Source organism: Anser cygnoides, chromosome 1 (genome assembly GCF_040182565.1).
Source record: "Anser cygnoides isolate HZ-2024a breed goose chromosome 1, Taihu_goose_T2T_genome, whole genome shotgun sequence".
Taxonomy (NCBI): domain Eukaryota; kingdom Metazoa; phylum Chordata; class Aves; order Anseriformes; family Anatidae; genus Anser; species Anser cygnoides.
The window spans coordinates 89,706,584-89,850,762 of NC_089873.1; the positions used below are offsets into that span (position 1 = coordinate 89,706,584).

General features: G+C 38.8%; 2 long non-coding RNA genes across 2 annotated transcripts; one reads left to right on the forward strand and one right to left on the reverse strand.

Moving 5' to 3' along the window:
• Positions 1-7,060: 7,060 nt before the first annotated feature.
• Positions 7,061-103,556, reverse strand: LOC106039530 (uncharacterized). The gene is made up of 12 exons (XR_010833432.1): positions 103,518-103,556; positions 102,647-102,832; positions 38,758-38,829; positions 32,922-35,826; positions 28,003-31,021; positions 26,795-26,904; positions 21,636-21,762; positions 17,488-21,422; positions 17,197-17,378; positions 13,134-13,455; positions 10,730-10,940; positions 7,061-9,351 (listed from the first exon to the last, which is right to left on the reverse strand). It is a non-coding gene; the product is annotated as an uncharacterized lncRNA (long non-coding RNA).
• Positions 103,557-116,223: 12,667 nt separating this feature from the next.
• On the forward strand, positions 116,224-119,226 carry LOC136789743 (uncharacterized). The gene is made up of 3 exons (XR_010828669.1): positions 116,224-116,373; positions 118,292-118,418; positions 119,007-119,226. It is a non-coding gene; the product is annotated as an uncharacterized lncRNA (long non-coding RNA).
• The last annotated feature ends 24,953 nt before the right edge of the window (positions 119,227-144,179 follow it).

Genomic DNA, 144,179 nt, shown 5'->3' on the forward strand with positions numbered 1-144,179 from the left:
AAAGTGTTAAGGAATGTTTTGAAAGCTGCAGGGTTTCTGATTGAAAGTTTATACCAATAAAGAGGGTTCCTGATGAACTTTTAAAAAGTTAAAGTGCAAAGCTAAAGTTCTGGTTATACCATTGGAAAAAGTGGCTTGAGGTAAACAGCAAAGCACTTTCAGACTCCTCTCAATCCAAAGAGAAATGCCAGTGTTTGGTGCTTCCTCTTGCACTTCTGCAAAATCAGACCATTCTGTTTGTTTTTGAATACATAGCAGGTGCTACTGAAACGGAGGCAAAAAAGCGTTCTCCATAATCATAGGTGACAGAATAAAATTAAATGGCAGCAAGGGAGATTCAGAAGAAGGAAGAAAAATGTTTTCCAGTAGTAAAAATAAGGAAAAGCAGATTAAATTGTCCAGGGAGCTTGTAGAGTCTCTATCCATAGAGGTATTTAAGAGCAAAACAGCATCAGGTCTGTCAAGAATTATGTTTTGTCATTTTGTTTTGTTTTGTTTTGTTCTTTTTTTTTTTTTTTTCATAGGTTGGATAGTAGGAGAAATGGCTTCCCTAAAAGGGTTGTGCAGCATTGGAACAGGCTGCCTAGAGAACTGGTTGAGTCACTATCCCTGGAGGCTTTTAAGAAATGTGTAGATTTGAAATTTAGTAGCATGGTTTAGTGGTGGACTTTAGTGCTAGGTTATAGGTTGGACTAGATGATCTTAGAGGTCGTTTCCAACCTGAATGATTCTGTGATTCTATATGATTTGTTGCTCTTGCCATGTGGAAGGGAAGATCATGGGGAGATCTCTACAACCCCCTGGGACATTGTGAGTCTGACTTAGGTGCTAAAGGTGCTCTGTGGTTATCTAAATTAGAACAAATATAAGCTAAAAACTTTTACACAAATCACTAAATTTTGTGCATTTACTACAGTGTTGGTCAGCAACTCTTTAGACTATTATGTTTGTAGTACAGGTAAGGTGGCATTTTTCTTCACAAACTATGGTTGGTTGGTTGGGTAAGGAGAACAAGCTGCTTTACACCTAATCAAAGGTGGACAAGTATAATGCTATTTTCTATTTATGTATAATGCATCTTCAAGTATGAGTCCTGGGTCCTGCAATGAAAAAATTCAGATATAATGAATGCCATAAAGCTCTCAATTTAAAAGTGATAATTCATTGCACCATTTGATTGTTTTGGATAAATGCAAATAATTATGAAATCCTGTAATGAAGGGATTATTTTTTTCCCCCAACATGCTAAATGGTAAATTCCTGTGTCAAATGACTGCCAATTTAAAAGGAGAATTAAACCAGTGGCCTGATAGCTCTGTAAATTATTTGTGATTCAGCAAAGCATGAAATTTGGTCATGCACCATGCTTGGTCACCAACATATTGCTGTGCTGACATTTGAACATAACTGAACTTCTTTTCTTTCTCCATTGCATATTAGAAGTTTGGAAATAAAAATACAGAATTACTCTGAGGCAGGTCTGGTAACAGAGCAGTGTCACCACTCCTACTGATGCTGCCTCGCTGCACTAGCCTTTTACAGTGCCTCGGGACCAAAACCCTGTCCTTCCAAACTACCCACGCTTTGGCAAACCTTTGGGCTGCCCAAAAGGTGCCCCAGTTGTTATGGTAGGATAGAGACTTCGGAACCACCTCCGGGGTGTTCTTCAGACTATTAATCTCCAGAAATCATGTGGAAGATGAGCGCTACAGATTGTTCACCAAGGATTTTAATTCACATCACTTAGTCATGGAAACGATACATGGTCTGGGTGAATGCCAATGGGGCTTTGTCAGGAGGTGTTGCCAAGCCTCATGAGATAAGGTACTCAAACTGCATGCAATCTGGCATTTTTGACATCCCAGGACCTGCAACAAGGATGCACCCTAGTATGTCCTACTGGGATGGCTTTCAGGAGCAACAAAAAAAGAGTGGCAATAGTGTGACAACTGAAAACCTCTTTTTCAGCCTACAGGCTCTCTTTATCCCCCCAAACAAGAACAAATACTTTTGATTGTATATATATAACATCAAACCAGTTTTGTTGTTACTATATACATGTACTCTGCTTTAAGCACTTTCCTCAGAGCCCCATTCGATGTCTGTGTAGCATGCGATTCCATCAGTATAAATACAGTTTTCAGCAACATAGAAGCTGAATAACAGTGACAGCTGTGTTGGCCTCCCATCGTGGAGCACAGTCACACCCTGATGGGGACTGTGGGAGTGCACGGTACGACCACATCACCTGATGGAAGACAATGTGGTAAACATCCAAAATCCCTTCACCCTGTTCTGATAAATTTACTGGTTCTTCTACAGCTTCATCTCTTAAGTTTTACAGCACTCCTCATCCATTGTTGTGAACAGTATAATCCCTGTAATGACTTTTGAATTTTCACTGCTTGCTTAAATTTTTGATAACAAAACCAAGGGGTGAGGCATGCCTATAGCATACAAATACAGCAGAAATATTCATAGAAGCAGTAAACCTTGTACACGGGAAATGAATGTAGGGCCAAGATTGTTCTTTTGTATAGATATTTAGGTGCTCAGTTCACATGACTGTTTTTCTCTTTTAGAAATCAACTTTATTTAAGGACAAGAGTGCATGGTGGTGGCAGCAGGAGCCACGTCTTCCAGAGAAGCACCTCCACAGAGCGCCTTGGGAGAGGGGCGTGATGTCTCTTAAACATGGCATGGCCAGTGCCAGTGGTCCTGGCCCATTCATTCACTGTCCTTTCTCGTTCCTGTTTCTTCTTGTGTCTAATGAGTGAGGTCATTACGCAGTAAGCATTCTGATAGCAGTCCTTTTCCTATTAAATTGGGGAGAAAAAAAAAAAAAAAGCAACCCTGAAAGGTTAGATGTTTTAATTGAATATGTAAACTTTGATCATTTAAAAGGAAAAAAAAAACCACGGACTATTTCTGGCATATCAAAATTAGCATTCCAGAATACCAACAAGTAGATGTAAAATAGCATACAAAAAGATTAACGTGTTATAATTATGCATTTGAAAGATACTTAAAATGTAAACTGATTTTAATTCCTGAAAGGCTATTAGAAAGATTTATTTTATATATAATTGCAAAAGTTATAGGCAGAAAAAATTTCTGTTATAAAGCTGTCTCTTCTTTGAGCCTGTTTTCATCTTCGATATACCAGGAAATAAGTGAACCTCTTTATTAAAAAATCCCAAACCAATACAAAAAAATAAAATACCTTCTCCCATCTCTCTTTCTTCCCATATCAACTTTTCATGGCTCACAGGATACAATGATCTTGTTTGAGATGGATTTTGGAGAACTTAGAGATAGAGCTATTATTGGCAATACAAAAAAAAAAAAAAAAAGAAGGCTGAATTATTTGCTAGAGTAGGTGGAAATCATCAGTTTTAAAAACTGATCACAGAATTACATGCATCCTTGGGGAACATCCTGAAGTGTCACATTTTGAATTGTAGAAATAAAATTTTAATGCATCAAGTTCCTAATGCATGAACATTCTTTTTGCAGGATTTGTTCAGGTATTTTCATGTGTCTTGCTAAGCATTCACCACTTAATTTCTCTTGAGTTACACTCATTGTCAATTTATTTATTTTTTTAAAGTCTGATTTGGTTTTCACACTAAACAGAATGCTTTTACAGGTAAGTAGTCTAATGTATTCTATAAAATGTTTCTTTTAAGAGACTTTTTGTTGCAAATAAAATATTCTCCAGCATGATTTGAAAGGTGACTTAAAAACAGATGGCATTAGGTGCTGCAGTCAATTCAAAACTTCATCACAGGCTTCAGCAATGAAGTGGTTACAGGATCATATTTGGGAGCAGCATAAAAGAAAATTTACATTCCTTGCAACTCAAGCATCACTTTGTGTTTGTTTTTGTGGGATTGGTTACAATGACCGTGTCTTCTACACTACAAGAGATCTTCAGCAGGGCTGAAAGTGGTATTTCATACATTTGATGTCCACCCTTCTGACGGATACAAGTAACACCCCAAAAAACAGCAATTCAAATCACAGCTCAAATGTTTAAAACCTGCCACAGCTTGCCTGTAATCATGCAGTGCAAAGCCTGCTAATATTAGAAATGCACATGCTTAAGGTGGTCTTCTGGTTTACGAGTGAGATATTACAGATATGGCCATTGGAAAAGAACAGAACAGTGCCATATGTCATTATCAAGGTTTGAATAGGAAAATAAAGTTTTTCAAACTTTGAAAACTCCAGGTAGCCAGAGGTCTATTACAACTCCAGCAAAACCACCAGGAAATAAAAATCCCTCAAAGGATACCATCAGCTGTAATAAAAACTAGCTACAATAACTTCAGCAACCTGGCTTGACAAATAACTGTGAAGATCTATGTGAGTTTGTACTTGGCAGCTACTCAGATGTTCTGCATTTTTGTCCTGTTTGCTAACGATGTAGTGCACCCTCTAGGAGACTGCATTTGAAAGACATTTCAGCAATGACTAAGGTGGATGTCTTATGACAGTTTCCACCAAAGCCGGAATAATTTAACTTTTATGCATACGCCAAACCAGTGCTGTTACTTTTAGTGCTTAATGTGGAAATGAGTCATTTCATATTCTTGGGTAACATAGAAAAGAAATCTTGAAATGAGAAAGCAGAGACAGCATCCTCCAGCCCCGAAGTATCAAAATAATATGAACAAAGTTAAATAAAATTACCTAAATTAAATTATTGTCAGGTATTCTGAGTACACATATCTTTGCTGGCACTAATAATTAACTCTGTGGCTCAATAGCATCCACAAAGACAGAAATTCAAAGACATGATGGCTGCAAAGTCCTTTTCCTGTGTCAATAATCTGATTTAAAAAAACAAAAACAAAAACAAAAACAAAAACAAAAACAGCTTTTTCTACTAGCACTATTTCTCTTTTATCTCTCCAGCTGTCATGGCTCCCAAAACTCTGGTATTATTTTTTAAAGATTTGGTCCCACAAGTTTCGTTGGCATAAAAATTGTGGAAGAAATAAAATTTGGCCCAAGTCAGCCCCCTACAGGTGAGGAACATGCAGGTCTTATATATGTTAGTTATTGAAGACTTTGTAGTGTTATATAAGACTTCATCAGTGTTATATTAAATGAAAATTATGAGAGAATTTTCTGGCCCAAGAAAAATCAAGAATAATGCTGAAAGTCTATATATTTTTTCCATGTGATTCGTACATTAATGACATTCATAAGTATTTACATTTGTTTACATGTATATGCATACATAACATTTACATATACCTTGCATATGCTTTCAGTGCTACTCCTGCAAATATTTTATGCATATACTTACATAAGCATATAAGCAAATACTGAGATCATGCACACATCATTAAGCACATCTAAGAGCCTACCATTATCAAACAGCCTTTTTGGGTTAAAATACTTACAACGAAAAAAATGGTACAATGGTATTGGAGGCTGTGATTACATAAGTATTAATGGAATTGAGCAAGGACCCTGGAAAGGGAACCCGACAAATTGGATGCTGCCCATGTCATCATCCTTGCAACCTTGCCCACAATTTGCTACCCGTGAGAAAAACAACAAGGTTCAGAATCTCATTCATTACCAAGGTACCAAAGTGGCTTTAATACGAATGAGAGCTATATCTCTGAAGCATCATTAGGACGCTTTCTGAAAAGGAGAAAACAGTAAGCGTTAGAAGAGCTCCCTAGTCAAATCCCAAATATAAGCAAGAAAAACAACAACAAAAAGCCACCCTTCAGTCTAGAGGAAGCACTGTACAGTACTAATTGCACTCTTTGGGGGGATTTCCCAAACAAAATACAATAGTTACAGGAAAACAGTAATGTTCAGTCAACCTTACACTGCCAGATCTAATTCCCTATTCACTTCCCCTAATAAAGAAAAACAGAAACAAGACCAATGAGCTAAAAATAACTCCTTGCCACTCTATTTTCAGTGCTTCAGCTATTGATTCTTACATGCTCTAGCATCTCCCTTTTGCCCTTGTGGATCCTATGCTTATTACGTGCAAATCTACCAGAAATCAGTGAGGCAGAGCAATTCTTTGTATTCCTTGGCCATGAAAGGCCCCCGCATACTGTCCCATGAGCTCCCTATACCTTTTGTGTAGTCTGTTACATACGGCCCACAAAGGAAAACTAGAGCCCCTTCTGTGGCTTCATTTTGCACCAGCAATGCAAAATAAAGGGGCACAGAAGAGGAGCCAATGGTGCTCCAAGCCAGTGAGAAGCTTGTGTTCACAGTAGTCCAAATTGTCAGTTGGCTGAAATATCTTAGTGCCAATTAGGCGATCTCTTTGTAGTAAAGCTTTAAAAAGAAAGAACGTGAAAGACTCCAAGTGACAGCAGGAGGAAGGCATGGAAAATGCTTATGCAACAAGTCACAAAACAAAAATTGGCATATTCACCGTGTACAGTGCAATGGAAAATAAGACTCAGTAGCATCTCCAGCTTGGCTTTTATGTTATATGGGAGAGAAGAAGCATGAAGCTTTTTTGACCGAGGCTCACAGAGAGAAATGGTTTAGCACACTTGAAACCCAAGGGAGTTTTCCAATTAAGAATGACAAACACGGTCAGTGAGCTGAGCCGCAGATCCTGCTGCCAGCCACACAACTTAGTTGTTATGCAGGCCAAAAGGTTTTTAACACCTTCCTAGCAATCTCCAGGAGCAGTAACATTTCCACCCTCTTGAAGATGATGCAGGCCTTGCTCTAGCAAGCTGATACAGCTTTGCCTGTTCTCAAAGCCACCATGTAGGTCTGCAGTCCAATTCCGCACCTGGCAAAGCTCCATCCAGCTAAGTCCAGCTCTTTTACCCTGCTCTGCTTTCGTCCTATGTTTGGGCTGTTGTTTTTCAATTTATGACTGTATTTTTTCGTTTGGCTGTTTTCTCCCCAGCGTGGTCTCTGCTGACCATGACTGCTGGCTTCTGCAACACTGGAGTGCAGCTGAGAGGAGGGCCGGTCATGTACTTCCACGTTCTTTTTAGTCTTTCCCATACTAAAACATCTCAGCTCAAACAGGAAAGAAACTGGAAACCTCAATGCCACTTTGAATTTCAGATTGCTATCTATGCAGTGTGAAAATCCTGTTTCTGCGTAGGGTCACAATCAGAAAGGAGCTAATGATCATATATTATTAATCTGACCACAACTTTAAGTTCTATTTTTAGTGTAGGAGGCCATATTAATAGGTGTGATTTTCACATTAACAGTGTGAAAAGCACAGTTTCTTAGAAATATAAACAAATCAGAAAATGCACATCTTTCATAATTGCAAACTTTAATGGTAGTCAACTGGTATACAACGAGTCTTTAGATGTATATTCAATAGCATCAATAAGGTGAAAGTAAAGCTTATTGTACACGAGATGCATCTGTGAGTGCAGTTGGCCTAGGCTAGACTCCTACTCACATTGCTTTGAAAATAACATTCTGGAATACAAGCTCTTTAAAACAACAACGGCCAGCCACCTTAAAATGCATGTTTTCGTTCTGGTCTAAAAGATTTAGGGAGTTGCTTCTGATGGTGAAAAATAGCCTACAGAGAAAACAAAATGCCTTAATTCTTCAATTTAGACACTCACCAAGGTTTAGGCATGAGAGTAAGTTTTATTATTTTGATCTTCACTTCAATTAGGGCAGAAATATCCTTCAGTTTGCATCTGAATTGCTCAATTTTGGTTTGATTTACCAGTCATCCCTAAATGCAGTCCAAATTGCCCTCTGGATTTTATAACTCTCACTGGACAAATAATTTAGAAGGCTACCACTGATGGACTTCTAACACTTTCATATTCAAAGCACGTGACTTGAATGTGTCCCAGGACAGAAATGGCATAGGACCTGACCTAGAGAAGCTTCAAAGGCATTTGTTTCTTTTTCAGGAATACAAGGTTATTGCGTCCAGCATTTCAGAGGTTGCACTCAGAGGCAATCTGTGTTTAGATTCCAGATCTAAAACCAAAATACATAAAAACGTGCAGTCCTGCTGTATCAAAAGCTCATATAACTCAAACTACTATAAATTCATTACCTGTTACATATTTTACATATAATAGGCAGCATGTATTCCTTATGTCACCAACTTTTCTATAAGCAAAAAATTTTCTTACTTTCAAAGGTTTTGTTTTCAAAGGGGTTAATTGCCTTGCTGATGTTTTAAACTTTCTGTAAATGAGGCATTTGATAAAGTAACATTTGTACGGTTTGTTTCTACACTTGTTGGCAGACCTACTCATCTCACAATCTTTGCAAGACACCTGCCTCCAGCATCAGATATGAACTGATTTCTGAAGGCTTTAGTATTTCACCAGGGCAGAAATTGCTTGGAATTGACCTTCTGTTCCTATTATAATTGTTATCACAAAAGCTTTTCTTGTTCTGCATTTGATTTATTATTTCTGAGTGCCTTTGTTTGTGATACATAAACAAACACAGTATTTAAATGATTTATAGCCAACAAACTGTCTTTATTATTGTGATTCCAGTTGCACAAAGTTTTTATGCGAAATTATACCTGTTCTCTGGTTTACTTGTCTGAGAACGTTTAAAATGTAGGTAAAATATTTCCAAAAAACATAGCAGATCTGTATTTTATTGTCATAGCATGTATAGTTTGAGTGTGAGTACGTGAATTGTGTGATTAGCTGAGCAGGAAAAAAACACATTCCCACATGACTGAAAAGAGCTGAAACAAAGTGGGATACATTAAAAACCATCGCACAAAACTATTTGTATGCACAACATGTGTTGGAGTGTACATATGCCCATGTGTATATGGCTCTATAAATTCCTTTGTTTTCACTCATACTGTTCCTTGGGCTAATTATAATTTTCATTCTGAAACATGACTGCAGTAGTATCTCAGCGTTAATGAACGCTGTCAAAAGTCACCTAGAAGCAAGAAACGAAGTCACTCTCTTGATCCCTTATAACATCAATTAGTACAATCTCTACAGTAATATCTTATTAGGTGGCAGCATTTCCTACCGCCGGAGATACTAAGTGCGTCACATCCTTTATTACACCTTAATTAAAAAGCACATTCTGCTTGCCTAATGCCTTCACATAGTTGCCTCCTTCCGTCTACTTTTCTTTCCACCTGCTGTCCAGTCCTCCGCTGTCTTGAAGGCTGCTGCCTCCTGCCTTCCTCCAGCGATGGTGGCGGCAGTGACACACAGCGTGCTGCACGCAGGGCTTGTCGGTTCCTCCGCGGGTTTGGTTAGCTTGCACGCTGCACACACGTAGCCCAGGCAGCCCTGGGGCTGAGCACATCTGAACGACAGATTTCATTACACATTCCTTTCCTTCCATCCCATCCGTTTAGCACTTTATCTGGTTTTTGAAGAACATAACAATTTTTAGAAAGAATTTAATGATAGGATGAACTGTGTCAGACAGATGACTTCAAATTATAGTTATTAGAATTCCAGCCTAACAATCTGCACTTTAATAATTTATCACTGAAGAGCTCTTATTTTAAGCTCCTCTTAGAAATGCCTTTTCTCTGCTGTGTGTGTAACTGGGGAGACGACTGACAAGTTCAATGATTTTTTAGCCAATGTTTTCCCCTCTTACCAAGGCATAGGAATATTTTTCTCTTTCTATCCAATGTCTTGCAGCTGCAGAAATCTTCTTTATACTGCAGAATAAAGATGCCTGAAATAGCTGAATTACTCTAATTCAGATCGTTCCATAAGAACTGCAGATATTGCCCACTATACATACATTTTCTACAAGATATTATATAAAACTACTTAATTTGTATAGCAAAGAAGCAAAAGTTTTTGTCCTCAGGGGTTGAAAATTCACTGTGATGGTGTAAAGTCAATAGCTGTAACATACACCCGCCAAGGACCTGACTTCATATTGGGCATCTTCTTGGCTGAGCAGAAAAACTGCATGTTTTCTAGTAAGACTCACGCCAGTGGAAACACTCGAGCAATGGAAAGCTGCCAGAGATCACGGACAGCCAGCCTGTGTCTGTCCTCAGCAAGGGCCTGGGATTTCGCCCTGCGGATGCTGCTGTGGGACTGCTGCAACAGCAACTGCTGCTCTCTCGCAGCTTCAAGGCTAGGCATTTCTTTTGCCATCTGATGGTGGTCCTCTTAGTTTTCTAGCTGTTTACGTGCTTATATGCCCACACTAATATATAATAAGCACATACATAAACTAATTTATACATATACACACATATATGGATATATCATTCAGAAATAACTGTAGGGTCTCTCTATTTTTAAATTTTTATTTTTTAATGTGCACATTTTGCATTCTGATCTTGATTTAAATTATTTGGTATCCACTCTGAAAGATGACTTGAAAAAATCCCACATGGTTTCACTAGCAGTTTCATGTGATAACCTTACACTTCTCCTTTGCCCCTCCCCACCTCCACCTACTTGAAAGAGCAATTTCCATGGGCACTTTCCCTTAGGCACGTTTAGCTACTTGTCTTCCAGCCTGGCCTCTAAGTGGGCAGAAGCAGTGGAAATGAATGGAGAGTAGGTAAGTTAACACCGAGTCCTCAATAATTACATAGACTTCAGAGACTGCTTGAAGATGAACCCTGGTTCATGAATATCACTTCTTAAATTCTTTTTTAGCCATTTGTCTTTCTCTTTCTTACTAAATCTGTGTTCTTCCCCAGATGTTTTTTCCCCTACACATTCTCAAAAAGTACTTCTGTTTTTAAAAATAACTGATACAATACCTCTTGGGAAAATGATCAAGAGACCAAGAAAGCTGAAAATTGCTGGAGGTGCCTGGAGTGTGCTTGGCTGCAGCTTCTCTGCAGTTCTCGGTACCTGGACGCTGAAATAATAGCACAGGAACTCTCTTCTGACTACAGGAAGCTGACTGGAGGTGTCTTTTCCTGTGCCTTGAACATGAGGTACCCGAGGGAAGGCCATGTAGCCCAGAAACTAATGGAATGGAAGGCAGAAACACAAAATGGTTTGGTCAGCCTTTATTTTTCATAGTTTTTACAAATCTGAAAAACAGACACTAGTGTTTTTAAGTATGCACTTTCCATCATGATCTCTTTGCTCTTTTAAGATGTTTTCTTTTAAGATGCATTCTCCTAGTTTCCCAAAATGCATAATTAGTTTCTAAAAAAGGAAACAGAACCCCATTTGTTTATCAAAGGGGCTAGAACAAGCTCCCAAAGAGCCATTCTTGAATAAATAAATACAGATGCTAAGTGCAATTAAGAAAGGAAAAAGATTGAATATTTATCTTCTTACCCAAGAGACTGATCATTCTCTAACCCTTTATGCTTTCTTGCACAGCTCTGCAGACGCACTTTTGTACAGAAGAACAATAGTATAGCTCCCTCACAGACACTTTAATCTGCAGTACCAGTAATATATGTCACGATGTTTCCATGCCTTGGAAGGCCTACAAGCAGGGTAAATTTAACTGTAAGACTCTGCCATTTCCTTTCTCTTGAATTAGCAAAATGTACTCACATCTGATGAATGAGGTCAGTGACACAGAAGGTGAAAGTGAGCAGGAGATCTCAAGGAATTGGTGAGACACATGTTCCCAGCATCCCCAATATCTACATGTTTTAGTCCTCTCCAGTAGTACCAGAGGTGTATTCTCTTTCTCCTTGGAATGCTTTATGTACGAGGCAAACACTTGCTTATAAATTCAATGCCATTTACAGTTTTCTTTTTTACTGGGATTCACCTAACCAAATGTGTCAGGACATCTGTCCATAAAGCAGACAACAACTTGTGAACTCTTTATGCTACTCTCCATTTGCAAAGAAATAGTTAGTGGCGGGGAGACGGTCATCTGATCCATCTCAAGATGAGAGGAATCATACTCCACAAATCCTGTATTTCCTTCTACCAACTTTAAAAATCAAGAAAGCTGACTTAAGATATTCAAACTGGAGGTATTTTTACATCTAGAGTTGTAACACACACATCAGTGTCATCAAAGTAAATTTAGCACGTTTGCATTTGGTCAGATGAATTTGATCCTTCAAGCCCCCTGGTGTCCTGTGGAACCAGGATGCAAAAAGTGGCAGGCAGCAGCATGTAGAGGACCTCACGTCTCTGCGACCTTGTTTGTCTCCACCTTACTTCTTGTCAGTTTAATGAAGGTCTGAATAAGAGAAAGGCACATATGACCACAGGTTAAGGTTTGATGTACTTTGTACTATACCAGAGCACAGCAAATTTTGCCTAATCCAATCCATGGTGTGCTCGTGTGGTGTAGTGCCCAAGAAATTCCCATCTGGGTACTGACTACATTATAGGAGAAACCTATAGTTTCATTAAATAGCAAATATTTTGTCTGGCGATGTGATGCAGGAATGTCTGCTTCATTGTGTGCAAGAGAAAGCAGTCTGTTTCTTGTGGATCACCAAGGGGCTTACAGGCCATGTAATGGGAAGAGGCATGTCAGATTTATTCTGGGGGATTAATTTAGGTCTGTGGGCTGTGGGTTCTCCATCCCTTTGACAGAAATCACCTTCAGAGAATCTCTGAAAAAAAAAGATGTCCTAATCTGGAATCATGCTTCTTCAGTTTCTCCAAATTTACCAAAAAAAAAAAAAAAAGGAAAGGAAAGGAGGAAAGGAAAGAAAAAAGCAATTGCTAATTATTGTTTCAGTTTAAAAAAAAAAAATCCTGTAATTAGCAAAATATATATATATTCAAAAAAACACCACAAACTGTTGACTTCTTCTTTCCTTTTTCCTTTTTCTTTCTTTTGTGTTTTGTCCTTGTTGATGTTAAAAGGTAGGTAGAAAAGGGGAAACAAAAATAAAATCTTTTTAACTATCCTTAAGAAATTTACCTGCTACCATTCTTTTTTTAAGGCTTCTAAATAGCCATTTACTTTTAAAATTATCATTATTATTTTAATATATTTCACAGTATCACAGAATTAGAGAAGAGCTGAGGTAGGAAGAGACCTCTGGAGATCATCTAAGTCTACCTCCCTGGCTCAAGCAGGGTCACTCAGAGCAGATTGCCCAGGACAATGTCCAGTAACATTTTGACAATTTCCAAGGCTGAAAACTCTGCAAACCATCTGGACAACATGTTCTTCTGCTTGATCACTCTCACTCTAAAAAATAAAAATTAATTTAAAAAACTTACATTTAAATGAAATTTATTGTATTTCAGCTTGTACCCATTGCCTCTTGTACGTTCACTGTGTGCCGTTGACAAGAGAAGAGCCTGGCTCCATCTTCTTTACTGCCCCATCAGGTGCTTACACCCACAGGTATGATCCCCCCCCCCCAAGCCTTCTCTCCTGCAGGCTGCACAGTTGTGGCTCTCACAGGTTCTCCTCGTGCTGGTGGGAGGGGAATGACCAGCTTTGTCCATCAGCAGCTCTCACCACACACCTGGACTTCTGTCAGCATTGGAAACGTGGTGCCAGGCAGATTTGTGCACATCAGCACCCCTTCGGAGTTACCTAGAGAACAGCCAACACCATAACGGCTGACTTGAGAGTCATGCACATATTCGCTGATTTCAGAAAAAGGTTACTTGCATAATAACACCTTTAAATGAAGTGACACGCTTTAAAGCTGCCACTTTAGTCACTTTCCTTTGTCTCAGAAGCTGCTGTGAAGCTGAAAGGAGGGCAAGTACACCTCCATTATATGCCACTTTTCCTTCTTGATTTGAAGCTCTAAGGCACCATGATAACTAAACATCCTTTTTTCCTCACAAACTAGAGCTAGTCTCTGCACTGGTTCACAGTAGTCTACCTCAGAGTAGGAGATAAAAGTAGCTAAGCAGGAGTTCACTGTGATTCCCTTATTTAATACAAACCCAAGCTTCCCCATAAATTGCAGTGTCCGAAGGTGACCGAGCTTCTCCTCCACAGAGCATCTCCCCTGGGGCTGGTCTCAGGGCTGAGTCCTTTGTTCAGGTTAGTGTGCTGAGCAAAGAAACCACAACCCAACCCAACTAGTGCATTGGCTAGCTAAAGAGCTAGGGCCACAATCTCAGCAGCCCACACAGCTGCCTGTGCTGGCAGGATTTCAGCGTGAGCCTCTGTGATCCGATTGTGCCCATAAAGCTAAGACTGCAGCAGAACCTGGTTCTCTGTCAGTTTACAAAACGGTTCCTAATCTCAGTTGTATAGATTACAGTTAATGTGGCATTGTGGTGAAAATATCGTAACTGGCAAAATTAATTATTGCAAACCAAGTGATTTTTCCTAAAGTAGTAGCACCAAAGTCAAGAAGTAGCAACTGTTTGCAATGCCAAACATGCAACTTGTTGGAAAAGAGCAATGCAGTTGCTCTTTCTAGTGCAGTGGTTTCAACTGGCTTTCCTTTTCCCTGAATTCCAGCCTGCAGTTCTCCAAAAGCCTAACTTGAAATGCTTTCTAACCCGACATTGATTTATTCAAGGAATTGACTACATGCGCAATCAAGTAACCCTGAAGTGATTAATTGGAATGTGTTTAGTTCATTGATCTGTTATTATATGATATGCTAACTTCTGAAGCTAATGAAGGAGAGTGGCACGTTAACTCTTTTCATCTGGAAAAAAAAAAAAAGAATGGATACTCTGGCTTCAGAATATTTATTTTCTAACAAATCTGTGTGGAAGTCCATTTGTTTTTTTCCTAGTATTGCCAAACCTAAGTGTTTACGCATCAAGTTCTTAGTCTTGAAAATTCTTGACATTTTAAAATAGTAAGTATATTGGGTTATTTTTTAATATCTAAGCCTTTAGCCTATCTTTGGACTTCAGTTTGAATTTTGACAATGCAGATTAAAAGAAAACTCATGTCTCAAGTAAATCTGAGACTGCCATATTAACATGTTGTTCTGGATATTGGGAAGATTCCAACATGACTGAGGAAGATGTCTTCCCTTGGGAAGAGGACGGGTTTCTGGAGAGCCTATGTCCGTTTGATGTTATAATTTGACAAAAAGACTCGAAGGTATAATTCAGCTAGCATGAAAGGACACTGTGACACAGATGACTGAATATCAGACAAGATCAGCTACTGCAAAAAGTCAAGTCTTTGCCCAGAGAGAAGTGCCAGAGAGGTAACACAAATGTGTAATACTGCAGGGAAAGGAAAGCTGCTGAAACAAAGCCTGGTATCTCTTGAAGAGACAGTAGTGCCTATATCCTGCATTTCATTCAACCTGCAATCGGCGTAACATTGTGCCTGAGAGAGAGGAGAGAAAAACAAACAAAACAAAACAAAGAAAAAAGCAACAATTTCCTTCTGTGCTTTAGACTATAAATCGATTAAATTTACTTTCAACACAGAATAAGCATCATTCCACAGCAACGTAATCTGAAAAATAAATGTCCATCACTGCTACTGAACTGAGCTCCTGTGGTATGAAAAAGCAGAATAGGAATGGGCAAAAAGATCCCATGGTTAATGGTACAGAGATTGGATTGGATTGGAAGAAACTCCCTGGGCAGAACCGCAGCTCCCATGGTGTAGGCTGACACCCAGTCAGCCTGCTGCAGGTACACTTGCTCAAACAAACCACACAATGGAAATGGAGTTCAGAGGACTTTCTCTCACACATCAGTCCCCCTAGATCAGCCAGCAGCATCAGACATGCCAGAGGAAGGCACAAACTTACGACAAAATAAGAGAAGTTGCTTAAAATGCACCCACTAATTCATATATTCTATTATTCACCTTCAAGTGCAAACATGAAAGAGGAAGCCTTTCCATACTCAGCCAATATCATCATCCTACAACTTTTTTTAGCCTACAACTGCAGATGATTGCCTGCCCATGAACGTGTTCACCTTTCTAGTTCTATCAGTGGATTTAAGTGGAGATATTATCACTCCTTCAAACAGCAACTTTTAGATGTGAACTTATAGGTAAAGTCAGGCCGCATCTTGAAGTGCGTGACATCTGTCCAACAGAAATCCTCAGTATGACGGCCGTGTGTTTACGCAATGAACTAAAGACAGTTTAGACAACATATCACTGAAGTGATTAGTGATCCTTGAATATTTTCAGCAATCTTTTCAGGCCTTACAGAGATTAATATTTTGCTTGCTTTTCTTATCATTGTGCATGTCAGCAGATGTTTTCATTGTGCTGTCCACAGTGACAGAGAGGGCTTTTTCCAGAGTGGCAGCAGCAGGAACACAGAAGAATAGGGGGAAGACAGTATAAACTAACACTGGAAGATGATAACATCAACAGAAGGGAATGAATGGTTTGAGTTTTATTCAACTCAAAATCAGTTTCCACATTAAAAATGCAGCAAATTTGTACAACATCTCAAAGGACGTAATATAACATGAGAAGAATAATTTTAATTTGTAGGTACTGTTAATTCTTACTATCTCATTAATAACAATCGGAACTTTTTTTTTTTAGAGAATTAGAAATCAATTTGAAAAGTAATTACTTCATTAAATTTGGTGATTGTGTGCTATAGCCATCTCAATCTTCATTAAAATGAATGACAAGCAACTTTTCTCATTCTTTATGCTATGTGAATTTAAAAAGTGCAACTTTCCTATTTAATCTTAAAACAAGGTTGAAGACTTATGGTACACATTCCTGAAGCAAATGGGTAGAGGATTTTGGAAATTAGAAAGGTATGCCTGTACTGTAGCCACAGAAACGAACACTAAGTTATATATCTGCTGACTTTAATGAAACACGGGAAGGAGATCCTTTACCCTAACAATATCCTCCCATACAGAGACATAGCTCTTTTCTAGGGCTTCCACACCACTTTCCACCTGAACATGGGGGGGGGGGGGGGGGGGGGAAGGGGGAGGAGAAACATGATGACAAAAACCAACCAAACAAAAAAAAATCCTTACAAATAATCTCTTTTAAATTTTGAGGAGGTAAAAGTTTTAAATTTTGTGTCTGGCTAATTAAACTGCAAAGGTGATAGACTTGTTCAGGATAAATGAGCATGGTAAGGAAAAAGCTATCTGCTGAAACCCACTTCAAAACTTTAGCCAGCTTTTGTTTGTGCAAATATAAATTTATTTGCAGATAACTGCACAGGCTTTGTAGTGTTGTTTTTATTAGGATTCACATATGCAGTCCCACATGATGACCAGAATTCTTAACAGACTTCTTCTATGATCCCCATAATCATCCTCACTGGTTGCATGACAAAGTGTACATCTGCCATCAGATGAAATGATTTGGAGGCTTCAGCTGAGAAGGCTTGGAGAGACTTACCTGGGCATGATAACCTTTCTGTCACTTCTGGTCCCACACAGTACCAGCCGAGGCATTGTAGGTCAGGCCAAATCCCGTAGCAACAGCAGAATTTTCTGAGCTGTTGATGTCTGTGTCATGGTAGTAATGGGAAGACACCACAGGTCCAATGACACCATGAGACCAGGAGGAGGTTCTGGGTCCTGTGCTCAAGAAGGGACAGGGAAGGGTGGGACAGATTGTGTCATATTTAGGAGTGGAGACGATATAGGAAGGCAGATTCCGCATCACTCAGACTGGTAGAAAACTCACAGGGTAGGGTCTGAAAGGTCTCCAACATTACGCTCAAGGAGGGATGGTCTAACAGCACTTTCCTTAGGATATAGAAACAACAACAACAAAAACACTATGCAATTATACACTCAGAACATCAGACTTACTTAAAATAGGCTTTAAAAATATGCAGATGTTTTCACAAAATAAGGTTAGCTAGCTACAGGCCTCACTAAATGTCCCCCTTTCAGTTACCCAGCCACAGTCCTCTAATAAATCCTCCTATTCAATTTGAGGAGCTTCAGGCTGTTTTCACTCTGGCTTGCATACAAGCAGCATGGAGTCAAACATGCTTATTTGTGTATTTTTCCTACTCTCTCTTTTTGCATTTCTGTGGGCTCCTAATGCATGCTGACTTATTTTTTTTTCCCCACACTTGTCTTACCTGTCTTACATCTTGAGTGATGAAAGGGTGAGAGAGAAAGGAAAGTTGTCAGAAATCAGTAAATTGGGATCTATAAAAGTGAGGTGGTTAAATATTCAACATAAGAAGTTGCTGCAGCACCTGAAAAGACTGAGAAACTGCAGCAAAATCTGTTTCATAATTCCTTGAGCTTGCTAACAGAAGTGTGCAAAATAGCAGAAAAATGATTTAGTCTGAATGCAAGTCATTTCTGATGTCCCACTAGTAGGTTGGGCCATACATCCTCCAGTTGCCCCAGCATGGTGAAGCCATGACTGAGGTCTTGGCAGAGTCCCAAACACATTTACTGCTTCTATTCATGCCCCAAACTTTTGCCTTTTGCTGCAGCAGAAGGGGACAGAGATGTGGCTCAGCAACATGGAGCACAGAGGCAGAAATGGGACTTGGTGTGGTAAGAGAACAGGGTAAGGGACGTATAATGCAATCTCTACAATGATTTGCCATATACCTGAGGAAAATTAATGTCTTTTTTTCTCCTGTTTCACTTTGCCTGTCCTTTTGTCCTTCAATCTGTATTTAGCTTTCACTTAGTCCTTCTGTATAGCTCTTGGTTTTAAAGACTTTAATCATTCTCACTCATCTGTAGACTTTCTACAATTAGTCCACACCTTTCTTGAAGTGTAATATCAAAAACAACAACAACAACAACAACAAAAAAAACTAGATATAGTCTTCCAGTTGGTATTTTGCCAGTAAACAGCACAGGAGTTATTTTTACATGTTTTATTTTTATTTCAACCAAGTATCACTAGCTGAAATAATTTCATCTAACTTCATGTTGTAGCTATCTAGCTATCTACATCTGACCTGTGTGTCCTTAACTTCCTGTGGAGTAAATGTCCTGATTTCAGGGTGTGACTCATACAAGTACCTTACCTATATATCATCCTTTAGGTGAGTTGAGCAGTACCTCAGAATTGCCTGTTTATATTAGTTCATCACATAGAGATCACGGGCTGATCAGCTAAAATGTAGGCACTCGCCTACAGTGTGCATGACTGCTTTCAGCCAGATAGATGCCATCCTTCATCTACCGTCTATTTTGTACTTTTGGATGCTAGAGAACACCGGATTGGAAACAATTACTTGGATCATTGAGTCCTGTCCCCTGAAGACATGGACAACTGGGCTATATATATATAATTCAGAAGCAACTTCACAGACTAATGTACATTGCAAGTCACAGAACACTTCCAAATACTCGTTCAACCAATAGTGAAAGACCCAAATCTCAACTGTAATGTGACTCAGGAAAAGAGGAAGGATGAGGAATCCTATATTCCTGGGAAAGCACGTTAATAAAACTACCCTGAATGTCTGTAAGAAGCTGACCAGACAATCCACTACACAGGAGAGCCAACGTTTGCTAATAGACTGATAGAGAATTGAAATTCCCTGCCAAGCCCAAATCTGTTATATATTTTAATCTTGCTTGAACACAGCACACTAATCAGATACTTGAGGTAAGTTCATGGCCCACGTGGCACCCTCTGCCATTAGTACAGCTGATGTGCCAGGGTCTGGTAAGCCTTGCATCCTGAGACTACAAACTGTATGTCACTGGGTTAAATAAATAAATAAATAAATAAATATTCCTAGTCTATCACTACATTTGACCTCTCCTGAAACAGTGCACCACATGGGCATATGCACAATTGTAGCGAGTGCAGCACTACTGTGTGGTTGTACTTGCTGTCTTCTGTCACTGTAACAAGGAATCAAGTGTAGTGCTTGAACACTGCAGATCATTTGGATTGGCTAAGTTAATAAGGAAGTTCAGTCCTGTGCTTATTCAGATATAGACACAACCCTTGGCTTTCTAGGCACGTTAGAGTGCAGTATACTTTTTTTTTTTTGCCTGCAATAAGTTGCAGGTTAATATTAAATACAAAATGCTAACAGAGAAGCAATGTATTAGCATTTTTTGGATGAAAAGATGACATTTTATATACCCTTAAGGAAAAATATTGTTTGCTCCCTGGAGCTACCCTGACCAATTTAATTTCCCACATCAGTACACATCATGAAGTCAAACGTTCTCACTTCATCTTTCAATCTACGGTTAACACTCAGAGTATTGGATTTATTTTTCTTCTTGTATGTGTTTTCAGTATGTTGGTTGCTTTAGACCTTCTCTTTCATGGATATTCATGCAGTTGCCATTACTGGCTTAATTTAATTTTGTTTCTGCATTTCATCAAAACAGAACCACACACACAGATCTGCAGTGGCAAGAGAAAGCCAAAGTGGTAGACATTGCATGGTAGTGGTACGGAGTTGTAACATTTCGGTAAATCAACACATACAGAAAAAAAAGAAAAAAAAAAAAAAGTGAATGTATTCTCATTCTCTAGAATTCTTCATGAACTTTCAGGATGAGTTAAAAGTTACAATTTTCAAACCATCACTACTACAAGCATATCCATCCATACTGCTTGAAATCAAAGAAAGATTCAAATTTAGAGATGTGAAAACTAAACACTGGCTGCAAAAATGTAGCCTTCCCACCTCTAAGTGAAAATCAAATCACTTTGACAGGTCTCAAAGTTTGAAACTTTGTGCATGTAATCCTTAGGAATGATGAAAGGCTCAGATGAACCTGCCTTATAGATCCAGGGATGTCAGAAAGCTTAGCCTGAGCCTGTTTCAACACTGTTTTTAAAACAGTACAGAGTGTAGTTTTTGTGAACGTTCATGAACTCACAGATAGCATCTCTCTTTCTGCTAACATGTCCATAATTGTGATAGCCAAAAAGTATGAATTTACATCAGATTTAACGTTTCTCTCTGTTGAGATCAATTATTAGAAAATGGAAATTGTAAAATAGCAAAAATATCTTATAAGAAGTTAGAAATGATGAAAGGATCATCATCATAAAGCATTTCCAAAATTGTGTACAATTGAAGTTACTTTCACATTGTTGCTACAATGAATACCTTAGGAAAGCTGGAAATGATGTGCTTTGAGTCTTTATATCATGTGCCAGGCTTCCAACCTAATTTGGCCCAAGCACATTTTTCACTAATACTTACATGTTTGCTCCTTTGAAAGGAAAATCTGGCTTGGCTTTCTATATTAGCACATTCTTTTATTCCTAAGCCATGCCTTACTACGTAATTTCTGTCATTAAAAGGCATTAAAATCTCCATTCTAGAAAATATATAGGAGACATTTTAAACAGTAGCATTTTTCCACTTACTTCAAATATAGAAGGAAAAGCGGGAAAAAAAAGCAGTATGTGGTACTGGGGGAGAGCATGAGAGCAAAAACCTGAGAGATGAGGCATATGAAACTGGCTAGCTACCTAGCTTCCTGATGTTCTTTGTTAGGTGCTTGCTGAGACTTACTTGAATTTCAAATTGTTTTCTAAGCTGGTGAATGGCAGGTGCTTCCTAACCAGATCATAATGAGTACAGAGGCTCAGTTCCATGGAGTCATTTCTCCCTGCTTTTGGCTGTCTTTTGAACTTGTGGAGACAAAGCAGTGGATCTGGAAATTGGAAATTTTATTTGAAAACCCACATACACAACGCAATTTTGTAACTCTCCGTACATAGAGGGCTAACAAAAGAAAGCAGGATGTTATTAATTTCACATGCTGTGGGACATATTGCGATGTATTTTGGGATATGTATATTAGATCTGATACCAGACTATGTGTCAAAAATATCAAAACCAAACCTTCACTGCTATTTTTACTTACCTATAGAGGTTCTTGTTACATGTACTTCATTAGCACAGTAGATGGAAATGCTAAATACAGAATGCCAAGTGACAACACTCTAGACTCTTTCTTCCAACTTCTTCCAATGTTCATCTTCTTTCTGAGGCTCAATCACAGAACATGAGAAATTAAAAGGTCATCACTCAAAGATACCTTTTTCCTTGTCCTTCTCAAGCCATATCTTACTGTCACGGTTTTAGCATTTGTTTAAGGACTTCATGAAATTAAGTCTTTGCCTGGACTTACCGCTCTGAAAGGTGAGCAGTGAATCAGCCTGTGCCAGAAAAATGTACAGTCTACTGAAAAATCGCCATTTGCTATCCAAAGAGAGAATGTTAACATTGCAACAAAGTGAAGTGAGATTGAATACGGTAGCTGGCAGTAGGGGAAAAAGATGAGATAGAACATAAAGACCATGCTTAAACTGTACAACCTGCAAGGAGTCTCAGCTCCAGAACTAAAATCACTGTTCTCACTCAGCAGAAGACCTGCCTCTTCCACTCCACCACAGTTGACTGTGAACCACAGTTGACTAGGTCCCCAGTCAGGGAGATCAGAGGACTACCAGAGGTTAAAAAGAATACCTCTTTACCTTAGTAGAGTCAGTATTTTAAATCTTCTCTTACCCATTCCTACCCAAATATGAGAGGGGAACTGAGTAACACAAACCACATAAGTAAAACCTTTGCACTTTTATCTCCTGAAAATAGAAAGAAGTAATATTTTGCCATTTAAAATATTTTATACAAGTAAAATTTTGTTGAATAAAGAAAGAAAATTATTTAAATAAACTTACAATAGATGTAACTACAACAACAAAACTCAAAAGGAACCCCTATTTACAAAAAGCATCAGACTAACTCCCATCTTGTGCATTTCAGAGTTATTTCATTGATTTCAGGGAATGTTGATTTACTGCAGTTGAGGATCTCATCCAATATTAACAAATTCCACTTTAAATGAATTGTCATAGAGACTGCAGTATTTTAAACGTTGGTGTTTTTTTTGGGGTGGTAGTGGTGAACTGACTGCATAGCCTATTGAGTGGGGGATTTATGTATTCTCATTACTGAGGAGTTATCTGGAAAACTTTATTGACGTATTTGTGTTAGATGATGCATAATTATCAGTGGCTAAAAATGACTGAAAAACTACCATGAAAAAGTCAATGAAAATTGTGATGGAAAAGTGTTTCTGTATTTTGCCCAACTCTAAATGTGATATAAAAGCCATTCCCTTAGGGCAGGCGGAGAGATTAGCTATTTTGATAGCTTTTATCACAATTTTAAAGCCACAGAAAAAAAATATATATATATATATATTGTATTGGAGGCACCAAGAGGACAGAGTTAGGAAAGGTCTTTATTTGTTCTGCCAGATACAGCAATGTCATTGTCACAAGAAGGACATAGGTTATGTGATAAAATTTATTTTGTTACTCGTGGATGAGCTTTCATTTGGAAATCCTGGCTTTGTGTACCCTGTCTGTGCTCCCATTTCAAAAGAGAGCGGTGATATGTGTGCATCCCCCTGATTGGGGAAAAGGCTGGCTAAGATACGTTTTGACAGTGATTTTCAGTCTTTAAGTCTAGTTTGTCTTCTGTCACCTTCTTTGGAGAGAGAAGTCAGATATCTCCCTGAACCTCAAAAAGTTTGTTCACCATCACACAGCAAGATCTATTTCCTTGGGCTGTTGAGCAAAGAGTCCGTGATGAATGTAGTGGAAAAGCATGGTTTTCTTTTGCTTTACTTTGTTATATATCTGGCAGTACCTCAAAGAATAGGTGTATTTTGTTGTTCAGACTAGCAGAGATTGAAATAAAACTATGTTTGGAAGGGGAGTGAACAAGGGAAGAGTGACCTCGTGAATGGTTTCTAGAAGATTGTTTCCTGTTTACAGGCCACTGGGAAAAAATATGACTAGTGTCTGTCATCCAGACACTGATCATTTCTTAAGCTTCCGGATACATCAGTTTTATAGGTATGTCAGCTGCCTGTATCACCTAGCTGTCCATCACCTTCTGCTATCTTTTCTCCTTCTCGTTTCATAATCCTTTAAAACACTCTTCATTAGTCAGCCGTTCTTTCATATTAAAATTCTGTAGCAGAAACATTGCTTACATTTCCCTGTTAAAACACAAATAATTTAAACTATTTCCTGCAGGGGAAGTGACTGAGAAGATGCGTTTTGCATCATGGTGGTTTTTGTTGTTGTTTTTTCCTCTGGGCACGAGACAATGCAGATTCAGTAAACATATCAAACCATGTGCAATGAGAATGATTCCAGTGCTTTCGGTTCATTAGTCTCACAGTGTGAACCTTAATAAAAATGAATTTGACTAGATAAGATGCAATTAGAGCAATTGGAGTTACAGATCGTGTACACATACATGTTTATAAAAAGGGAGACTATTTTAAAAATGTGTTTGGAGAAATGACAGAAAATAATGCATGGCCAGAGTACATGTCGATGACTGCAGTTCTTAGTTTACAGAAAATGAACTTTTAATCACTAGGCCCAGTGCCCACTTCTCTAATTATAATAAATTTTTGATAATCCACCTTTAAGAACCATGATCCAAGCAAGGTTTATCCTCCATGTGTAGGCACAGAAGTAGCACATTCATCTCAGAGGGAGCATTCAACCACGTTAAATGTATGCACACAGTATATAAGCTGATGAAATGGTGTCAAAAGCCTTGTTTAATTGTGTAAACCTGGCTTCTTTACACATTATGGATAACAATTATGTAATGGTCTCAATGGCACTTGGCACTGTGGCTTGGGTCATACAGCTGTGCCATGCTGCATATATATATATATATAATTGAGAGGTAAAAAGGATCCAAACATCAGACCACATGAAAACAGATGAAATTACCCTGTCAGATATGCATAACAGAGATCCCACCCTTGACCAAGATACCACTTTCACCTCTCCCCCAGTCACCCCACCTGACATCTGCACTGTAATGGAAGGAATGGATCAGCCTTTCAACATCCTGCAGAGCCAGGTACACAAGTCCCACATACTTTGTTAGATTTTATTTGTACTCAACTGCAACACTGTGTAGTGCCTGAAACACACCACATGTGACATCGTGGGATCCAATCTATTATGAATCCTTATTACCAATAAAACACCACAGACCTACTGGCTAATGTTGCTTAGGGAACTTGTCTAAATCACCATGCAGTCTGTTCTCAGCTTCATTGCCATCTTGTTTTCTCTATTCTACCTTCTCACATTTAGTTAAGTTAGTCTGAAACTATAAAAGGCCTCACTGTTAAGCTAAGATTAAAGATACTGTGCTTCAAAAATTATACACTTTCGGTTATCTACTTCTGTATCTCTATCTAGTCATTGATGTTGCAAGTACAATAGAAAACCTTCACACTACTGTGCAGCCACATTTCCCATATTCACTACATGTGGAGTTTATTTTGCATGGCAAAACGTCCTTTCAGTGTTTTGCAATTTCTTTGTCTCTGCCTGTCTCTTCTGCTTTAAGCCACTATCTTAAAAAGATATTAAACTGCTGCTAGCAACTAATTTCAATACAGAAGAAATGCCTGATTGGTGCCTTCTGTGAGAACTTGATAGTGCTGTTGATTAGAAACTGACTGTGAGTAAAAGTAAAACAGTTCTCTTTTGATTGTTCCTAAAAGGAAGGGAAAAGAAAACACCAACCATAAATACTGGAAAGTGAACTCAGAGAAACTGATCACTTCAAACATAAAATATCTGAGACAGCTTTCAAGTGGAAAAAGTGTAGTTTCTTCTACTTCAAAATAGCATTAAAATTAGTTGACTGAGTAACCTTCACTAGAACAGGAAGGTATGTGGGGTACCATATCTCTACCAACCAGAAGACTTACGCATATTTGATAAAATCACTGCACAGAGAAAAGCTGTTCGCAGTTCACACTTAACTCGCTGAAGGTCCTATCTCAGGAATTGAAATTTTGAGAATGATAGAGAACAGGTTAGAAATAGCATCTAATTACAAACACACACGCCATCATAGCATTTCAGTTTGAAGACAGTAAGAATGTCTGAGAACCAAAGCATTGTTTTGCTGTTTAAGAAGCTCCCTTCCCATGGTAAAGTCTATTCTTTCACTAGGCAGAATACCCAGCTTAACCCAGCAAAATTAAAGTAATACACGCTTTAAGTTGTACAACATGTTTCAGACACAGAAGACAAAGCAGTATTAGATTTAGACTTTGTGAATGACCTGGAATGTAAGTTAAAAGTAATTTAGATGATAAATGCTACAGTTGCTCAACACTCAGTATTACCAGTAATCACTTTAAAAATCACTCTGCTTTCTCTGAACAGTTTTCCAAGTAGTGGTATTTACTTCTTCCCATAATTCAACATCCTCTGGGAGATGGTGTCTTTACAGAAAGGAGTGATTAGCAGCAATACTGCTAAAACAGGCTCGAAGTTCTGGAGGAGGGAGTAGCTAAGAAAACTGAGCTTGTGTGAAATGAGGATCATACACACAGTAAAACAGAGGCTAAAGCAAGTATCTGTTAAATGTGGACTAACGTACAAAATGTGTTTTTGTTGTTTTGTTTTGATTTTTTTGTATTCTGAGGCTTGTCAACAAGTAAGCTAAAAAGACAGGACAATAAACATGTAAACATCTGTCACTCTTTGCAGAAAATATTTAGCATCCTCTGAATTTCAAAAGGTTAGCCTCTGAATTTCAAAAGGTTAGCCTCTTAACCCTCTGTTTATAGAGAGAGATGGGTGAACGTTCTCACTCACTGAAATGTGACTATTTCAAAGACAATGACATTTTCCCCAATTCATGTTTGACGTCTCTAGACTGCAGCTAAATTGCAAGTATTTGCTTGAACTTGCTGTTCCACAGTGGGTCTCTCAGCTGTGGCAGATCATATACCCTGGTGTTGCCTTGCAACTGGTGCAGGCTGCCCAGTCCTGCTATCATGCAGATACACCTGTCAGCTGGAAGCTCCCAGTTAGCAGTTTTGGGAGCCTTGTATTTAGCTTGTGTTCCTCTCTGTTTACAGAAACTCATTTTGGAGCCTTCAGCCAGCAAAGGAGTGAGGCCAGTGCCTTACACACAGCTTAGGAGAGAAGAGGGAGGAGCAGAATTGACCCTTACCTCAGGATTACAGCTGCCCAGGTTTCTGCTCTTCTTTAGTAGACCAGCTCTCTGTTCTTTTCCCTCTCTTCTCTCAAAACTTTGATTTCCATTAGCTCCCAAAAAGCTGCCTGGAAGCCAACAAGCAGAGAAGGCCCAGGTGGACATAAGTGGGAGGCCAAAGAGCTCGCCCAGCTGTAAGCAGGGCAGGCAGCTTGTACAGCTGCCCATAAAGGGCTAAAAATAGCAAAGATACAGGATGTTTGAGTGTTACTGCACATTGTGCCCAAAAGTCTTCCAAATTCTGTCAGTGGTCTGTTCATCAGGTGAAGGAAAAACACTTCTAGAAGCTTTGTTGCTTCACATTTGTGCAAAGCTTTACTGTGGGGCTGTAATCTGTATTTAGATATAGGTGATGGAGACCTGAACTGCCAACAGGGAATTGGGATGTGTTTGGCTTGGTATACAAAAGCATGCACATAAATGTAAAGCATTTAAATGTAAAGCTGAGCATGTAAACTGAGCAACACCACACCCATACGACAATCTAGAGACTTTGGTTCCTAATAACAGTCTGGAACTGTACATTTTATTTCTTTTTCTTAACTTACAAGTCACTCATCTCAGGCAGCTTAGCATTTTTTTATTTTATTTTATTTTATTTGGTTTTGCTTTCTGCTTTACCCCTTATTCAGCTTCTGACTGTTTCGCTAGGTCAGTGATTTCACAATTTATTTTCTAGTGAGAAAGCATAGATTCACAAGTATGGGCCAGAAATGAATGAGACAGAAATAATATGACAGCTATTGATATGCTTTTCACTGAGAGAAACCTTTAAGAGGAGACATACAGACAGGAAGACAATAAGCACAAGGCCCCCATACTTCTTGGAAGGGCATGCAGGAAAATGTTCTTACATAATAAGCTAGTGAGACTCTCCAGCAAAACTAAAAGAGAAAAACACTCCCAGTCAAACACGAACAAAGCAATAACTTCCCAGTGTCATCTGGCAACAACAAGCCTATTCAGAGATCATTTTAAAACGGTATTACCTGTTCAGTACACAGAAAATGATGATGGTAATATTCTCTGTTGTGCTCACTGATGGTTACTGTGATGAGGATTCAACTGTGAGGTAGCTTTTAAAAAGCTTACCAAGCTAACCATATCCTTTCCCCTCAGTTTGCTCACCTTTAGGAAATTCTTTTTTCCCCAAAATCTTTGCTCACCTTAATTCAATCTTTCTTGCATCAGACACTGAACAGGGTGGAGCTCTTCTATCCAGCTGATGTGAAGACAATCAGATCTGAAGACATCTCAGCTGGATTTGGGTCAGGCCACTGGCACCTGGGGAACTGTTACCCTTTTTCTGTCTTGAGAGAACAGTTAAAATATGCTCAAATTTTATTTTGATGTGGCATTATTTAATAGCAGATGGTCTTTACTCAGTAGCCCATGTTTGAGGAAGAAATGGGTACTCTGCATGTGTACCCATGCAACACAACACGGTACTAATTTGTCGTGGGCTGAAACACATAGAGACGAATTCTGAGATCTGTTGGATTTGCTGGAGCAACAATTCGTGGAGTATCTTGGCCTTGTTCCTCCTTTGCACCTACTGCATTGAAGGAGACACAGTAAAATCCCTGTCCCTACTATAGTCAATGCATAACGAACAGAAGGAAAACAAAAGTGACTTCATGTTTGCTTTTGGTAAAATCATTTTTGCTGTCAGTCCTCTGGGGCAAAGACAGTTCCTCTTCTATTTAGTCATGTAATTTAGTCTGTTCTAACTTTTACCATCTACACATGATTTCTCAGAGAAATCAGTATGACTTCACTATGGGACCCTAACATTTTTTTATTATTATTTTTTTTTAAAGGTATGATGTCACATTAATCCAAAGTGTGTCTTCAATAATTGGTGGCCTTGCACTAAGGATGAATTTGGCCAACAGCATTTTTGGAAAGCTGCAAGTGCTGATTGTACTGCATACAGATGGCCCATCTCTGCACAGAAAGAAGAAAAACAATAGAAAGCTATGGATTTTCTATCCTTTTTCAGACTTAAGTGGCACAACACAGTGCAATTTCCCACATTTATTTTGTTAGGATGTCTTGTCTGGTTTCTCCTAGGGACTGAACGAAGACTGAATGTAGATCTTTTATTTTGAATGACTGACAGAATGTAAGGTTAGACAAGTCTATTTAGAGACAGTCATAACCCCAGCATAAGGGATCTCAGAAAATACACAGACTTTGTAGTGGTGCATACCTCTGTTTCCCTTGAGTACCATCCTATTCCAGTCACTGCTGACAGAATAAAGAACTATCAAAATAACAAGGTTCAAAATAAACCTCTGGAAATTCTTACAAAGCATGAAAGTACCATGCTTCAAAATCTTAGATTGAGGTAAGTACAATATGTGCACAGTGAAATGTTTGTAGAAAAAATATAAAAGAAAGCAAACCCCAGCATTAAAAAGAAGAAAGCTGTAAGGAACACTTTGAATGAACATACAGGGAAATGTGACACTGAGGTAGGACAAATACCCTGAGGTTTTTGCCTCAGATAATTATTTCCTTAACTCAGGAAATGGCCCCAAAACTTTATAATTAGGTTTTTCAGGTCACGTACAAGCTTCCAAAATACTTATGCAATGGATTCCCAGTCCTGACTGGAACCTCTTTGCATAATTCAGAGGAAAAAAAAAAAAAAAGTGACAGATACCATTGCCTAGTACAGAGATATTGAACTATTTTGAATCTTTAAAATGTTTTTACTATGCATTAACAAAGTAACTATAATCTAATAACTACAGTGAGCTTCACCTCGTTTACAGTGGCATATATAAAACCGATGTTCCCCAGGAAAGATGGGACAGAAACGAAATAGCTGTGCCTGAGTACAACTACAAATGACAACAACACTTTCAGGAATGAAGGTGGCAGACAGGGAACAGTCAAAATCTCATAGGAGCAAGAACAGTGAGGCATGCTTAACATTTGCTACCCAAGTCTCTCTTCCAGGACAGGTTTTGGCAGTCTCAGAGATTAAAAGGTGGTGGGAAAGAAAGTGGTGGGTAGAAGGGTCTTACCCAAGTAGATATATTTATTCCAAGCCAACCTTTTGCTTGGAGGTAAGGCGAAGAAGAAAAACAGTTAGAATTGATCCAGCTCAGTCAGAGGCACGTAAAAGGTAATGCAACTTTTCCAGAATTAATATTTAATTAGTTTTAAGGGAACATGAATCTTGTGCTTAAAAATTTCATATGCACCTGCTAAAAATAGAAAAAAAGATCTCAGTATGGAAGTTCTTCCTCATCGATTTCACTCTGAACCAAAAACATTTTGTGCTGATGACTCTAAGTTTATCCAGATCGCTGAGCCACCATTTCAGACAATTTCTAGTATGTCAGTTGAACTTAGCTGATATCCAAGACCTTTAGTTTTGCTCCCAAAATTTCTTGTCAGCCTTTAGGCCAATATAGATCAATATACCACGTCTACAGTTTACGTATGCAGTAATATATACACCCAGGAACTTCAAATACTTTTTCTTTTGCTCGGTCCTTTAACACTGTGTTGATCTAATGTTATTTTAACTGGAAAATTATAATTCCCCTTTTTCCTCAAAGACTATTCCATTACTGAAGAGACGTGTATAATATATATCCTTACATTACCTAATACATATTGAACAAAAATTATGTTTTCTTAAATATTGAATCTTAAGTGATATCCACAGAAACATACACAGCTTTTTCTTTTTTGGAGTAATTGATTTAACTGGAGTAGAAAAGCAGAATATACACGATAGTTCTAAGCACACAGTAATAGTAGATGAAACACTAGTAAATACTTACAATATTTGACACTTAGAAGTGGGAATTACATATGTTCTGAATTCTTTTATTTATGCATCAGAAGAAAATGAAGGAAAAACAGTAGATGAAGGAATTAGTTTTACCCAATGCCCTACTAATATGGAAAATGTGTAATAAAATAAAATAAAATCTGGAAAATATCTCCCTTTTACTACATTATAAAGGGAAATTTTAAAACCAAATTTAAGAAAGGGAAATTAAAATGAGCAATGTCTGTTACAAGAGTTCATTTAGCTTCATATCCTAGATTTACCCAGTACTTCATCAGTATTCGCTCTTCCATATAGGTTCTTCAGTGAACTCATCACTGCAGTGGATGTCTGATAGCGAACTGTCAGTCTTTGAATCAAATCTGCACAGTCTGTTTCAGACAGAAAGGCAAAAATCATGTTATCACTGGATTAAAAACCCTAGCTGGCAGACATTTGACTCATTACCTGCAGGGAATTTTTAATGAATATTGAGAATTAATGTTCTTAGGGCTGGGCTTAAATTGTAGTGCAGCCTTTCCAGTGGATAAATACAAGTAAACCTCCCTGCCCAACTTGCCTTTGCCCAGAAAGTTGGAGAAATGTTTTAGAAAAGGATAAACAAAACCTCTGAAATATATTGAAAAGAATTTGAGATCCTCAAAAAATCATAGGGTTTAAATACATGGAGGAACAAGAACACAGAGAGGTACTTATTATTAATTCATGTCATCACTTCTATAAAAACAAAGAAGATGCATTGCTATATAGAAGCTAATTCATATTATCATATAATCATAGTATCATAGTATCATTTAGGTTGGAAAAGACCTCTAATACCATCAAGTCCAACCATTAACCTAGTACTGCCAAGTCTACCACTAAACCATGTCCCTAAGCACCACATCAGGTAGATACTTAAAAATTGGAAGGACTGATCATTTCCAAACTCTGTTTTTGTACTAGGATCATTAATGAATATTCCCCCCCCCCCCCCCCCCCCCCCCCAGTGTATCATGCTTTTCAAGGAGTTTTAAAGATTTAATGTTTTTGACCTATCCTGGGTTCTGTCAAAAAATAATAAGATGAGGTAATTCATATAATTCAAGTAGTAAAAAGCGCATATAACCAATTAGCAGTACAAGATTATATTTCTGAACTTCAGAAAACTGTTGTTAAAGTAAAGACAGGAGCATGGTGTTGTGGGCTTGTACAAAGATGTCTTTTGAAATAAGATTTGATGTTGTTAAGCTTCAGGCAGTGCTTGTTTTCTATATAAATCAGATTATTTTAGCAATCGGCACCTACAACCACTGAGACTGCTCAAAATAGAGATTATGTTCGTTTGAATAAAAGCACTAAGAATCAAATTAAGCTCTTCTACTTCATGCATTCACTATGGAAGTCATTTGATCTGAATATCTGGAATACTCCATTGTCTGGCCTCTTGTGAAGTCATTTATGACTTTTTAAATTGGGAACTAAGACTTAAGCATTGAGTTCTGTTTTGGTAGCATCTCATTTTACACAGGTCCTCACACTTTCACAAAAAGAATACTGAAAGATTTAGTCCACAGGTTATCAGTCTGTGCACTTATTAAACAGAATGCACTTGACAGCAAGTAAGTAGGTATCAGCAAAGAATTTTCTGTCTCCATTGTCAACTGTGCTATCAAGACATATCCTACTGTATTAATCCTGCATGAAAATCTAAACTCAGTTACATCTCTGCAGTGCAGCTTTAACACATCCAAAATGTGGCTCTCCTATATCCTGTCTTAGAATATCATACATAATCTTGTGCTGCACAATGAGTCTGTCCACTGACATAGGTTAGCTTTTCTGAATGGTAAGCAGCAGGACTGTTTGTGGTGCTGGGAATCTAGGCAAATGTTAGTTACACAGAATTGTGTTAATAATGAAAATCACTGAGCATAATCTATATTTTCATGTAGGCTTTTATGCAATCATTATCTTAATTGTATCAAAATAGCAAGTGTTTTTTCCATACTTGTGAGAGGGGAGGAGATCTCATTTAGCAACCAGGACTTGTCACATCATTCAAGACAATAGAATCCTAAATGAGATATATTTTAAAACATTCTCATGGATCAATTTATAAATTAATTTAATTCAGCAGTTGTCTTTCCTAAAACACTGTCAAAAGACTTCATTGTTTACGTAACTACTGACTCAGTAACTAGTGCCTCACCAAATAGCACATGCAAGTCCATCCACTTCAGTGACATGCATGAACTAGGCTCCACAGAATTGTGATACGGAATGGCTTACCATGGATTCTCTCATTGCACTGTCTTAAAAGGTTTCCATAAAAACAGATTGTTTGACTCCTTTTTGGAAATCTGACATCTAGAGTATGAGGTGAACAAGCTGTAAATAGAATGTGAATTGGTCTTATTTCCATATCGTAATGTTTATTAGAATAGACTCATTATTAGGCAGGGATGCTAATGCATAAGTTCCACTTGTCCAACAGTCTGTGTCTGTCAACGTGGACATGACATTGGTTTGGGGGTGGTACTCTTCAAAGACTTAGTAACATTCAGAGCAGTTGGCGTGTTAATAAATTACCTTACTGTTACATGATTATTAAAAACATTGAAAACAATCCAAACCAAACCCAAACAAGCTACATTAGAAGAGTACACAATGAAAAGACCAATTGTAGGCACTTTGACTCTAAAACACTTTGGTCTTACTCATGCTTTTTATTCCTGTAGGTAACTTGTATTACAATATGGGCTGCTTGACGGGCTATTAATATGCGTGTGTTTATAGAACTCCAGTGAGTATCAGTCATTATTGACACCATCTGTTTACTTCAAGGCTAACATTTTCAATCTGTTCTGGTTAAAAGTAAATGCAGAAGAGGCATTCAAGCAGCTCTGGTGGATACAAGAAATTTTACCTGCATATGAAAATTTTTCTTTTTGCACCTTTTCTTATACATTGTACAAACATCCAAGGTTCCCATGCACTAAAAGGTAAAATAGCTTCTCAAAGAAGAAATGAAACAGAAGGGTCTATTAATTTTTGGCACAGAGAGAGCATGTTTGACTTCCTATAATCAAAGGTGTCACGCTTGCTAGAATAAAAATATATATTGTGATGTCCCACTAAGCAGACAGTTGTGTTTTCTTCATAAGAAATAAGAAATTAGATTTCATGGAAAATGAAACTTTAATACAAAATGTGATCTATATTTCCATAGCATGTTAATTATTAGCTGATAGATTTTATGAGGAAGTACACGTGTGAGTAGCTTATTTAAAGAAGGAAAGGAAAGAGTACAAGGAATTAGCCAATTATGATATATGATTATACTCAGCTTAATGTTGCATGCTACTGACCGTTCTATGATACGCGAGCAATAATTACCTGAACTGCTTTGAATCATTTACCGTCTATAATTTATAGCTTGAGCTTTATGAAACTTACAAAGTTAGAAAAAAATAGACTGTAATTGGAAGCACAGAAGAGTTTTCAGTGGTTCCTTTGTTAGAATCACTGAATATCCTGGTCAGGAAGGGATCACAAGGATCATCGAGTCCAACTCCTGGCTTCACACAGGACCACCCCAAAATCAAACCCTGTATCTGAGCACATTGTTCAAACGCTTCCTGAACTCCATGAGGCTCGGTGAAATAATCACTGCCCTGGGGAGCCTGTCCCAGTGCCCGACCACCCTCTGGGTGCAGAACCTTTCCCTAACCCCCAGCCTGACCCTCCCCTGTCCCAGCTCCATGCCGTTCCCTCAGGTCCTGTCGCTGTCCCCAGAGAGCAGAGCTCAGCGCCTGCCCCTCCGCTCCCCTCGTGAGGGAGCTGCAGGCCGCCATGAGGCCTCCCCTCAGCCGCCTCTTCTCCGGGCTGAACAAACCAAGGGACTTCAGCTGCTCCTCATACATCTTGCCCTCTATGCACTTTGCCATCCTTGTAGCCCTCCTTTAGACACTCTCTAATAGTTTTATATCTTTCTTATATTGTAGCTCCCAAAACTGCACACAGCATTCGAGGTGAGGCCTCACCAGTGCAGAGCAGAGTGGGACAGTCTCTTCCCTCACCAGCTAGCAGTGCTGTGCCTGATGCACCCCAGTGTAGGGCTGGCCCTTCTGGCTGCCAAGGCACACTGCTGGCTCATATTCGACTTGCTGCCAAACAGAACCCCCAGATTCCTTTTTGTGGGGCTGCTCTCCAGCCTCTGGTCCCCCAGTCTGTACATATAGCCAGGGTTGCCCCACCCCAGGTGCAGGACCCAGCACTTGTTCTTGTTAAACTTCATACAGTTGGTGATTGCCCAGCCCTCTCATCTGTCAACAAGGCCTCTCCTCCCTCAAGAGTCGATGGCTCCTCCCAAGTTAGTGTCAACTGCAAACATAGTATACCTTCAAGTCCTACATCCAAGTCATTTATGAAAACATTAAAAAGAACTAGCCTTAAAATGGAGCCCTGGGGAACCGCACTGACTGGCCACCAGCCTGATGTAATCCCATTTACTATAAACCTTGACTCATCAGCCAATTGTTCACCCATCACATTATACATTTATCTAGCTATATGATGGACATTTTGTCCAGAAGGATACTTTGAGAAACAGTATAGAAAGCTTTGCTGAAAAACAAAAATATTACATCTACTGGCTTGCATTGGTCAACTACGTGGGTAACCTTGTCATAAAAGGAAATTAATGTTGTTAAAAAGGATTTCCCCTTGTGAACCCATGTTGGCTGTGACCAATGACTGCATTGTATTTCAGGTGTTTTTCAATAACTCACAGAATAATCTTCTCCATAATTTTACCACGCACTGAAGTGAGACTGACGGGCCTGTAATTGCCAGGTTCTTCTTTCCTGCCCTTCTTCAAAACTGGGACATTTGCCAGCTTCTAGTTGACTGAGACCTCTCCAGATTCCCAAGACCATTGAAAAATAATTGAGAGAGATCTTGCGACAACATCAGCCAGCTCTTTGAGTACCCTGGGATGAATCTGATCAGGCCCCATAGACTTACATGCATCCAGCTGGAGCAGAAAATCCTGGACAAATTCTGGGTTCTCTGGCTGTTCATCATTACCTCAGTCACAGTCCTCCAACTCAGGGCTCTGAGGTCCCAGGGCCCATCATTGGCGTTGAAGGTAGAGGCGAAGAAGGCATTAAATGTCACTGCTTTGTCTACATCCCTGTTACATTATGTAAAGAAGAATAAATGAACGGGAGCATGTGTTTGCCAAAATGAGATTGAGTTCTTCATTTCCTCTGCATTCCTGAATTTTATTTTGTTTTTCACATAATTCCAAATGGCAGAAATTCCATTTGTAAGCTGACAAATAGTTAATGAATGCACATGCTTTATTTCCTGTTTTCTTTATAATGGTGTCACTGAAATGTCTCAGAAAAAGGACTGTAAGTTGCAGAGTGCTGGATGATAAACATACCCTGTTCAGATGGGTCAGGAGGATGATCTGTCTTTTAAATTGCAGTGTAGAATAAAGACATGCAGGATTGAATAAGCATTGAAAGCATTTTGGACACAGTAGCACACAGCTTTATACAAGATAATTTTCTTGATAACAAAGTACATATGATTTTGGACACCAGAGTTCAGCTCCCAGCTTGATCAATCACTTAATCAATCTGCTGTGCACACCAAAGTGACTTGATGACACTCTGACCAGCAGGTTTCAGAGAGCTGCTAAGTATTCAGTGTTCACTAAGCACTCTAGAAAACAGTTTTCAAAGGAGAATTATTTGTTGAGCAAGCTTATCATTAACATTTATCTCTTTTTTTTTTTTTTTTTAATCTTCCTTAGGTCACATTATTTTTGCTTATATTTTCCTAACTGGCTATGCTATTAATTAGATCCTTCAGCAGACAGCCATCCATTTTCGCCCTTTTTTTTCCACTCCTTTCTTATTTAGCAGATATTTCTTAAAATGTATATTGTACTCTACAGTACTGCAGATGTCACTTTGTTAATGTTATATGTTTGGTATTCCTAAGTGGATTTATCTGTTCTTTTGGATGTTTGACCAGACAAAAGCCATTTACAATAAAAAGAGGTAACCTTTTTACTGCTACTTCCTGTATAATTAGCATGCTACGCTATTGTTTTTCACATAACCTTAGATGATAGTTCTAAATTTTACTTCCATACACTTTCACTCGTTTTTATTAACATTATTTGCTATGCTGTATCTATTTTCTGGCTTTGTACCCCTCTTGCTGCAAACAAAGCTCCCACTCTGCCTAGTCAAAGCCAAAAGGCAGAGCTTCTGTTTTTCAGCACAGATAATAGCCGAACGTACAGCAAAATTAATGTTTTAATTTATTTTTTTAACTGCTGAAGAATACCTGAAGAATTATTTAGGAGAATTGGATTGAAATGCCTTCATTTAACACTCTGTTTAGAACATTCTGAAGGCACCAAAACCCAAGTAGCTCTGCAAATATAATCTGTGAAGTGTCAAGACAATAGTGTTTGTAAAGGCAATACCATTATTCTCATTCTGTTTCTCATGTGTAAGATTATTTAATGGCATGCTATTGTTCACAATAGTGTTCTGAAACAAAATGAATTAACCTATTTAGCATGGATCAGAAAAGAGTCTCAAAAAATGTAGACACCAAAACTGGAGTCCATTTTGCCTTGGTTTCTGTTTGCTTTCTCAAAAGCTATAAGGATAAATAGAAAAAGCACTATTTGGAAAATGTTGCATGTCATCAAAACCAGTATCAATTTAATATTATTAAATATTAAAAAACATACTACTCACTGAAAGAACAACAGAAATGAAGTATCTATAGTACTTTAAAATATTTCCTTACACTTTCGAAAACAGAGTAATTTTAAGAACTATCAGAGCCAAAAGTTGTAATGTTAGCTCAAAAGAAAAATAAATGGTTTTCCAGATTCATTTAATATATTGTACTGGTGTTGGGCAATTATGGTAAATATGGTCAGAAGTATATGAAACAGAAAGTAATATAAATGGAAAAAAGCTGGAAATATTGCAAGTGGAGGTAAGCCATTTTTTTCAGCTACAAGAATAAAATAAAGTTACTTATCTTCCTTTCTACAAAGCGTTTGGAAGAAATCATAATTTACAGAAGCCTAAGGAAATTTGTAGTCACCAAAAATAATGTTATGAACAAAGAGGTGAAATGCTTACTGTCCTACTACAAATTCCATCCCTCACACAGGATATACTTTTTGTTAAGTCATTTATGTTTCCTTGGGCTAGTCAATTGTTCTATTTGGTGCAAATGGAAGTTACATTTGTTTACATTGCAGAAGTAATATCTATCTTTATCTGTACCTTTTATGCCACTTTGGTTATTTCACCTCTTTTATCTTTATTTCCTTCTACCATTTGGCTCTAGAACTGTTTTTTGCCATCCTCAAAAGTTTTGCAGCCGTTGTGAATAGAACCGGTAGAGAAGGGAGCAGCGCAGGAAAAACAAGTGATGACTGCTGTGTGCAGGGAATACTTCAATCTTGTCACGTAGAATACCTGAGATTATTGCCATTTACAGTCTCTAGGAGTGCCCCTTGCTGGAGCTCAATTCGGCTTACTGTGGATGTACAATACTGAAAAAAGTGGGGAATTTCCCTTCTCCCTCTCTTCCCTTTCCCTTCCAAGCAGACATGAAAATTTGCTGATATCAGCAAAACTTTCTTATTTGACCATTTAAAGTAATGCAGCTCATCTTCAATTAAGGGAAGTAGAGAGTGCTCCCAGGACCTGTTATACCTGCTGTAATGTCAACCAGATGCAGGGAAATGCTGCTAGGCTGAAAGAAAGCTTATGGTGCCTTGTCAGCAAACACATCTGTGGCTGGGGGAGGATGTGTGTCCATGACCTCAGCTAAATAGAATTGGGCAAGAAGCCTGCACTGATTCTTAAAACCATTCAGCAGCTCAATCTAGGGCTCCTCCATTTTTGCAGGATAGCCTGTTAGAAGCAGATGTAAGAGTCTAAAGCTTTGATTCACTTTATATCTCTCTACTGTCTCCTATTAAAGGTGTCTGGCCTCTGCTTGACATACTGACACAAATCAAATATGTGAACTAGATACGAATAACCTATCTAGAACAGGATATGCTACTTACCTAATTAAAGTTAGGAACAGGTTGCCTTAAAAAGAGCATCTTCCAGAGGCTAAGAGTTGTCAATCAAAGCACCTGCAGTAAATGGAAAGAGATGTCATTTTTTTCTGTTGATAGAGGTCTCAGTTTATCTCTTCTTCTTACAGTTTTATTACAGTTCTTTCTTTGTGCTAAGGCATTTTATGTCACCAAGACAAAATTTGGCATCTTTCTCCAAACAACTGCTCAAATTGGATGGCATTCTAACCTTCCAAACATTGTAAAAGATATTAGATGGTTTGTAATATCCAGATCCCTTTGGCATGAAGCCCAAAGATATGTAAGCAGGTTATCTCTTTACATACCAATCCATCTTGGAAAGCTGTTTAAGTTATTTGTGGAATAGCATATTTTTGTAGAATAGATACACACCTTATTTAATTGAGCAGGGCAGTAAGTGCATTCAGACAGACTGGTTTCCCTGCAGATGCCTGTACTGTGTACAATATCGTACTCTGTGGATATGTAAATTTTTTTTTCACAGCTGCTCAAACATTGCCTTGAAGAATCAAAATGATCTGGGCAATTAAGTTATAAGGAAAAATAACTTACATTCATGAAAGATCTGTATCCTCTGATATACTGAATTCTCATGGCATGTTAAATGTGATGAGAATGCAAGGCTGAAAATCCAAATTTTTAAATGAAAACTTTTTAAATATTGAAAGTTTTTTACAATGATTATCCTGACTCACAAATGGGTAAATGAAATAAATCTTTTCTGAGAGCAAGAACAGCAAAACTGGTGACCTTAAGAAAGCTCAGTTTCTGCATTATTTGTCTAAGCCACTTTTTAAAACAAAATCATCAATAAACTAATTCTATAGGACAGTAAGAATCTATGACCTGTAATTCAGACAAGCTACATTTGTACAACGGTGTAAGGTCTAAGTGATGTGACTAAACCCGATAGAGAACTTTATAATACAATACTGTTTCTTACTTGCAAGTACTCTAGGTGTTTTTCAAGTAATGAGTCTCAGAAACACAGAGCCCTGCAGTAGCCATTAAACATACCTTATTAGAAGACCTAACACAGGCTGACCATGGGTTCCATAAAAAATGTGCACCAAACAAGACAAGAAGCCAACTCTCAACCCAAATTTGAGACGGATACTCTCTGCTTTCTCTATCTTTTCCTTTCCATGAAAGTAGAATAATTTAGTTGTTCTGTCAGTACTTGTAAAGAACAGAACTATTCAATGAAGTAGGTAGTCTAGAATATTAAAGAAATCTCCAAATATATAGAAGTAAATCCAATTATCAGTTTGCGGACGTGTTCACATCATCAAAACCATCCTTGTACTTGTTATCCCAACTGAGAAGCCAGCTACCAAAAAGACTTGGGGACTGTTACCACCAGTTACCATCTTCTCCTGATGCAAAGCCCTGTTGATTGAGGAGCCTCAGAATCAAAAAGGTGTGTTGAGGTCATTTTGTTCTTTACACACAGTGAGAAACAAGAAGAAAAAAGAAAAGAAAAAAAAAAAAAAAGAAAAAAAAAAGAAAGGTGAGGGGGGAAGAGATAAAGAGTTTCTACTGATGGTGGTCTTCCTGTTGTAATCTGAAACAGAGCTTGTGCCTGCCTTCGTTGTCCAGGTAGTAAGCAGTAGAGTCCTCACTGGCCTGAGCTGAAGCTCAATGAAATGGAGAGCTGGCACTGAGCAGAAACTCAGTATTTCATAAAGATCTCACTACAGTGACATATGGTCGTTAAGTTCCCCTTAAGTTTTCCACTGGAAATTAAAACAGGGGCTAAAGACAGCTCTTGCACATTAGATTACTGAACTACAATTGCCATACTAATAAACTTGCTCAGCCACTATACTTTAATTTGTATATATTACAAACACTATATAGTAGTTAAGTCTGTGTTAAAATCACAGTTTTTTATACACTCGCCGCGTTTTCCTCCCTGGAAACTGGTGGTCAGCAATTGGCATCCTATTTACGATATCCACTGTGCTAACTGTAATTTCTCTCCAAGGAGTGATACGAGAACCCAGTGATACTGGCTAGCATAACTGCAAGGTTTTATGTTCTCCAGTATAAACTTGCTGCATACAAGATAGTTTACCACTTTTTAAATTTTAGCACTTTTCCTTTTGTTCTTAAATTTCAAAGGTGAAAATTTTACACAGGCAGTTAATTCCTCCTCTGTCTCATACTCCATGCAATGTAGACTACAGTGTGGTACAGACACGTGTCTATTGATTTAACTTTGCACAATAACTATCACATCATAACAGTTCAGCTGAAACTAATGGAACTAATTAAGCAACAGGGACCTCCAAGACAGAGAATCAGAGATTTGCAGTTGTAAAGGATCTATCGGTCCATCTGTTTTATCTTCCTGTCAAAGCAAGACTTTTCCATGCAATACATCTTCTTTTGTTCAGTGTGCTTCAAATTGCACTAAAAGATCGGGGCTTTCACATCTTCCCCCAGGAGACTGCCGCACAGCATAATAAATCTCATTGTCACGGATCTTTTCCTGCATTCAGCAATATTATACTTCTTTAAAAGTGTGCCATTTTTCTATTTACAGCTTCTTGTTCAGTCTGGAGGAAGCCCTCCTCTTCACCTCCGAGGTTTAAATTTTAGTAGACAGCCTTGCCTTGTCACACTTCTCCCATGCAGTCAAGCAGCAATTTTTTTCTTAGGCCTCTACAAAATGCTCTTTGTCTGAAATTAGACAGATTTGTATATAAGAGGTAATTAGCCCAGCTACCACAGACATGCTTTAAGGGATGTTAAACAGACCCCTGCAGAGCTTCCATCGGGAGGCCGCATGGCTGCCTCTCCGCCTCTTCCCACCAGTCTCCACCAAGCACCGTGTCCAGTGCTTCTCCTCACATACCAACCAGAATCCCACCACTACAAAAATCTAAAAATTCAAGAACTGCCACCCTATGCCTTTCCTAACAGAAGAGGTGGGAAGAGTGATGAATTTGTGGGAAGCAGACACGAGTTGCTAGGAACGCAGAAGCCCCTGGAAGGAGGCAGGGACAGCTTGCTGCTTCCAACGAGACCAGCAGCAAGGAAGGAGCAGGAGGCTTCAAGCCACAAAATTTCTGCCTGGCAGCTTGTGAATTTGCTTCAGTTTTGAACTTGCAACAGAACCTGGACAGAGATGATTGGCACTGACTTCCAGCTTAGGCAAAGAAGTTGCGTGTATTTCTGATTATTGTACTCCAGAGTGAGTGCAGCTGTGATGAGCAGTATGAAATAAGGCAAGTGACAACATCTAGCTAGAAAAGAAGTTATTGTCTTTTGGGATTTAGTAATAGCAAAAGAAAGGACATTGCAGAATTAAGTCAGTCCTTAACCATAATTTATTACCTTTATAAACTGCAGTATTTTTCTGAGAAAGAAAGACTGATTTTTGAAGAAAAATGGTATGAGAAACATTTACATTATCCCTGTTTCTATGGCTTATTTTTGATCTCAGGATTTTTATAATATGGTAACCCAGACATTAACTTCTGACAAGGACATCTTGAATGATTGTGTTAGAAAACACTGACTGCTTCTCTGCAAGATATGACCAAAATGTTTTATAGAGTTTCCACCACTCATTTATGAAAATGGAATCACTCTGGTTATCAGGGTTGAAAGAGGCCATTCTCTGAGGGGGATTTTATTATGTTGTTGGTGCTTTCTATTATAACTCATAACTTCAGCACCAACAAACTTGAAGTATCTGTCCTGATGATTGATAGGAGACCCCAAACTACATCTTTTGACTCTCAATAATATATTATTTTCCTCTGTGTTTTGCTATATTTACTATGCACTACCTCTACAAAACAACATGAGTTCTGCTAAAGTACACTGCCCAGACTGCTTTACCTTTGAAAATGAATTGTTCCATTTGGATTGCTTTAAATCAAGATTTGGGTGTTTTTAAAATTCAACATTAAAAAAAAGGGGGGGGGGGGGGGGGAGGGAGGGTCCTCTTTTGATATACTTGGAATCAGTACTAACAAAGTAATTAGGGATAGCCTGATAAAAATGTATGCAATATTTGCTACAGGAGAAGTACCACCATTTTTGGTAGATAATGAGATTATTTTCCCTGGTTCATCCTAAATATTTCTGCTGCTTTTGTTTTTGCTACTGCAGCTAGAGAAACCTAACAGATGCAGGAGAAGCAGGAATTTGTGCTTAACACATTTATTACCGCTACTTAACCTTGTTATAAATCCTTTAATAACCACCAACTGCTCTGTTGTTATCGTGCCCTTCTGAGCTTAGCTGGCTAAACCAACCTTCTGCATTAAAACTTCCTGGTAAAAGAAACATCTTCCTTGTGAAGTCCTTCCTAAAGCTCAACAGCAGCTAGCCCAGGGACTGTGCCTGGACACCCTGCTATCTCAAATCATGGCTGCTCCTGCTTTGATTTCACCTCACAAACACACACATCCACCATAACTGGGAAAAGGCAAACAATTCAGTGTAAGAATAAACAGATCTGGTGTTTAAGACTTAAAGTGAAAAATAAAAGCAAGGCAAATCCTTTACCGCTTCAAGACGTTGTAGGAAATACAAAGGAGTCATTCCATGAGTGATGTGGCAGTCTCACAGGTAGATTATTCTACGTCTCCTGAAAGTTGTTTCTCACATGCTTGTGAGGGTCTCTGCTGACATTATTTAATTAAAAAAAAAGTGTTTCCAGATCAATGAACTGAAAACATTTTGGAACTAAATTGCTGTGAAAGCAAATACAGGAATCCACACATTTAGCTGGGAAAAAAAAACAGAACACCACTACATAAAAAATAATAATAAGTTGCAGTATGCAGAGAATAGAGGGGGAGGGAGAATCAGTCATGATCTTTGAAGTGTTAAGCTTGAGGATACTGAATTATTCCATTTATTTTGAGCCTACTCCTGGTCCTGTGTCCTGCAGGTCTCAGAGATGATGAGGCTAAAATGCTGAAAGGAGTTTCACTAGACAAAATTTGTTGAATTCATGCAAGTGAATTTTCTTAGCACATGACCTCTTTTTACTTCACCTTAGTTGCAAAAGTAGCTGCAACATCAAGCCTGCAGGAGAGCTCAGAAAGGCCCAGCACTGTTGTTCAGAATGGCATGAATTGTGTGGTCAGTGGTGGCAAAGAAAGCTATTTTTTTGCTTCATTTTTTTGTTTGTTTTTGTTTTTCCTAAACTTTACTTCTCCAACTGTCATTTTCACTTTAAATATTTTTCTCCTTCAGGGAGGTCTTCCAGGATTTTTTCTTCTTTCCTATCTCTTGCCAGTGACTCAAAGAGAAAAAGAATGTAGCCTGCAATTTAGCTAGCATGTTTTTATCAAGAAGCTTTTCTATACAGAAAAGAAGATACAAAGTGAAATTGCTTAGTTTAGTATAGATTAGGGCCTTCTGGTACTTCACGTGTATATAGATGAATTATGAACCTTGGGGAAGAGGTAGCAGCGTGCTCACACTAAGTACTTTTCAGAGTGTCTGAGTTTTTTCCTAGTGCACATTGCCCACTGGGGAGCCATTACAATAATAATAATGAAGAGCTCACTAATTCCTATGACTTCTTGCTTTACTGTCATAACCTCTCCAACATACATACAGTGCATACCATCCTCAGTAACCGTAGCGATCGTTCACTATAGAGGCTATGACTCTGCTGCACTGCAAAATGCTACTACTTCGTTATGCAATGTTAATCCCTTAACGTTATTGCTGTGCTAATGTTCATCTAAATTTAAAATAAAAGCTTCAGCACCTTTCAGGTAGTGTTTGTGTACTTTAATCTTCATGTAAGATGAATTTAAACAGAACAGTAGGTTTCTGGTTTGTTTGTTTTGTTTTTTATATATATGTATATATATATATATATATATAAACCAATTTCTTTGTGTGAAGAAGATGGTTTTCCAAGTTCTTCAAAAGTGGATGCCTCTGGGCTGAAAATAATGATGTTTTTGGGTGACGGTGTAAAAGTATAACATGGATATGCCATTGCAATATGGGACCTATTTCTGAAGAAAGGTTTGTTAAAGAAACATTTAGTTTTAATACAAAAAAATATTTATAATTTAAACTGCTTTGTTTAAAAACAAGTGATTTCATTTGACATACATTTATCAGGCTAATTTCAAAAATTATAAAACCTTTGTAACCTCTATTACCTTATCTGTTACTAATTCTATTCTCTAAAATTTAAATAATTCAGCACCTGTTGACCTTTAAAGAATTTTGAACCTGTAAAGTCTTAGAGACAATGTTTTCTAATACAAGTAGGCAGCTTAAACAGTTAGAACTGAACCAACTTTTTACAGCCACAGCCTCTTTGCAGAAATACTTGCTTTACAGGTAGATTTTTTATGTGTCAGTTCATTCAAGTATTTCAGTTCAGAGAGTAAGTTAAAGTTGAGAAATGTCTGAGGAGTTGAGAAAGTGGGAAAACTCTTTTGCTATTACATGGCATGGCTGTCAATGGGGAGTGGGAGGTAGTAGTCCCATAATCCAGGATAAAGATAGCTCAACTCACTAACTGAAAATAACACTTGCCTTTTTTAAAATAAGCATTGAGCTTTTTTCTTTACCCAGAAACATGATGCCTACAAAAAGGTTAGACTCTTGTTAAATTGTAAGCTTGAATTACAAATTTAAATTCTATTTTAGCCTTTCCTGTTTAAACTCAAAGTTTTGGATAAAGCTTTATATAATTCACAAGTAGAAAGGAATCAAAAGCTAAATAAAGTTAGCATTTGATAATATATATATAAATACATACATTCATAACTTTGCTGCACAGGACAGTCACTTTTTTAGCTTATTTTATTTTATTTTATTTTATTTTTTATTTGCTGTTCCTGTTCTGTACTCTTTCATTTTGTTTCAACGTGGTTTACGGTTAAGATTTGCATCCAAAGTATTTCCCTTTCTGACAGCAAGGTAAGTGAAACCAAATTGTGGCTTGCTAGTCATTCAGAGAAAAATACATAGACATATATAATAGGCTTATGTACAACAAGTCAGTATTTTCAAGGAAGAAAAATGAAGGTAGCACAGATCCTCCAAGGTGACTCTACCTCTGAATAGGTGGCAAGCTGTTATTTCCTCCATGTCAGGGCTGGAGTGCCTGCTGCGAGGAGGCACGCCTTGTGCTGAAGGGGGGCTTCCTGACAAGGGATTGATGACCATTCAATTGAGAAAGGTGCTGGGAAAGAGGTTATCAAAGCATACCGTGCTTATGAAGTGTAGCATTTTAAGCATAGCTCCGATGCCCCATCCACCATGTCCCTTTAAGGGGAAAATGCATCTCAAGGGAAAAAGAGGGAATGTCACAGTATCTTGCCTGGCAGGTAACGGTATACAGATGAAGACGCTTTCATAAGGTGTATTCAGGAGAATAAAGAAAGAGATTTTACTGGAGTCTAAACACAGAGCTGTCAACTCCTCCATTAGCCAGAATATCAGGATGTGTTTATACCTACACGAGGGAAAGCTTCAGCCAGTGATTGAATCTAAAATTTTTCAACGATTTAAGCTACTGAGTGTGGCTTGGTTATATCCAGCCTTCACCCATGTGCTCCCTAAGCACTGAAAGCTGTCTGTGTGCAGACGGCCATCCCCTCACGGACATGTCACATACCTCAGCAGCACTGGATCGTTTACAAGGGTCTCCTTCCACCCTGGCCCATGACAAATGCTCAGTTCATGCCATGCGGAGCACACAGCCTCCCTCATTCCACAACAGGAGCCTTACCTGCCCCTCCAGCTAGGAAGGGTCAGCGAGTGCCTGGTTTTGAAACAGAGCCGGCCTACCATGATTTACAGAGAACCAAACATAGCAGTAAATTAGGAAGGAAAAAAGTCCCACTCAGTGGGTTTCCTTTAAAAGACTGAGAGAAAATTGCATTTTTTCCCTTTGCTCTGCTGGCATTGTGTCCAAAATAAGCTTTCATTACAGCTTACTCTGCCTGAAGTCCAGCTGCAGTGGCTTATAAAAGTGCCTCAAGAACAGTGCAGCAACACTGTGCAAGGAAGTGGTATCACATCACAGTGGTAGAATAAAACTAAATTTAAAACGGTTTAGCCCTTCCAAAGCCCTCAGGTTATCAACTATAAAAAAAAACTCTGGTGCTGGATGCAATACTGACATTTTTCAGTCAAAACCAGGGTACTTGACATTAACGTGATCCAACACCTGGCATTGCAGTGCATCTGCACTGCAGTTTAAGTGCCTTGTGTGCGAGCTCTCCCCAAGGAGCTGGGGTCTCCAGCCAGACTTCATCTCCCATGAACTACCAGAGTGTGTCGGGGCACTGTGCCAGTTCGGGCAGATTCATGAGGACACAATTCACTACCCAGCGTGAACAAGATTTGGGGAAATAACAATTCATTCCTCAAAACTCCATTCGGGGCTAGAACCATTTTTTTTTTCCTTTCTGCAAAAATCATAATTTAAAAATCCTGCCCCACACTAAAGAAAGTGCTGTTAATCATTTAAAATAAATTTACGCTGAAAGTTCCACTCTAACATAAAAAAAATACTTAAATAGTAAGAAAATTTAGAGCAGAATCCCTACGCAGCAGTAGGGAACTCAATTAATTCACCCTTGCAAGTTTTAACCTGACTTGCAGAAGTTTCTTCCATGCTGCTATATGCGAAAGACACGCTCTGTAGAATAACAAAGTGATCTGTGGCTTTCCCCTGCCAGAGCGGCTGAAAGCAAAGGAGCCCCCAAACCTTCAGAAACACTAGAGAAGAATTCATGCCTTAGTCACTGTAGTTCTGGGCCATGGAAAGCTTTACTCTTTCCAGTCTTCCTTTGCTCCCACTTTGAATCCTAATTTTAATCCCCGAAAGCTTGGGACACCATTTAAAAGAGCAGTGTTTAATGAGTACAATCCATCATCTGCATGTCAACCACAACTGTAATGCTACTGAGATCTACCTAGTAATAATGGATTTTTGAGACGATCGATAGCTTGTATACATACATTTCAGGTTGCAAGAGGAGGGTATCTGAGAAAAGATAGCTGAAAAAAATGGCCTGCTGCATGCGTCAACTGACAAGAGGGAGAATTTAAAAATGTTATGAGCTAATAATCCAATTACAGCACACACATTTAACAGCACACAGGTTAGCATTTCTCAAACTGAAGTAAATATCCCTCAGAAATTCTTGGTGTAAAATAAACTATCTTCTATTTTTAAAAGATTACAGGACAGATATTGCAGCATGCAATTGCAGCTCCATACTGCATCCTGGAGAATAAAGGCTTCAATTTACAAAAGAAATATGCTGCTTCTCCAAACTGGAACTGTTTTAACAGCCTGCAAAGTGCACCGGTCTTCAGATGCTTTCTGCCAGGTTTCTAGAGATGCACTAGAGACAACTCCCATCGTGTGGACAAGATGGCACCAGGGTTAGCTCTCTTTACCACAGAATCACAGAATTGTCTAGGTTGGAAGAGACCTCCAAGATCACCCAGTCCAACCTCTGACCTAACACTAACAAGTCCTACACTAAACCATATCACTAAGCTCAACATCTAAACGTCTCTTAAAGACCTCCAGGGATGGTGACTCAACCACCTCCCTGGGCAGCCCACTCCAATGCCTAACAACCCTTTCAGTAAAGACATTCTTCCTAATATCAAACCTAAACCTCCCCTGGCACAACTTTAGCCCATTCCCCCTCGTCCTGTCACCAGGCACGTGGGAGAATAGACCAACCCCCACCTCACTACAGCCTCCTTTAAGGTACCTATAGAGAGCGATGAGGTCGCCCCTGAGCCTCCTCTTCTCCAGGCTGAACAAGCCCAGCTCCCTCAGCCGCTCCTCGTAAGACTTGCTCTCCAGACCCCTCACCAGCTTCGTCGCCCTTCTCTGGACTTTCTCGAGCACCTCCATGTCCTTCTTGTAGCGAGGGGCCCAAAACTGAACACAGTACTCGAGGTGCAGCCTCACCAGAGCCGAGTACAGGGGGACAATCACCTCCTTGGACCTGCTGGCCACACTGCTTCTTATACAAGCCAGGATGCTGTTGGCCTTCTTGGCCACCTGAGCACACTGCTGGCTCATATTCAGCTGCCTATCAACCAGTACTCCCAGGTCCTTCCCAGTCCCAGTACTCCACACACCACTCTTCAACAGTATCCCAACATATTTTGTACCCCCAAATCTTCAACTAGTGGTTCAGGGTCTGTGATTCAACACCCGCCTTCATGCAAGGCAGCTGCATGATCTTAGTTCTCTTTTACTGAGAAAAATATATAAAGGTGTGAAAAAGTACATAAGGTAAGGCTGCACGAGATAAAAACAAAGCCACAAAGAGACTGCCTAATCTTTCAGATAGGAGCCGTGAGCAGCTCAAGAATACAAGAGGAAAAATACATATACAAAAATGTATAGAGCTATAAGGAAAAAAAAACAAAAACAAAAACGTAGAGCCTCAGAAGATATAAATTCAGCAACACCAGAGGATCAGCTCATTCTAAGAAGCAAAGGAGACTGACCTGTCACCACCTGACTGACAACCGCCTGGCTGGTAAGGCCCCATCAGGCATTTCATCAGGCGATGATGAGCATATTAATGCTTAGCCTAGTAGCTCATTAGTCATACTTAGCGACTGTGTGCATTCATAAATACAAAAATAGCTTTGTATTCAGCTCCTCACAGAATCTGCTTTATGCTAAAAGTTGCCCAAACTGTTGTTGCCCAGAGACAGAAGTTAGTTGCCTAAACACACATCTATGCACAGATATAGTGTCTCAGTTTCACGCCATGAAAACATCACTTTGGACTGAAAAGAAATGATCACACACACGTATATACAAATACTGTATCAGGGACATAATGCACTACTTGGGCTAGAGAACCTGCAGTTATTTTGACATTATTGATCCATCCACAAGAAAACAGTCCTTGGACCCATTTTATTTAGCAGTAGAGTGCAGTTATACTGACTCTCTACTGCTTACCTGGAAGTATATATGAAACTAGCTAATAATTTCACTTCCATTCTTAAAGTAAGGTTGAATGAGCACCAAGAATGGATTTTCTCAGGTCTACTGAAGGTTCAGTTTGGTTGAATTAGTGACCTCAGGAAAGGGTAACAGCAAATCTGCTTCTGTGTAGGTAGCATATTTTCAAATATATAATTTAATGTTTCATAAATAAGGAGACCTTACAGGATGGTTTTTGGGGTATACAACTTTATGGGCAACAAAAGAGAAGATTAACTTCAAACCCCTCTAAAATTCTTCTCTAAGCCATTATACATCTGCCTTCACCCCATGGAGCAACACTCCATTTTTACCTTCGTTACTTAAGGATGCATGCTATGTAAGGACATTTTTTTCCAAGTGCCATTACCTCAGAAAACATATGAAATAAGTTGCAAATTTACAGTAAATTGCCATACTGATTGCTTGCACATCAAAACCCTTATACATTCCAGTAAATACAAAATGAAAAAGGAGCTCTCTAAATCAGCTAAATTTCTGTCCCAAATTAATATAACTCTATAATCCCCTCCAAAAACTTACATATTTCTGTGCTTCTCTTTGTTGTGTGTGTATGCATGCACAAATATGTGTATGCAAGGAACTTCAGAGACTCTGAGTCTCACCACAAAATAGCACAAAGAACTTCTACATATGAGATTAATGTCAAACAATTCTTGACTAGAAGTATGTGCTGGTAACATATATTATGATAGTACTTGAAGACCTGTGGCTATGATTACATTTGTGGTAGAGGTTTAGGAATAAGATCATATAAACAAGAGAGTAATTCTCATAAGTGCAACTAATTAATATTTGATTAATAATAATGTGTGCATACTGCTGTAATATTGAACACTAGCTTGATAGTATGCTATCAGCAAAGGCTTGTCTTCTGAAAGTCTGGCTGTGAGTATGATTAAATAGCCACACTGGTTAAGAGCCACTGCGCAACGAGCCAAAAGGAGAAAGTAGAGCTTATTGCACAGAGCACTAAAAGGAATATAAAGAGTTCGATATCAACCACTCAAAAGTTTGGCATGCCAAAATGAAGTTTTGAAAGAAATTCAGTGGCAAGGTTACCTGATACTGTAACGAGCTTCTTATATGACCTTTCATACTGTCATTACAATCTGAATTTCAAAGGCTGAGTAGTTGCAAACTGCTAATCTCAGGCCAGAATGTAGACCAAGACTCACTACATTCCAGCTATTTCGAAAAACTCAGGCTCAGCCCCCTTGTTTTGCAAATATTTATTTAAATGAATAGCAACAAATGTGTTTTTTCAAGTAGATTGCAATTTGCTGCAAACAGGAAAAAAAAAATTTACCTCTTTGTAAACAGAGGTAGAAACCAAACAACTTCTGGCTTGTGTTTTTTAATCCTGGAAAGATGTTTGTATTAAAAAAAAGGTATTTCCAAAACAGAAGTTCAAGTGCCATCATATAACTGAATACGCTTCTGGTTTCTATGCATCATTTTTACTTTACTATTTTTTTAAAGGCTCCTTAAAAAAAGTAAAAAATTAACCAACCAACATGCAAAATATACAAAGCCAGACAGCACAGAAGGAAAAGTGCAGCATTCTAAATCTGCATGTGGATTAGCGGGTAGAAAAGGAAGTTAATGCATTTTTCACAGAGAACCTGTAAACCTGACAGTATAGGAATAACTAACTAATTTTTGTCATCCCTGCTTAACTGATAACTTTATGACAAACAGGTTAGTCAAGCAGCAGGTGACAGAGAATGCCAAATCAAGAGCAAAGAATACACCAACTTCTGAAAAGACAATTCAGACGTGGAGGGTAGTACATACTCACACTGTGGACCTGATGCTACTTTCACCTCTTTGCAATTCCTCTGAAGTTAGACCCGTTCCATTTATAGACAAGAACAAAACAGAAATTGTTTCACTTTTTTGATAAGTAGGTATTCTTTTCACAAAAATACCAAGACGATATCTCTCCTTCTGACAAAGAAAACATATACTTCTACCTTTATATGGTTTAAGAAAGCAGCATCAAATACAAACAAACAAAGCCATAAACCAAACAAATATCTCAAATTATTATGGACTGTCTCCTTAGTAAATCAAGGTGATTCCACTTGTATTTTTCTTCAGCTTTATCTTACAATTCAAAATGGAGACAGACCTAAGTTAAAAATTCAGAGCAATGGAGTTGGAGGGAAACAAAAGTGGTACCAGCTAATTCCAGATCAGCTCTTTGAAAAAACAATTGAGGAGCTTATGATTTAACACTATGCTTATGACTTCAAATACATAGAAATATTTTTTATATTCTTGCTTTTGAAAGAAACTATGCTTCTTTTCTGTTCTGTCTTGGTGAGATCAAGAGCATCATTTTCAACCCTGTGAACGTGAGAGGAGCATCTGGTATCCACTACTAGCTGAAGCATTGCATTTCTGGTTTCACAGTGATGTGAATTTGTAAAGTTAGAGAAAAAAAAAGCTATAGTCATGTTTAAATGAGCCCTTACTTAACTGACTGTGCTCCTGCAGTTGTCTCATTCTCCCAGAAAATTCATCAACTCTGGACAGTATTATCATTTAACATCTCTTCTGGAACATGCACACATCCCAAAATAACAGTTTTGCCACACACTTTCATTATATGCCCACTGACTGACAATTTGCTTACAATCTGCTCTTCCCATCTGAATCTTGTTAAGTTCGAACTTTTTTGGGACAGTGAAAGATGGTTTTACTTTCCCGAGTCCAATACAGAATGAATAATTTATCAAAGGGCTATTCTTAAAACCCACGAGAGTCACTATGAAGGTTAGACAGAACATTTCACATACGTACAGTGGGTGGCTTTTTTTGTTCTGACACTTTCAGTTCCCTAAATATAACACAAGCTAGATCAAATACCTCATTTCAGTTAATGTGCTCCACTTCACATTAGATGCTATTCTCTCAAACCAAAATTGGCGTTGTCGATTTTTCTGTTTCATTAAACACATCCTAACATAAAGTCTCTGCCTCCTAGGTTCTGTATCTCACATGTGTAGACTGCAGACCACACCACTGTGTGAAGCCTTGTCAAGAGCCTGACAGGTGAATCAGGTATCAAAGAGTAAAACAAAGACTGTCTACTTTTCAGCTGAGAATCTCAGAGCAGACGTGGTGGGCTTTATTCTCCACATTTACAAAAACTGATTCTGACAGTTACTAATCTTTCCTACAGTTCAAAGAAGGGAGTTCTACATTTCTCACCCAGAGTGAGCAATAACATGTGCAAAGGAACAGTTTTGCACCCCATAGTATTTTATTGTATAACCATTACAAAAGCCACCCATGCTGTGGGTAAAGGTCTTGCTGTTCCTCCTAAAGAACTCTTATCAGACACATGCTGGACATGAAGATTGATGAAGCAAGTATCTTAATACACTTCAAGTCAGTCTCCGTAATGACTCCATTTCCTCCAAGTTTTTAGAAAAGTTGAATGGAAAAAAAAATAATTCAGTAACAACTTTCTCATGAATTAGATCTCTTGAGTTGAGCTGGGGTTAAATGGCAAACTGATTTTCAGCTAACTGCTTCTCCTGTAATTCTCTCTTCTGAGTGCGTGGCTGCAAATCTGCTTGCTCATACTGCTGTTTCCTAGACTGGAGTAACTATTAAATTTTGTAATTAGTGGAATGTAATTATTTCCTGTAATGGGCTGTAAATTCACATTATGCCATAAATCATTCTTATGTACACTTAAGGATTCATTACTCTTCTTAGCAACTGACTAGCATATTTACTAAGCACAGAAATGTTCAGCTGGAGTACTCAGTAGGTAACTGGGAGAGCATTAGCTGCTCCCAAATGAAATCTCTTTGGTGTAGGGAAGTGGTTAGCGGCAGGAAAAGTGTGTTTCTACCGCAGTGGTTAGAAATGAGACTTGAGAACATGATTCAGCAAGGTACTAAAAAAAAGATTTGCATATCAGTTCCATTGGGATCATTTATTGTCTTCATTAAAACTCTCAAATGCTTTCTTAACTCATCTTCTAAAATAAGAGTCAAGGAGGGAGAACTGCTGTTATGACTACGGAAAATACGCCAGTGAGGATAGCAGTTTTCTCCACACTGACAGAAAACCAAAATCCACAAATCTGCTAGAACCACAGCAGAACTTGTAAGCCCAGTCAGACCTTTCCAGACCACAGTATTGGGTTTACGTGGCAAGGTTTTGGTAGCGGCAGGCTGCGGGGGTGACTTCTATGAGAAGAATCCAGAAGCTGCTCCATGTTAGATAAGGGGCAGCCCATGGGTCCCACACGGAGCAGATCTCCACGCTGCAGCCCGTGGAGGAGCCCCCGGTGGAGCAGGTGGATGTGGCCCGGAGGAGGCTGCGGCCCATGGAGAGCCCCCGCAGGAGCAGGCCCCGGGCCGGAGCTGCAGCCCGTGGAGAGGAGCCCACGCAGGAGCAGGGGTCTGGGGGGAGCTGCCGCCCGTGGGGGCCCCGTGCTGGAGCAGTTTGCTCCTGGGGGATGGACCCCGTGGTACGGAGCCATGAGGGAGCAGTTCCTGGAGAGCTGCTGCCTGTGGACGGCCCCCACAGAATCAGTTAGGGAAGGACGGCATCCCGTGGGAGGGACCCCATGTGGAGCAGGGGCAGAAGAGAGTGGCCACAAAGGAGCAGCAGAGACAAAGCGTCTGGGACTGACCGCAGCCTCAATTCCCCGTTCCCCTGCGCTGCTTGGGGAAAGGAGGTAGAAGATGGTAGATCAGGGGGGAAGGTGTTTTTAGTTTGCTTTAAGTTTCTCACTGCTCTAGGTTGATAGTAATAGGTAATAAATTTCATTAATCTCCCTAGGCTGCGTCTGTTTTGCCTGTGACGATAGCTGTTGAGTGATCTTCCTGTTCTTATCTCAGCCCTTGAGCCCTTTTCATCATATTTTCTCCCCCTTTCCCTTTGAGGAAGGGAAGTGAGAGCACGGTTGTGGTGGAGCTCAGCTGCCCAGCTGGGTAAAACCACTACAACCATGCACATTAGACACAAGCTTGCCTGGCAGCCATACGGAACAGCAGAGATGCCCAGGTTTGTTTACAGGCTAACCTCATTATGGCTCCTGTGCTATACCTGTAGCTCACCTCCTGGAAGCTCAGGAGACAAACCTTGCATGTGCCTTCCATCCTACAATTTTACACTTTGGGAGGCAAATATACTGAACAGGCTGGTGGTTGTCTGGGAGGAGACACATTGCTATTATCAGGTTCCCAAAGAAGCCCATGGCAGTGGGACCTCATGCCAGTAAGTGGTTACTGTTCAGGACTACAGTCACAATGAAAGGCAGCAGTGATAAGAAGTAAATTTTATTATACTATTACGCTGAGCTGAAGACTCTACATTAATGTGGTCTTTAAGTGTGGTCTTGCTTGGTAATATCCTATTTGTCACCTCCTGGCACATTAATTGAAGCAGAAACTCGACGTATCTTACACTGCCATCAAGAAAGGAGAGTGCAGGAAAAGGGAATTTGTCCAACAACAACAAAAAATAATAGTAAGGATCCAGCACAAAATTTACATTATAGGCATTTCAGACTCTTTCTTATACTGTTGTATTGTTCTTATGGCATGTGCATACACAGGCCTGTGCCATCCTATAATATGTTCATGAAGGGTAAATCAGACCTGAGATACTTGACTCCATAGAAAAATAGATTTAAGTATTATAGCGAGAGACTAAGCAGGCCTCCACAAGGTGGAAGATTTCAGTAAAATGTTGTCTATTATTTTTCCTGTGCTGCCGTGATGCCAGCTTTTGTTGCAGCCTTCTCCCTTTCCCAAATTACACCTTATCCTACCTCTCTCCTCTTTTTACTCATCATCAATGATGAAAGTGAAAACTTGGGCAATGGTAAAACAGGATCGGCTCCTGACATCTTTTCTCTGAAAACTCTGCAACCTGCTCTGGACAGACTGGCTGCGGGACCCATGCCAACACTCAAAGAAAGATCAGGACTTATTTGTGGTGTTGCTCATTAGCATGTTAGATGCTCCTCTTCTTTTCTGTGGTACTGATCCAGCACTACTGACAGAGACAGAAAGCCTCTCTGTAATACTTACAAGATGTGTAAGATACCTGACCCTAATTAAAAAAAAAAAAGGAGGATAAAGTTAAATCAGGAAAAAGAAATCTCCATCTGCACCCAGACCATTTGTGGTTAATATTGTCCTGAAATGTGCAGGATGCAAACATATCCTAATGCCCTTCAAACCCAACACAGAGTGTTAATGATTGCATTAATTGGGAAAAAAATAACAGATAATCCAACAGATAGTAGCAATGAACTAAATGCCAATAAAGGGAATCTGAGAATAAGCTTAACAGATTTGCTGGAGAAGCAACTACAGCACAGACCTTGAAGGCATTAGTTTGTGGCCAGCAAAGATCAGTTATCTGCTTGTCTGACTCTGATCCTTTGCATGTGATTAACAAAAGCGAAGGGAAGCATCTCTGGGGACCTGTCGCACTGAAAGACAGATAGGTGCTTTAAGACACAGTCTTTGTTTATTCTGTGACTAAGCCTCAAATTCTACTTCTGTCCATGAGTTTATCCTGTCCCCACTGGGCACTGTCAGATCCGATCAGCCTTGTTCCCTTACCTTGCAGAAAATCCTGTCCAAACATGCACAAGCCTCTTTGCTCCCCCGAGGCTTCACTGATGCAACTGAAAAACCTAGCATGGCTGTTTCAGCTAAACACATGGTGAACATGTCTATGTTAGACCTAGGCAAAACCTAACCCAATTAAACCATCCCTGATTGTAATGCTTTTCTAATGTGTGATGCCTGGGAACAGAAATGCATTTTGTGCTTTAGAGAAGGTCATCATGACGTGCTGAACTCTTTTGCAGAAACCAGTCACTGAAAGGCTGTTTTTCTGGGTCTTGTTTCTTTTCTTAGCATTTGATTTTCAACAGTAGTTTGATAATGGTGCGTGGCTGTTGAGTACAGAGCTAGAGAGCTTCATGCTCGTCAAGTACAGACTTTTGCATTAGTGTGTAACAAGGGGTGCACGTTAAAAGGCACAGCAACTTTCTGGCAAGACTCTTCAAGAATGGCCTCAATCTGATTTTAAAGACACCATGTAGAGTTTTCCACTCTCTGGTTTTTGCTCTCTAGTGCCTCTTCCAGTTACTGCTGTCACTGGGTTAAGAGCTTTCCCTTCAGCCCCTTTTTAAAGCACAAGAAGGATTCAGCAAGGACCCTATGACCTTCACAATCTGTTTTTTTGACAAGTAGCAGGGAAGTCTGCTCACTGTCTGCATGCAGTGAAGAGGGAATCTGGAACAGAGCTGGAAAGCTGCAAATACCTTCCCATTTCTTAACATTTGCTGGTGTTCAACAATGGGCAAAGACCTTAAATACAACATAAATGAAAAGGGCTTTTCAGAAACTGAATGGGTAGTATTTCCAACTAAAAATGAAAAGCAGATTTTATGTACCACTTCCTCTGCCCACTTTATAACTCTGTAAAACACCATTAAATATACAGTATTTCTGAGACTTGTATGTTCAATAAAAGGGTCAATAATGAGCTGTTACTGTAACAAACTGTTTCCCTTAATTGCATACCTGCTTACCAAGCAAAGCTTTCTCAAGGATTTCTATTTCTATAAAATGTTTTATAACAGAGTTTAAAGTTATAAAATATTGATAATTATTTCTGGTTTTGAGATGAATGGACCAATGCTTCTGTTCTTCATTTTGTTTGTTCTGCCTTGCTTTTCCTGACTATTGCCTAACTTTGAAAAACTTTTAGTCAATTCCAACAATTCTTTATGCCATGTTAAAGCTCTTGAAACACTGAAAGCAGCGGCAGGAAAGGAGCAGTAACAAACAACTCTTTGCCTGACCCTGTTGTGGTCCGATCCTTGCTATTGAAGAGGATTTTTGCCCAGAGCAGAACTGTGGCAAGGTGTTCAGAGTCCTTCTGAAAGCACTGGTCTCCAGGGTTATGGAATTGCTCATGAACATCCTAATACCAAAGCCACTTCAATTTCAGTAGCTTTCAGTTACATCAACTTTTTTTTTTCCTAGCACAAAATCTTTAAAAGGTAGAAGAACTAATTTCTTTTCTTTTAATCTTTTTCCTACTGCCTTCTGTCCTGGAAAGTTTCTTGCTTTCCACTTTCCTTCATATTCTTCTCTCACAGTTTTTTACTTTTCATTGCTTATCTGCTTGTAGGCAATCCTATACCACCTCCACTCCCCAACATGTATCTGATGATTACTCAAGTCCACAATCCAAACCGGAATACACCTCCTTACGTAAACACCTGAGCAAAGACCTTCCCTGGGACAAGGTAAGGGCATCTCAATACTTTTTATTAAAAAAAAAAAAAAAAGTGCTAAAACTTCTGTTGCTATTAAACTTTACTGATTTAAATAAATTGAAGCTAATATGATCCTAGGTAGCTCTAGGCTAGTATTCCTTACACTCAATCTCTCATGCAAGTCTATGACTAAATTTACTATCTTATTATCTAAGTAACAAGGCTGATAGTAAAACCTATCCAAATAAGTAATCAGAAAATAAACCATGGAATTAATTTTCTTGGGATTGATAAAGACAGAAGTTAACACGAACACACTTCTGAAAGAACGAATTTAGAAAGGTAATGCTGCCTCTACAGCTGATGATAAGGATATAAACAGTGTTTTAAATCACAGCTTAGAGGTTTGGGTTTCTTTTTAATGCAACTACTGCCTAACTCCTTTTGACTGCATTTACATTCAGATAATAAGTAGAACTGTACAAAACAGGATATTTTTGTATTAATTATTTTTTAGCAACTGAGCTTAATTATGTAGGAAAAGGTTTTAGGGTGACCAAATTTTTAACTCTTTTCAAAGAGTCTGAATACAGTTTTACATCAAACATATTAAAAGAAAAAAAAACATGTAATGGAATTTAGGGTGAATTTGTTCTCTTGATGCTGGGTATTTTTCCAGCCAGGCAAAACTGGAAAATGATGCTCTCAGCAAGCACATGGCTTATTAAGTGCCTTTATATTTCCTCTCATTTAGGAATTCCCTCAAAGTTTAAATTCAGTATGGCCATTATGATGAAGACTTTTATTTGCACACACAAACATCAGATTTATTCATTAGCTTCATTAACTGTCATTAGTTGGCACAGTGGACAGTCTGTAGGCTATGCATTTCACAACAAATGAAAGGGAAGTGTGGAGGAGAAGGCTTTATGTAGCAAAAGATGACAAATTAGTACAGCTCTATCTCAAATTCACAGTTAGTACAAGATAAAATGAATAGATTCAACAGCAAGTCATAAATCAAACTTACAAAGTGAAAGAATTCATACACAAATGGAATCGCTGGCAGTGAAGCCAGTGTTATCGCTTTACAACGATAAAATAAGAATAGATCAGAAACAAATTACTGATAGGAGTAAGTACCAAAGAAAGGAGTGTGTGGGAACAGTCTCTAACTTAATACCAAAGCAACCTTGTCTGCGCCGAATACAGGGAAAATACTTAGCAAAAGCATGACTTAACACAGTAGAATATCTTCAAAAATCTCACAAACTCCTAATGAAGGCAAAATTTACTAGGTGTAAATATTTATATTTGGCTACATTGTGACTGAAGTGGGGGTATCCTTGATTAGTCAAGTACAGATGAAGGTAGTAATTCCTCTCTATAGCAGACCTTTAATGTGCTTTAAAACATATTTATGAAAACAGGTCAGGATAAATGAAACGTACTCCTGACTTGCTCCTGCAACACAGACAGAAATCAGTTTTTAATGTTGAGTGTAGTACTGCTTTAAGCCATTAGAAGCTCACATAATTTTGTGAAAGTGTATGCTATATTTCACCTCATTTACAAGCATAATAAATCACACAGTGCTCCAGCCAGCCACCATCCGGCTTTTGAATGGAGCAAAGAGTTGGGGAGATGCCTGACAATGCCCTCAGTGGGGCATTGTACAAGCCCATCTTGACAACAGACATGTGCCCTGGTGATTTAGTCCCAGTAAGTCTATGGACAGACTTCCACTAATTCCATTGACATAACAGGGTAGCCCACACTTTAAAATAAAACAAAAGGAAGATCACATATCTAAGCTACATTTTAATTTTTTAGCTTCTCATTGGATACTTAAAAGAAAAGTTCCCTGATTTTTAGAGAGAAAGTTTGCAAAAGGCTGTATTAATTATGTGTAAATATCTACTGTGAAAAATTTTCGTTGTCATTAGAATAGATACATTTTTTTTCTATTACAACTTGAATTAAATGTTTCCAATTCCAATAAACTTAAAGATGCTCCCCCCAAAAAGGGAAATATAAGCAGAATGGACGACTTACAGGAAGGACTTGCACATCGAATGCTGCTTACTTCAGCTGAGGGCTCTGACCCCTAAGATTCTTAGCAGCACATTAATATTCATTTTTTGGAGGCGTAACCATTAGCAGCATTTAATTATTCTAGACTACCGTAAAATTAGAGGTTTCCTCCTTAGTCGTGTTTCCTTTAGGGTCCTAGGAGAACCTTTTGTCTGCTTTGAAAAGGTAACAGGAAGGAGCTAGTGACACGAAGATTGCTTGGGGGAAACACAAATAACTCAGAGAAAACAGCACCTGACAAGATCCAGGTTAATCCTAGAATGGCTTGGGTAGGAAGGGACCTTAAAAGATCACCTAATTCCAAGCTACCTGCCATGGGCAGGGACGCCTTCCACCAGACCAGGTTGCCCAAAGCCTCATCCAGCCTGGCCTTGAACACTTCCAGGGATGGAGCATCCACAGCTTCTCTGGGCAACCTGTGCCAGTGCCTCACCATCCTCACAGTAAAGAATTTCTTCCTCATGTCTAATCTAAACCTACTCTCTTTTTAAGTTTAAAACCATTCCCCCTTATCCTATCATTATCTGCCCAAGCAAAAAGTTGCTTTCCATCTTTTTTATAAGCCTCCTTTAAGTACTGAAAAGCTGCAATAATGTTAACCCAGAGACTTCTCTTCTTCAGGCTGAACCAAATAATAACTAAACGAATAACCAAAACTTCTCAAAAAAAAATGTGGACAGACTGATCTATCAGTAGAGAAGCTGAGAGACCTTTATTTAGATTTACATGGAATGACTTCATTTTAAAATAATTATTTTACCTGTGGGAAGTTCTGGATGAGATGAGAGAAAAAATGACTAACCAAATAAACAAATCCTACAAACAGGCAGATGTCCTAGAGAAAAGGAATACTATTGTTGGTAATGTGGATGCATCTTGACAGAAGACTATGATCTCTAGAATTACAAATCTGGCACTACAATTTGTTTACTGAGTAAATAAAAAACAATACAATATTAATGAATGTTCAAATGACTTTCAGTATTAGTTTATCATTGCTCTGTAAATAAATTACACACAAAGCATTTCTGAGGGGACATTTCATATTTGCATATCCTTAATCTTCAATATAAATTGAAGTCAGTAAGAGCAGAAAGAGAAGTGTAAACACTATGTGCCATTTTCTAATAAGCAAACCCATTTTAATAATTATTGAGCCTATGTCTGGACATCAATTTGATCTAGACAGAATTCGATGGGTGTTGGGGTATGCTTCATTTGTTTCACTTTATGAAGTGCAGGCATCCTGAGAGAAAAATCTGGATGAAATTTATAACTCAAGTAATGTAAAATGCCTTTTTGATATGTTATACCCTGGAAGTTTCTCAAGAATTGAAGAAAAAATAATAATAACAGTAAAAAATAAAATAAAAAATAGAAGAAAAAAGACATGAATGTTAAGAGATTAAGAATGAGCATTCTCAAGCAATCATGAACTTTCAGATCCAGTTCATTATCATATCTTGATATTCCCACCTCTGCCTGTTAGCTTGGGTATAGGTCCTTTGTGGTTTTATTCATTGCTTCCCCCCACACTCTTTGATTTTTATTCTACTGTGTGATATATGCTCCAGTTAAAAAAGGCCTCCATATAAAACATGTCCTAAGACTGGAACACATTTATAGATGGATGTGAAGGATCACTTTAAGAAGAGAGATTTTTTTCTGGTATGGCTTTTCCAAAGAAAAGAGGAAAAATGCTTAAGTAATAAAAACAGATAAATTATATAGCCTTTCTGAAATGATTTTGAACAAGAAGAAATCAAACCTTCTGTCTGAGATGGAGAAAAAGTAATGCATCAACAGAGAGCCACTGGTGACAAACCATTGATTTCAACAGTATAATGATGATCAATGGAGAATGTGCCTGAAACTCTCTTGAAGTTTTGAAAATGAACAAAGTGAACCTTGCCAGAACTGTCCATCCTAGTTAACACATGGATGCTTTATTATCAGACTCAGCAAGATGCATTCATTCCCATGTCATTGGTCCCTTCATAAGCAAGAGCAAGCATAGCACTTCACAAACATGGCTGTTTCTGTTAAAGTTGTTCTTTGTATTGTGGAAGAGCCACATTTCTTCCAGACATGTCTATTTAATATTTTTTTAGTGTCTTCAAAGTTCTTCTGGAGTTAGCCAGCATTAAATTTATCTGCTTGTATTGATCAGTGTGTTGCTTAAGAGGAGATAATTGTTCAGATATATCTCCAACAATCAATAGCAATCAATCAAATGAGATTTTATTTAGTACTTCTGTCCTTCGTGCATTTAGTGCTTTTCTCAAGCTATGCAGACTTAGATGTATCAGTACAATTAAGTTTTCTGATAGGCTCAGCATCCCCGGGGAGGGAAAGATTTTTGGAAGAGTGCCATTACCATTCAGACTATAAAATAAGTGACTTAACATTCAAATTGAGCTCAGACTTGTATTAAAAGATTTGAAAATCTAACATTTGTGGACAATATACATTTGAATTCGTAGCTACAGGAGCATATTTTTTGGTTTCGTAGCATGTGGGAATAGGAGTCTGTTTATTTAACTCTATTTGGTCCAAATGAAGACATCTGCATTTGAACAGACCATCCTTATTTTTGTTTGTATAGAGAATATATATATATATATATATATATAACTTCAGGGGGGTGAAATTAGCGTTTAAAATGCATGATTCAACTCACCTAGAAGTAGAAGATAGACCTACAGATGAGAGGCAGTCAAAAAACACTAAATCTGATTTGACTGAAAACCTATCCAGTAGGGTCACAAGTTTGAGGGGCTAGTACTGGACTCACAGCCCATTACTGCTTGGCGATAGTTGGTGCCTTTTTAATGCCTGAGATCTATAAAAAAGCCCTTTGGGTAGAGGGATGTTTACGTAGGAGTTATATTGATATGTTTTGCTCAATTTTTGTCCGCCAGTTGCTGGAAGACTATTTGCTCAAACTGTAAACTACTACATCATTAGACACAGTTCACGCACTTAGAGGTGGTATGTGGTACAACAAAATGCTGCTGAGGCAAAATGGTGCTTTTTGGAAGGGTCCATGCTGGCATTCCCCTTAAATGCACCTTCCCCTGTGTTTTGTTCGCTGTTTGCTCTTTGTGTACTCTTGAGAACAAACCAAATGCCATAAGGTTCCTTAGGCAGGTAAGTGATTGTCAGCTCTTCCAAGATCTGATTCGTAAAACATAAAAATAGAACTGCCTTTTTACTGACAGCTAGCTCAGATGAATGAGATAAATCTCATCCTTGGTGTTTTTAAATGCCTGTAATGTGCAGCTTACTGGCAAAGCACATTCCTCATCCGCCCTTGCCCACACAAGCTAGCTCTGAAAGGTGATAGGTACCGAGAGACAGCACTCACTATAGCTGTATACTCGTGGGGAAAAATGGAGATTGATTTTTTTCATCTGTACTATGGTTTTAGCATTTAGGCTGTTTTGCTAGTATTGCAACCCTACATTTGCACAGGATGTTTATGGTTATTATATTGGACATTTCCCATCTATATTTGCAGAACATGCTGATGGCTTTTTTTTATTTTTATTTTATTCTTTTTGAGAGTCAGCTGTTATTTTTCCCCTCCTAGGGAATGACAATGATGCTATTTTAAGTAAGAACTCATAGTCAAAATATTCATTTCACTGCTATCCACAATACATTTGTGCTTACAGCATACTGACTTGCTAACTCAAGCCTTAAAGAAAGTCCTAATATTTCTAGCAAATAATTCAGGGCAATGTTGATGTGAAAATTCCGCCAGCAAGCTAAAACCTTGTCTTATCTTCCTTTCTCTCCTCGAGAAATGTTGACTCCTCTTGCCAAAATTGAAAGCCTGGTGAGTCCAGAATTTTAGGGTAGCATTGCTCCCAACTCTGACCACTTAGCTGTAACTCTTCAGCGATGTCTAAACAATTTTCATTTGTGTCTTCTCTTCCAGATGACGCCTTTAAAGACACAGTGTATTTTGTCACTGTGTCAATGAACTGTTAGTTCTAAAATCTGGGTCAGATGTATGTACTTCGTATGCTTTCTAGAATAGGAAGCCATATTTTATTTTTTTCAGTTGAATGTTCCAAAATGTACCACAGGGGTGAAGACATCAATTTAAGTCCTCCTTATTGAACCTTTAAGGAAAACTTGTATTCTATCCATCAACCAGAAGGCCAGTCTGCAAGCAAGCACTGAAGGTGCTGATCTCAGCTAGATACTCATTTCAATCCATTGCTTGCTGTAAATAGGATTCTGCTGAAAGTAAAGCAAAACTATGAAGCACAGAAAACTACACTGCTGTGCTTTTGTATGACTTCATTTTCAAAAATAAAACCGCTTGATCTTACTACACAGTAGAGCGTAACTCTCAGTCTCTCCCACTGAAATGGCTCTCAGATTCACGTGCACTACAAGAAAACTTCCCTTTTTCTTTGCAAGGAAGGAGGCATGCAAGTGTATTGTAGGTACACTTGCACTTCACAACAAATACAAATCTCAATGCACCAGAACCTATTTGGGTGGGGGAAGAAGGGTTATGACTTTAAAAGAAGACAGTGACTGAAATCAGAAAGCACAGCTTCTCTTTGCCACCGATAACAAAAAACCCACCTAAGAGAGTGAACCTGCAATGTGTTTAGCAAGTTGTATCTTTTCCCACAGTTCCTAAGAACAGTCCATGAGTCTACCAGAGCAATCACTCTACTGAACGACTATCTACCTCCTAAATAATGTTAAACCAATTGTTTTGTGTGGAAAAAATGCAGGGTGACATATGGCTGAAGATAATAATACCTGGGAAGAAGATTTAAAAGAGTAACCTGTTCCATTTTCTGCTGCTGAAGAAACGGCCCCAATTGAAAGCTTTTTTTTTTTCTTTTTTCTTTGCAGTCTGGCATAATAATTTGAACAACACAGCCTCGGCTATGGCCTTCCAGAGAGGCTGCTGTCCGTCTGATCATCATGCATTTTTTCTTGATATCTGAAATTTTCCCCTTCGGTAATTTCCCCCAATTACTACTATCTCTCAGATGTGCCAAGGAGCTCCCCATTAGAACTTACACCCCCTAGACTACTACTTACACCTTTAATTGTGTCTTAGCTAGTTCAGCATTTGTTCTTGCCTCCTAAAGCAGTCTAAAACAACTTCCTCTCATTGGCAGCTGCATCACACAAACACATATGCATGCACACATGCACACTCTTCAGGTGTGACACTCAGGGAGTGCAAATGCATAGGTGTTTCTTCCTTTCTGATGTTTGATAAAGGTAGTAGCTCTTGAGATACAGCTGAATTTAGAGTTACCATTTTTTGGTAATTGTTTCCTTCTCCTGTGGAATTCTAAACTTCTCCTGTACCACTTCAGAAAAAAATAAAAATAAAAAATCTAGATTTCTTTTGCGATATTCTGCCAGCAATTTCAGACTGCTTCCTGTGATGCTGTACCCATGGAGCTAGGGAGACAGTTGCATATTGTACCTTTCAACTATTCTATCCCCAGTGAACAATTAAATGCTCATTAGTGCTAATGAGACAGACTTTACAGCCTAGAAAGCCAAGGAACTTAACATATGTAGGGAAAGCACCAGGTTTGAACCAAAATGAAAGAGGAATTTGAACATGACACTTCCACAACCTTTCCCCTTGAAGAGTGCTAGAGGTGGACTGAGAAGATTTCAGCCTCTAAGTTCTGTTGAACGTGACCTAATATCAACCACAGCTGCTGCAGCAAAAACGTGCACCTTTTTAAAAATCTCATAAACATACATGTTCACGGTATTTTTTGGAATAGGTTGTTGGATTTTCACCTCTCCTTTATAGTATGTATAGTAAAAGACCAGCAATAATCATAAGAGAGCATTGGAACTTCAGAAGCACTCTGCTCATTCACTTAAGATTCTTTCGTGCTTAACAATGGCAACAAATTCACAGCTCACCATCTTCTCCCTTCTTCTTTGCCATCCTTGTTTGATTTTTTTTTTTTTAAGCACATGGTAAAGGCTTTGAAATCTCTAATCCTTTGTCAAATTCGGATTAAAATGGTTAGTGAGGTCAAAAGTTTATTCGAGCAGGAGATGAACAGACAACGTGATCACATAAATCTTATCTTCAAAGGACAGCATGAAAATACACCATTTAAAATGTAAAAGCCAATTCTTATCTGTTCTTAAGTGTATCTTAATCCACCATGGGAAAAAAAAAAAGAAAATTGTCTTGATCTATTCATTACATATTGTTTTATAAGAATAGGAATTAGACAATCTGCTTAATAAATATTTAGTCCATTCTTATTTGAAATATATCTTGTCTTTGAATAACTGGAAAATCCCTGTGTTTTTTTTTTCCTTTTTTTTTTTTTTTGAAATCATCAAATTGCTCTTTGCTGCTAGTTCATTATTATTTCTTTTAAATACCTGAAAATCTGCATTACCCAGGGTAAGCCTTTTCTTCAGGTCCTCACTACTGAGAGGTATGTGGTTGCATGCATGATTTTTGCTGAGCTGGGTCCCAGGAAGGAAGGAAGGAAGGGGCCCTTCTCCTTCCCTTCCCTGGTGGTGACCTTCCTCAAACCCGGGGACGAGGCTGCACGATGTGATCTGATGGCAGCCAGTCACACGCGCTTGCATTTGGCATATCTTATACTCTTCCAAATGTAGATTTCTTTTCCTTTCTTCTTTTAATTGGAAGTGTTTTCAGCTGTCCTTCACTCTCTAACTGGCTGGGACGAACCAAGCAGTACCTTCTCAGTGCCAGTATTCTGAATTGACTCTTGTTATCTGACACTATTTTTGGATTTCTCTATATAGATTATTTCCCTCTTATTTATTTATTTCTGGCTGACATATACCAGCATTCATCTGAACATGCCGATGAATGTAATCTGCTGTCTGTAATTAGACTTTTTTTTAATTAAAACAGACGAAGATGAGTTATTTACATGAAATCAGCTTTGCTACTAAGAAACCTTTATTGGTATTTACATGATTGCCTACTGCACATTTGCTCTTATAATTATGCACATTAGCTCTTAATGGAATGAAAAGGGCACTAGGACCAAATGTTTTTAATCTGCTACATTTGCATTCCAAAATTGCCAAATAGGTGCTCCGCTGAAGACAATTTTTCAATGGAATAGTGAACACGGGTTTTGTTCACCTAAAGCATGAAGGTGCACTCATCCTCCTATTTTTTTTTCCAATTGTACTAAATGTGAATAAAAAAAAAGACTAAAGCAACTTAATAGTAGGTAAATCTCCTTTGAAAAGATAATACTTCTAAGCAATGAAAAAAGAAAAAAAAAAACAAAACCTGCAGTTAAGCACAGATCTCTTTAAAGTTAGTGAAGTTCTCTGACAAAACAACAGACTGTCATGGAATAAAAGGGCTTTTAGAGAATGCAATTATACTATACTCTTAAACCAACTTACACCTTTTTTTCTTTGCCTCTCCCTTTCCCTTCCCTCCTTCCCCGTCCTAACAAAACCATCCTAGAAACTGAAAAGGAAGAATTGCTGGGTTTACAGGATGATGAAATATAGGAAAGTAATTCTGGAGGGAAAAAAAAAAAGTCAGCTTTCTTACACTTCAGCTGAGAGAAGAATAAGATGTTCACATCTAACTGCAGTACTAAGTTGTACTCACTCTGCCATCCTAAACACATCTTCTTAGTTACCCCTTCGTAAGTGAATTCAGTGTTGCTTCCCTCTGCACTGAAATGCATTAATACAAGTACGAAGGGTCACCTGAATGGCAGAAAAATGTCGTTTATTTACTGCCAAGAGGCACGTAATTGCAATACCTGTAAGCAGTCTCACCAAAGCCTGAAAAATAGACTGACCTCAGGAAACGATCTGTATTCAAACTTAAGCAATTCTTCTTACATAGGACTGGTTAAAACAAACAAGTCCCTTCTTCCCCACCCAAAACATCAGAAGGGACTGAAAGGTTTACAATGCAAGTCCATCATGCTTCTTGTGTTTCAGACTATCTAGGGAACACAGCTTCAGAAACCCTACTTGGGATTTTAAGACATTTTCAAAGGAGCTCTCAGTTGGTTCTCAGTTTTCAGCAAAGACAGGTCTCTCTATGGAGATTTGAGAGAGATGTCCGAGTCCTTTGCTCAAGAGCAGATGAAAATACCCTAGTTACTTCCTCCATCTACACTTGCCAAAACTGATAGATGTAATTTTCTAGCATTTCCACCTAGCTCTCATTCTAAGCAGCTGTACAGTACAAATGTCTTGTTTATATGACCAGCCCTGACATTCATATTTTCAGATACATAGCCTGTGAATTGTCTATAAATGAACCACAATCCTGTGATTTACAAGCAGTGTAAATTACAACACAAGCTCATCTGCTTCTCACCCTTTGTGGAAATAGAACGTGCTTAGTGCTCCTGGGACTGAAACTTTACCATCCTCTGAGGTACAGGCAAAGGGCTTAGAGCTCTCCTAGACTTCCCTCTGACAGGTCATGACTATATCAGTCAGCCAAAGTTTGACAACTATGTAGCCTTCCAAAGAAAACTGAAGAGAATGATAATTATATGATAAAACGTGGCAAAAGGGCACTGTTGATATGACAAAAAAAAAAAAAAAACAAGCATCACCTCTGACACCTCTCTTAGGAGCTCCGTCGTTGAAAGCGGGGCTGCTGCTGTGTTCACCAACAACTTAGGGCTCATTAAGGAGCAGTCACGGACCTGATTCACTTCAAGGAATCCCTTTGGACACATAAAGCATACTGCAAAGACTCCAAATTTTTTCAAGTATCACAAATATGCCATCCATTCCTGCCAAGTCTCATATCTTCTCATCCTCCCTGTTCAACTTTTCAAGGCCATCAATCAATAAAGTCATTAAACTCATGATTACATTTCATATATGCATAAAATATGGGTTGTTTACAACATCCTGCTTGTCAAGCAATTAAAAAGCTGCAGACGTTCATAAAACTTAAGGTAGAGGAAATGAAGCAAATCTGAACCTTCCATAAACAGCCATCTGTCTATCATGTAATAGGGGTGAGGAGAATGCCTGCGAACCCATTCTGGTAAGAAAGCACGCAAGAATTGGTGGGCCAGCTTACCCAGGACTCAGAGATGTCCCTGAATGTCACTGCGGGTTCCCGCAGATGTCACGTGTATGCTGACAGGATGTCATTGGCACCAGTTTCTGCTCCTTAAAGATCTGCCTGCTTAACATCATGGCAGCAATCACTCCTGTGCCTCTTTCAGGAGAAGGAGGAAATACTCACAGGAAATCGCAGTAAACAGTAGCTTACAGTAGTAAAGAAGAAATATTAAATCTGTAAGATGACCCAGTAGAGAACAAATGAAGAGTTTTACCGTGGACCCACTGGGTCTCTCTCTGCAAGAGACAGGTGCAGTTTTACAGACTACATAAACAACTTTGTGCTAGCCCAGAAATTAAGTTTTCATGTTCTTGAAAAACCTTGCTTGCTAATTAATGAACAGAATACATAGATCTGATTGCCAGGGTGTTCTTTAAATAATAATAATAATAATATAAAAACAAAAAAACTCACAAACCTTGAAACAACAAACTCTTTTCGAGGATTTCAACTGATGTTTATAAACTAAACTGCATTATTATTTTTACATTTTGGGACTCCTGATTTGTACCAAATTTAACGTGGCAGGGCGTAAATATAGGCAATAATGGGGGAAAATTCAAAACAGCAGCTTTTTGAGTAAAGCTCAGTTTCCAAAATATTACTCTGGCTTTCTTTTTTAATAACCTGTATTAAAAGAAATGGTAGCCTGGAGATTGTGTGCTAACCATAAAAAAAGTAAGAGCAGTAGATTCTTTTAAATTCTGAACACACAGAAGTTAATGGTATTTCAAAACATACTGCTTCAGGTGCTGACGGTACAGAAAAACAAGGTAATCTACTACGCTAATGTCCCAGCATCTTTTGCATATTACACTTTAAAAAGAGAAAGCAGTACAAGAAAGAATAAAAAAAAGGACCCAATGGGAGGTACACAAGCTTGATTTGGTCAGTGGTACAAAACCCACTTATTTACAGATTATAGACAAGCGTTCAGTACACAGTTTATAAGGCACAGTGATACCTCATTATTAGCAACGTTTCAGAACAAGACTAGTTTGATTATGCAATGCTGAGGCACAACAGCTATTGGTACTAACACTCTAAAGGAACTTCAGGATGAGCTTAATCTGTTCATGTTTAGGGAAAAGAAAAAAAAAAAAAAAGCTCTTAAAAGGCCATCTACCATTCTTAGGTTACCGGCACCTTCGATAGGATGCCTCTTTCATTGCTGGAAGAAGTCGTCTCTGAGACTCCTTCTTTTTAATATCTACTACTACTTGAAAATTAAATACAATCTGATCAAGCAAACTGCACTTGCTCTTCAATAATACATTGAGTTTGCAGCTACGGTATAAGCTTTAAAGTTCACAAATTTGGATGCAGTGAAATTTCAAAGGCCTCCTCCTCTAGATAATAGTGTCATCTCACCAAACTTTGGCTTAAATGTAGTCATGCAACAGTGCAACGCTGCCAGAAGACTTCTCAGACACTGAAAGAACTGTGGCTTCTAGGCAGGGACACGTGAGACTTGATGAAACATGAGGATAAACAATTTAATGAATAAATAATTAACACATAATTAAAGCATTATTTAAACAGGTTTGTATTAGCTGTGTGCATACTATAGCTCTCTTAGGGCTTTTCTGAGACCTAGTGGGCCTGAGTTGCTAACTTTTTGCATCTTGCATGCAGATCTTTGTCATCCTAAAGTTAAAAGTGAGCTGCTACCAGGTGAACGGAGTAGCATCTCTTGAGCTATTGAAAATTAAAAGAGATAAACAGTAACAAAGACCCAACCAGTTCCCTCTTCAAATTATCATAAAATGTTACCACTGTTACTGAAAATTCTTTGTGTTTGCAAAACCTTCCTTCCTACAGGATAATTGATTCGGGACCTCACCAACCTGTAAATTAGGAATATCATTACTGCAATGAACTAACTAAAGCTGGTGCAACAGGTTAGGTTCTGCGAGAGTTGAAATGTAATTTCTGTGTGTACGCAAGTAATATTAAAAATGGTTTCTAGAAGATGGGATCCTCCCATCGATACTCTGCACATCAGAAATGGGGAGAGGCAGATTTGATGAAGTGTGGGAGATTTTCTGCTTTTTCTTCACTGTGAAATTATGCAAAGAAGGTCCTGACACATCACAGCAACTGTGCCTCCATAGAAAAGGGATGGTACACCTTCACTCCACACTGTGACTAGGATGTGTGCCTAGATGTATTACATTTCTCAAATCCCGAGGTAATGTGGAAACACAGAAGAAAGTGAAGAGGGGCTAAAGTCTCTTCCACTCAGAATCAGTGCTCACAAGAGTGCTCTTAACACTGCCACCCAGGAACTGGTAGGACTGAGGCTGTATTTAGCCTTGCATGGAAACTGAAAAGGAGAAGGACCTTCTGTGATCCCCTGTATTGTCAAATCGGCCACCTTTCCCTGAAGATTTCTGTACCAATACCTTCTTCCTCATTCACTGCCATCAGCCTGGTTTTCTAATAGGCTAGTTGGTCACTATATCTACTCCTGAGACTTCATTACTTGATAAGTAAACCCCTTAGTTTGACAGGAGCTGACAGCAGATGAATTCATACATATAAAGTGCAGAGAAAAGTTTTCCAAATTAGTCAGAAATGTTTGGTCAAAAAAGACAGCTTTGTGAATCATTGTCACTGTAAAAATATAATACAGAGCTGAAACTTGTATATCAGAACTCATAAATTAACTCACCTACCAACAACAAGAGCTATAAAAATGAATTACCTGAACTTGCTTCCATGATACAAACCCTCCAGTCCAAGTCTACTGCTTATTAGTACCAAATAAATGAATATTTACACTTTTGTGACTTTTACAATTCTCTCTGCTTGCCCGAACAGGAATACTGTATATGTCACTACTTGTGACATTGCATTTATCTTATTATTAAACAAAACCATAGTTTCAAAGAGGTATGAATTCTTCATGTACCCTCAGACAGCCCCCCCTAAAGCTACAATTAATCCTCAGACTACAGCTTCCTTTTCTTCCAGTTGCAGAATCAATGCCCTTGACTACGTGGAAAGAAATGTCTTCAACTGAGTATCTAGAAAGTGGGAAATCGTACGCACTGTGGTGCATGTTGCATACAGACTCAGCAGTGTAAAAGCATTAAAATCTATTTAGGTTAGCTGAAAAAAACAGAAGATTGTGGAAGGCCTGAGACTCAATTGTCTTTATTTGCTTCAAAAGTGAAAGACCCCAAACTAACTCATTTTTCCAATGAAAGGGGATGAAGCTTCTATACAGATAATTATTCTAAGATATACTCCCATAATTTTCCACATAGCAGGAGAGTTTGCATAGTGCTAACTTAGAAGCCACCCACAACTTCTTGCTTTCCTGACTATGTAGCTTTTGTGAACTGAAAATAAAAATCTGTATCTTTTTTGCAGTTTCAATAAAGTTTCACAAAACCTAGTTCTCTGAACATAACTTTGGTAACTTTTCTGACTATAACTTTAACATGAAGGAAGAAAAAGTGAAGCATTCTGAAAAGTGGAAGGAATATATATATATATATATATATATAAAAAAGCAGTAGCTGTTGAAAAACTTTTCTGTTTTATGTATGCCAAATAATTGCAATGGCATATGAGACCTCCCCCTCTATTATCTTTGTATTTCAGAGATTAGATGTCACAAACATTTTAGAAAAGCATTATAAACATTTCACAGGATTGACGGTAATGTAGTTGCTAGAGCTGGTTGCAATTCCCTGGCAAAACAAAGATCTGACAGAAAACACTAGATCACTGAAATGTTTCATTCAAATCAGTGGCAGGAGGGAATCACGAGGGATTTGCTCCAGAGCACCAAACAGTGAAAACTATGAAGTCCATGACCCAAGGACAGACATACCCTTGCTTATAACCCTGTAGATACAAAACTCACTCTCCATTTGGTCTTTGCAGCTGACAGCCTTAGTTTTGCAGCTGCTAGAAGCAATGACTGACAAATGCAATAATTTCACTGAGCAGCTGCAGTATCCAGGACTCTTATGGGTCACCAGAAAATAAAAAAAAATAAAAAATAAAAAAAAAAAAAAGAGAGAGAAAAGAAGTTGGGAATGGTAGTCCTCCAGGCACCCAAAGGAACCTGGTTTCCAGCCAGCTCTAAAAGCCATCTCTCGGCAGAAAAGCCCTGCATAACAAGTGTTGATCCTTAGCTACTGCATCTGGCAATGTTACTAAATGAGTCCTTGACACATTAAGCTCTGGATCTGCTGTGTCTGCACACATTTGTAGCTTGGAAACTACATCTAGATATATCTGCTTTATTTAGCATGACATTGTCCTCTTCAGAAATATGTCAGTGTAATATTAAATGAGGTGCTGTGGGGAATAATAATAATAATAATAAATCAATTTCTTTTTTCTGGACATTCCAAACCACTTGCATTCTCTTAAGTCAATGCCAGCTTGCACGTCTCCCCTTCTCTTACCACGTCTAGAGTCCAGTTTAACCCACTCCCTCAAGAGAGAAGAAACATACTTTGCCATATCAGATAGGGAAAAGAGTATATGGGATCTAATAATGCTACTGCTGATTTCTGAAATGAATAAACAAAAGTACAGCATAATAAGAAAAAGAAGTGTCACCGAAACTTTAACATTTATTTCTTTTTAAGCAATTACTGGGGAACATAACCACACTTGCTACAGACCATATTGTAGGAAACCTTAATTAAAATGAAGAAAAGTATCAGAATAACAAATGTACCTCTGTTAAAGAATGGTGCAGAAATGAGGAAGGCAGCAGAGGAGGAAACAATAAAGTAATAGTTACTTCAACTACTCAGAGAGCTTTATAAAAATCAGTGAATGTGCAAAGTGACTCTTCCAAAGACAAGTCAAGTGCTCTGCTTTAATCCTGGTTAATACAAAGAATTCACAAATAGTCAGTTGTGCGTAATCTTAACCAGACAAGCAATCTTCTGTGTTTAAAAGACGCCATGAAAAGAGTTGTCTTGTGGGGGACATTAATGAATATTAAAAACTCTGCATTCAAATTTAATTTCCCATACTTCTCCTATTGCAAGATTAGCACTTTTTTTTTTTCCTTTAGGAATCTGTACCTGAAATTGTCTTGGGTTTTAGCAGGAAATACACATATGATTTAACCAGTAGCATCACTGGAAAGACGTACAGTCAATTTTTTGATAGTACTTTGACAAACACCCTTTCCCCACTAGCCAGAAGTGTCCTAGTGATGATAGGAGGAGGGCCATGCTGGTGGAAGAGTTTCTGGTGCTGTAAGAGGGCTCTTAGGTTCTTCAGATTCTTGCCATTTTGCCTGCCTGAAGGAAGCAAGAAGAGATGAGATCAGAGTGCCAAGAGAGGAAGGCCTCAGAAAGTCAGGGACAGGAGCAGAATACTTCGTTCATGAAGATTTATACCCTTTTCCTATCACAGCTTCGCTGGCAGTGCAAGGCAGTTTTCTCCTTCCCGTAAGTCTGTGCTTACCTACAGGTTTCATTAGCAGATTGAGGAACAGAGTGGCATAAATGTTAATTTTACTGTAATATCCCATACCATTTATCTGATGTGACATTAGAAATACTTGAATATTCATGATTTCTTTGCTTGATGGTATTTTTTGACTTCTAATTGTGTGCAAAGCTATAAGAGACTGCAGTCTTAAGAACTATTGGTTGAAAGCAAACACCCCGTGGTGGCGCTCCTTCAGAGAGCAATTAACTCTGTGCCTCCTACAAAGAAAGACATCTTTAACACGTACCTCCAAAATTTCAAAAGACAAAGTTGTTGTATGGCACCTGGTTTGTCAAAAAACCTTTAAGGTCACCTTTCCTTTTGCTTTTCTCTCTTCTTCTCTCCCTCTAAAGAAAACCTGAATTTCATATTCATATTTAGAATTATAGAAATGTCTGTATTGCACCTTTATATATATATATATATATAAGCACTGAAATCCAAATGTAATAGGTAAAAGTATATTTCTATTTCAGACAGCATATATATATATATATATATATATTTTTGACAAAGTCCCTCATCAAAGCTCTTACAGAAACCAAGCTGCCTTGGACAATAAAGAAAGCCTGCAATGCATTTATAACTGCTCAAAAAGTAGGAGATGAAGGCTGTGTGTGACAGAATTCCTCAAGTGCAGCTTTGTCATTATTTCATTACTACCTCCTACGCTGGAAGAGCAGGTAAATAAAATCAGCTCCTTATTGGAGAGAGCTAAAGATCTAAGATCTCTTTGATCATAATTGACTATAGGGTTTCCTTTTCAGCATGTGGAAAAAAAGCACAGAAGTGTTTCTTTGAGGTGAGAGTATGCTGGGGATTTTTTACATTATCTTATGTACTGTTTGATTTGTTATTTTTTTCTGTGGCATTTCTGAGGTAACAAACAAAAACTCCTCAGGTTGATATTAAAAAAACTTATTACCAAAATATTTCTTGTATGGCTTTGAAGCAGGATCCCTTTTTCCCTTGGAACATGTGAAAGTGTTATTGTTAAAAACTGAAACTCATTTCCTGTATTTAATTGTCCAAGGTAACAAAGCTCACTGCTTTGTCTGAGTACCCAGACACCAGGCTCATCAATCAATGCAATCTTAACCCAATTCTTATAATTAACCATTGATAGTTGATTTTCTTTGATCATACTTGGTTCCCTTGCCCAAAACACCTAGGAGAAAGGGGCACATTTATTTTCTTCTATTTGTAATGAGCTTGAGACAGTCTCTGTCTAAATAACATAAATGACCTCTGTTCCTTCATACCCTGAACTTCATGGTGTTTGGAAATAATGCCTCTCTAAATCAAATCTTTACCAATAAGAAAGTAACAGCAGTATGAGTACAGATCAAGAAATGCTAGCAGCTGTGATATACAGATATGGTACTGCGATTCAACAGCCACAGTAGGTCACATTGAGCTTTATTCTAACATAACACTCCTGACCAGAGTTAATTTGCAAGAGTACTCTGGTCCTCAGACACATCAGCAACTGATGATCTCCATCTTCTTAGCTTGGGTTAAACTAACCTCTAAATTTAATTAGTACCAAAGATTATTTAATGATCTCTTCTCTAACTCGTCACTGGACAATAACTGTGATAGTTGCTATCCTGGGAAATATCAAAGCCAAAATGCATACTACAGATGTCGGTTAAGAAGAAAATAAACATGGCATTCTGCTTTTGCACGATTTTTTTTTTTAAGGTATAAGGATTTCACTTTTTTTTTTCCCAAAATAATTTTCATTATAGATTGCTACTACCCTGTTACAGAAACAGAGTCTTATCCTCTCAATTATACTGCTGCATTTGCATTGCATCAAATAAATCTACATGTTGATAGGAAGTGTTGTGCAGACAGATTTATCATGTTTCAAATAAAGTTTTAGGAAGAAATACATGATTTTCTGTTATTCTACCGTAGCTGATCAACTTGAAGATTTTTATTGGATTTTGCATGGCTTTTTTTTTTCCCCGTTAAGATCTGAAGGTGAATTACCTAGTTATTAAAAGCATTTTTATATCCTAAAATCCTACAGAGCCCTTAAACCCACACAGCCCTAAGGCAAACTCTACCAAGTTCACAGAGTTCTGATGTCCAGTGACAACTGTATAAACCTACAAGGCTCGAGTGCCTCACGGTACCTCTTTAATGTTCATATAGCCCTAGGGCAGCCTTCTCCATCACAGCATGGCCAGAAGGCAAAATGGCCAGTAGGAGCAAGCAGGATGATGGAGGGAGGAAGACTTCAGGGTATCAGATGGGGAAGGCTTGTCACTGGGGATGGGGCAGGCGGTGAAGAACGGGTGTGCCTGCCCCTATGGAGTCTGCAGATGCTGTAGGTATCCCTGTCCCTGTGAGCAGAGATATCTTCTGTGACACATGTACAAAACAGTCTATCAGATTCTTATTTGGATATGAGTTTGTGTGCTTCTTGCTGCCTATCTTCAAGGCAGGAAGAGTTCACTCACTCTATTCACCATGAGCAGGATAAAAAACATAACATAAAAGGATGCAATTCAATTCAATATGCTGCAGCAACTAGGAAAATGTAAGTGAACTTAAAATTTGAAGCTACTGTGGTTGGTCTGATACAAAGAACTCATGAGGCAAAACACACGGAAGTGGAAGAAAAAGATGCCATATATGATTTTTAACACCACCACAGTACAAACAGTGAAGGATTCCTCAACTTTCCCTCAGTTGTACCAAGAGCATTCACGCAATGCCAGAGCATTCAAGAGTTTATGCTTTAAAGACATTGCAAGAGTTGATAGATGACTACAAGAAAGCAGAGATACTAAAATAAAACAAGCACCATTAGCTGAGGAATCCAGCCTCTTCTCAGCTACTTGAGCATTGTTAGGAGTTCTGGGCATAGAGACAGACCGCAAGCAAGCAAGCAAGCATATTCTCCGTAATCACCAGTGACAGGACCTGTGGGAATGGTGTTAAGCTGAGGTGGGGAAGTTTAGGCTGGACATCAGGAAGAGGTTCTTCACTGAGAGGGTGGTCACACACTGAAACAGGCTCCCCAGTGAAGTAGTCACTGCATCAAGCCTGTCTGAATTTAAGAAGCAATTGGACTGTGTGCTTAGTCTAAAATTTTGGGTAGACCTGCGCGGTGCCAGGAGTTGGACTTGATGAACCTTATGGGTCCCTTCCAACTCGGGATATTCTATGATTCTATGATCCTATGATCAAAGTCGATCAGAAAATCTATATTTCTGAGCACTGCTGAATTAGTGAAAACCATTCCCCAAACGTTTTGTTACTTCCTGTCAAATTAAAACCAAAGCTGGAAAATTGATCCCAGGAGAACAAAAAAAAAAAAAAAATCATTTCTCTGCCTACGGTTTTAGATTCAGGGTTGGATTAGTACTCTTGTTGAAAACAACAGTAGATAAAATGAAATGTTTAGAGACAGGAAAGGAGAAAGACATGGAGTATAGAGAAAGAAATGCTGGCTGGATTTTCTTCATAACGTGAAACAGTCCTTGATTCATAAAGTCATGGCATCACTGCATTGAGGGCAATGCAACATGAATACTTATATTCACTTTAAGAAATGGTTGAAATCATTGGATTTATTTTACAAGAGCTTCCAGTTACTATGGCTGTAGGAACTCCTTGAGTAGCATATCCAAACATGCTATAAGGTTTAGACTGCTTTTAATAATGATGGAAAGCAGGAAAGGAAACTCTCCATTATCACATCAGAAAAGTAACATTTTAATTCTTGCTTAGCTAGTTTATTTGGATTCAGCCTTAGTGCTAGACTTGGAGTAGCCATCCTTGAGTTTCATAAGGAACTAACTTTATCTTTATTGATATTTGTGGCAGAAGGCGTACCTACCCACAGTGAAAAATTCTCTATCACAAAAGATTTTTTTCTTATAACATGTAAGAATAATGCCAGCATGAAAATCCAGTTCCACCAATTCTACCAGGCTTCAATACAAGAGAACTAAGCAGGTAAATATAACATCCACAAAACACATACTTTTTTCATGAGAGGAAAGATATTCTACCTATTCAAAGGTGAGCATGTAAAAGCCCTGTCACAAATGGCAAGCATGTTTCCACAGGTATTTAGATTTCAGTATGCTCCATATGTGATTGATAAGCAAACTTGGGAAAATAAAGTTCTTAGCTTTTCTGCATGGGTAAGTTTAGAAAGGGGTGGAGGAGGAAACATGCCTCTGGGAAAGAAAAGCTAGGGTTCTACAAAGAGGAAAAGGCAGGTCAGACCTAATCTCCAGTATCTTTTCAGGCTATAAAATAAAGTAGCAATTCACATCACTTCAGAGGAAGCAAATATCATAACATAATATCACAGACACATTGATGGGTTGACATGAGAAAAAAAATAATCCATCAGCTGATATGGTTTGTCTGACATCGGGTCTGGGGAGCGGGGTCTGATGGCTCTGGCCTAACCAGCTGATGGAAATTTTATGAACTTGGACAGCAGAGGTTTCGACTTTGTGGGTGAAACTGTGCAACAGAAACACTTTCATTTGATTCAATTCATTGGAGTATTGATTTTCGGGGTTGATGATTTATTAACGTAACATTCGGTACAGTTGGATCTCCCAGTAATGATGATGCTGTTACTGACACTGCAAATAAATCGCTGTAAATCTAACAGAACAGGAGTGCTTAGCTAACAAACTGGATGTGCTGGATTTTCAAAAGCTTGGGAAATCCCACTAAGTGAGATAGTGACTTTTTTTTCCCCCTAGTAGGAAGTATTCTCCCTTTTGACAACATTGGACAGAGGAGAGGTTTACATAAACACATTGGGGACTGCATAGCCTCATTTTTTATCTAAATTCGATTGAACGCTCAAATTGTGCCTTACACATCTAATTTAACTTCTTCACTGCAATAGCAGTCATACATGAAAATCAGGCAGTGACCTAGAAAAATGAACAACTAACCATCAATGCACATGCTTAGCTGTCTTGTATGGAAGAGTCATGACAGTTCTAACCATAAACAATATATACAAGTGAATCTAAACTGACCACATTTTAAAAAGGCTGCATTATGACCTACATGCTTCTTGGTGACATTGTTTGTCAACAAATAGACAGACACATCTTCTACTGAATACTTCAGTAGGCTAGATGGACTCAGAAGATTTCTGACATTTCCTCTGGGGAGGTACAAGTCATGGGGATATGCAAAATCAGAAAGAAATGTCAGCAAATCAGATGTTCTCTTTGCACAGTCCCAATGAGAATGACAAAAAGAAACTTGAAAAAAAAATCAATCCAGTCCTACAGTAGCTATGACTAAGTTAATTGGGTAGCAAACAAGCATCTTTTCCCATACAAAAGGAGCTCTTCAGATTTAACGCCATTCTCTCTGACCAAAACATTCACATATAGCACAGTGCTTTATGTACTGGCATGAAATATAAAAAGGATAGAATTTAAGGACTTGACTAGACTTGGAAACGAATTTGTCTCTTGGTCCAGTCACTTGCGGTACTGTACCTTCAAACCATTTCCTTTTAACAAAGAACTGCTGCAGTGGGCTTTATAAGATGCATTATCTCAACTGTGGTGTCAAGAGTTGGGTTTCTGCTGCACCTCCCATATGACTTTTTTCTCTCTGTTGGACTTTATAGGATGGCTTAGAAAAGCTCTGGGAACACAGAAGACAAGTATGGATCCCTCTGTTCCCTAGTCATCTCTTTCGCGTCTATCTGACAAACACCTCACAGAGCACCTACCACTGAGGTACACAAAAGTTCACAGACCAGGAGGATTTTCCTTCGCCAGCATTTTTGTGCTTCTTTGTCTGCTGACAACAATTTTCAACACACATCATTTTAATTAAGGTTGTACTTGAGGGTAGGCAGATCTTTGTTTTCTTCGCACGGGGAAATAAGCGTGACCAAGATCATCATGGTTCTACATACCACGGAAGTAATAACGCTGCTTCATCAGCCTGCTGCTGTATTACTACTCCATAATCACTTTTAGACTGCCCAAGATGAGATCTAAAACAAAATGTAGACCAACCTCAGTGGTAAACAAAGATGCACTAAATGAACAGTAGCATTACACATTATGAAAATCCATTTCTACAAGCTAAATTACAGGAAGCTAATAACTTCACAAGGGGATCATGTCTTCTTTTCTGCCAAGGCCAACCACTTTCTTTTGCTGCCTAACAAACTCAATTTTCAAACACTTTTTTTTTTTTTTTTTTACTGTGAGAAAATAACCTCAAGTAAGCATAATATGCTACAAGCAATTCTGCCTACTGAAATTACATCTCAGGTACCGGTACATAGAAATTCCTCAAAAATTCTGGCTCTAATTAAGCTCAACTGTAAATAAGCTGCAAAACTGAAAATTAATTTGTCACATTTAGTCATAGCCTTGACAAGAGGCATAAAGAAGTGTCTACCCTGAGAGACCCAGAGCACCCTACCACATTGCTCCACAGTTATACTCGAGAGGTGATCAATTAGCTAAAGCTCATTAGAAGATTCACCACACTCTACAGCAGGGTCAGATCAGCAGTACAGAGCAGGTCAGTGTCCATGTAGTTCTCTTCCATACTCTCTCTCCAATGAGTCAGGGACTTATGTCACAAGATGCTAAGAAAATTCTTAAGAATATGGGTAACGTCTGGCTTCTTAAAAATTGTAGGCAACTCAGAATGAAACAGATGTTTAAAAAAACAAACAAACAAAAAAAAACAAAACAGTGAGTGGGAATAAATTTCCCCACTTCTGTGTTTATTCAGGATTGGTTCTCTCTCTCAGACTGGCACCTAGCCCAGCACCTTCACACAATCCCCCTTGCTTCCTCAGCTGCCCACCTCATACCAGGCTGGGTGTTGCACCTTGCTCCTCTTTGCAGTCCCTCATCTTCTGCCAAGAATTTTGTGGACTTTCAGTCATGTATCTGCTGTTACTTCTTGGCACAGAGAGAAAGGAGATAACTGAGGACTGCTCTCATCTCTTAAAACTCGCATAGCTTTGCTGTTCCTACTAACAAGAATGCAAAATTAGCTACATTGCTCATTTCACAGACTTGGTTCTTTCTTAGAGGAAAAAAATGACCAGAGCTCAGAAGGTTAAAAAGAGTGTGCCTATGTGGGAGTAAAGGTAGCAAAATGCAGAAGACACATACACCTCTTCAGAAAACTCACTGATTCAAATTATGTACTGTGTAGGAATTTGAAGGCTTTGCTGATTATGCAGGGCTAGATGTCTAAATATGCTTCTTTTTCACTTTTGTATAATGTTGAGATCTTGGGGCTAAAAATCTGTGCTTGGCTGAATATAACATATTAGGCTCTCAGTAAAGTCACAACAACAACAAAAAAATCACTTTTAAAAGGGGTGGGGTTGATGATGAGAGATACCAGTTATGTAAAAGAAGCTTATTTAAAGGTAAAGAACTGGCTTTGATACATATTTATCTTTAACCCTGGCAGCTGTCATGGCTTTAGTGGTAGCATAGCATGGAAAACCCACAAGATCTTCACTGTCCCAGGCGGGGAGCAGCAACCACCGCCTCCTCCTACTGAGGGAGCAGAGAAGGAGAGGTTGTCATATAAGTGCCACCACAACAGCAGCAGTATGAGGAAGGGGGAGAGCAAATTCAACTGGTCAGTAAATCCAAGATTGCTCTAAGACTGCAGCCCTGCACTGAGAACATATTTCCTTGCTTCTGCAGATGAATGCAGAAAACATGCATTATGCTGAAATCCATGTAATGGTAGTGCTTAAAGACTGCTAGATAACTGATGTGGGTAGGAACAGCTGGGTTCTTGAGCAGAGGAGCAGGTAGAGAGAAAGGCATCCCAGTTATTCTCACCATTTTTTCTTAACTACTAACGGACTTCTCTGACACTGATCTCTGGTTGGTCCAAGATACCCAGACTGCACATCTTGAGATGCTTGTTAGTACTTTAAAAAGCCAACATATGAGCATATATAAGCATTCACACAGATTGGGGAGAAAAAAAAAAGAAAAAGAAGCCCTAATTGAAAACCTGACTATTTACTTTGGTTGATCACGTGGAGTAGCACTTACTTAAAAGCGTAACCACAGTAAATCCAGGGGAGTGAAATTTATATCTGTTTTATTCCAGATATGGCAACTCTATCATGTATAATTAATCTCCTTCACAACCATCTACTCTGATGGACTTGACTCTGTGAGCTCCTTTGTCACCAGTACGTTAATGTCAGGGAGCCACTTTCTGCTGACAGTGACAAAGCTGTAAATCTGAGGTAAGTGTCTTCATCAGAGATGAGTGTAAAGACATGTAGGATTTGTCCCAGTCAATCTGCCTCAAGCCCCATGCACACAGGAGGCTGTAGGAAGACTCTCTTTGCCTGCAGAGGGTTTGGATCAGGCTCCATGTGAATGACTGCTCTCAGAGACAACAAGGCAAGCCTGCAAAAGCAGGGCTGGATTAGTATTTACAAGCCAAGCTAAAGGAGCTGCAGTTGCTTTCCCCAGGTTCCCTTCACGAGGAGAGTGCCTATATTAGGCAGCCTTGGTCACTCTCTGGGTGAGCCTCTTCACTCATGAAACAGGGAACCTAGTGAGATGAGCTGAACAGGATGGCATGCATTGGTCCTTCAACCTGCACAGTGCTAACACTTGGTCGGCTTATTTCTACCAACTTATTGCCTCCACATGCAATGCTCCTCTTGACAGCAAAGTGATGTCCCCATTGATGTTATAAGTGGGATCATTCACTTAGAGTTAGGCAAGTGCTCTTGTATCTGGCTGCACATCAGCCTTTTATGGCCCCAAATCTGATTCCATGAGATGAGTCAGTGAATGGCAAAAAATAACGTAAGATGAATCATTGAAATGCCCAAAGAAAAGCCCAAATCTGATGATGAGAAGATGAAATTGTCTTGGCGGGTGCTTGATTAGAATGCCTGTTAGACTAAAGGATGACCTATAATTACGAAGGAGTCCTTCCCTAAGAAGTGGGAGAGATCAAATCTTACCTTAACACAGGCATCATTGCAATCAGTTGGAATTACATGGGAAGAACAAGAGCCAGGCAGAAAAGCATAAACAGATTAAAAGAAAAAGTGATTATTTTAGTAATTAAACATTTCTTAACTGAAATTACATGAAATGCAAAAGCAGCATGAAAGGTCAGCAGAGATTTTTGAAAGAGTGCTCAAGAGATAGTGAAGGGGGGGGGGAAGCAATTAAACACAGAGATAGAAGGTTATGATGCATAGAAGATTATTCCAAACAAGTGGCTGGCAGCAACAAACTGCATTGTTTTGAATGTTTAATTAATAAAATGATCTTTTTCATTAACCGTTGCCACTGGGGAAGACGGATTGGAAAAAAACACGCAGAAAACAAAACAGACACATTTCTTCCTTGCTTGTATTTATATATATGTAGAAATCTGAAGAGCAAAACTAATCATTTATTTCCTGTATAAAGGGATCAGTATGAATACATGGTTGTCACTAATGCTGCATGTGCAGGTCAAGTTTCCTAAATAGCACTGGGATATGGGAGAGAAAGGTCCTTCTGAGATGAGCCATGAAGCCCACGACTGAATCTCTGCTTGAACTTTGAGAGCCTGCAATGAAGGGGCAGCGAGGAGCTTTGACTCCACTACTTTGATTGCAAAGCCATTCCTGAACCTCACTCGCATCTTATTTCAGAGCATGACCTTCAACCATTTTGGAGACGCTTCCAAGAAACACAAGCTCTTGAGCTCAAATGGTAAGCTCCCGTGCATGACACCACTACTGAACAAGACGTGCACACTAATTGCCTGTGGACCAGAAGCCATAAGATCCACTGATTATCTGGTATGTTTCCAATTTCTTTTTATTCCTCTCCTCAAAACTGCCAGTTCACTTTGACACAAGCCACTACTTCTTTCCCTGTGCTTCTCCCCTCTCCCCAGTGATTTGACATATATCCAACTGTTGCAGTAAAATCTTGACCCTTGCAATCAAATTGACTTCTTCCCTAACATTGCCTAACTCACAGCATGGGAAAGAGGAACCAAGGTAGCAACAGGAAAGCTCTCTTGGTCTTCTCTCAGGTGTTCGTAGACACCTGATATGACCAGCATCAGCTTCCACCAGCAGTTGAAAGCCCATATTTTGCCCACAGCTTGATCTCAAACGTGGTCAGGCTATGATCGGTGAAGATATAATTCAATTAGAATCAGCCATTGAATACAAAAGGCTTTCCTGGCTACGTACAAGCAGCAGGTTTTCCAAACATATACAACTTATCCTTAGTCAGTCAGACTTCCCGAGGGATGTACCTGATCCAAACACATCTCTGTTCCCAGATTTCACATCCCTTCTGCACATCAAAGATACACAGAACTTTAAAAAAAAATAAAATATATATATATATAAATAAAGATTTGCAGCCTGAATTGTTTGGGTAGGCTATAGGATTCTATTTTTATTATTATTATTATTGGTAGCACTCAAATAACAGAAAAAAAAAAAAAGGCGCCTAAGGCAAATAGCACCCTTAAAGAGACAGAGGTGAGGAGGAAAGGGAAAAAAGTTACCCCAGCACTTAAAACAGCCAAAAGACCTAAGCAACCACAAACAGGCTGTAACAGCCTCATATATAAAACGAGACCTTATTTTTTGTATACACTTCTAACAGATTTGGATAGTTATTTCTCATGAGTCAGAAAGGATAAACAAACTCTTGACAAGCGTAGAGACTGAAGGTGTTTGCTATTCCCTTTTAAAAGGAATAAAAGAGAGCAGGTGGCCTCTGAAAGAAAAAAAAAATTGAATAAAGGGCCAGAGTGTGGACATTCAGGCACGTGCTGTGTATTTGCTGCTTGGTGTGTATTTTGCTATGCCAGCACACTCCCCTTCTGCCTTCAGCATTAGACCACAAGGAAAGCCGAGCTGCTGCTCAGGGCTCTGACATGATCTGTGATTAAAGCAAGGCCTTGATCAAATACAATTTTTAGACTCTTAGCTTGCTGTAATATGCAAGAGCGACTTTGTCACACCACATGAATCAGAAGCCCAACTAGAAGCTGTTGTAAATAAAAACACTATAAACAACAACAAGGAAGAATGAAACTTTGATCAAGCTACAGTTAATTGATTAAAATGTCCATTTCATTGTCCTTTCATGTCTAAGCTTCAGAAAACATGAGAGAACAAAACCCAGCATGCAGCAGTAGAAAGAAGGCCGCAAAGGAAAGCCTGGCAAGCAAGCAAAGATTAAAAAGAGAGAGAAAACTAGATTATACAGAATAAACACAGAAACCTACTGTGCTCATGCCCAGAAGCTTAACCCAATTCTCCAGCTATGCCACTAAAAGGCAGAGGAATTTATAACCATCAGCAAAACACAGACTCTTATTTGCATTTATTTTTCTCACGGTAACCCTATGAAGCCTTTCTATTGAAAACACAATGAGATTTGTGCAAAACTAACCTAGTATAATGCTTTCAATACGAAATGGATTAAACACAGAAAGGATGTTGACTTATATTCACATGCAACCTGAAAAGAAACCTTGTCTTTAGTTAACAAACCAGGTTTTCCACTCTGTTTATAGTAGAATGACTGTAACAGCAATTTCTCTCTCAGCTGAGAGGTATCAGGATGGTCCCCAGATTCAATCATTCTCAAAGACTTTCAGGTATTAACAGCTCCAAGGGCCAGTGAAAAACTTCAAGACGCTTATAAGCAGCCAGAAAGCTTATGGGCTCCTTTTCTTGTGCAGTCAAAAGAGAAAACTCCCTCCAACCCCCCAATCCTTCATCTTCCCCCGGACAATTCAGAGCCCTGATACTTCAGCTTCAGCTCTCAATCCTCCTTCAGGAGAGGCAAGGCTCCCTCCACAGTCCAGACAGAAAGCCTAGGGACATCTGCCTCACTTACCAAAGTCCATCCTTCCTAATTACCCCTTCTCAGCCTTCAAAGCCTACTTGGCTCTAAACCCACTTGTGTTTTGGCTTTATTTAAGAATTTGAGATGAAAGAGTAATCTGAGACTGAGAGCTGCTCTTGGAAAAAATCCAGGTGGTCATGTTTTTATGTACAGAATAGTTCCCTTATTTTTTCATTGTTAATAAAAACATCCCACTTGGATGTGCCTCAGGGTCATTTGAGCTCTGCAATGGGTTCAGCACTTGAGTGGAGGAAGGAGAAAGACATCCAGGTGTAACCCACCCAGTTTCAAACTCCAGGAGAGCAGGGGCCTGAAGTAAATCAGCAATGGTGGAAGATAAAATGGCATATTCTTCCACAAGTTACAGGTACTGAAACTATCATGACCGGTAACAGGGCTGACAACATCTCAGGGTAGTAGCTGCTACAGGGCAGCACAATTACTTAATTCAGACGTGTACATTATACATATAGGTGTACAGCCAAAAAAAGTGTGTAAAACCTTACTTATCACCCTGAGAGGGCCTGACACTTGGCTCTCCTGTCTCCTTGTAAATCATTGTACAAATTTACTAAACATGTTTGTTATTAAAACTTAACTAATTGATCTCTATACCTAGTTAGTGTTAGACTCTCTTTTCTATCTGCATGAATTACAAAGTTTTTTCCAGCCATGAGTCACCAGCATCATTGTAGCAAAATGTGGGCAAGAACTAACAAGTTGAATTATTTATTTAGAAAACTGGCCCAGGATTAAGTTTTATTAATGCAGCTTCCATTTCTAACTTTTTTGTTATTATTATTTTTGGGGACAGTTGGTGAAGTCCTGCATGTGTGATTTCTGTACTCTGTCTTAGAAGAAAAACATGGAGCACCAAAGCAAGTAGTGCAATTACAGCTACACACAGTACAACATTCTTAGATGATATTTGCTGTTTACCTCCAGCCAATTACTCTATATTTAGTCAAGAAAATAATTTGATCAAAACAGGGACTGCATCAATATATTTCTGGTCACACAGTTCAAACTGAGTCAGAGTTGAAACAGTGATGTGATGCACTGGGTTGTTCTTCAAATTGGAATTGTTCTCTTAAGTTTGAAAATTCTAACATTTCCTTGCAAAACAATGGTTTTACTTCATTTATTCTGCATGGACATCTCCAGCCCAGATTTCTGTCTGCCTTAAGGCCCTTTTTCCTCTGTTGTAGGATAATTACCCCGCTGTTCCTTCCTCTTGTAGCCACTGTTTTCTGCAGAAAGCCTTTTCAAAGGCTGTAAAGGTAAGCCTGACTTCTCTGCTCCTGCTTTCCCCTTTCTTTTCTTTCTATATTACCTGTTCTGCACTTCCTATTTACTCGCTTGCAATCTGCAAGTCAGCAGCTAGGTGACAGGGAGTGGAGCTGCCCCTTGTATCACCACTTGCTTCGGGGAGTGCTGCTGGGCCCCAGAAAAGTGGGAAATTCATTTTCAGAGCAGATGTGGAGTCCGTGGCTTCCTATGACATAAACTCAATCTCTCTGATTTCCCAGCACCTTCTTGACTAGGATTTCTTCTCAGCTCAGCCTCTCTAGTTATGCCTGCACTATAACTCACACACCTGCAGCACTTTATGGCATGAACCCTCAACCTATTATGTTCCTTGCTTTTTGCCACACATTCCAATCACACACAATGCTTCAAAATTGATCAAATTTAAGTCTATGCTGAGAGGGGAGGAAAAAAAAAAGTCTATTTTAAACTTCTTAGTGCTGCATCAAAATATACAGAATAAGTAAGGTCTAGTTGTCACAGTAACTGACATGTTTGCAAGCCACAGTGATTGCTGTCATCTCTAGACTTTCCCCCCTGCCCCCAAAATAGGAGAAAATCTGCTAGTAGTATGAATGACAGACAGAATTACAGACATTGATTAAGACAGAAACGTTTTTGTGGGTCACGGCATCAGCAAAGCTTTGCATTGTCACAGAAAGGGAGCTCGCTAGGCCCTCAGTCCTGAGAAGGCAAGCGGCAAGTATTCGAGAAATGGGGAGAACGTGATCGGCAGTATGATTTATGTGCTGGGTAATTTTTGCCCAGGTGAATATCTGGACATAATTTGCTTGCCAAGTAGAAATGTATGGGCAACAGCCAAAGCCATGCATGAGAACTGCTGAAGTATTTGCCAAAACCAAGTGTCCATACTCCTACTAAATCACATTGAAATCCCTCTCCCTCTGGACATTGGTGAAATCAATGCTGGCCATAACCAAGTGACCGATTAACCAGCATCAGTCCTCACTGGGACTCCACTTAAGAGCACTACTTTCTGGCCAACATACACAAAAGGAGAGGGATGCCAGATGCCTTGGGAACAGCATAAGATGGAAGGCATAAGATACTTCTCCCATCTTTCACAGCATCTATCAATCTGTTGTTCAGAATTTCCTGAAGCCTGTGGAGGTAAGGCTGAGTTTAACTGCCCTCGTAACTTGCCTTCTTCTCCATGAAGGCATTTGAACCTATGCAAACTTTGAGCCTCCACACCCTGAGACAGCTGGGTTCTCTTGTATCACATGCTGTGTGTTTGAGCCTTCCAGCTGACTGATTCATACAGTGTCTCTACCCCATCATTGTGAGAAACAATGAACAATTATTTCTTAATTCCAGTTCTTAGTGCTTATCATAATTTGATATGCTTCTATCACTGCTACAAACACCACTGTCTCTTTCCCATGTTGGAAAATCCTCCCTAGTCATCTCAGTACTTGACATGTAGTTCTATAGCACATGCCTCTCCAGGCTTATTTTTTGGCAAATATCATATTTTGGCTTTTGAGTACTACTGAGCATTAACCAAAAATGTTCAGCAATCTACCTACTGTAACGTGTGACAGTCCTTTTCCCAAGCTAGCAAGAGTTAGTTCAGAGCACAATGCATGAATTGCCTTCTGTAGTGGAGCACTTCTTAGAAAGATTGCATGCTCCTTACATGTGAGGACCATGACCAAAGAGCAAAACAAAAACAGAAAACACCAAGCAGAACCTAAACCAGGGGACAATCCACTGAAGTTTATTTTTCCAGCTTCTTCATTACTTTTAATTACTCTGTCTTTGTAGTTCCCAGTTCCAGCTGGGAACAGAAGTGGGTATCCAAAACAATACTGGCATAAAAGACTGCTGGCATGATCAGCATAACTCATTTTTGTTTCAGAACCAACTTCTACTGGCAGAACTTAAATGTTTGTCTGATATTTACCTGGTTGTAGTAAGGCACATATTAGCCTGCCTAATTCAGACTTTTGCACACTTCCTCAGTCTTTGACTGTTTACCTTACAGATATTAAATATCATACATTTCCAGTTATCTGATAAAAAATAAATACTATTGAGAAAAAAAAAAGTCAACTTCCTATTAAAACCTTAATAACACTAAGTAGATCCTACAAACCTGAATTCTTTATGTTTCTCTTACAATCTTGTGTGTTTTCACCACACCTTTCAATCAGCTGAGGAAGTTCTTCAGAGAAGGAACATTTACTTCAATCTGTGTGCAGCTACATATCTAACTAAAATAAAAGTCAAAGATGGTAAGGCACGTTCATAGGGATTAGCATCTGAAATCACATTACATTATGTTCAACTTATGCTTGAATACTGGATCATGTAGTGTCACTGCACAGCAGTTAATACTGCAATAATGTGTGGCTATTAGAAAGAGTTCGTAACTCCACTGAACACATATCTCCAATGCTGGACAACACCTTTTTTGAGGCAAATAATATCAAGCCAATATCTTGACTTAAAATGTACTATTACTATTCCTTTTCCCATTTTTACTTTTGCCTAAAGAACATCAGTGATATGCCTTGAAAGCATAATACCCAAATAAAATGTTTTAAAACTTGCATTTTGTAGATCTCAAGGCATCCAACTCAATACGCGCTGAAGGACAATGCAGTTGGGGGGTGGGGAAAGTGAATTACACCTATCTTGTAAAACCTTGGTTGAATTTTATTAAAGAGGAGAAAAAAAATGCTCCAAAGCTCCTAGCTGTTTTATCTGGCTGAGTTAAAAACTTATGAATATAGTCGTTTTAAATGGAAGTACTGACGTTGTTACTAAGGCAGCACGAATGTCACAGCTGTAATCATAGCCCACTTGTGTCACCGTCCAGGCTTAAGCATATATGCATGCACAGAGAGACAGAGAACTGCTGTCAGTTATATCTTTATTACTTCCACAGTGACTGATGCTTTGCAGCCCAAACTTACACACCCAGTGCCAAGCTTGATGTTTTTTTTTTTCCTCTTTTAACAGCCCAAATGCACATCCCTAGCCACTAGTTGGATTTTCTGTTATTGCCTCATGCTTGCAGTGCTTGATATATGAGCTCTAGGCAGCTGAGCTCTCCTCTCTGAGAAGCATCAAATGAACAGCACTCTGGAAACACTAAGAGGTGCCCAGTATCCCATCTGACTCCGATTACACTTAAAATATAAAGAGCGAATCTTGCCAGTACTTACTGCTGCATCTGTAAGTACTGACTACTATGAATAATAGTCCCACAGAAATCTACCCAGCATAGATGCACTGCCATCACTTGTTACACTAAATCACTGCATTATTAAGTAGTATTGGGGTAAAGATTACACAAGCAGATATTTAGCAGGTACCATATCTAGGAATATTAGCTTCCAACTTAACAAAACAATTTGCCTGCCAGTACCATGTGAGCAATTTTCTCTTCTTTGTAGCAGTGTAAACAACTTCCAAACCTTGGAAAGGGAAACAAACAGCTGTGTACAATACATTTAATAACAGGCCATTAAAAAAATTTCTGTTCAAATAGTCAGAATTGCAGCAGCAAGCCTCGAGCTAATAGCTTTTATGGATCCATTAGCTTGAGTAGGTTTTGAGTTTCTGAACTGGAATAACAGATTTGCATGTACTGTCTGAAATCCCTGCCTTGCAAAGTGCGTATGCTAATTTTGAAAGATGAAGCTACTAATGGAATACCTGAGTGTGCCGGAACGGTGTGGTCTGCGGACTGCAATGCTTTTTAATTTCTCCTCTAATTTATTAATATGCCATATTTCAAAATGCAGTGGCTTTTTCGATCATCTCATTTAGTGTCAGAGATGCTTAGTACAAGCAGTTCTAAGATGTTAATTATTGGACCATTGATGCATCCGTATTTCAGCAAGTAGTCAAATCACACAATTCAATTTCATTTTAACGTTAATGTCCAATTCATGCACAATGTTTTCATACTATTTTCAAAGCTACTAATATTTGGTCAGCCACAGCGTGCTGGTTGGTAATGGCAAGCTTTATAAAACTACATTTCCAGAAGTAATTAAATTAATTTTGCCTTACTGCACACACTGCTGTAGCGTTATTTTTTTTGTCCCTCAAATGCAAAAAATGCACAGTGACTGAGTCTACCTCTAATGAAATACAGCTCGCTGCTGGGAGTTTCTTGCAATTCAAATCTGTCATGGGCCAGATGCTACTACTAATACTCATGATGGGTATTTTAGCCAATGACCAGTGCTGCTGAATTTTATGGATATGCTCTTAATGTGGAGAGCTTCTCCTTAGGAATAAGGGCATACGATGTAAAAGGAGACACTCACACCAAGCAATTTAACATGTAAATTAGATGGCAGACTAGCTTATTTCCCATCTAAGTAGGAAAAAGAAAAGATGCTTTTCTGGAGACCAATTCAGACCATCAAACGAGGCTAACCCCTAAAGGAGCTTGTATCTCACCACTGATTACAGGGAAAATCTGTGAACAAAAGCCAAACTGACTGCTTGTGTTGGCTGTTTAAGGTAGTATGCAACCAAAATTCATCCAACAGAAATATACATACATAGATATATATTTTTAAAGAAAACAATTTTACCTGAGCCCATTAGAGAGCTAAGCCACGTATAAAGGGCTGCTTTGACTGTCTTATTCCAACTGGGTGCTTGAAATTTCAACTGCAGCCTGTCCTTGCTCTTTGTAGGTGTAGAACCAAATAGCCCATTAAAATAACTTCCTCCCATGCTTATCAATGATAGTAGCAGCATAATCATTTGTCAGTCTGAAACCTCTCCTCTTACAGAAAAAAGAAAAAAAAAAGTGTCAGAGAGGGTAGGACCTCACGTAGCTATGAGTCCCGCACTGAGATGAACTCTGTTTTTTCAGATGAAAGGAAAGTCAAGAGAAGAGTTTTTTTCTGGGATACAGATAGGATCCACTCCTAGCTACTAGCTTTGGGGGGGGACTTTCCTAGAGGAAAACAACCTAGCATAGTTTTGTCAGTACAAAGGAATATTTCCCATGCTCCATATACATGCACTTCAGAAAAGAAGCAGCCTTTAAAACTACAGAGCTATGTGTATAAATAACTAGGGAGAAAAACAAGACAAAAAAACTGAGATAAACACAAGTAAATTGCTAGATAATCTTTCCTGTAGATTGCACTTTAGCTAAATTACCTGTACTGATCTTAATTATCCAAATGGCTCCATTAAACAAATGAGATGTCTGAGAACCACGCAGGAATACGCATTCTGATTTTTCTTCCCAACCTGGTTTGATTAATATGCTACAAAGCTAATTAATCTTAAGAGGAAACAGAAGAGTTGTGCTTCATACTGCACAGGTTACCAGTTATTGAACTACTAAAACACCCCAAAGAACTTCTAAAATCTAAAGGGTACTTTCTCTATTCATATGTTCTCTGTTTAACATTACATTTTAGGACTGTTTAACTATTGCTGACCTTTCCCTTATAAACAACTATTGATAGCGTAAGTTTGAACATTGAAAAATTAGGCCAGAGAAGTTGTGCACACAGACTGGCAAAGTTCTACCTCTAGGAAAACTTTTAATGTTGTCTTTAAGTACTGACTTCAAACTACAGTAATAAGGTTATAGGACTGCGATTTTCTAAGCAGCAAAATTTCATCGTGATTTTTTTTAACCCACTGAGTGAAAACATACCTAATTTTGGAGGTGATATAATCCCCGAAGGTAACACTTAGTATTTGTTTGCAAGCCTCTGTCTGCTGACCAGAAAACTACTGAATCCTATGATATATAAACAGACAACAACATATGCTCCAGAAGGCAGGGAAATATCTTCTATATTCTCCTGCATATTAGTTGAGCAGACAGCTGGAATGTGAAACGACAGGGAACAGTATAACTGAAAAGACTTTAGAAAAGAGTAGAAAATCACTTAATAAGTTTTAAGGAATATCCTTAGGAATGCCTGCAAAGCCCTACCCCACACTGCCTTGCAGTTCCATAAGAAGCTTAAGCTGCGAAGCGCACTTTATCAAAGCAAAGGTTCAAGTGCAACTTTATTACAAACCATGAGCACCTAAACACTGCAGAGGTGTTTAACAGGAAGAAACTCTTTTAGGTGAGCTAAAAGGCAAATGAGATCTGATAGCTATGAAGTGGATGTGCTATATTCCATATCACCAAAATCTTCAAGATTTTCTGAGATTACAGTCAAAAGATATGCAGTCTGTAATATACTGTTAGTATAAGCCATAGAAGTTGGCTTTACTCTTCTTTTCTAAAATGAAAATTTGACTTTGTGAGATTGACAGAAGAAAACAACCTTTTAAACCATACGTGATGAGTAAAAAATAAGTACGCAAAAATAATCTGATGGTGTATGTAAATATAAACAGTTACAAAGGAAAGCATACACACTAAGATGGAAAGATGTTCTGACAGAACCATGGTGTTGGTGGTCTGAGAGCATTTTTTAGCGAAAAAGCAACTTACTCTACAGACACGATGCAGAAAACTGAAGTGAAGGTTTTGGGGGCGAATTCTAGAAGAGATGAGAGTAAAATATTTGAATGGTTATGTCACTGGAGAATCTGGATTTGCCTTTGCATTTTAGTACAGAATGTTTTGAGGGAGGGAGTGTTTCACAAGGTACATTCATACCAACACCATTCTTCCAAGGAAATACCCTCCTGTAACTTTTACATGATGATGCTTGGTCTGCTTCCACAGCTGGAGCAGATCACATTATATGGTTTTGTAATCTTATTAAGTTGTATGTTAGGACACAAGGCTCTGACAACTCCATCATGTAGAAAGGGATTTCGCATTGCTGGAGTGCTACAGTTTTTATCAAAGCCTCTCTCTCTGGCAGCAGGACAACAAAGGATGACACTAGAATGATGAACTAATAGCTTACTACAGGATTTCAGTTGCCAAGTTCCCATGAATTTTGAATTTACTAAGAAATCAACCAGCATGGAAAACAAATGATCCAAAATATATATGTACTTATTATGACCATCATTACGTCTGTTACATATAATAATATTTATATAAATTTGTATCATTATTCTGCTATTAAAAAAATTACTTGATAGCTCTCTAAAGTAATGAAATGTATGGATTAATTAGAGCTGTGAAAATACACATGTTGCAATCTTAATTTAGAAAGCCCAGGAAGTTCCTCAAGGACTTTTTAACACTAAACAAATGAGTGACATGCCAATCCAGAGGGCTAAGAATTTAGAAAGTCTGTGTTCCCAAAAGGAGTATTTTTCCAAAAAGAAAAGTCATGATTTTTCCTGAAAGATGCATTGAGCTGGATTGCATTTGAAATGCTGAAAGAAATAAAGCAGAACAAGAAAAGATATCATCAAGGTGTTTCAGCTACTGATGAAATTTATACACATATCTTTGGCTAGAAGCCAAAGACAGAATGACACATTCAAAAGCTTAGATATAATTTGGCATATTTCTCTGGGAGGGATGTTTTAACTGTCAGTGGAACATAGACAATAAAGATAAAAACAGCAGATGGGATGAGAACATTGGTTTACTAATCCAAGTAAAACCTCTTATATGAGAGGAAAGTCAGAAATAACCTTAGTAAAAATGATATTGTGTAATCGCAATAAAAAGTCCTTACAATATAGAACGTGCCCTTGTCTTTTAGTATCTAGAGTAGATTTCTCTCTTTATTCTCCATTTCTCTCTCTAACCTACGCTAGCCTGTTTTAGAAATAATAAAGCAATTTAATGTCTTTGAGTAAATTTAAAAAAAAAAAAAAGGTTGGAATAAAATTTTCTCTCTTTTAGAGTTTTGCATGGCTGCAGTAATGTACTATCAATCTTACAGGTTAAAAAAAAAAATCTCTTCTGTAAAACACACCTTCAATATTACCAAAATTACTTCCGAAGTTTATCAACCAGATTTGTGCACATGTGTGCATGTGTTCACACGCTCATTGTCAAGAATAAGGATTTGCTTTTTTTTTTTTTTTGTCCTTCTTAATTGTTACTAGTTTCCTTTTCCTGGTGGTAAGAAAAAGCTGTCGAACTAACAAAGAACACAAGCTGAAAATATTAAACCAGGAGATCTGTATGTTTCATAAGCCTTTGATAATTTTCTCTTTAGAACAATATTTATACTTCTACATTTTGGTTACTTTATCTTTTCAATTATGATTACACAATGTTCCGGCGGGCAGAGCAAAGAAGAAAGAAGAAACAGTAAAAGAGTAAGAGGAATGAAAAGAGCAGAATACTAGAAAAAAAAGTCAAAAAGTGAACCAGCACTGAAAGAGGTTTAAAAGCAGCCATGGCTGATATTACTGGAAATCTCAAAATCATCCACATTACATTGACAAAGATGAAAACAGAAGCAACACTGTGCCTGCCGTGTGTAAAGAAGGCCAGGATCTGCTATTGTACCTAAAAGCAGAGTGCCTCAGCCAACACAAATGCTTTGAGGTACAAAATTAAATGTGACATGACTGAGTGTATGCTGGGAAGCAACACAGAAGGAGGAGGAGGAGAAAGAAATGTTTGCATTAAGACCCGTGTGGGACATAAGTGGGCAGAGGAGGAGTCTAAGGAGGAAAGTAAGGTTGTAAAGCAGGCTGGACGTAGAAGAGAGAAAGATGAGGACAAATGAATATGAGGTAAAGAGAGATGAGAGTTAAAAAGGGGAAGGGAATTCACAGTGTAAGAGGTGGGTTTAAAAATATCCCAAGCACTTCAGTGGAACAGCTGGGAATAATGGGGATGATGGAGAAGAAGGGGAGAGCACACATGAGACGGGAAGGAGGTTAGTCATGGCTGAAGCTCTGAGACCAGAAACACATACCAAAATTTTACTGAAGAACTTAGCCCTTTAATGAACATCGTTGTATCAACAGAAGCCCTGAGTCAGGCTCAGCCACCAGGAATCTCTTGAGTTAACTTGTGTTGTTCTGAAAGAAGACATAAGGACACCGGTGAAACCTTCCCCTTTCCACCACATGCTACCTCGGCAGTTCAGGATGTTGCTAACAGTGACAGTGGTGCTGTGCTGCAGACAAGGCGTGTGCGAGCAGGGCCACGTCTGGAGGAACTGAGAGCAACTGTGATGAATGGGGGAGACCCGAGTCTGACAGATGTTTGCAAGCTGAAGAAGAGATGGTGACATCTGCTGAGTAGGAGAAAATAATTGAAGCCTTGTGTTGAGTAGTTAAAATTGCACTCTTCTGTGCACTGAAGGGCCAGTTTTCCATCATATGACCGTACAATCATGCTGAGTTAGGGGCTTTAAGAGACATCATGTGACAGGTCAAAACAAAACTATTATTTTCAAGGTCTTACAACTCTATTGTTTTGGAGTTGGTCACTGGCTTTTGACCTTTTAAGACAAGCAATAAGTAATGAACGAACAGATGAAGGAATGTCCTTTCATTCTGATCCCTGTCAGATAGAAAGGGAGGAACATCCTAGGAGCAAAAAATATCTCAAGTTGATGTCATAGAGGAACAGACTAGGGAGATGAGCTGAAGAAAGTGAAATTAGCAATAGGAGCTAAACTGCAGTTAGCACCTTACAACCACCAAAACTTCAACTTTGTCATAATCAGTAGTTTCCACTCCAGGCCAACAGGAGAAAAATGGCACCTAACAGAGGTGAAATACATAGTTTTGAGAACATCTTTTGAAAACAATATGACTTGACCTATGCAGCAGCACAAAAATTAATTTGCTGTGTTGTAAAAGACTACACTTTGCTAGCCCAGTCTGCTGGCCAGAATTACGTGCAAGAATTCCCACTGCCAGGGAAGAAGAGCAGGGAGCAAATCTGACTGTAGTAGGGAATTTATAATACACACCTTGTTCTGAAACCTTCTCAGAAAAGAAGGCAGTATCAGCCAGTAATGGAGGTGTCATATGCCCAGAAATCTTTTGTTTGTTTATTAAAAAGTAATAAAAGGTACCTGGTTACAAAAAAAAAAAAGTTTGTGCTGGGTGGTCAATACAGTAACACTGACCCCTTTGCCATTGCATTAAGCTGTGCTGTTCATCACTCGCATCCAGGTGACGCAATGACATAAAAAGTACATTTGTGTGCTAATGACATATGTTAATCTGCCAGACAGAAAACAGCACAACCTCTTTACGTGTTTAGTACATAAGTATTTGACAGAAAAGCAACACAAATTGCTCTCTCTTCAAAAAATTTGTTTCAAAATTTTGCATTCGGTTCACAGAGGCTACCCCACACAGCTCATGCACTGTTTGAACTAATCCAGTTTGGATTTATGAGTTCCCCAGCAATAAGAAATGTCTTGAAGAAGGTGGAACCTACTGTGGATCTATTTTAAGAACTGTCCTACCAGAACAAATTGATTTTAATAAAGCATCAAAAAGTAAGTCAAGGGTAAAATTGGCCCTTATCAGGGTATGTGTTACTATTTACTATTACTTATCAGGCTACATGTTACTATTGCTCTGTAGTAAGGCCACCCTACAACAGATGATGAGCACAGGCATGTGCATTTACAACTCTCTGAAGCACAAACATGAAGTGGCTTGAACAGCCATCTGCTATCCTGCAGCTATTAATTCACTAGATGTCAGCAATTCAACTAGTCTCTCTCTGATCTTGGCATATGAGAAACACTTTGAAGATGAAGGTGTAAATCACCACGTTACAGCACACCCAGCTAGCGCAATACTTCATCTCCTTCTCCATGTTACTTCGGACACCATAAAGCAAGCTACCCAACCCTCTTAGAGAGACAGTGTCAGTGCCAGGAAAACATACCTTGGAAAAGGAAAGAGATTGAGACTTGAGAAAGAAGGGTGTTGGGATGGAGTAAAAAAAATAAAGTTTAAAAAGACAAAAAAAGTTATTTTCCAATATTGATCCTTGCTGGATTTTTACAAAGAAATTTACATAACAGATTGCTTCCATGAAAGCAGTTTTCCCAGTGCTTTCAACTAGTGTTAGCATTTTTTCAACACATATGAAAACTTTTTTTGATGGATTGCAGGTAATTACTGAGCTATGTCTTGAAATATCAGTGGACTTAAGATAAACTGAAGGTGTTAAGAGATGAATTTGTGGGGTGTTGGGGCAGACAGATAAGCGACCCTGAGTGCACTGAGATGTGTGCAATCCCTCCCCCCCCCCCCCCCCCCCCCCAACTAACTTCACAAATAACCATAACAGGTATTACAGAAGGTAGATAGAAAGAAGAAAAACATTGTAACCTGAAAACACCAGTGCTATAGGGCTATGAAACATTCTTATAGCACCAAATTCTGTTCAATGTAAATCTGCAAGCTGGAGACAATTCAGCGGACTGCAAGGCAGCTGAAATAGCATTACTGCTCTGTATTTCTCAGACAATTAAGATGATTGTAGATAAAAACTTGTTTCACCAACTTAGGATAGTACCTGTGAACCGACCGGTTTGTTTCACCCAGCATCTCTCTTGGTTTGTACCTTTCTCTCTCAGTCTCTCCTGGTAATAATATTTTGGATAACTGTATGGTATATCACCAAACTTTTATCACTATGATAGTTAGAAAATGTAGCTCTTCTCTTTTCACAATAAGGCTGATACCTTTTTTTCCTACCTGTCATTAAAGGCAGCTGTAGAAAACCAAAGCGAATCAAACTTTTGCATCTAACTTTGCAGTTACATATAAGATATACTAAAGCAGATAACTAGAAATAAGAGAGACTCTTGCAAGGTAAATCACTCAAAATGCAGGGCTATTATTTTACCCTTAGAGAACCAAATTCTGTTTAAATTAAATCTGGTAAAAAAATAAAATAAAACAAAAACAAACAAAAAAAACCACTAGCCCACCACCACCAAAAACACCTGCAGAATAATGGAACTTAATTTCCTACTTATTGGTAATTACTGAAAATAAGTAAATTACATTTTTAGAGTGGTTAACAGGAAATACCTGGTTTGCTTCAATAGAGCTGGATCAGTTTAAAAAAAAAAAAAGCTAAAAACAAAAACAGATCGAGATATATGTAATAAGGCTTCTGAGAAAGTAATGCAAGAAAACTTACATTGGATACAAAAAGGGGATACACGGAGGAAGTGGAGCTATTGTTTTAGAAGAAAATAGAAGATGAAGCCTTTAACTTTCCAGAGGGCTGAAAATGAGTAAGATAGCTACTGTGTAAGAGGTGGAGGGGGGAAGTAAACCTAGGAGAATGGAAAGGTGAATCACAGCTGCAGACAGGAGACAGAATTCATTTCAATTCATACAAGTCAGAGATGAGTGAAAGTTTTTCTCTTCGCTTACAGCTATGATTTTGCAGGCTTCTTGTAGATGAAAGGTGCAACTTCTAGCTGTGTAGTAGGATGACTGGACAACGCCAGAAGAAAAGTGTTGCAGAACACAGCAGTTCTGCAAGTCTGAGACCCTTGCACCCCAATGGATCTGTGGAGAATATGGGCAGTGGGAAAAGCAGCAGATAGCGTTGCGTTATGAATGCTTGCTGATAGAACTGAATTAAACAAATTCAGATGGGTTGAGAGTACCTTAAAAAAAACAAACTACAAAAGTAATTCACCCCTCCCTGTTTGTCTAAACAGTCTTCTCTTCCCTCTGTCATTCTTAAGAGGCTAATTTCCTCAAAAATACCCCTTTTCAATCTTCTCTCTCACATTAAGCCCACTAGAAAGTGATTTGCAAATTACGCTTATGCAAAGCTCTTTTGATCCCACACTGATGTAGACTGGAGAAAAAGTTGTCTTCATGATAGATCTTCTTTGTATTACTGAAATGTCTCTTAACTACACCTGGACTTCTGCTCCAGCTTGTTATGGATTCTCACATAAGCCAAACAATTCACCTGCAGACAACCCTTTTTCAAAATTAATGGGAATAAGAGAGAAGCTAGCCTGCCTGCCTTATATGTTCATTGAACATTGATCTTTAACCTGCAACAAGCTAAACCTATCAGAGCTCCTGCAATTTGTTTGCAGCAATCGCTGAGAGAATGAAGGGTCAATGCATTACAACTTCAAGCCTTGGCTGCTCCAAGCCCTGTCGTAAGATGGATGGTATCGAACCTACACCTCAGATACAGAATCAAGCAGTTTCCCAGTAGCTTCCTTGTAAAGAATTATCATTTCAGACAATTGCACATTTGCTCCAAGGAAATCAATAAGTATTTTACCAAACACCCTTTCATTGTAGACACATCAAAACTAGGGGATGCTTTTGACAGAGCTGTACTTCAGTCTTTTGTTAATTACACACTAAATACCAATCTCACGGAAAGCCACTTCTAGAGCTGCTTAAATACATATATATATACACATATACGTACACATGTAAGGAGTGCACTAAATAAAGGAATTCATATATGTATACAGCAATTATAGTTCTCTATTATGTATTACCCATATATTCCATGATCTCATTTTTCTTCTCTATATTATGGTATCCTGCCATATCTGATGAGGTTATATTCTCACCTTTAGTTGAAAAGAGGGAATGTTACAACCTTTGTGTTGTCTACAAAGATGAAAGACACACCAGGTATAAATGTACTCCCAATACAAATAAAATCGATACCTGACTCTGACCCCAACTGTATAGGATAGACATGCTAGAAATGGAATGAAAAACATGTATTTTTGAAGAATGCATCTCAAAGAAGTCCCAGTCTTGGATCATTACATGACTAGGAGTTTCCAAATATTACACTGCAACATCAAATCAATTTGGCAAACCCCTGTTTTGTAAATAAAAAAAGGGGTTTACTAAGATTTCCTTTATGTTTTTCTTGATCATTTAAACTATAGGTGTTTGAACTATGGGCTCTCCTGCACTCACTTCACAGTATCAAAATAACAGCATCAAACTCCATAATAGAAAATAAACTGAAATCCCCAAATAAAAGAAAACACAATTTCTATCCTCCTGTCAAAATAGGTGAAATCTTCACCAAACAGATACAAACTCAAACTCAACAAATGTTGTGCTTTGTGCAGTTTTTGCTGCAAAGCAAGGTAATGAGTTTATGGACACAAACCTTCAATAACTAGTGATACAAAGTGCAATATATTTTCATCTAATTTCTCAATCCTGTATGTTGTTTTTCATTTTTTGTTGTTGTTGTTTTGTGTATATTTTTCCTACTCTTTGTAATTCTCACATGGCCTTTTGATTAATTTCTGTAATGGAAATTACAGCAGTATGCTACTGCCAGCTGAATACTGTACTTCCATACTTCTTTATTATTATTTTCTTCATAAGGATCCTATCAACTGAAAGAACATGATCCATGAATTCTGGAGCTGCTCATGTTTCACTTGTTGCTTTATTCCCTAGTATCCCAGAAGCTAAGCACCTAAATGTTTCTGTACATATTTATATTTATATTTTATAATTCATTTTAAAGATACTTATAGTGTCTCACTTTGTATAACTGCATTTTTTTTCCAGGAAGCAACTCATCTTAAACGGCACAATTACACTGAGCTTCTTGTTGTTTAACTCTATATTAAAAGACAAAAATATCAATCTCATTTTACGAGGTTCTTTAAAATAACAAGAATCTGATGAGAACTCTTAAGCCCTGAAAATCTCCATGCCCTGTGCTCTCAAAATGTCAGCTCTGCACAAACTAGGAGTCAGGCATTTACAGGGCTCATTTACTCAAAATCTCTCACCTCCCTTTGTAAGGTGACATTTTCACATATAAAGAGGATGCAGGTTATCATCGGTATTATCCTTGTGTGAGTCCCTTGTGAGTGGTGAACTCCTCTATTCTGATGTATGTTTTGGACGACTTCTCAAGCATCATTTTTAGCAGAAGTACATCAGTGGTAGTGGAGAGGTGTTCAACGCTTCAGGTTCTGCCAGGGAGAAAGAAAGAAAAGACTTCCAGTTCTGCACACACAGAAAAGAAAATCTTTCATTTGACTGAGGCTGAGAGCAAGCCAGCCAGTTCAAGGGACACAAGATGTTTACAAAATGACACTGAGGAAGCTCCTCTTCATCATATTAATGTATGAAGAGAATAGGTGAACAGACATTTTACCATAAATGTTTGCTCCTCCTTTCTCCTACTTCCCCCCCCATCCAGTTGTCTCCCAGTTCCTTCCCAGTGATATTTTTCTACAAGAAATTTATCCAAGATGGCGGAAGAGGGGTTAGTCTGGTGAAAGCTGTTCATTTAGGATCCCTCCACTGCTGAAGGAGAATAAGTGCCTTCATTGACCACTTTCCCTTGTATAGAGAAGGAGAAAAAAAAAAAAAACACATATCATTATCTTAGGGCAGATGCAGAACATTTTTAGGATGCTGAAGTCAGTGAAGTGAGTCTAGGCAGTAATGCAATAATCCCTTTCCTCAGATTTCTGCTCCTATATCCTATATCTTAACTACATTAAGCAAGTTCAGAAGACAGAATTCATTATTTTCAAAGAATCGGTGCTGCCTCGCTGTGAGACTTCAAGACTTCCAGCAAATTATGGACGTGCATACGGGGCACATAAAGTTGCACTGCTGTAAAGGTGAAATTTATTGCTGTGAGCTTACCTGCATTGTGTAACTGGATCACGTAGAGACACATTAAACCTGGGGTGTAAAAGAAGTACGTAAGCCATACTTACAGGTAAGAGTCAATCAACTCTAAAGAAATGCCAGAACATGAATTACAGTTGACCAGAAATTGTGAGGTAAGCCTCTTTCGACCACAGCCATTAACGATGTGTAAAAGGCCTGCTGAAGAAATCAATCCATAATTGCAGCATTTATCAAGTTCATATAGATTTGTGTTGTTCCTATCTAATTTGGATGGTATTACCAAGGAGATGCCCACAAGTGGGATATCAAAACAGCACCTGGGAGGCTATTTCCTCATTTTGTTTTATCCTTTTGGTATTCTATTAAGGAAAAAGATCTGATGATAACTTCAAAGGACAGCCAGATTCTTTGAAAATAGGTTGTTATTGATCATAGCTCCATAGACGTGCATGTTATAATGCTGTGTAAGGCTTTCTGTATATGAATCTTCTATATGGCTTTTCCTCATAAATTTAATTCTTTGTGCCTATGACTTATCACTTTTTCTAACCACACACAAAAAAAATAATCTAAAAGATAAGCAGGAAATAACATTTGGAATATCCAATGGAGATCATTTAACCTTTTGCTTTCATCTTGAGGGGCCTATATTTGCTAATGGGAGGGGGGAGAGGGGGAAAAACACACACACAACAAAAAAACAGCTAAAAAATGAAATCAAAAAACTGAATTTCAGTTTCCAAGGGGCAGCCTCAGATCAAATTTTTCAAACAGCAATATGCATTTAAAAAAAAATCCCATAAAGATACATTTTAATGCCAACGATGCTTTCATAGTCAAATTTTAGAGCAGTCATCCTGCATGAGGAATATTGGTAGTAAGAATTCTCTTACTGCAGAAATCCACAAAATGAAAAGCAAACTGTGACCCAAACACTGCTTTACTGCACAACACTGACATTTTTTTCATAGAGCATAAAAGATAAAATGAAAAGGAAATTAATTTTCTGTAGACTCCTCCTTCATCTCACCAGCTCACTCTCAGCTCCCTTTCCCTTCTTTCTATTCTGAATATTTTGAGAGATCAGAAACAGAGCCCCAGACGAAAGGAGCAAAAACATTGCAATAGTGTAATAGGAAGTAAAATAGGATGCAGAGTTGTAGAAAACTTAGAGAATAATATGAGTAAAAGATGTGACATTTTGGGTTTTGAAGCAAATGTACAAAAATATAAACATATGTATTTGAATACATGTATTTACATGTATGATTCTGGGTCTGAGTTCTGCTACATGTGACAATACCTCAGAGGCATAGTTTTAAAAATGAATACATAATTTTGACATTAACTTCTACTGCACTTGCAAGGAACTTAAAGATTTTTTGGAAGACTTTGGGAATTAAGAGGTCATTTAACCATGGGTTGGTTTAGAGTGACAGCTAGCTGTGCACCCAATCAAGGGAGCAAGTAGCAGCTTGAAAATAAACCAAAGAGTTACTACACAACTGTGTATGCAACACAGAGTTCAACTCTAGAACACAAGACAGTTCACATACTATCTGAACTGTAGGTTCAATACGCAGTGGGACAAATATATTGGAAAAAGTCATCAAGGGTTCTCAGGTGCATACTGCCAAAGGCTGGACAAGCATACAAGGGAAAGATCACTGACTGATCACCATATTCTTTTCTTCTTCCCCTAGCATCTGTTCTTGACTCCTACTAGAAACAGGGTGCTGGAACAGAAGGTCTTTCTGATATTCATTTTAATATATTCCTTTTAATATTCAGGAATGTTAACTGAATGCTGAAGTAAGAGTTGTTTTATTTGAGAAAACTTTAATGTGACTTAATGAGAAGAGCCTTTTTTCTTTAATGGTTTTAGACTGTTTGATTTTAAGCACTACAAAACTGAAAGCCTGTGTTTCTCTTCCAGTTCCAAACTGAAAAAGAAAATACTGAGAACTCATGGAGGTAGAATTAGTTTGTCTGTGTGCAATACACATATTTTAATATCGTCAATATCTAAAGTTACAGATGTGCATTCAGATTAATCTAGTTACTTATATTTAAGAAGGTTTCAACTAATTTTCTCCAAAACACCTCCTTTTAGCAATATGATAAAAAAAACCTTCTAGTTGTTGCAGGATTTCATCTTTCTGTATCTCTTTACCCGCTCCTGTAATTTGAAAATAGTTAGATACATTTTATCAGATTTCATTTTTCAAGTTGATGACTATAAATAAATAAAAAACAAAGAACTCAAATTACATTCAAAAAAATCATTCATTCCAGTGCTCTTTTCATCCCTGTCCCTACCTGCATGAATAAAATATTTGGAAAAGGGAGAAAATTCAGACAGATGTGCATCACCAACAGCCCTATATTCCTTCCTCCAAACATACTGAACCTTTCTGCCATCTTAAATATGTACCTTCTAGTAAAAAAAAAGAGATGCTTTTCTAAAATGGAAAACAGACCAGACACAGCAATTTAAAGAGTCTGAGGAGGATAATGTAGTGACCAGTGAATCAAGCAACAGACACCAGACACCCCTCCATATCACGATTATGCAAATGAAGATTGATAGAAGGAGCGAGCACAAGCCCACAAAGAAACATGCATAAACATATGTTGTTATGCATAATGTATACAAGTGTCCCTTGTACACCTCCACAGCTGCCACCTCTTTTATCATTCTTAAGAAGTAACACTTTACAAGAGGAAAGTGTAACCCTGGCAAAAAATCAAGAGCAGAAGAACTAGGCAATATTTATATCCTATTTCACCTCCCACCCCCCAACATCAATGATGTTGAAGTTGTGTGGCACATATGTACACAGACATGGGGATTTCAGCTAATGGTCTGTATCCCACAGGGCTTGTTAAGACTATTTCTCTTGTTCTTGTTATACTCGAGTAGTCATTTGGTATTTTTTTTCCCTGTTTGGAGTTTAAAAGCTCTCCTTAGCCAAATAGCTCTTTACAGATGCTGCTCTGCCATGTAATTATAACATCCCACAAAAGGCTGCTCTTCTAGAAATGTCAAATTAGCTGCATTTGAAATACTACTTTTCCACACTCTCAAGCAAAAACCTAGAAGTAACTAGTTAAAGGAGAACCATTAAACCTCATGTGGGGTGCACTGCTGAAGGTAATCCTTATTTCATTAGTCCAAAGGCAATTCAATTGATAAACAGTCTGAAACTAAACATTAAGAATAAATTCATCATTTAAGTGATATGGCAAATGCCATGTGATATGAAAGTACAACTGTGGCAGATGTTTAAGAAGTTGTGTCTTCTTTTTAGATAACATTAAACTGCTTTGGATGGACAGGGACAGATCTGAGGTATGCATGTACCCAACTGTCTATGTATAAGTACATACTTCTTTAGGTATAGATAAAAAAGTGAACCATATATGTTGCAAATGGATGCATATGAAAAGTTCGATTTTGTTTTGAATACACCCAGAAAAAATGAAATAGAAAAGAAAGGATTTTTGTGCTTTATCAGATCACTTCGCCCAGCTCCTCCTGTGAGATTTTCTTTTGCTAGTCTGCCTTTGTATGGAAGCACATTTCTTCCCCCTTTCCCCCACGAGAAATTATCCTCACTGGGGACAATTGGAACAGTAGCTGCATGGTATCTCCTAAAAAAAATGAGTGATCTGTCACACTAGAAAATGAATCATTGTGTTAATCAATTGAATGAGGGGAAGAAAAAAAAAAAAGAAAGATGATATAATTAGAGTCACAGCATGGTGGAGGCTGGAAGGGAGGTCATCCAGTCTGGAGGTCATGCCAAGGCTGGTTGAGCCCTCTGCTCAGACAGGATCAACTAGTTAGTATCCTAGGACCATGCCCAGACAACTCTATACTATCTACAGTAGAGACCCAGATTATGCTTTTTGTGAAGTGGCTTGCTTCTGTTCTCCTTCTGTGAATCATCAAATTCAGCATGTTATGTTTTTTGTTTGTTTGTTTTTCTTCTGCTTTGTTTTAATGCAGTGGGATAGAGTTTGATGTAAATGACTAGTTTATGACTGAAAGTAGGCCCAGAACAACTATTTTTATTTCTTTTATTCAACCATATCAGAATAGAATAAATACATTCCTAGCTATCTTCACAACCTCCCAGACCCCAGTGAAATGCACAACTGCTGTAAACATCATCTCTTGTATTCACGGTGGCTGTTTGGATATGTTTCCTCCCCTATTTCTTTAAATGTTCTTTTTTCTTTTTTCTTTTTTTTTCTTATTGTCTTAAATTCAGGGTTCATGGAAATAAAGATATCACAGAAGGCAAGCTTAAAATGCTGTTTGTTTTAAAATAGGGGCTCTAGAGCCTTCCCATCCTTTCAGAGTCATTTTCTGAAGGATCCAGAGCCCTACTCTTAGGGGAGCATCCTCTCCCTTTCCCCTGTGTTTTCTTGTCTATTGAGGCAAAAGCTAGGCAAAATACTGATACGTTATGGGTACAAGAAAGTCACAGTTAAAGCTACAAGAACCAGAATTACAAAAAGGCTGTTATGCTATTAGAATTACAGAATCATCTAAGGTTGGAAAAGATCTTCTAGATCATCAAGTCCAACCATCACCTAACAGTACCAAGTCCACTGCTAAAACATGTCCTTAGTGCAGAGTAAAACTAAAAACAATGAACATTTTCAGCCTTTTTATACTTTAATTGCTTATTAATACCCTAAGTGATATGGTTATCTTCCTTGAATATTAATACTGGTCCTAAATGGAAATACAAAGTCAAGGTAAGCATGACATTTACTCAACTATTATCTGTTCCTAGTGATCTTCCATTCACTTTTTCTAACTCAGTAGCCAAGATATGGTATTCTGGCAGCAAGGCAAAGCTTCTATGGAAACATAGGTTTCACATTCTGAATTATTTGGTCACTATAACTTTGTTACCATTCCACTTTTTGTGCATTTACATTCCATAATATCCAGTGGGCTGATTTTATAAAGTATAACTCTGCCTGGACTGCAGAAAAAGTCCGACACCAAAGGCTATCACCACCCAATAGTTTGCATGCTCTTCTGTGCTAACAGAAATAGATTATTCTCCTCAGTCTGAGCAGAGCTAATACAAAGCTATGTTTCTGCCAGACCACTGATGGGCATAGCACAAGCTGAATTCAGATGAGCTGGCTGGGTGCTTCGAGCACCAGAGCATTATAAAAGGTGTGTTATGTTCTGGATCTGAGAATACACTAAGACACATTTATTTTGGGGTTTCATTCTCTGAGATCTTAGTAACAAGCCAACCGTACAGGCAAAGCCATCACTGTAAACTGCTGCTCATAGCTCTGCATGGGGCAGGCCTCCCATCAGGCCTCACCTAGGGCTGGGACAGCACAGCCCTGCAAAGCTGAAGGCTGGGCTGCTGCTTTAGGGACTACAAGCCAGGGACATCCCCTTCCAGCTCAAGGACAAACCCTGGGTGCTTTCTGTGGGGGATTTCCCCAGCCCCAAAGCAGGGACTGGATCAGGCTGCCAGCCCACGCCACCATGCCCTGGTGCAGTCCGCGAGGCACAGGGTGGACCCCAGTGACCTACCCCAGACAGACATTCGTTTTCACTTAAAAGCCTTCTCCCCCCAGCCACAGTTTCCTCCAGATACAAAAATAAGTATGCTAAGCTATGTACAAACAGCCCAAGTGCAGGCAGTAGCATTAAGTGCTAGACATCTCTGACAAGGCCTCCAGTGGTGAGACCTGGTTAACATCAGGGTGAGAAACGCATCCCAGCTAACGACGTCTGAGGAGCGATCATCCATGCCCCGACAGAGCAGCAGTGCTGCAGGGGCTTGTGCTGCGGCTACTGCTCTGACAGGGCTACAGATCCAGCTGGGGAGAGATTGCCTGAACTTGGTCTTTAAGCCCTGCCCAGGTGTCTTTTTAGTTTTCCCTGTATATATATTTGTATAGGTGGATATACGCATACATACATATCTATGTATGCCTGCATACATGCATATATATTGTTTACACAGACGCAAGCATTTCTTCCAGTCTGAAATTTGGAAATCAGCAATTACTGCTTTCCATGCTGAATGCTACCACCCTACCTAGCCCTTCTTCACAGGCCTGGGCTGAGCTGACAGATATCTCCCTGCCTGGCTGGCAGCTTGCCGGGCTGCAAAGTCACTGCCTTTCCTCCCCTGCACTGGGGCATGAGAAGAAATGTGGAAACAGTAACCATAATCTGGAGGAGAAAAGGAGGGCTCTCTCAAACGGAAACAAAAATCAGTAAACCACCCCGTAAACACACAAGTATGAACTGAATTGAAAATACAAAAGTTTGCAACAACCTTTCAAAAATGCAGTGAAGGCGATTACTAGTATATCTTATAATAACATTGAGGCCTTTACAGAAATAAAGTAAAGCAACAAACAAACCTTGCAAGGCAATAGAGGGTGTTGCAGACAGTGCAAACTTTATGTAAGATGGAGCTGAACTTTTTCTATTTAATTCATCCTATCTATCTCAGACCAAAGTCAGCATTTTTTGCCTTGCATGTTTACATTTCAAACACACCATTGGTTTATCACTCATAGAACTGAGCTCTTTGTACTTGGCATATAGCAAGGGACACTGGTGCATCTTCTTTTGTGTGTGTCCTTCTGAAAAATTTAATTATTAATTGCCAGTTGTAAATAATGTGATGAAATGTCCCCAGAATAACCGTACTCTCTTTCATTTCTGGAAGGATGCATAAGAGTCCTCTTCGTAAGAGTTTGATCACTTCTAGTTTCATTTACCTCAGACACTTCCCTGGAAAATAACACCGTCGCTGAAAAAACACCTGCTCTTGCTCTACAGGAAAACCAATCCCAATCAAGATGACATATGCAAGGAATACTGTCCATGAGATTTCTGAATTAATCAGTTCTTATGTTGCAGTTCAGTTTAATGTGAATTTCTCTGGCTGTGTGCTAACTCAGAAATCTCTTTATCAAACAACTGCACTCATTAACCGCACATTGTAAAACAGTGTTGGTGGCAAACTAAGCCTTGACAGCTATCATACCCACTCCTACTCAGTGCCCTGTTCCAGTAAGAGTTTGGCAGAGACTGTGGATTAAGAGCAAATCCTCCAAATGGCAGAAGTCCAACATTTGTGTCTCCCTTCAACAATACAGTAAATTTCAGGACTTGTATTAAAAATAAAATGCTGCTGGCATTAAACAGAGCTTGTCACTCTCCAGAGAGATGCTTGGTTTGTCAGCAGATCTCATTCCTGATGAGAGCATCAGGCCTGCAGGAAACAGCCTTTCTCTGCTTGAAACTGAACCATGCAGAAGCTTTAGGACAGGATCAAAATCCTTACATCACGCCCATTCTGCTTGCATTTTAAAGCACATCTCCTAAGGCAACGCTAAGATAATTATTTACATTATACTCTAAGTCAAGTTAGCAAATAGGCATATTCCTTTCACTGATGTTCTTTTAAAGACAAACAATCAAAAGAAATATGAATTCTACATTTTCAGAAGACAGCAAATATTTCTGATAAAATATTTGCTGTCTTCTGAAATTTAGCTTTTCTTACATCCAAGTTCTATGGTGTCATTAGGATTTTCTCCTGTCATATGCATCAAGGAAAAAAAGAAATGAGGAACACTTTGTGAGAAATGCTACCTTGAAAGTTATTATTCTCATCTCTGTTCCAACTCTAGGTATAAAAAAAACTACATCTTATTTCTTCAGAACAGAGACCTATATTTAAGAGCACAGTCCAAACAATCTCATTTTGGAAAAAATAGTTCCCTATAATTTAACAGCAGCTACAAAAATATCTTTGCAAAGCAAGTATACAAGTGTCTGCAGGCCTGCCGAATTTATACTGTTTTGCTAGCAAGACTGGTCCCCACAAGGGGACCAGCAACTTTTTCAGGTCCCCATACCCGGCTGGCTGCTTTCAGTTGTATAACCCTTTTTTTGTAGGGTGGGATAAAGCCACTTGCTGCTCATGAGGCAGAAAAATTGCTTTTTAGCAGCGAGACTCCCTATATGTGGCAGCAACACGCAGGTAAAGCTAGGCACTGTGCTGAGGAAGGATGGCACCCTCATCACCCAAAAACGTGTCAAGAGGCAAGGCAGGAGATGGCCACCACAAAAAAATAAAAGGCTGTGGGTGCAGAAGGAAAGAGAGGGCTGAAGAAGAAAGCACAGGGACTGGAGGAAGAATGAGCTTTGTAGCAGATAAAGGCAAAAGGGAAGGAGAAAAGTGAAAAAGAGAATGATGACATTCTGGATTTTTAATAAAGGAACTATTTAAAAAAAAAAAAAGGAAAAGAGAAGAGGTGTAGGTCATCAGTCAAACTTGGAAATGTCACTGTCACTTAAATGTTATTGTACTTGTTACTGTGAAAGATAAAACAAAATACTGTAAGGGGTTTAGATCTCTCCTTTTGTAACTTGTGGCTTAGATTCAGATAAGGCAGTTTAAGATACCTTTCTTAAGATTTTAAGATTTTGGAGGATATAAAAAGTCATTTGGGAATAAGATGAGCATAACATTTGCAAATGGTACCACAGTTCCACATAGATAGTTTTGCATTTTATAGATAATCTCCATATTTTAAGATTTTGATCCTAAAAAAAAGTAAAATCCCTGTGAAAAAATAAATGAAACTTCTGTCCCTGGTACAGTACAATCTTCCTGCGGATAAGAGTATACTCTAAAGTGGGGGCCTGGCTTTAACTCAGTCACTGCACCTTGGTTAAAACGGTAAACATGTTTTTACAGACTTTGCTTCAAACTTCCAGTCTGAGTAATAAATAAATTATTAGCACTATTTCAATAAAGTTGCAAGATGATAAGGGGGCATTACAACCATCAGACAACCTGTCTTGTCATATGCACTGAGATTAACCTTATCTGCTATTTTAAATAGAGTACTACCTCCAAGACAAAATACGTCTGCTCTCATTTATAGCTTCCATATACTGTGAAGTACAACAGGAAAAAAAATCTGAGTTTTAAGTCATCTACTTCACAGTATCAATATCAAATATTTTTTGTCTTCCTAGAGACAGTAAAAGCTTATCTGAAACACTCATTTAACCCTCCCACACATACTCCATTTCTGTGTTCTGAGCATATATATTTCCACACACTGAGTTCATATCACTTTATGGAGTGAAGTGACAAATCTACATCTCAGGCCAACTTCAAATTCTCCACAAATATAAAATATAAAGAGATTTTAGGGAAGAGAGAAATACTAGAAAGGACATTTCAGGAAAACCTGTTAGGAATTACTGAAAATATCTTCTTATATGAGAAGCAAACTAGGCCACATCCTCCCTGTTTCTTATTCCTCATTTCAAATAAAATAGTTATTTGAAATAGTTTAACAAGGAAAACAGAAAGACCAAACTAAGGAAAATCTATAATTTCAGAGGCAACACAGGGTCTTTAGCACTTGAGAGGACTGGTCTTAAGGCAGCGAAAGGAGAGAGGATGACTGGAGGGGGGCGAGGAAGACTATCTGAAGAAGAGAAAAAGAGTTAGGAATACAGCTGATTTTGCTTGCATTCTGACACATAAGTGATTTTGTTAATTTTACAGTGTGTAGGTAGAGACATTGAGACATTGCTTTAATTTAAGAAAGAAGAAAAAAGACATAAATAAAGACATTTTTTTCTTCTGTACCTATTACAGGAGTTTTAACAGTAATATGGTCAGAGAGACTTATTTGCTGAAACATGCTACCTCATTTGAAATACCTGCAGTGACATGAAGCCATTCAGTCCTGCTTTCATTCTGTCATTTTCCTTCCCTCCTGCCCACAGATTACTCCCTGTGTGTCAGTCCCCACAGTTTTATCAAACCTGTGAGGGGATCTGGGCTCCGCAGAATCATTGCGAGTCAGAGGACAGATGACTTCATGATTTGGGGATTATCCTTACTTTCTGTATTGTTTATATTAGAGCAATGTGTACAGGCGTCAACTGAGATCAGAATCTCTTTGTAAGATGATATTATATTAAATACCATAGGAGATGACATTTTCCTGGATATTAGTTAACAAGACAGAAGAAGTAGAGAAACAGGTCACATAAGATCTCTCTGTGGTAGACCAGGGGAAGAAGACAGAAATAAAATTCATGTCTCCAGTATTGCAGCTCAGGTGTCATCTCTGCTAGGATAAAACAAGAAAGAAAAGTGGATTTCCTGCTGCTGCAGCTTTAACTTTTGGTGATGAACAGGATGAATAGAACCTACGGTCTTTTTCAGCTAGCTGTCTGAATACCCCTTTATAACTTATCACACAGTCTTCCACTGAAAGCAATAGAAAGCCTTTTTCTATTCTTTCAGGTTTTCAAAAGTCACTTGATTTCTGTAAAATTGATTTTATTCTACATCCTGGCCCCCGGAATTCCTGTCATTCCTTCCCATTCTTTCCCCAATTGAACTGCAGTTCTTACAAGAAATGGTACCCATAAGTACAGATTTGGCTAGAGAATGCCATAGTAGTATTACTGTAACCACAGTGGCTCATAGACATAGCTGAAATTCTCATGTACAAAATTTGCCTTGTCTGTGGGAGAATATATACTCCACGTTCATCTGCCAACATCTCCAGAGATGCTGTTACTTACAAGAGAGAGGTTATAAAACCTTTATTATGAAGAAGCTAAATAAATTTTAAAAGATACATAAATTTTCTGGGACAATTTGAATATTGTGTATCATATGGGTGAGAAATAGCTTTTTTTGATGCTATGAAGTAGCTTCCACTCCCTAGAGAATACGAAGTTTAAGCATAGAGTAATTTTCCCTTCTTTGATGGCAATCTGTGTTCAATTTATTAGTCTTACTCAAAGTACCACGACTATAGCTGTCCTCTTTTTTTTGTTTGTTTTTGTTTGCTTTAAGTTTTTATATTAAGGATCTGCTTACATTCCATTCAAGATCTTTAGTAGACTGAGCAATGCTGAGGGGGAAAAAACAGCCAAACAAAACCCACATCCAGACCTTTAAAGTTCATATAAAATAATTACTACATGTAGCAAATTGATCTGTTTGAATATTAAGAAGAATTTAAACATAAACAAGTCCAATGATTTCATTTAATTGTTTCTCCTTGGCATTTCAGAGTCTGGGTAAAAGAAACAGGTCATTAGTAAAGATGTACCAGTCCCCAAACTTTCATGAATTTTGCAAGCGAATGTATTAAAAAAAAAAAAAAAAAAAAAAAGGAATGCATAAACTTTTTTTTTTAAGAGAATAATCCTCATTGTATTAACACCCAAGCTTGGTGTCTTGAGACCCACACATGGTTCAGACCTCCTTGGTGATGTTTTGTGAAGACAGGGGAAAGAAAAAGCATATTCAAAAGTCTCACAAATACAGACCACAGCCACTATATAATCATTCTCTTGAAATAAATTTATTTCTATTTTCTTTGCCATATTTTTTGTATTTAGACTTTTTAGATCATACTCGCTTTGCACTGTAAACTTATCTCTGCAAACATGAAAGCCAGGAACTTTTTATTTCTTCCAGGAAAAGGAATTTCCATGTAACAGAGCTCGAGAGGCATGATTCAAGTGTGAGAGCTCGCTTCCCTGCAGTGACAGCAGAACCAAAGTCAACAATTCTTTCTCATGTAAAACACCCGCCTTTCCAAAAAAAAAAAGAGTGAAGCCAAAGCCAAATTATTTAAACAGGTAACCCCACGGTGTGAGAAACATTGCAGAGCAAAACAAGAAAACAAGAAGTAGAGAAGAACGCCTTCCCTGCGCAGCACTGACAGATCCCAGGGCAGCCGGTAGCGGTGGTCCCACAGCCTGGCTGTTGGAAGAGAGACACAATTAAATGCCTGTGCAGCAGGAAACATGCCATAGCTCACTACCCACGTACATGCATGAATCAAATCATCCACAGAAAGGCACATTAATACCTCTAGATAAGGTCAGGTCAGTTTGCAAACACTGGAAGCCAGTAACAACAACAACAAAATGCTTCCCTCAAGAGTAGGCTAAGATTACAGTAAGTAATACTCATAAAACCAAAGTTAGCCGAGATCAAAACAGCACCAGTGAACTGCTGAAGTGTATGAGTGACAAACTGATCACCTGTGAACTATTCTGGTGGAAGATATTTGCCTGTGGGGAAAGATCACACCTTCAGAAACCTCTCCTCTGCTCCAGCTGGCCAGTTAGAGCAAGTAGGCAGGAGGAACCTCGGTGTTGCGCCTAAGGGAACGATGTTCCCCATCATCTTGGAGGGAAAACAAAAGATTCAGAGTACAAATTTCATAGATGAACCCTGTAACCCAGACACAGAGAGGCCTTGGAAACCAGCATCCCGCTCTATTCAGTAAGCGTAACAACAGCTAGAACTCTTGTAGGAAATGAGGAGCATAAATTCACAGTAAGTATTCTTTGGGATGAATAATTCACCCAGCTCTAATTATGCATATAGGGCTTTGAAATAGTGTTCATGAACAGCATCCCATAAGCCTCTAATAACAGCTTTAAAAAATAAAAATAAAAAATCTGGTATATTTAGTCCTAAACCCTACATTAATAAAAACAGTATCACATAGGTACTTTCCTTATCTATCTGTCTATGTAGGAGTTCTACAATGCATTTTATGCATGTGGAAATGGAACACTGTCTAGCAGCAAAGTGTGCTGGGATATGGAAAATTCAGGGTCTTTCTGGAGAGGTCACTTGTTTTCCCTATGGCCTGGGTCCCTGTTTGTGAAAGAACTGTCTGTCTCATTTACTTATACAGCAAAATATTTCATAAAGGAAAGAGAAGAACACGAAGAAAGAGGGAAGCCAACAGGCAAGAATAAGGACCAAGAAATGTTGCCAAGCCCATAGTAAGTACACAGTAAATAAAAGGTAACGTTTAAAAAAAATCAGCATTGCTAAGGTAGGTCATTTTCAAGCACAGGGTTTCAAACCATTTCTCGAAGTGCATTCTCCTTCTATACTTCAAAACTGTGAAACAGCTGTTAAGGAACTGCTGTGCCATTGCTGTTTTTCTCCCCCTTTCTACTACTGCGTCTTCTGTGGAAAGATCAGTGGAGAGTGCTGATCTTGAGTGCCCCTAAAAATTCATTGCAGCACTATAAGTTATAGTTCAAGTTTTAAAACAGGTAACAACACAAAAACAATATTGAAAAATATCATTCATTTTGTTTTTCCTAATATTAGCAATTTTTTTTCCACTAATAATGCTACTTTTAAAATAGATTTATTGTAATTTTTAGTAACATTGAAACAGAAGGAATTCCTGCAGGCTGCTCATGGCCAAGAGTCTTTTATTGATCCAGAGTCTGATCACAGCTCTGCACTGCAGACTGCAAGTATGAAATACTACAGGGGAAATCTTGGTTTGGTTGAACAATAAAATTTGACATCGTACTTATGATAATTAACACTTCACATTTTTAAGATATTTAAACTCTCTAAATACTGGGAATAAAAGCAAAACAAAAACAAACAAACACACAACCGTCACTACAGAGTAAAGCCAAAGTAATTATAATTGTTAGGTAGTGTTTAATAAAAGACATACAAAAGTCATGGGCCTCTTAAGCTAGGTAACGTCATTATAAAAGCAAATGTTTTGGTTGTGGTTTTTTGCTTTTTTTTGGGGGGGGGGGGGGTAAAACTCAAAAATATTCAGTGAATTAGCTCCTTATCTCAGCAGGATCGTCTATTATTACATTACATTCACAAGATGCACCTTTCATGCTCTTCCTTCAGTTTTACTGACAAAAATCCCAGTAGGGTAGGAACCTATGGCAGTATGTCATATGAAGAGACATATTAATGTGAGCCATGCAAAGAGCATCTATATATAACATCTCACCCCACCTTCCCCCTCCACTCCACACCAAAAGCTCTACTGTCACTGCCACTTTTAAAAGCTTGAAAAGCAGTTCAATGATGAATTTGAATCAAAGCAGAACTACAACAGCGAAGTCCTCATGCACCTGCTGAAATGATAAATACTTTTTCCGCTACTGCATTGCAGGTACTCAGTGCCTGCTTTTTGGAGGAGGAGAAGCGTGGGGGAGGCGGTTGTACTTTTAGAAGTGCAGGCCTCAGGTATCTTATTTTCTCATTGAACTATGACTAATTGCTGTGTATAACAGCTGCAGCAATACAACTTCGGATAACAGCTTTGCAAATATCACACACACTTTTTTACTTTTAATTAGCACTTCCTTCTGAAGTATATGTGACGGGATTATTTGAAAGCGTGGAAGTCCCACAAGACCCTGCACTGTATTGCATTCTGTGCCATTCCTTGCCAACGTGAGTCCTTCACCCTCACGATGTATCAGCAACACCAGGACTCCTCCATTAATGTGTAAAATGCATGGCCAGTTGCACGAGGATAAGAGGAAGAACAGCTCTTTAGATGGTTTGTGTGAGCTTTCTTAAAGCCTTCTAGCTAGGATCACCCACAGAGCAGCACTGACCGCACTGCAGCACACGCAGCATTCACAGATGTTAGAAGTCTTATTTGTGTACTAGCCAGCCTGCGTCTAGGCTGGTTTAGATGAATCTAATTTCTCAACCACCGAAAATTTTTTCATCAAAAATTTCCCCTGGCCAACTTGACTGGTAATAAAACGGGGGTTCATGCAGGTTAAGTACTACAGCAGTATCCCTCCCAGAGAGAAAAATCCTTCTAATACACCCAATATATAGGACAGCATTTGCTCTGGATTTAGGATCACCTGGATGACCTGACCTTAGGAAGCCTTTGTTTAATTACTCCAGATCTTCAGACTTTGCCAGAATTTGCCTGGAGGCAAACCCAGGGTGAAGCTTGGAGGTGGGGAAGTCCCGCTGAGAGCAATGATGCAAACCTCGCCTGGGAGTCAGTGCAAGGAAGCAGCGCTTTATGGTGCATACAACAGGCATGGGATGTGCTTCTGACACTTCTTTCTCTTTCACTTCTTTCCAACAGTCCTTGTTAGCAATTTACTAGCACTGACTACAAAATCTCTTAATTAATGCATTACTAATTAATTAATAACCATGTATTTGGACAGAATGTGTAGTATTTTACCTTTTCCATAACAGAAAGATTAGAAAGCACAGTTAACCAGTGGTGGTCACTGTCACACAACAGTAGCACACAGTTTAAAGTTGTTCCGTAGGTAAGAACAGGCAGAATACTAATCACTAAAACTAATTAAGTCCAAAAGGTTTTCACCTCCTGGTGTCGGGCCTATGTGTGGGAGACATATTTGGAAAACTGATCAAGTAGGCTCTTTGATCAAAAATCAGCCTTATCTGTAAAGTAAGCACTGCACAGCAGCATGCTTATTTCAATACAGGATGAAATATTGACCTTTCATGTGTTATGATGGCTACTTACAGGTGTCAACGGCACAAAATAATGCACAAGTATATTGCTTTGATACAATTTGCAAAACATTGTCATATTAAAATAGTTCAACTGTCTTCAATCCTGAATTTTTGTTTACAGGTTATTTCTTGGAGATTAAATGGGTGAAGAGGAATTCTAGATCAGAACAACTTTTCAAAATGCAGCCATCTCCCTGAAGACGATTCAGTTTCCTGATTAGCTGTACCTCTAGGCTTGCAGGTTTTTTACTTACTGTAGAAACAGCCTAAGCCAAAAGAAAGATTACACTTTATAGACAGATCACTCGAACTGTCTTCCTTGATATTCCCTGACACTCGCTAGGACCTGCTACAGGTAGAAACAGGAACGTGCTCCTGTTGGCGTTGCCTCTTTATTCAACCATTCTCCAATGTACTAAAATGTACAGTACTGTCTGCTTATATGACTTTTATCAGAATTTTTCTGAACTTTCTTTATTTTCCTATGACAATATTTTATTTCAGGAAAAATTCACCAAAAAAAGCTCCAAGCATGTTCCCCTATAACAGTGAAAATATAGGAAACTGAAAAATAAGAATATTCTATTGCTTAGTATTGCTGCTGATGAAAGAAAAACAAGTTTTTTTTCACCAACACTTTCTTATTACTAATGCAAGAAGATAACTAGAAACGTTTAGTAAAAGATACAGGCAATTAGGCAGAATTTGTCATCTTCAGGCACTATTCATCACAATTATGCACTACATGCAGAAAATTAGTATATATCTGCTGACTACTGAAGGTTTTTAAGCTTTGCAGGAGTAAAGGTAGGAAAAATGTTAGCTTAGGAAGTTTGCTTGGCATAAATGGACTTAACTATAGCATATTCATATATAGAAGCTATCTTATTGTTTAGAAGAATTAACCCTGTTTTAGGCAAAAAGTACAAGTTAAAGTTGTGCCACTTTTCTTCAGTTTGGCAAACCTGTATTCTGTTAAACAAATGCGTGTAAGAGATGCTTACATATTGATTTTCAAAAGTGGGTAAAGTAAACTGCAGAAAACAGGTTTAAGAAGAGTAGTTACTTTCTGTGGTGATGGGTTGTGTACCATGCTGCGACAAGATAAGCACTAGGAGCAACCAATTTGCCTCCGTAAAAACAAATTCCAATAGTGCCTCTCATGTCTGCATGAATAAACTTACATTAATTTCAGGACAGCTAGTCAGAGGCATAACTATTGGGACCAGCTTATGATCAACATGGGGAACTACTGAGAGTGATTTTCCACTATTTCCTGAGTACAGTGGGAGGCTGGAGAGGTGAAACACTGATTTATCAGACATTTGCAAGCACAACTGGTGGAACGGATATTCCAGTTCAGATATGACTGCTTCCCTGCTCATACTGAAGTCTGGGACAAAATGGCTGAGATTTAATGAGTGAGCATTGCTATGCAGAACAGGACTGAAAATAGGAAAATTCTCCCAGGCTACAATAATGTTACTATTAATTTGTTTGGTGACTTGGAAGCAATCTCTAACCCCTAAGCCTTGCAGAGGTATTCCAAGAAGGGTAAATCATATTTGTAAATTACTTTGTGCAAAGCCTTACGTTATAGTCTTACTAGTGATGTGCTAATCTCATTTGTGCCGTGTCAAATAGGCTGAAAGATGGATTAGCAATAGCCTACTCTTGTGTTGTGTTTGTTGTTGTTGTTGTTTTTTCTCCTCCCACAGGAGAAGACTCTGGGTATTTCCATTTCTTTCCAAATCTTCCAGTGCCTCAGATGTACCGTTTGAAGCCTCGCACTCCTGCCTTAGGCCTGATGCTTGAAACATTCACACAGCTTCCCCACTTTCACTTTCAACAATATATCATCAGAGGCTAAAACCCAACACACATAAGCTATTCCAAACGTTTTCCGTCATTACTTCACCCTGACTGCCTTGAACATAGTCACTTCACTTGCTTGCAGCTCAGTGGCAGCATGAGCATTTATGCTCTTGTCTGAGGATGTATCCACATATGTTCTTCCCGAACCAGCTTCTGAGCCTGACAGTTTGATGAACAACCAAATGCCATTTGGGATGGGGAATCGGTACTGAGCTGAAAGGCAATTCTGTTGTATATGTGAATAATTTTTTCAGACCAAAATGAGCTCGATTTCTTTTCTGTAATAACCCAAGAAAAGAGGACAGTAATCTTGACAATTGACAAACTTTTTGCTAAATCTCTGTGCATCTCAGCTACATAGTAGTCAATGCATAGCAACTACAGTCATCCAAGACTCCTCTGCCTACTGAACACAGTCCTTAAACCCAACTGTTGATTTCACTTATATCCATGTTATTATACAAAAGTACTACTCACAGATGCTGCCTCGTAAAATTACAGACAAACAGAAACAGATGAGCATATAGATACATGCATAACACACATTTAGATATGTGGAAGAAGGAACAAAAATAAAACACAAAGCAAGCTGTGTTCATTATTTATACAGCTATTTTCAGGTAAGTTCCAGACTCGCTCTCAGGGGGAACATCTTTTTCAGGTCTGCTATGGGAAATGCAGCCTAGTTGTGCCGTTCAGGAAGCTCAGGTTCTGATCTTTTCCAAAAGCAGAGCGACGACAGGCACTGCCACCCCCTGCCATGCGGCTGACAGGTTGGGATGTATACTGATGGGGAAAATGCAAATATTGAGAAGTTTAATCATTTGTTTTCTCTGAGAAGGAAAGAGATATGTAAAATAACTGCTTGCTATTTTTTTTTTCCTATGACTTCTGTTAGGCAGTGGTAGGAGCAAAAACTTAAATTTTACAGCTTTGTTCTGAGGGCTTGTTTCCTATTTGACAAGTACTTCCATGAATTAATTTTTGAGATGGCAAAGCAACATGACCTATGAACAGCAAACACACGCTGAAGACAACTTATTAAACCAGCTCAGTAAAGATAATACAAGCAAGGTTGTATTAGTTTAACATATTTGTTGTTTGTGGTCTGTATGTCAGCTGATAAAAAAGCACCAGTGCAAGTCAAAACAGAATTTCACCTAATGAAGTCCCACAGGGCTTGACCCTACACAGCCTTAAATCTGATGGAATCTTTTTGGTTGTACAAGGCAGGATATAAAATAACCACTTCAGGGAAGGTATAAAGAATTACACAAGCTGTAAGCAACATCATGTCAGCAAAGGGTCCCTTTCCAGACAAAGAACTCTCCTTTTTCCCCCTACAGGTAAGTCCTGCTGTCCTGCCCATGAGCACAGATCAAGAGAAAATGCGGGATGGCTGGATTTACTTCAGGTCTACCTGGGAGCAGAATCTGACCATGCAAATATAAAGTAACGTCGCCACTTCTGCTAATTGCATCCTTAGTATCAAACTGCATGAATAAAGTTTTTCAAGCACGCAGAGAATATTACCATTTAAATATTTATTTTAATAAAGGCCTTGCTTTGCAGCCCTCAGCATGCTGATGTGATGTGCATGCAAACTAAGGGAATGTTTGTTCTGCAAAAAGTTTCCATTCCTTGGTTCTTGGAGATGAAGTGCGAGAAAGTGAGAATTACACTGCTTTGTGAAGGGCTAACTGAGGCTGCCTGAGTTTCAGGCACTTTTCTTGACCCCCAAACATTCAAAAATGACCCTAAATGCTGGTCAAATAGCTTCTATTTTTATTTTAAAAGTAAATAAATAAATTGGACTGAGATAGCTCAAAGCAGAGTTGCGGTACAAGTCCACATATACCTGAAAATCTATAGCTCCAGCACACTGTGCACAGCAGTACACAGAGTACCCATTGCTCACTTCTAACCCTCCAGTCTGTAATGAATGTCCAAATGCTGTGTGACATCTGGATGTTCTACAAATGCCCAAATTAAGAATATCCTTAAAATCAATAACCTACGTTTTAAAATGTATTTTCGTCCTTCCTTATGCTTGTCTCAGGGCAAAATTTAGGCTATCATGAAGTCGTTATTAAAACCATCAGCTTGTCAGACAAGGATCGTGGTGTCATATTGCAGAGCTGGGAGTGATCACAGTGAGAAACAAAACAGCCTCAGAATAAAGCAGTATCCTCACCAGAATGAAATTCAAAAAGCAACAATACAAACAAACAAAAATATATTATAAAAAAAAAAAAACACCAGGGTTTTCAATTTACCAGCTCTACATTTGTTAGGGCACCATTCAAAACACTCCCTTCCCACCCCCACCATTTTCTCTTTACAACCTGTTAAAATAACACAGTCTACAATTACAGGGTCATTTGTTATGCATGATATAATAGACTGCAAATATAAAAAGGCATTATCATTACTTTTGTCCTTTGTTCTTCCAGTCCGGAATATTGCATAGTTCTTTACTTTGACATTTATTGCTTTTAGATTGGTAATAGAATGGTTTGTGTTGCTCATTATCTTGAATGATGATAATATTAGAGTTTGGGGAGCCTGCGTTCCCTGTTAAGTAAAGTCAAGTCTTCATATAATTTACCAAAGGTTATTACTGGACAATTACCCACAATACAGTTCAAGTCTAATAAACGTTAGCCATATTCACTCTTAAATACCACATCTGTAGTATGGTTTCTAGGAAACTGCACGGAACGATTTATGTCATCTATGCATGTGGGAGGAAGAGGGCTGTTAATGTGTGCATATGTATATACAAATGAAATTGTTAATGTTTACTACTGGGTATCCTCAGGGAAAGGCTCTCATTCAAAGAAGCAGCTACAGCTAGAACTCTGAGCAAAGAATGGGAGGGGAGTGGGGGATAAGGTACAAACCTCAGCTTTCCCCACCACTGTTAGAATTAATTGGGAAATTTCACATTTAAAGCAATAAAAATAATACCAGATGTTGGCCTAAGACTTTGCATAAGAACTTATTTAGCTACCCAATATAATGAATCAATCAATTAGCAGTGCATGCAATTCAGAGCCTGATTTCATCTTTCAGACCCTTTAATCTCCGACAGCACACCATGTCCCATCCTGACCAGCATCAGGACACCGCTCTGGATGGGCTTCACCACCTGTAGCCTGTATGCAACTCCATCCCTAGTGAGGGTGTTACATCCAAACCTCTCCTGGGACTTGCAGATCCTTGCATGTATATAAAGCTCCATGTGCACAGACACACTTTTACATACGCACGTATACAAACACCCACCCTTATTTTCTTTCTGTTCCTTCTGTTTGGTACTCCAGTTTGCCTGCAGCCATTTATGTTCAATTTATGTTCATCAGTTCATTTCTCCAGCAGCAGCACTTTCAATGAAATGTTTCTATTTGGTGCCAAGTAATAGTAGCTGGAGTTATTTGCCCTACGAATCTCAGTAGATTAGTTTTTGTAATTTACATATATATCCAATTTCTACCAATTTTCATTGACAGTTTGCTCTTTGGATTTTGTTTCATTTCTATTTTTGAGCTGTAACATTGTTTCAGACTTACATCCCTCTGTAAACTTTATGATATATTCTGCATTATTATAGTTATCTAGTAATGCGAAAATGAGAGAAAAACCTTTAACTCTAAATATTAAAATAGTCTGCAGAAAATGAAGTTAATGTTTCATGAAATAAATGTCATAATATGAAAAACATTTTAATGGAAATTTGTTCAAAGCCTCAGATGTTTCTTTTCTGACTAACATCAGTTACTATACTTCATATGAATCATAAAACCCAGACTGATTAGGTCATCTGGCTCATCCTTATGGCAATAAATAATTTTAAAAATACACAGATTTTGCAGTTATGATGAGCTGACACAAGACGAGTACAAGCCTGTGAATATAATCGTAGCCAGCTGACACACCTGTGATTGGTTTGCTCTCAAGAGGGAGCATACTGATGGCTGGTATTTCTGATGTTGTTAGAACAAGATAAGCTGTAAACCAAGATAATGCTCTTCCCATGCTGTGCCAGAAATGCTCCGCAGATGTTCAGGAGAAGCAAAGAGCCACACAATTGTTGTTACCAGATCATTTGATATTTTAATGAGTGGGCAGGTATAGGTGGGAGACAGACACCTGTGGAGCTGGGCGGCTCTGCTCAGCACGGCGCAGTCCAGTCATCATCAGGGGAAGGGTTTCCAGGTGCTGCAGCAGGATTTCAGTAAGACTCAGTGTGCACAAGCAGAAGCTGCAGAAACCTATTCAAGATCGCTTCACCTCCTGCGCACAGTAAGCCTGGCCTGCACATCCCCTTCTCATGGATAGCAGCTGGATGCGAACACCTAAAGGGGTTTGGTGCGGGACACAGCATCAGGAATAGAGCTGTAGCAGCACTGATGCCCAACAGCTGTGAACCTGCAAAATCTGCAGTTTTTATTAAAAACAGGACAGAAGCAGGTATGGTTTAATGAAGGGGCACTGTGTGCCCCGGGAAGGCAATGAGCATTGCCCTCTTGCTCCCAGACCTACACTTACACTGAATACTCATTAGTATTTTCAAAATTGCCTGGGCAACTTAGATACACAGACATCATTAAAATTAAATCAATGTGCTTGTTCCTCCTACCTGCTTTCAAAGGCTAAACTTATTTCTAAAAAGGAAAATGGCAAAATACATAGTGAACTGGCCTAGACTTTCAGCTTTCCTTATCCTCTGGGCATTCAGAGAAGCAACGCAAATGTTCAGCTGTGTAGTTTTGATAATATAGCATGGTCCAAAGAGACTTCTTTTTTCCAAGTTGCAGCAGGATCCTCATAAAGTTGGACAGACTGCACAGAATCTCATAACTGAGCCCCATATAAGACTCAAATTCTGCCGGGACACAGAGGAGTCACCGTCGAGCTCAGCAGCCAAGCTCAAGTCACCAAAGACTGGAAATAAAGCAAGGGCAAGTACTATTGATGCAATCTTCCCCCAAATGGATACTGGTGATGAATGTGTTTCAAATGCCAATAATCTCAACCTTTGTTCAGTATGATACGAGCTTTGCATTACATTATTGGCAAACACCTTGCTGCTATTTGCCCCTATGCTGCCATTCAGTGCCTGCCCATCTGGGCTTGCAAGCACTTGCTTCTTTGTTTTTTCTTCCTACTGACTGTAATTATTTCCCCAACGACCTAGCAAATTTAGCAAACTTCTTGAACAAAAGTGACCTTGATGCCTAAGTACATTTTCTCTTTGTCTAGTTCATTGTTTTAAATGCAAGTTCTACTGATGAGTATATATATTCACTTCACTTGATTCATGTTTTTTATTATTAATTAGTTCTTATTGCTAGCAGCTCCTAAAACAAAGGATGATCCTTTTTATTTGTTTGTGCAATTTACATTTACACATCAGCTGTGCAAGGGGACATCCTTCAGTCAAATCTTTAAAAAGATTTACCTCTCTTCAGCACCTAGGCTACAGAGTTCCTTGCCCTTAGCTCCAAAGCAGAGCTTTGAATTTACTCTCTCTCCTCCCAAACACAACTTCTAGTGTCATTCTTGCCCTCAGCCCATTCATACATTGGTTTAGAATAGCAGAGATATTGGTTCAAGTCCTCTCTCTTTCCAGGGAGATTCTGAACCTGTCTCTGCAGTGATACAGAAGGCAACTAACCCATTACAACTGTCCTGAGCTGTTTCACTTTGCAGGGTACAAATGAAAACACCCATTTGCTCTGGTTGAATTAGCTTAATTATTTCCTATAAAAAAGCAGCACATTAAATTCAATCACAAAGAATTCAGGCCTCTCTGATACAAACTCGGTCACGATGCATGAAACTAACACTGTTGACACCATAGCAAAAAGTGCACACCTCTGCCACCACAAACGGATTGCAACATTAGCTTCAATTTGTTATGGAATAAATATATATACACATCCTCTCTCGCCAACAACCCACTTCAGGAGCAGAGCTGCGAAGGATCTCCTGCTTTGCTGACTACGGGACTTCAGGTTTAGTCTCGCAGTGCTTCAAAGGACTGAAACCTGAAGGCAGGGGCTTGCAGGGCTTACAAGCACTATGGTAGGAAGCTCTAACTCTGTGCAATTCAGAACCCGTCAAGACTCTGCAGTGGGTACCATGCCAGTGCTGCTGTTGTACAATTTTTTCTCAGTAAGAAAAAACAGGATATCCCTTATTTTGTATATCCTAATCTACACAGGCACCCAAATTCCCATTTAACAAATGCATTTAAGAACAAAAGCCTAAGTCAAAATATGCCTGCAGCTGCCATGTACATGCAACAGTATTTCTGCAGAGCTCTATGCCCTAAATAATGATTTTATCTTGTGAGGTAGAAGCCTGAGGCCTGAGCTAGAACAGATAAGCTTGAAATTCAAGTAGTGTTTCAGTGCCATTTGTTATTGGTTTAAACATTTCATTAAAACAATGAGGGGTCATTAATCACCATCCAAATAAAATATCACATCACACATATAAGGAATCGAGTAAGCAAGGGTGAGCAGTGAATTATAGTACTCACAGATGGGAAATTGATATGCTAACATATTCAGATCTAATGGGTCTTGAACAGAAGTCTTAAAACTGGGAAGAAGTTTGTCTTCCTGAGGGAAACGCTTTTAAGCCTAGTTGAATGGAGAAATAATTTTATTCTTTGAAGAATAAAGTCTTTCCTGGAATACATTTGAGACCCTCAGAAAACAAAAGCATATTTACCCTCTAGGAATTTTATCATAATAGTGCCTGAACAAAACATTTTAAAGTCTATTATCCTTCAATTATACTCTATGTTTGTTTTGAAACAAATAAAATGTAATTAGCAGACATTTCCTAGTCTTATTCTTGTTACAGAAAAAATACATATTTCAAGCAAATGATGAACTTTTAACCTATTTGCTGGCATTTTTTCTTCTTTACCTTCTCAGATAAAAATATCTAATAACCAAGAATCTAAACAATTGTTATCAGAAACGTAAAGTAAATGATGTGTCAGCAGGCATACATATTTAGGTCCTTGTCCTGTGCAGGAGGTGACTTTCAGGGCTGCTGCAGTGCCAGCGGGTCTGTGCATGTTGCAAAGGAGCAGCTGCGTTTGGATGAGCTTTCTTCCAAGTGCCTATCACTGCCTGAGGTTATCTGCTTGGACTGCCACTGTGGTCACTGGAAAGAAACAGGCATTTGCGTGTCCATCACATCACCCTTACAACCTAATCGGTTGCCCAAAGAAGTTAAGATGAGTTGTTTCCTAATGCTTGTTTCTTGGCACTAACAAGGCGGTGAAAGGTGAGAGAAATTGGCCTAGAGCTACATTTGCCACAGATGCCTCAAGTGAGAGATAAATTCTTATTCAGATATTTATTTTTATGAGTAGTATTGACTAAAAATATCAATGATGAAAGAAAGAGAAAAAAACTGTTATTTTTATTTGCTGTGAATTCTGAATTAGGTTTTGATTCTACACCCCCCCCTCCGTTAATATTAAAGAAAGCATAAACTGTGTGAAAGTTAATGAAAAATGAATTATTGCCTCATAACCAAGTGAAGTAGGAACAGATCTGTTTGTCTAGAAATTTGATTTGTGATTGCACACTGAACGTAGTCCTGGGAGCTGCCATACATCATGCTGAGGGAAGGAAGTGCATGTTTTATAGACTCGTATGCTTAAATAGGTAGTACATCTACTTGAGCATAATGTAGATGAAAGCCACAGGGTTAGATCCTGCATGCTCTCCTTGTGTTAAATTACTTCCATTTTTGTAGGTGATGAGGGGATGGACTCCCAATTCTATTTTCAGAGGATGATACCAAAATAAAAGATCTGCCTGGAAGAAAGCCTAAGTCAAATCCACCAAGTCAGATAAGTCAGATTTGAACCATATCTGAACCACTATGTCTGCAAAGCACCCATCCCTCTCCTCCTCCCACCGTGGCCAAGGAGGTGGCCAGGGAGCTCTTGTCAAAGGATGGGGCAAAGCTGGTGGAAAACTGACAGGGAGCAAGGGATTTCAGCAGCAGAACTGCTTCAGCCCTGACCTGCCAGCCTGAGTATGTGTTTGTCCCCTGCTGGGCAGGATTTGGGGAAGCACAGGCAGCAAGGCTTAGGGTGCTCAGAACAGAGCCAGGGATACGGCTGCTCCTTACCAGCCTGTACAAGGTTTCTGAGCCAGGTTTCGAAAGCTGCCTGCCTAAACAGTGATTTGGCTCTGCAAGGCAGAGGAAAGCCTGACAGGCTTGAGGTCGTTACCTCCATTCAGTATCTTCCTGAAAAGCTCAGGCTTGTGCCTGTTTGAATCTCTGGCTTAGCAGCTAAGACAAGAATTTGTTTTAAGGTTGAAGCTAACATCAGATACAGCGCTGTTGTTGTGGAGAGGTCTCATTCTGGGAAACTATCATTAAAACAAAGCACTGTGCCTGAAGAGCTGGCCCCACAAAACAACAGGGGAGATAGTAATTGAGGAAGGAATAACTTTTTTACATAGAAAACATCCCTTTCTTCTTCAAGACTGACCCATAACTTCTTTTAAGTAGCAGACATTAATAAAGAAAAGAAGCTAGTAGAATCTACAAACATGTTCTTATTACATCTTTCAACCCAGTATATATTTTGAGCCCTGGCTTTCAATTTAAAAACAAACAAAAAAAGGAAGGACATCTGCCTAATAGCAAGAAATTGGAAAGTAGAGAATAGAGGATGAATGATGCTTTTTTTCCTAGTATTTTTTCCTAATATTCTTGCTGCATATCAGCTTTAACTCAGCTCCTCCTTCAGCCTATTGTGTTTCTCTGTAAGTCGCAAAGATCCCTTTCATGCTCCTTCCCTGTTTGTAAGGCACCAGGACAAAGGCATGGTAGTAACCAGTAAACTTTTTGATCTCTGTAGCTTAAACATAAAGAAAAGAACAGGTACACTACCCTCAGTGAGATAACTCCCACAGGACAAATATAGTTGAGCTACAACTCAGAAATATATCCCAAAATAACACTGTAACAAACAAAATAGAGCTGATGAGCTTCTAAATTCAGAGAGGGGTGACTTGCTACCCTGAGCTGGCAGATTTTTGTCTTGTTAGAAGGAAGTGTAATTGCTATCATTGGAAGAAAAACTGTTAATCCATTTTACAGTAGAAGCAGCTTTCTATATCTAAACATCATTGCACAAAAATTCTTACCTCCTCTCTTCACGCACCCTCTTGCTCATGTGTGTTTCTACGTATAATATGCATGTAGTTCATACAAGAGGAAGTGAAAAAGAGAAAATGCCTCTGCTACCCTTTAAATTAATGTGTGAGCAACACTAGAGAAAAACATAATGCTTTATTTCTTGTTCCCTTGCATAATGGCATTGTAGCAACTTCTTGGATGCTCTTCTTGGAGAGCAAAAAATATTGAATGCAGAACAAAGTTTCTGAAAATGTCTTTCTCATGTACAGTAGAGATTTCTAAAAGCCCTTTTTCTTTATAAAGACATGCTGACTCTTATTCCTTCCTTTTCTTTCAGCTGATGACTTGCAAACATAGATCCTTTATAGTAATTACACATTACCAATTTTTTTGTAAATGCATAAAAAAGTATTATGGCACTTAAGCTGTAGAAATAAATCAGGTTCACTTGCTTCTTTTGGCCAAGCATAATTTTAGTTCTCGACTTGACTCACTATATCCAAATTTAGCAGCCTATATGTTTAGGTCATCCATCAACCCAGAAATAGTCACCATGCATCTTGTTTCCCTTTTCCTATATTATCCCTATGATCTCTCATCAAATATATTATTTGTCATACTTTGTACCCAAGTCATGAATAGCTTAGAAATGCATCTACTGCAAAATTGATGACAAAAAAAAAAAAAAAAAACCATACTGCAGCCAAAGATGTGCCTGAACCTTCCACCTGGGAGGCACCTGGGTAAGTTCATACTCTTCACCTGTACAGCTCTCTCTCTTCAAGACAAAATTTGCTCTTTTTATTTACCAACTAGGGACTGTAGATGGTGGCACAAAACATGTAGGATGTGAATGAAACTTCCCAATTTGCAACGACCTTTTCAAAAATGGAAAGCAAGAGTAGTTCTCCCAGGAGCCGTAGTGTACTTGTACTTCCCATTTCAAAGGCACTTTGTCTTCTGTGAAGACTAAGGCCATACATCCAAGAGTCACGCTCACATTCACATTGCAGAAATAAAGAAACACAAAAACAATAGGAAATAGTTTTCTACTAAGTAACGTATTAACGCAATATTTGAAAATTACATAAATGAAAGCAAAAGTGGCTGCACATGTTCAGTAAATGTCAAATTTAAAATCAAGGGTTTATTTGTGATACGAATCCCATTGGATTCACGCAGTCATGAGCAACTTTGATTTTTTAATTACTGCATGAGAGGTACACGTTTGAGTTAATACATTTCCTTAGTGCTAACTAAAGTAGACTCAAAGCAGGACCAACAAAGAGTAAATAGTTAGATACAATATATATATATACACCATAAATGTATGTAGAATTGTTGCATAAAACTTAGTTCTAATGCCTTTATAATGTTCAACTATAAGAAAAACTCCCTCATCATAACTGCCAATATTCAGATGCCACTGCTATTTTATTTTCCAGTCAGTTATTATGAAGCTACCTGCAAGCATGATGGTTTTATAAAACAAAACATAAGACCCAGGTTCACCCCCCCCAGCGCAGCCATAGGTGGCACAGCTACAAGTCAAGGTGCAGCCCCACGTGGCAATGTCATACAGACCTCCTCCAGGACAGGCTCTAATACATGATGTATGATGTGGTCTTCCAATTGTAAATAATCAGGAATGTTAAACAAAATGTTCGTAACTGCAATCTTGGACAATAAATGTTTGCCTTTAACATTTTTTAAAAAACAGTATAACCGTTCCCAGCTCTTCCTATTGGACTGTACAAGTGACTGACCCAGGTGAGGCAGCTCTGCTGCCTGCTCACTGACAAACAGGGCTGCTCACTCCTGCGTGGGCTCTTTTATAGAATAAAAGACTGTAAGGACCACAACCTCCAAGCAAATTGGGTGTAATTCTGTTAAAGCTGGGACGCTGGCTGAGCCATCACATGACACTAGGTTTCTTAGCAGACACGTAAAGGCACCATAGAATATAGTAAGTGCAGAAATATTAGTCAACAAGAACAGAATCCAACTTCTAGAGCAAATTACCAGGGCAATGCAGCAAGGCAGGTTCTCAAAGAGAAGGACAACTCTACTGAATTACCTCACTTCTTCCCTTGTTCACCCACTTTGGTCCAAGAAAGAGGCCCATTTCCAGTCAAGCACATCTTTGTAATACCTGTAGTACTTCATGCAGTCTTGCCTTAGTTTGGCTACTGCATCTCTCTCTCCAGGAAGAAGTTTACAAGGTTTGAGGGTTTGAGAGTTTTTCATTTGTTTGGTTTTGGGGAACTGGAGAGGGAAGTATTTGAAATACAATTTAAACATGTTTCTTTCCTTCATATCTGTCATGAAACATTTATCTCATAAAACACAGAAGCTGTAATGATGGACATAAAAGAGATGCTCTTGGCACAGCATTTGACCCTTTGCAAGCACCTCTTCACAGGAATCCTTGTTTGCTGCCAGTGGCAGACTAAAGCCTGAAACCTAGGCTCTGTCAGGACTTGGCAGCCTCCAGATGAAAACACAACCCACTGTCTGCCAAACCAACACCCTACAGATTATGCTGTTACCCTTTCTCCCTGATGGTGTCCATCAGCAGCCTAAATGAATGAATTGCCTTTGTGTTCTTCATAAAGGAAGGCAGCACAGACAACCGGGCTGTTACAATGAGCCTCACCTGCACTGCACTCATATGGAGGCTCAGTTTCTATGAGGCTTTTGTGCTCACGTCATCCTGCTGGATAAGGCTGCGATTATTTGTGTTGTTGCGAGCACGTGTGCTCAACATTTTTTCAAAGACAAAGGCCTAGCACAGAAGCAATTCTGCAAAGGCTGTCTACTGTTTTTGCCATCCAGGCTTTTGTAGCATACTTACAGCTTTTTTGGCTTTATACCTACATTTAAATCCAGACAGACACTATTAGCAGGTTAGACTGGTGGGTTGCTTGGCAAAGTGCTCGGGTGAAATCATTTTATATTTGCTAAACAAAGTCAATGAGACCTGTCAGCAGAATGAGTTATGGGAGCTGCTCAGCCTGCTGGGAGATGCCCCAAAGAATAATCAATTGCTTAGCTGTTTGGTTTTGTTTTTTAATGTGGCTGATACATTAATAGGGTTTCTAAATCAGTACATAAGGTATTGCTTTTAGGAAGATGAGAGAGTTTGAAGGGTAAGGATTTGCTTTAACTTAGACCTTAGAGTTAAAGCAATATTCTGTCTTCCCTCTTCTCTTACCCTCCATGAGGGCAAACTGAAATTGATGTAAATAATCTTAGATCAACACAAGTTGATCTGAAAACTGAGGTGAGCTATTACAGTATAATGCACATTTTGTATTGTTTAACTGCAGTTACACTAGGGCTTCTATTAATCCAATTACATCAGTTACAAAAATAAGTAAAAGTCTTCCAGCCACCACAGTTGTGACATGAAAACTTTCCAGAATAAAGCAGTCACAGACCGGAAAATCAGAATTAGGTCCTAAAAAGATGTTCCAAAAGGTCAGATATTCTTTAGCCCTGCAGTTGGCCCTGGCAGCTACAGAGCTCTGTTTTTGGCAACGCTGTTCCAACCTCTGCCTTCAAAGGTGCTGCCATCCATTTGCATCGACCTGAGGCTGCAACTGAGAGTTGATGCTGGCTTGTACTGAGGAAACTGGTCTGCCAAGGAGACATGTCTACATCACTGTGAATCTCCCCTAGTCCCAGAGAATCCTCACTTCAGAGCAACACTAAATGTGCCCTGTGCCACAGACATGAAGCAAACAGCTTCCCAATAAAAACAAGCCTTCAATGGATGAAGACGGAACCGATCTTTTGCTGTATGTAGCAATCAGAGTCATGCCTTTAACAGAGCTACATTCTCCAAATGGATAGACTTTTATCTTATTCCCCCCTCCATATTTTTTTTTTAAATTAAGGGATCAACTGTGTTGCCAAACACACAACGAAGGGAACTCAAGATGAAACTTGTCCCCTGTTCAGTGGCCATGAGGACAACCCATTCCTTTCCAATGGTACCACACTGAAGAATGTGTCTGGTACAGGAGTATGACTACAAACTTTGGGTCACACAATAAATCAGGTTTGAAGGGACTTCAGAAGGTCCTTGGGGACTTGAGCAAAGCAGTACTCCATTACAGCCAGCAGGTCACCTGCTGCTTTGTACCCATACTTCTAAAGAGATGCGATGGCATTAAAATATTTTCTGAGAGCTTCAACTGAGTGGGTCACCCCAAGTTATGGTTCTCACAGCTAACTGCAATAATGGGAAAACCTCACAACAGGCATTCAAATGCTGCAGCCTGATATAGCAACAAACAGGACAGTGCTAGCTGTGACCACTGGCAAGAAGTTTCCAAGCCGGACTTCAATGAACACAAGAGAAACAGGTAGGAGGAACAGCAGCCAGCGGATGAATGCATGGCTTCAAGCAATGTTCAATTTGTCCAAGGTCTGTGAAACCTTGTTCAGTACCACTCAAAGACATATTATTTCCCCTTTTAAGGCTGCCCAGTGCCTCATTTGCATTATGTAAAAGAGATGGCATTGCTCCCTTTGCAACACAGCTGGTAGGTATGGATAGCATTCAGCCCTCTAAGTTTCCCTGCAAATGTCGTGTTAATGTCTTCACAGAAAGGACTTATGTTCCATGTCAGAGTATGTTTTTCAGTGACAATCAAAAGAAAATCTGTATCACTGCCAAATAGCTACCTTCTTTCACTGTCCTGGCAGCTCTCCCTCTTATCTATGGGCCTCTGTGTCTTTGTTAGTTTCATTTTTTCTACATACAATGAAAATCTCTTCTGCTGTACCAACAGAATAGCTGGTTCTGTTTCTCCCTTGGCAGCCAAGATACCAAACCTGCTTTTTCTCCTTCCTTTTCCAGGTGGCTTACCATCCAAAATGGATCCATGGCTGCCTCAGTTTAGATTTTCCTTTTTTTTTTTTTTTTTTTTTGTTATTTTATCCTTTGGGAGTATGTGCTAAAGAATGTTTTCTGAAGACAACTATAAGCAAGTACAAGCTCATTCCCTTCACTTCTGACCATGTATTTCTGGGCTGCTTTATCAGCTCATTTTGTTCTCAAGTCAAACAGTTATTCTCATTTATAATTTAACTAGGCTTTCTTTTCCCATTGGATGCTCATACACAGTGCCATTGCTCTGGATCTGTCATTCACCGAATTCATTTCCAGCATGTCTAAAAGCACATCATTTTCAATATGCCCACAGACCCTCAAGTACCCATTGGTACACACATAACCCGAAGTGCTGACTTTCAAACACTTGGATTAGTTTCAACAAATCCACCATTTGCTTCAAATAGCCACTTCTTCAGCAAAGGACATCTACAGCAAGCATGCGACAAATAGCTGGGGAACAGGAACGACTTCATGCAGTAGAGCTTTATTCACCTTTATTTGAAAGCCAACAACGTAAGCAGTAGGGCAAACCAGAACTACTTAAAATATTCAGTACTATAGTACTGGCACAAGAGCATTGATTTTTGCTACATCCCATCTAAGTTTTATCAGTGTGCCAGTTATCCAGTTTTGCACTATTTTCTGCTTGTTCCAGTGCTTTCCACCTTAAGTATCATCATAAAATGATTTGGGTTGGAAGGGACTTTAAAGCCCACCCAGTTCCACCCCCCTGCCATGGGCAGGGACACCTCTCACCAGACCAGGTTGCCCAAAGCCCCATCCAGCCTGGCCTTGAACACCTCCAGGGATGGGGCATCCACAGCTTCTCTGGGCAACCTGCGCCAGTGCCTCACCACCCTCTGAATGAAGAATTTCCTCTTAATATCTAATGTAAATCTCCTCTTTTAGTTTAAAAACATTCCCCTGTCAACCGATCATCATCTGCCCAAGTAAAAAGTCACTCTCCGAGTAGTATCACTGCTTCCAAGGAACCACTCACAGCTGATGAGCTCTGTGCACCGCACTCAGCACAAGCAGGTTTTCAGACTAGATAACAAAGGGATAGGATACTTCTCCATAGCTGCTTCCTAAAGCCACCTCATGTGATCTTTACACTGTGCTAATAGTGAATAAAATTGTCTTTTTCTACTGAACAAGTAAAGAGATCTCACAAAATGGCAAACCTACCAACAAGGTCAATATATAATTTTCCTGCAGAGAATATAATTAGAAGGTGTTTTTAACCTAAAGGCTAAAACCGCCATAGAAATGAAGGCACAGAACGAGCACTACAGTCAGTGCTCTGATCTTAATGAATTTAGTTTGTAAGTATTAAATTACTCATAAGTGTTGATGAAAGCAAAATGATAATTCTGTAGCAAAAGTAAATAAAATGCAATTAAAAGAACCAGTGTAGTGGCCCACCTGGGAGTTGCACTTATGTAAAGAAGTGATTCAGTAACAGAACGAGGAAACATCTCACAAATATTAGTGTAATAGCTGCAAAGAAACGTGGTAGAGTTCTTTAATTATGGCATAAGCTTAATCAAATTAAATACAAAAATGTTTCTTGTAAGGCCTTTCTAGGTGGGAAAACTCAGATGTTTTGCTGGAATGAATGGAAATACATAAGTTTTTTTTTTTAATATATATTAATCAAAAAACAATAGGAAGGAGAGGTTTTTTTTGTTGTTGTTGTTTTGTGCTCAATTTAGAATATGAGTGGTTGGAATACAAGTGTTAGAAGCATAGGGAGAAATGTGTTCTTTGGAACTGTAGCAAGACAAGACAGCATATCCGAGTCAATGGCAACAGGCTCTGTTTTGCTGTAGTACTAATCAGAAAGACCAAAAAAGTGATCATTACTAGTACTTGTCTGCCTTTACTCTACTAAGATGATAACGGGTCTTCCACCTTAGCTGTAAGCAGTTCCTGACGTATGAAGCAAGGGCAGCCAGGAGCAAAAGCAGAGGACAAAATGTTCAATGAAGACCCGAGCAAGCAGTAATGAGCAAGGGCATACTTCCCACCTGCTTTCTGCCATTGCCAGCTCCTGCAGGGCTTTCTGGCTCAGAGCACCTCCACCGAGTTTCATACTATGAAGTATGAAACACCTTCATAATTCTCGCAGCAAGTGGTACTACAACTGGGCCATACACCCAGGAAGGCTCTCCAGAGATCCTAGAGCTCATTCCAGAGCTGGTTCTAGATTCAGTTTTAGAGCCACTTCTTCATAACAGAAATGTAATACAGCTGTGGCCACCAAACACAATAAATTCCTCATTGGTAAACCTGCATGCAGAGGAAAAGGTTTCTTTAAACTTTTTCTTCAAAGTGTCTCTGAAAGGAAGGTACCCTACTGGCTCATATGGTATCAAAAACATCGCCCAGCTGCAATACCTGTTCCCAAACAAAAGTACAGGCAGCCTTCACAAGGTCACTGCTCTCATGGATGTGACAGAACTTGGGATTGCTGCATCTTAGACAGCTGCTCCTTTCCTTCATCTTTGTCTTTTGCCTACAGCAGGCCACAGAGGCATGCAGCAAGGGCTGTGCAGATCAGAGACACAGGGACTAAGCTAGGGATGGTTTTGAACACCTGAGGGTAAGTTCATCTGAACACAATAAGGAGGAGCCAGTGGAGGCTTCAAAAAGAAGTCAAGAGCATGTAATTATTCTGCCCCCTGACTGAAGTCACAAAACCTTTACTGAAAGACTATTTCAAACAAACTTAAGCCCAAAACTACAAACTGCTTGAAGAACTCTAAGTGCAAAATAACTGTTAAACAGTAAGATATCAGGTTGCAAGGAGAAGATACTCACTGACTCTCCCTGCAGAAACAGCTTTATAATGTCATTTGAAGGATGTAGAAAGAGTGCAAGATCACATCAATTACATTTCCAGGTGATACTAAGAACTAGGGCATATTCTGAGCATGATTTGTAGCTGAAAAATGAGACACTGTACATAGAAGAATAAAGCATTATATATATATATTCTGATTTTGAAAAAATGTTTGTGAAAGGCAAATCTGAAACAAAATTAAAGTATACAGCACAAGAATAAGGTAGTTTTGCTAGAAATTTTTAAAAATAAATAAAGATCTAGGACAGTAGCTAAGAACAAATTAAGCAGTCATTAATAGAAAAAAAAATAGGAGGAGCTTCCTGCTTCACACAATTCCCAGAAAGACATCTGCACTCTGTGGACAAGTCCTGAGCACCCCAGGTCTCTTCGTGAGAGTACAGCACTCATGGGCTCTCTTGGGCATACTGGCAGAGCCAGGTGTAAGACACTACACATTGACTTCTGGGACCTCCCCAAACTTCTGGCACTTATGCTACCAAACTAGCACCCACAAGCACTGCAGTTAGAATCACAAAAACAAATGTCTTAAATGCGTGTTTGGAACATAACATCATAAATATGTAAAACAAACACAAACACCTGCTCTAACTTTTACCATGGGTGGTTGAAAGAAAATGGGGATGTAACATTCATTTCTGCTGATAGGTGGAAATTAAGAGACGTGCCAGGAAAAAGACACAGTTTGTTTCCCGCATCCTTCTCTAGGCATCTGGCATGGGCCATAGGACGGGGACAGGAAATTGGGCTAGAAGGCTTTTTCACACACCACCACAGATGTCCTTCTCCTAGAGAGAGAACATGCCAAACTCAACCATCAAGTCACACCCCAGAGACTGAAGAGAAAAATTGCCACGAGTGTGCCTCAGAAAAAATGCAAGCTAACGTTTATCTGGCTACCAACTCAGAGATCAGAAGGAATATTAAATAGTTAAGAGTCTTGAGATGCTCATCTCTCTAGGGGTCTCCCATCTCCCACATAAGGAGACAGATTGACACAGGAAAGGCTGTGGTCTTCCCAAATCTAGACAGAGATGTGCCCAAGGGAAAAGCTGAAGATCTGCTTTGCTTTCTCTAAGAAAAAAAAAGAATGACATATATAGGTGGGTTTTTTTGGTGCACATTTTCTCTCCTTAAGTGATGTTTTAAATGCAGCCATTTGTCATTATCATCTACCACTGCCTCACCACCAGAGCCTGAATTCAAAGGAGGAGCTTCACCATGAAATGAAATGCAAGTTGTTTAGCTAAAATGCAAATCATTCTAAGCAAACAAAGCATTGCTGAATCCCAAGCATCTGATATGAAAATAAGATATATTTTTTCCCCCACAAACATTCAGCTAATCACAGAAATCAAAGAAAATAGGGCTGGAAGGGACATCACTAGATCAGTTAGTCCATCTTCCTTCCACAAGGCAAAAATCAACTGTTCAAAAAAAAAAAAAAAAAAGAACCTGAAAACTGGCCTGCACTTTACCATGCAGGTGGCTTTCACAGCTTTTAATGCTGTGGTGGCAAAGAAAAGAATTAGAACTGATTGAATCCACATTTCAAACCAAATAAAAATAAATTCCCCTTGTTTGAAAATAGTGTGCAAAATCCTTCAAATTACTGCAGTAAAGTAGGAGGGATGTACAAAAAAAAAAAAGAATACTCATCTAGTGAAAGTAATGAAAATTGTGAAATGAGTGATTTGTTGGATGCTGTGAGCACGAGGTAGACATGAATCCTATTCAGAAACAGTCAGAAAAGCTTACCCTGGCTCATAAATCTAAAGCTGGAAAAAGAAACAAAGACAGAAATAAAGCAAAGCAAACATTTTAATAATGGGGGATCTCAGCCATATGAGGAAAGAGGTAAGCACTACTGTGCAGTGTCAAACAACAGGATGTTTAAGCTTTTGCTCAAACATGAGAGAGTTGACACTCAAAGACGTTAATTTTATCTGATCTGCAGAGAAGATCCATATTCACAATTGGTCTGCAACCAAAGCACTCAAATCATTCTCTGCGGGGAGGCAGAGAATGATTTCATCTGGGGATGAGCGTAAGGTATGCTTGGATGTTCATGCATATCAAGTTCATTGTAAAAACTGAAGCTGTGTCCCTGGCTTAGGCTCCATTCTCTCTCTGGCCTTAAATACCAACCATCTGCAGTGGGGCCCCTTCCCAGGCATAGCATGGCTTTGAGATTCATCTTTACAAGACCACATAGAAAGAAACGTATAAAAGAACCGCAAGCGCGTATACGTGAACTTCAGCAAGGGGCTCAACGTCATTCAAGACAAAGAGGGAGGATGCCAGTGAAGTACACAGAATTATTTCCATATTTAATGACAACCATATACAAAGCAGTGAAGTGGTGACATTATTTAGATGTCAGAAAAGTTGTGAAACCATGTTCAAAATCTACATCTTTATGCAGCTGAAGATATTAGCCTCTGAGTTACATAGGTTCTAGATTAGGCTCTCTTTTTTCTCTCTTTCAATATACACCATATATATATGAACGTGATACATATATATATATATATCACATTCTAGCACTGAGCAACTGAAAATGTAGACTAGTAATAGCTTCACTCCCTGAAAACAGAATTGCTTCTAATGTTCTGTCTTACTAGACAGGAGAAAAAAAGAAAAAAAAGAAAAAAAAAGATTGTCTAGCGAATATTAAGACAAAGATGTTATTTTAACATAGTAATAGATGCAGTCTCTTTTTCCAATTATGACCATGAGGACATAATTTATTCTCCTCTTCCAAATGCATGTTTTCATAAGAGTAATGTCCTTTATAACTTTGACATTTTATTGCCAGTACTCTGCGTATTTATCATTTTCCGGACAAATGGCAGTCAGAGGGCCTGCATATAAACATTTAAATTTATTTGCATGAGGCTTATTGGAGAAGAGCTGCACAACATACGTTCAACTTTCATTGTTTTTCCCTATTATGAAACACAAACACACAAGAATCAAGCTATGTTATTCTTCCATGTTTTGCCTATAATGGTAAAAAAAGAAAGGGGGGGGGGGAAATCTGAATTTCTAACTAAAATATTTTTTAAAATATATTATGGTTATAGTCATCTTTGCTTTTAACATTCTAAAAATGCCAAATTCGGTGAAAGTTTGATTGCAATGTGAGTGAGGCTATCTTGTTATAAAAAGAAAAATCTCCACGGATTAGTGTACCTGATTAAATAAAAGATTGAACTGAATAAATCCAGAACAGAAATGATGAAGCGGATAGGAATACAAAGACAGCATTCTGAATGAGAGCAAATTATGCAAGCATAGAGAAAAATAGCCACCCTATTCACTTTCTTTGTCTCATTAGAGACACAGAAAGAATTCTGAATATACTGAGAATGTTGTTGGACCAAGATGCACTGAGCTGTACTTGTGAGCTCGCTGTCTTTCCTTACACTGAGTAAGCACGGTGTTCATGGAGGACACTGGTCATGCAGGACTCAATGAAGTCTTCTTCAGCTCGTGGTAGAGTTACAGAAACAGCCGGTGATCTGTTCTCCATGTTTCTCTACCACTAACAGAAAACTGTGATTTAATGGCACCCCATGCTGGAGTGCAAAAAGCTCTTCACCATTAGACTTCAGTCAACAAGATCTGTTAATTGGGTCAGCTCGAGTTAAATTATGGGTGACCCAAGTAAGCTTGAATATTTTGGTAGTTTCACTTTGCACTAATGATCATTTCCAAATTACCTCTTCAAGCAGTTTTGCATTTTTATGAAGCAATGCAATCACCTATACTAACCCCAATTGTTATACCAGACCTTTTTCAGCTGATCAGAAATGTGACCTTTGAGACTGAAGTTTCCTGATATGGAAGCTGCAGTAATGAGATTAATTTTAAGCCTAAATTAGCCTTAATTAAGACTAATTTGCCCTGGCTGCTCATTCCTGGACCTACTCAGCACTGAATCAGTCCTTGAATTGCGCTGCTACAACCTGTTTTAAATCAGGTTAATTAAATGACCCAGGCTGAAAAACATCTCTTTAGGTAGGAGTTTTGTTTGTTTTGATCAAAGAACATTTTCTTGATGTGTTTAATAGGACAGCCCACAAGAAGTTAACTCAACTGACAGAAGGCATGCTGCATCCTAGGGAACACAGTATGCAGCCAGAGGAAGGAAACAATTTAATGCCAAAATTACAAAAAAATATTGCTGCAGTGCAGAATTATAGCCTAAGATTCTCCTTCTTGTTAAATCAGTATCTGTCTACACTTACTAAATATAAATTCTCTCTTCTCTGGGAAACCAAGAAAAGGAGATTAAGGCATAGGCTGGATGCTACAGAAGGTGTCTCCGGCTCCTTGTTCTGCAACGGGTGATTTCAGATGGAAAATGCCATCTGTGCTGTGCATCTGCCCCGCAGCCTCGAGGTCAGTTCCCAGCTAGATATGGACTCAACCTGCCCCCAAAGTTTCTGGTTTACTTTTCTCAAGGCCTATATCAGTATTACCTCTAAACCAGCTCATCTGGAATCAAAACTGAAAGAAGTAAAGGTATTTTATGTGCCAGCTAGAGCAACTACTGATATTGCTCCTAACAGCAATTCTTTCTTACTGAAGAAAGGATGAAATAAAAATCAGCAACAGAATAGAGAAACATGTTTGCTCCCTGGCCTCCCCACTGCTGTAACAATACAAATGTTTTGCACTTTCTGAAGCAGCAATTCAATCCCATTCTCCCCTTTCTTTTGTAAGCCATTCTCCTCCATTTTTGAGCAACTTCGCTCCCTCCTGCTGTCAGAGCAGCAACAACCTACTTCTCTCCAAAACGAAGTAGTCGCCTATTCCCATTTGTTCAGATGCTGTTTTTAAACCAATTTTCTTCTGTTTCCTCTTTCTCTTTTATAAAAGATTGGCATTCACATCCCACTTTGAGGCAAGATCCAAGCCCCAGTGCAGGCAGCTGACAGATTCAGCCCCCAGACAGCACATTAGCCCTACAGCACGGAAGACTCCTTGCCCCTTCTCTCCCCAGCATTAACACATCCCAGGATCGATCTGGATGCCCAAATGAGGAATTGTTCTGCTCCACTCAGGTTCTCTGTCTGAACTTGAAACCTGTGAATATTTCATCAAATGGCAGAATTATGACATCAGCGATGACCCAGCCAGACATCACAATGGCAGCAAATTCATTTGCATTCAGCTGTTCTGTTGTTTTTAACATTCTGCACAAGCCCTTTACATTTTGATAAAGTCACAGTTCACAGCTATATCATAACTCTAAATATGACCCTTTAATGACATTGCAGTAAGGAGATATGACTTTTTTTTTTTTTTGCTAGCTGGCAGTGCAATTTTTGCTATATCCATTAGACAGAAAGATTAGACAGATATTGGAGAGTATATATAGAAAATAGTATCAGCAGTCAATCTGGAGCTAAGGAGATCTTCAAGCGCAAGATATGCACAGGTTATTTTCACACTAACAGAATTTAGCATCCTCCGCAGTCTAACATCTGTATTCAAAGGCTCAGTCACTGTATCTTTGTCACCACATCAGCATTGTTGAACATTAGCCCAAAGGTTTTTTTGTTTCTTTTTTCCCCTCCCTCCTTCTGACCTGTTCTGGGCAAACATGCTGTAGATCAATAAAAATCTCCATTTCACTTCATCATGAGCTCATTCCTTATTTTAAAAAGGTCTTAAGTAAATGAGTTTTTAAGAAAAAAACATAGGTGTACAATATTCAAACTGAGAAGCCAGTATGTTTTGCCATGAGACACATTTCCAAATATTTGTGAAAAATCAAACTCTTGTGCAAATTAGCATACTTAGCTAGTAACAAAAAAACCTCACAAGCTCTGAGCACCTTAGCATTGTCTTATTTCAAGTAAAAAGAGGATTTGTTTCTCTGTCCCCTCCTGATTTGCTTTCATTAAAAAAAGTGTGCATATACAAATAGTGTGTGTGTGTCTCTGTCTGTATTTTTTACATCTGTAGGCAGGAGGCTAGCCTTTCCTTCTTTAGTACTTTCTACCTTTGCTGTTTTTAACTAGCAGGAGAGATTACATGAATCTATGGCTTCACTCCTACAGTACATGGATCCCCTGGGTAGACCAGTCTATCTGTGGAAACAGTTTTGTTAGTGAAACTGGAGGACGTCACAAGGAAAACAGGACAGGAAGACAACATGGAGCACAAGGCCATCAAAAGGACAATATTCTTTGCCCCGATGGGAGGTGGGCCCATGACTTAAGAGCAGAGCCCCAAACCAAGATTCAGAAGATGCCCAAAGGTCAGCCTGGGTAAAACCCCAGCATGAAAATATTTGCCAGCTGCAAAGACCACGTGCACTTATTACATCTTCTGTGCAGTCCAGGCATGCCCTGGTGACATCTGTGATCTCAGTGCAGGCCCTGATGAAAATGCTTTCAAAGGCCAATTTTTACTTCTGAGCACTGGAGAATTTCAGAGGCTGGTTT